This window comes from Empidonax traillii, unplaced genomic scaffold (genome assembly GCF_003031625.1).
Source record: "Empidonax traillii isolate 1590-97213 ecotype Southwest subspecies unplaced genomic scaffold, ASM303162v1 scaffold56:size2478089, whole genome shotgun sequence".
In the NCBI taxonomy this organism is placed as follows: Eukaryota; Metazoa; Chordata; class Aves; order Passeriformes; family Tyrannidae; genus Empidonax; species Empidonax traillii.
This window is the reverse complement of record NW_020955249.1, coordinates 2,345,931-2,478,214: the sequence shown is the minus strand read 5'-3', so window position 1 is coordinate 2,478,214 and position 132,284 is coordinate 2,345,931. Positions and strand designations below refer to the sequence as shown.

The window sequence follows — 132,284 nt, the reverse complement described above, 5'->3', positions numbered from 1 at the left end:
TGGACAATCATGTGTTTCTCAAACTGTTAAAAGAAAAAAAACATAATCTTGTAAATGAAGTGTTGCAAAGACACATTTTGCCCAATAAAATCTTTCAACTCTATCCAGCAGCTTTAACCAATTTCAACCCACTTACACATTTCTTATAGGTTAAGCTTTCCTCTTCCTTTGTGTCATTCTACAGATAGGCCTTTTCTACTTGTCACACTGCATCCTCTCCTGAGTGTCCACCTCCTCATTCCATTTAATTTTGTTTTAATTCTTGTCCTTATGCCTGTCCCTTCTAGCACTCATGTCCCAAAACATCAATCTCTCTCTCTTTCTCCCCCTCTATAGAGCAACACTGCTGAGTTCTACACAGGTACAGCAAAAGCCTACAAACTGGTCCCCAGCTCAACTTGTGGACCTCAACTTTTTTACTTGAAAATATGGTTACGGACAAATTTAACGACTATTAAAATGTGCACTTTCCAATGCAATATTTGAAGAAGATACCTAAAAGTTTCAAACATGCTTTCAGAAGGTCTTCCAAGGCTTGTCTACACAGAAGTTCTCTCCAAAACCCTAACAAGAAAATTATCTGGAACTGTAATATAAACTCTGTTTAAGCAGTTTAAATTGTTTACTGAAACAGTAATCGTTAGCCTTACAGATTTGTTTCTGGGAGATGCATTAATTAAAAAAAAAAAAAAAAAGGTGGGACACATACCTAAGGAAAGCATTCCAGCCAATAGTGATGAGAACAGCACTAATTTGGATGCAGGCTAGCATTTCAATGGCATCAGTATAGCCACTACCAATGCACTGTATCAGCTGTACTTAAACCAGCTCTAACAAGGTCTAAGTTGTTAACAAGTCAATTAGCCAAAGCAGACTTCTCTACATTAAGAATATACATATTACTTAACACTGAACAACTGAAAAGACTGCTTGCACTCTCCCTTTTCACACATTCCAATATCCCTGTTAACTCTCTTAGCTGCTATAAGCACAGATGGAAGCATCTAACATCTCATCCTTACCTCAGCATGCTGACTATTTTGAGGGAAGAGAGACCCACATGCCATCTATTCTAAGGTTTTATCTGCATTTGGAAGTCTTGCGAAGCAGCTCTTCTACAAAACTTCAGAGTAGAGGCAGCTTATAACCTTCCTTTACCTTTCATCTGAGCTCTCATCATTGTTTTCCTGCTGTTGCTATTTCTCAGAGCTTCAAGATCAAGTATGACCTTAAAAAGGAGTCTTTTTGAGTGTAATTTTAATGAAGCTTGGTCTTATAATAACATGAAATTTAAGATGATCCAGAAATCTTTCGACTTCTAATTTCTTGGTTTTGACTGAACCACAGAGCACCTGCTTGCTGTTCCTATAGCACATAAAGCATTCTAAATCTTATGGTCACAGATAACATGAACATTTGCTAAGAAAAAGTTACCATAATTAGAGTTCTTCATTTTCTCAGGGCATCACCACAAGGTCATGTTTAAGGTAGCCTGTTCTTGACTACTCCAAATTTGTGCACTGCTAATACATGTTAATTAAGCTTTTTTTTTTTTCCCTTTTTTTTTCCACTTGCTTGCTACTGTTTATCTCCTTGCTTGCTATCCATTTACCTACATATGGAGGAAAACCTTACACTCTTTGGACACTCTGAAGCTTTATGAGAAGTTAGGAAATTGAAATCTGGACATTGTTTGAAAGCCTTTCTTTTACATCTTTAGATGCCCAATAGTGGGGAAATCTGCCTCCATTCTCTCACTGTACCTACCATGACTCAGGCAGTTTGGACAATAGTAATTCTTAAAAGTCCGTTCCAGTCCTCAACTTTTTATGCTTCTACCTAAAGAATGGATGTCAACACAGGTAAGTGCTTTGATAATATGACAAGATCTGAAGTATCTCCTAAAGCCTTCTTGAGCAAGAAGAACAGAAAATACTGATGTTGTTTCCACCACTTATGGAAAATAAAGAAGAAACAATAGTTACACTTGAGTTCTCTGTAGCACTTTATAAGTAGAAATACAATGCTCTACTTTCTACTGAAAGACCAGTACAAACCAGCATGCCAACTCTAGCACAAATGGGAACTGTAGGTGAATCAGCATTCCCTTCCAAGACACATTTATTTACGTATGTGTGTGTATACACAAGTATACTCATAATATAAATGGATGCATATCTCAAAAGTTGCATGTGCATGAAGATGAAAGAATCACCGACAGTAACACTGAGATCCTTTATATGGACACTCATTACAGAAACCCCTGGACTTATGCTTGTAGATTACATCAGGTAAGAATATTAAATTTAGGATGGTTTCAGTGTATCACCTTCCACCTTCCATGTTTATGCAGCATTTCTATTCTGCCCTTGCTTAAAAATAACCAGTCATAATAACTTTTTATTGAATCCTCGTGTTAGTTCTGCAGTTAATACTGATACCTTTGTGCAATACAGTCCACCTCTGTCCAGACACCACGAGAAGGCAGTAAGCTGCCCGCTCAGTTATGCCCTCACCATGTTCCTCAGTAGCCCCTGTCGCTATTTACAGGGTGGCCAGGCAAAGCCCAGGCCCTCTCGCCCCTCCTCCACGCCGTGGTTGGTAACCAGGCCATCACCCTCCTGTAAGCGGAGAGACCACGCTCAACAAAGCTGCCACGGCCTTGTGCCAGGGAGCTCTGCGACTCCCCCGAGGGCAGCCACTCCATACGACCGGGAACGGGCCTTTCCCGCTGCTGCCCGGCCCCGGGGGAGGGAGCTGCCGGCAGCCCCAACCCCTGCCGGCGGGAGAGGGAAGGGAGGCCGTTCCTTCCAGCTCGCTCCCCCCGGGAGCGAGGGGCGGCCGGGACAAGACACCCCCCGACCGCGGCCTGCGGTGGACACCGCACTGGGCGGCCTGGCCCTGCCCGGGGCGGCGCGGCACGAGCGGTCCCTCCCGGACCGGCGGCTCCTTTCCCGCCACCCGAAGGGTTCTGCCCCCTCGCAGCGGGGCGCAGGGGCCTCGGGCTCGGCGGGAGAAGGGCGTCTCGGCCCCTCAGGGCCGGAGCCCCCGGGGCGCCGCGGGCACGATCGGCCCGCGATTCCCCGGCCTGTCGCTAAGAGCCGCCCAAGGAGAGCGCGGCCTGCAGCGCCCGGCCAGGCCCCGGCCTCAAGTTGCCTCCTTCCCCCGCCGCCCCTCCGAGCCCGGAGGCGGGGAAGAAGGAAGAGGCACCTGCCCCAAGCGCTGCCGGGGTGGGGGGAGGCGGCCGGCCGGCGAGCCCCGCAGCCCCTCCCTGGCTGGGAGTGCTCGGTTTCCCCGTCCTCGGTGTCGCAGCTGATGGCAAGCCCTCGCCTCCCTCCTACCTGACAGCATCTCCCAACCCCATGGGTCCCTAAGCCCCGGGCAGGCAACAAGGGGGACCTGAAGTCAAAAGCCATCACCACAAACATAATTATCCCCCTCCCAAACGCGCTCTGCAAGGGGAGGGAGGAGGAACAAAACAAAACCCGACTCCCCTCCCCCAAAACAAGATGTGAGGTGGCCCTAAAGTGACCGATCCCTCGATTAAACAGATCTGGTTCCCCGCCCGATGCTGAGCGGGACTGCAGCCCCCCCGGCCAAACTCGGGGCCGCCGCCCGCCCCAGGCAGCGATCGCTGACCCCCGGCCCGGGGCACGGCGCTGACAAATGTCACCCGGCGCCCACAGTGCGCACCACGGGGTGGTTTCGTCTCCGTCGTCGTCCCCCAAAAAATAAGAAAATCCCCTTATATGGGGAAAGACAAGCGAGCCATCAAATAAAAGGCCACCCCAAGCTTCCAGCCCCAGCGCCCGGGAAACACTCTAGTAAAAACTTTGTCCAGGGCTCCCCCCTCCCCGATAATAGTAGAATTTAAAACCTGTCAACCATTTTAGATCCCTACTTGGGAAAACATCATTCCCGGGCACCGGTGGATTTGGGAAACGGCTGTGAGCAGCGCCGCCGCGGCTCCCCTCTCCCCGGGCCGCGGGGGAGGCGGCCGGGCAGGAAGATGCTTCCTGGGGAGGGGGTGGCGGGAGGGGGCGAGGGACGGGAGCGTTTGCTTTACCTGAGACCAGCCACTGGCCTCCATTGTTGGAGAATTCAATGGCATTGACACAGCCGAAGTGGCCCAGGAGGTCCTTCTTGTAGAGGTTCCTGCAGCCCCGCAGGCGTCTTCGCTGGAAGTCTTGGGTGAGCAGGGGGTCCCCCTCCAAGCCCCGCTGGGACAGGAACCCCACCACCGACCGCATGCTGCCCCCCCGGCTGCCTCTCCTCCTCATGCTGCCGCCTGCGCCGCTCCCCGCCGCTCCTTCCCCCGCCGCCCCTTCCCCCGCCGCCGCCTCCCCTCCCCCGCTTCCCCCCTTGTTATGGTTATGATGATTTTTCTTTAGCCAGCCATGGCAGAGAGGTGTTAGACACTCCGCCGCTTCCTGATCCCGCTGGCTCCTCCCCGCTCCCCTCAGCAGCTGATCCTCAGCTGCAGCCCGCGCCTCCCGGCCCGGCTCTAGCGTGGCGCCGCCGCCGGTTAACTCGCTCCTGGAGCGGCGCGGCGGGACGGGCGCACTCGCCACCCCGGGGAGCTGCGGGGACGTTAACGTTCTCAGCTCCGGGGGCTTGCGGGGGGACCGGCACGGTCACCACTCCAAGGACCTGGGGGGTAGGACACGTTCGCCACTCCAGGGGCTTGCGCGGGGAAGGACACGCTCGCCGGGGACCTTTGGAGGGAAGGACGCGTTCGCCACTCCCAGGACCTGCGGGAGGGACGTTGACGTTCGCCACTCCGGGGATCTGCGGGGACGCGGGCACACTCGTCACTCGGCAGCCCGCACTCGGGGTTCTGGCTGCCGTCTGCGGCCCCGCGGCCGGCAGGGAGGTGGCAGCGGGCGGGCAGGTGCTCCCGCGAACGGGCGTCGTCCCCGATCGTGGTGAGTGGGAAAGGAGCCCTCCGGAGCTCCGGCCGGCCCGCCCGCCGTGGGGTCCTGCAGTCAACGCACCGGAGAGAAGATGAGGGGGAAAATACCTCGAGTGAGGTTTGTCCTCTGTAAAGGCTGAATGATTTATGCGAGAATCCAAAGCATTACGGCTTTAGAATTCAATTTGTTTAGGGTTTTTTTTGTTGTTGTCGTTTTCTCTATGATTGTTTTTATGAGGCTGTCAGAGGTTTTGTTGCTTGCTCTCTTCTACTTCTTCCTGAGCAACACTGAAGACTGAAGGGTTGCCCATTCCAAGTGAGTAGACTCCCCTGCAGTCCCAGAAGACTATTGGAAGTTTAGAAGAATTTTTTTTCTCTTACCCTCGAGTATTAACTAAAAGTCAAAAGGCAGCCAGCTGAATAGGTGGAACTGGTCTGTGTTGTCCAATATTTAACAACATCCCTTTATGTTTCTTGGGAAAAAAATATCTTTTGTCTTTCACAGGACCCTGTACCTCACACATAACATCTGATGCCATGTCAGACAACAGGAGTGTCATTCAAAGAGTGATGTCTGTGAGGTGCTGCACAGAGCCCTCAGTCCCACCTTGCAGTGTCTGACTGAACACTCTCTGCACAAAGTGAGCAGCTTGAAACTTTCATGTCTGTATTTCTCCACAGGCATGGGTGAATTGGCAACCAGTACCTAGGGAAGATACAGATTTTGGAAGGTGAGGAATTAGCCTGACAGTCCTGGCCATCTTTGTGTGGCACTGCACCGGCTGGGAATTAGGAATCTTTAAACTTTCATACAAGCAAGCAGAAAAATCCTTCCCAACATAAACTGTGATATGGCAACCTTACTGAGTACTGTTAGACTTCTGCCAGTGACAGCTTTTCCGTAGAAACTGAAATAATTTCGCTGTAGAAAGTTAGTTAAGTGCTTCGGGTTTCTTCTTCGTTAAGATTACAGAAAGAACATAAAATCCTCTAAACCATGCTTTTTACTTGACAACACTATAGCCTTACTTTTAACACATAACAAAAGTAAATAACAAACTTTTCCTTCTAACTGCTAGGGGAGAGAATGCAAGTAATTACTAACATTAACAACATTAATATTAATAATTAACAATGTTTCACAATTGAAGTGAAAACAGAGGACAGGTAATCTCTTCTACATCTGAAATAGACAAAAGGCTTTTTCTAGTTACAGTTGTTGATGGTCAACTATTGCCATGTATCATGTCTAGCAACCCTCAATATAGAGAGGCAAAGACCTTGTCCATCACAGTTTGTATTTATTACTTTAGCCTCAGACACAGGTAAATTGCACTGCTATAAAATCATTTTTTATAGCTCTTGTGCCTGCATGCCATGAAATTCTGTGCCATTACAATGATATCAGAAACTGTTGCTCACTTCTGAATTCCCAACACATGGTTTATTTTTCCCCTTTCCTAAAGTATTGTTCAGGTTCAACATCTTTGGATATCTTTGGTTTCTGTATTGAAATAATACAATAAAATCTCCAGTGTTTTTCCTCCATGTTCTGGATCCAGTCTCTAGGGAAGCTGTGTACTTACATGGTCTTACATATTAATAAAATTCTTTCCTAAACTCTCAGCCAGGATTTTTTGGAAAAATTTAACTGAATTTTGTTTGGTTTTGGTTTGGGTTTTTTTTAATCACATTTGTAAGCAGTCAGAAAGAAGATATGTTGTCAGAATTTGAAAGAAAAATAATAGCAGATTGCCAATCTGTACTGCTCAATGCAATATTCTTTCACATTACCATATCAGTTTCAAAACCAAATTGGTAAGCATTCTTTTCAGCCTCTGATTCCTTTGTTTGAATTAGTTTTGAATATAACACCAAAGGAAATTATCATAGTCTATACTGGTAACATCTTCCTTTGAAAATGCCAGAGTGCTGTTTCTCTCCAGAACACATACACTGTTGTCCTGAGTCATCCTGAAGTAGCATCAGTGAAGCATCTTTCTGTGCTTTAATCGGAACCTTCTGCAGCTTGGAATGGAATCAAGGCACTGACAGTAGTTAGTCAAACAGATCTAACTTCATCAAATTGCTGTTCTGTGGGACATGTTAGCATGTGGGGTGCTGTACGGAGACCGAATGGTACAGACTAAATTGGATTGAGCCTGGACAGACTCAATGGGCAGATGAAGTCAGAGTCTGTTTGTACACACTGCTTGAGCAGCTTAATTCTGTAGGATGATTATAGTCTCAAAACCACCATGAAATAAAGCAAAACAAAAAAAAGTTTTGTTTGGAATTTTAAGAAATAGGCAGTAGAGGGGAGGAGTCAACTGGAAAGGAAATGGGAAATAATGAACAGGGTTGTAGACTTGTTGTAGATGCCCTTGGAAATGAAGGTGTTTGATACAATACCAAAGAGGGAACTAGGAGAATGCTTCAAATAGTGAAGTGATGTAGAATAATGATCTACCTAAACAATCTTGGGTTGCAGTTTCAGAGTTGCTTATTCCAAGGCTGTACACAGTCTCCCAGCAGTACTAAATTCATCTGGATCAGGTATGGACATGGTGTCACATTGCTTTCATGTTAGCTTCTGTCCATGCTGCAGAATTTTTGTTGTGCCTCTGGAAGGACTGACAATAACTGATCTGGGTTTAATGTCTGCTGGTAGAAAGTTATCTCTTTAACATTTTCTCTGAACAAATTTGAATGCCAGAGTGATTTAAATTCCTTTAGTCATTTCCATTTGATGGCTGTGGTATATTTGATTATTAAGAGGAGGCCTACAGTTAGCTTTACTCTGTTGTCAGATCATGGCATTTAGAGCAGTCCATGGCTGTTGTGTTATGAGCTGTGTTAGTTAACGCTGGAGGGAGAGGTATCAGGGTGCTCTATGTATGTCAGCAAGAGAACTAAACAAGGGTCTTAGTTGCATGGATGGATCAAAGGACTTTGTCTTGGAGTGCCATATAGGAGTATGTGTCCTGGGTGCTAGGATCAACCAAGAGGTTTCAGTCAGACCTGACAGCTGACAAACAAGCCTGAGTGGCAGGTAAATGCTATCCACAGATACACACAGTGAAAATAATAAGAGGACTTTCAGGGAAGAGTTCTAGGCTCTGCTGAGCTCTAACTTCTGCGAGTTATCCATAGAAGCGAGAAAAAGAGTATGATTTGAGTTTGGATAGAGGGAGATAGGTCTGAGGAAAAGAGCAGATCCATAAACCATCTGCAGAGAGATATTTAATTGTATTTCAGAGGAGATAACTCAGAGATAATACAGGAGCATAAAAGGAGAAGACCAAGGATATAGCTCTCTGAGAGGCTCTCAAACACTTGGAAGGAAGGCTTAAACAGGTGAAAAGAAAAGTAGGTGAAGCACAGTCAATTTTGTCAGGTCAGAGAGAATGAGCTTTAAATACACTTTTTTGAGTTCTGTTGAACTTCTGAATGGCTCTGGTTAATCTGGAGTGGAAACTGAGAAGTTTGGACACTGATAGTTGGATGTCTATGGAGTGAGTCAGAGAGAGAGAGCAGACAATTAGAGAAGTGGAGCAGAGTCAAGGCTATTAATTTTTTTGTTGTTGTTGGTTGGTTGGTTGGTTTTTTTGAGGGGAAATAGAAAAAAAAATGGAGGGTTAACCAAGAACACTATATCATATTTTAGCCATATAGTTTTTTAGAAATAATTGTCCTTGTGTTATTCCTTCTAGTGAAAATGTGATGGCTTCTGGGCTTTTTTCCTTTTGCTTACTAATTTCAAGGACCAGAAAGATAGGAAGAACAAGGACTGTTCTCTCAAATGTTTATTTGACTCATGAAAGCATTCCAATTAATGCCAAAATCAGCACGGGTTAGTCTGGAGTGCCCAGATGAGAGCTGAGTTTTGGGAGCAGGGGGATGTCATACTCTTAGCAGCCATAAACTGTGAGGTTGACTGAATGTGCCTTCTGGACTGAACCACTGGGGTAAGTTAAGTGCTCTTCAAGAAATGTAATTGTGAAATTCCTCTCAGCTTCTACATAAGCAGTGAAAAGAGTTGGCAATTAAGGAAGAAATGTTGGTGATGATCGACGTTAATACAACTCATCCTCATGGGATCTGGCAGCTTACATACCTCTGAGAGTGTTTTTTTTCAAATTCTTTGCAAACCCGGCGAACATTGGCAGATCCCTGCAGTGAGCAACCACTGACTCATCTTTTGGCTTAGGATGTAGTTTCACTGAGATCTGGCTCTATGGTGAGATACTACAAGGAGTTAAACCAGGAGAAATCTCCATTTTTTTCACTGTGCTAGCTTTCTGCTCACTTAATTCCTTGAATCAAACTGGCACCAGTGCTTGCAGAAGTGAGGCTGTAGAAGAATGCCAACAGGTAGAAGAGGGAAGCAGAACTGCCTTTTCAACAGAAGCTAAACCTTCTGTCCACCTTGTTGCAGTGTGAAACTCTACCTGTAGGATGTGGCCTCACAGTTGATTGAAACTGACCTCATTCTGGCTTCTTGAGGAAAGAAGAAATCCTACTGCCTCCCCAGTATCAACCCTCTCAAAACAAACCCTGCTCAAAATGGCTTGTTTACATATGTAGGCATGGGGTTACTAGCATTGACAGAAGGAAGATAAATGACATTAGGAGTTGAAATGCGAGTTTGGTTTTCTTTTGTAGCTTGGGATGGGGCCCCAAAGAGAGTGTTATTAATGAGCTACTGGGGACTTCATGCAGCTTTCTGCTCATTGTCTGCTACCAGCAACTTAGTCTTGGCTGGAGCCTCTTTACTTTGATATTCCACAATCACTGATTTTCCTTTGAACACTGAGTCACTTGCCCTAGTCTTCTCCCTCCTAAAGGATGAGCTAATATAATTATAAAAATAATTATTTTTCTGTGATCAGCAGAACAAGCGAAGCCTGGTTTCCTATGGACTTGTCCTGATGTGCCACTGCTATGCGGATTCTCATATGTGTATGCAGTGTCTGCACATGCTTGCCATTTTATCAGTGACAGCTTTATTAGGACCTGTTTCATCCATTTGGCTTTTCATTTCACTTAAGTTACTTTTGTACAAATTTAGATGGAATTGAGCAATGGTTTAAACATGCTCTCTTGGCAAGGAAAGTGGGGGAAATAATGTGACCCACAGACAGAAACACCAACAGACAGTGCAATTGCATAAGCCTTCTTTCCTTAGGAAATCAGGCTAAAATTGAGTCTTTTGACAGAGACCTCTGTAGAGATCTCAGATCATGCTATAGAAACAGAAAAGTAAATCTTGCTATTTACCATGTAAAGGCTTTCAGTTACTTGCTGTAACAGATTTCTTATATGTAAGGCTAAGCCAGCAGTTGGTGTTTACTCACTTGGTTACCTTCTCTCAGCAAGGTCCCCATCAGACATTGGGAACTTGTTTGGTTTTTTTTGCCAGAGTGCACTCATGCATCAGTTGCTTTCATTTATTTTTAATTTAATCTTTATACTTGGATAAATGGCTATGTAGGTAGCAAGACAAGCTGTTAAAGATACTTGTGGTTTACAGAACTCTCTAATGTCAGTGATGACATGGAAAATAAAGGCTTTAAATGCAACCAGGGATATAATCCTGTTACTTGGAGAAAAGCTAGCATCTTCTCTCTGAGAATTTTATAATGTAGTAAGTGTTGTGGTATTTTATTGCTTTTTTTCTCTATTTTAACTTTACACTTAAACGTTTATTACTTTAAAAACTAAATTACAAAATTTGTAAAAGGAAAACCTGGCCTATTTTGAATTCTTGTGTGGATGCCAGTTTATTAAAAATGGGTCCAGCTACAAACAATCTTTGCAGATTTGTTTGGTATTCTGAGTTCATCTTGAGCTTTGAGTTCTCTTAAGAATGCCTTACCTGCCCCACAATAAGGGAGCTGCATCCTGGAGCCCAGACAAACCATCATCTTAGATCTCCTTCCAGTCTGGGCCTTAAACAAGTCTGTTGTGTCCCCAGGTGTTACCTTTTCCCCTTGAACTCATTTACAGCCAGATCAGTCCCCAGATTCTCTAACCCATCATTACAGAAATGCGGGTGCTGGAGCAAGGAGTGAGCAGTCGAATCACAGGTACAACGGGAAATGTGGGACTATCCTTCCAAGTGGGCATCCAGGTTTATGCTAAACTACAGTGAACAAATAGAACAAAGCATTATACCTTCGGGGTGGGAGGCGTGAAGGGAAGAGAGAGGGAAAGGAGGTGGCAGAGCATGTCCATCTGACTACAGAAACTCAGTTACAGCCAGACCCCTCTAGTTCTCTCTCCTGAGCATGTATGTGATGCGCTTTTCTTCTGAGCACAAGTTGTATGAGGAGCTTCAGAGCAGTGCTGGCTCCTGCTTGGTGACCTCCATTTCAGCTGATCAGCAGTGTCTGGGGCATTGGAGCATAGGGGATGGATGGAGAGGCTGTGGCCAGGTTGTGACTTTTAAGGCAGGTGCAGACCTTCCCTGTAGAGGAAAATGAACCAGAGACAAGATGTGTGAGATTGCAATGCTTTGTAACCCCTAGTGGATTAATATAAAAAATGGATAAAAATCTCTTCACTGTAGAGAAGGACCGAGATGCTTTGCAGAAACACTTATTATACAGAAGCTGTAACTCTGAGGTATAAAGCATTTGTATGTTCAAAATACAGATGCAAGTCAATGGAAAACAAACTTTGCTGGTGTGACCCCACCACCAGTGAGACCTGACATGGTCATACCACGATGGCTTAGACCAGGTCCTTAGAACAGTAGCTGCTCAACCTTTAATGACCTTGTCATCTTCTTTCTGATTAAGGAGATAGCCTTATTTGCTCAGAAAAGTGGTCTTCTGGAAATCACCCGTGTTCCTTTTGTGCTATCAGGAGGTCCATACGGATTCCTGAGTTAAGAAATAAGAAGAGGGACAATAAAGACTGAGCATTCACCTACGGACAGAAAAAAAATACTGCTTCTACAGAGATTTTCCCTGATTAGCAGCCATTAGCTGCTTTGTTGCACTCCTTGGATAATGCGTCTGCTCATTGCCAAGTCTTTGCTAGGGAGATCCTCCTACCCTGATGATTACAAGTGGCAAAGTTAAAACAAAGCAACATTTGATGCTGTCAAATTGTTAAAGCAATCTTTCTTGTGGGCTTAGTATCTACTTTAAACAAACACAGTTAGCTGGAATTCTAACAGCACAAAAATTGGGAAATATTTGGAATTGTAAAGGAGTTTGAAGACACTGGGTGCTCAAATCCTTTACTTTGCAACAGAATTTGGTCTGGAAACGTGTTTGCTTTTTGACAATGACGGCCTCAAAACTTGATGATCATAACCCTGAACATAGCAGCTGCCTGAATACTCATTGTCCGTGTTTTGCAGTGTCACACTTCTAATATTCATATTTTTCCACACACAAGGGAGGCACAACTGTCGTGATTATTCCTCTGTAATTTTTTTAATATTTACCGCTCGATTTTCCCTCTCTTTGTTTTCTTCCAGCTTGCCACTTCGAGGTGGCTACGCATTGCTTTTTATTTTCCTGGCTGCCTTTGTTCTTTACTTCCCATTCCCTCTGGTCCCTCCTGCCTCAGGGGCTCCCCGTTCCTCCGGGTCGGGTGGCTTCCCCTGCCCCGGCTGCGGCTCGCTCCTCGAGCCCTCCTAATCGCAGACAACGACCCGCTCTTTTCACTTCCAAAGTTTCCTAAAGAGAGCTCGCTTTTCAGTGTTTTCGCAGTGCTCGGTGCCCCGGCTGAAGGCAGAGTGACGCCTGTCCAGGCACACGGCCGCCCCAACAACAGCCGCCGTACAACATGGCGGCGCCCGCCGCCACGGAGGAAGCGTCCGCCGCTCTAAGCCTCCCGGTGCGTGTGGCGACTGCCCCGCCGGGGGTTCCTGCCGCCGGACGCAGCCGTTTCGCGGGACGCAGGCAGGGAGCGGGTCGGTGGGCGCCCGGCGGGGCCCGCGGGCGGGCGGCGGGGCCGGGCGCGGGGGGAGAGGCTGCTCCGCGAGTGCCCCGGTGCGCGGTCCGGTGCGCTCGCGGCCTCCCGCGTGCTCCCTTCGTGCCGGAGCGGCGTCCGGGCCTCCTGCCGGGATATTCCCGGCCGAGCCTAAGGCGGGCAGCGCCTTCGCTCTGGACCCCTTGGCCGGCCCGCGGGAGCGCTCGGCTCGGGCCCCCGGCCTTGGCACTGCTGCCCCCGCGCTGGGCAAGGGACCGGGTTGTCTCATCGGGGCTTCCCTGCCCCGGCGGGATGGGGGATCCGCACGAGGGGCTGCCTGGGATCACAGGCAGGAGGGGCCGTAGGTGCGCGTGGCCCTGCTGGCGTTCAGCCTTGTCTCTCTCTCTAGGAGGCGGGAGGGAATTGCTGTCACTTCGCGGGCGTTTAGGCAGGTGCCCGGCCCGCGATCGGGGTGCTGACGGCGGTTCCGCAGGGCTGTAGCAGCACCGACACCAGAACTTCTGCTGGTGTGGGAGAGTGCGTCAGGGCACTCTTTAGAAGCTACGCGGTGGGTTGGAAAGGTGGGGATGCAGGGGCAGGATTGATTTCAGTTTACAGAAGGGGTACTAAGCTTTTGTATGATAGAGGGAAAGCTGTGTTATGAATAGATGCTGCTTCTTTAGGGCTTTTCAATGCCCAAAGAGCCATTTGATCCTAGTATGGATGTGAATGTAATGGACAAATGCCTATTGTTTACTAATGCGTGAACTGACATGCTTATTCTGCAACAATTCCATCTTGCCCTTGTTTAGGTTGATCGAGTTCCAAACAGAACTAAAAGATGTTGGTAATAATCCGGACTAGTTTATTTTTGGAATATCAGAGTTTGAGGAAGCATCCAGTTTCACCATTACAAATTAATGCATTCCCTTTAAGGTTTTCTGTGGTGTAGTCAAAAGTAGCATTCAGTCTCCTGTCACTGCGCAATCCACCACTGCAGTGGTCTGTCCCCAGACCCCCAAGTCTAAGTGGGTTCTTCTGTCAGGATCACAAGTTGTGGCTAGGACCGTGCTATGTATACCATTGCATGTTTTTAATATCTCTAAACACATTTCGTTAAGTTGTCCTTAATTTCCAGCTCTCATTTTTCTTTGCAGGCCACGGTGAAATCCTTCAATGCCGTTTTGTGTGGGTGAAGTGAAGGGGTAGAAAAGGAAATAAAAAAAAAATGCCCAAGCAAACAGCAGTGACAATAACTTTGGCGACCCTGCTGGGTGTTGCAGTGGGAGGCCTGGTTTTGTGGAAAGCAACCCAGCGTCGGAAAGGAAAAGCATGCCATGATAGTCAGCAAGAAGAAGCAGCTATAAACTCGGGAGATGAGAAACTCATTAAGACAGAGGATAAGGAGGTGCTTTCCTTCTTCAGATCTCCCACCTTTTCCTGGGTAGAGAGGACCCTTGGTGCAGACATAGTGATAGTTTCAGAGCAGGAGGAGTGGGATCGCGTTGAACCACTGCTGAAGAAGGAGCTGGAGAAGTGGCCGGTGCTTGGAATTGATTGTGAGTGGGTGAGTGACCAAGAAGCGCCTCTCCTTTAGATTGCAAATTGCACCGGTGAGGGTGGGGTGATTCCTTTGTTTAAATGGATATTCTAGGACTATTGAAACTGCCTGTGGGATTGTCTGTCCTGACAGCAGTGAAATAGCTGCTAATTTTGATTGCTCTTACTTTTAAGTATGCTATGTTTTTAATTCACTATTTACCGAGCTCTTGTGGTAAATCGACTTTACTAAATATAGTGATAATTGTATGGCTAAATATAGCATTATGTGTTTTGTGTAATAGCTCTTTAAAGATGATTTACTAGAAGTAGTTTGGGCTTACACTATTTTAAATCCGGCCACATTTTTAAGAAACAATATCTTTAGTATAATAACTCCAAAAAGAAGGATAATACTGATACATAGATAAAACTCACTGGGACAACCGGAAAATAAAGTTCCTCTTTTGCTTCTACATTTGCATGTCTGATCTCTCAAAACAGGCTTTAAGCCATTTATAAAGCCTGCCTTTGCTATTGTTTTGGCTGGAAATTTATTCACCCCAGTCATTACTAAGCTACAGTTAAACAATGAATTTGCCATAAACATATATATTATAGTGGGTGGCTTTGTGCTGATATGGATTAAGAAATGTGTCTGATTTCTTTCACCAGCTCAGCTATGGGGGGAAAGGGTGAAAGGGGGAAATACTATCTTGTAGGAATGTGGCAAGAAGTAGCTTGGGACAGTAATACTGTGAAACAGATCACATAATTTGCAGTGAAATTTTAGAGACGTGTAACAACACTTGACTGATAAGTATTTCCTGTCTTCAGTGGCCTCTTTTGCAATTTGCTTCAGCTCCAGCATTACTAATAATACTGTAACCAGGACTCCTCATTTTTTATTTAATTACAGGTATCTGTGGAGGGAAGAGCAAATCCTGTATCCCTGCTACAGATGGCTTCTTCCAGTGGCCTCTGCATTCTTGTTCGGTTGCCCAGGCTTGTTGCCAGTGGACAGACTCTCCCAAAGACCCTGTTGGACATCATGGCAGATAGTACCGTGTTGAAAGTTGGGGTAGGATGCTGGGAAGATGCTTGCAAGCTACTTCATGATTATGGCCTTCCAGTCAAAGGGAGTGTGGATCTCCGATATTTAGCCATGAGACAGCGGTAAGTGCCTGAAGACAGAGGCAGCTCTCTTGGAGGCATCATTAAAGTTGGAAATATTTTTAAAGTAATTTGCATATGCTGAATGATATCAGTCTGGTAGATTTGGAGTTCTCAGGGTGACTTTAGAGAATGGGCATTGACAGCTGCAGCCTGAGAACATGTCATGCTTCCATTCTGTGGTCTTAATGGAAATGAAATCTTCATGAGGATTTCATTTGCTAATTGTATCTGTTAGTCTTCTCATGCAATACCCTTATGCATTTTTCTGAGCATCATGCTTCAGCTTTTAAGAAGTCCAAGCACAGTGATGTAATGCAGTGAGAGTGATCACTGTGTCAGCAGATGTTTGAATGCCTAGAAGTATGGGCTAAATGTGCCCAGAGTGTGTAAGTAGAACTGCTGAATTTCAAGATTTCTTGAAAAATTACTAAATAAACCAGTTCTGATTTTCTCTTTTAATACAAATGCTCGTATGGAAAGGTTACAATTATAATGGCATTTTCTTGTCCTTCATTCTTCCTAAAACAAAATGTTTTACTTGCCTATATTCTTCATGTACAGTTATATGTATGTCTAGGTGCGGTGTTAGTGATCTGGGCCATGGGTTTGCTGACCTGATGATGCCTTTTTATCACTAAGGACATGAGGAAGGACTTGTCCCTAGTGGCCAGGATTTCTCTGAGTCATTCCTGGCTCTTCAGTTCCTTTTGAATCCCTAGGGCAGGTGGTCCATCAGTTTATGATGGAACTCTTTAGTTCAGAAGTGAGTATTTCAGAGGCAAACATTTCAGCCTTAAATGTTACCAACTCCCAGCCTTGACTGTTTTGCATATTCCAGACACAAGGTAATTACTAAAGGACATTTTAATGGAGGGGAGGGAGAGGGCTTTTAAAGCTGACAGGAAGCTGTGTGCTGTTTGGGAGTCATGCATCATGTGCATTATGCTCTGGTAGGTTCAGGGGCTAGGAGGCCATCTGAATTTGCATGAGTGTATACTTTCATTTTTAATATGTTTGTTTCACTTTCTTTGTTAAACTGAAGGAAGGATCTACTTCACAACTGCCTTAGCCTTAAGTCTTTAGCTGAAAAAGTCCTGAACTGCCCGCTTGACAAATCTCCTCATGTGCGTTGTAGCAACTGGGAGGCAGAAGAACTGGCACAAGATCAGGTGTGTCTTCCACTTTAACTTAGTGTTTTGGGAGGAAAAGTAACCTTCTTAGTAGAAAAAGAGGTTTACAACAGGGAGATTTGAACCTCTTCAAGTTCTGCCTCAAAACCTTATGTGTGACTGTGGTCTAAAATTAATTTCAGACTCTCTGCCTGCATTTCCCTCCTTTTCCTTGAAGATCATTTTCTACTGTTCTCCCTGGATACTTGGCCATTGTTTTCCTTTAGTCCTGAAACAAGGCAAGATCCCTTGAAGAAGTATTTCCAAAACATCACCTTTTTTTACTTTCTTTTCTTCATTCTGTATCTGAGTTTAATATTAGAAAGACACTGGAAACCTTTTGAGCATTACGGTTTCCCTGATTGCTGTTTCTTTAGTCAAGCTGCAGATATCTAAGGTATCAGTGACCGGTAGAGGGAGTTACAGGACAAAGAATCACGCTGAATATTCGTAGCCAGTATGTCAAAAGGGAGCTTCTTGCTAGTTAGGGAGGGCTTGGTGGGGTAGGAGGGTGTTTTAAGGACTGGCTGACCTGAAGTTTTTCACTGTCTTGCAGTTCTAGAGGTACCCATGAGTGCTTCAAGTCTGACTGACCCTAAAAATGTGGGGTGTGGTGATGTTATGGAAGTGCCACTCAACTGGCAAAACTTTGAACTTCAAAAGGAAATGAATACAGCTTCTGGCTTTACTGTACCAAGTGTTGAAGACTAATAATGTCTGGAAGTATTTGCTGTTTGTCCGTATCTAGATGTCTGTGCTTTTCTGCAGGTCCTCTATGCTGCTAGGGATGCCCAGGTCTCAGTGGCTCTGTTCCTCCATTTGCTGGGATTTGCTGGCCTCCCTGCTACATCTGAAGGTGAAAACTCTGTTGCTGCTTGGGAAAAAGCATTGGGTAAATGCCGGGGCTTGGTGGATATCCCATTTAGAGGAAGAAAGAGTGGCAGCACAGGAGAGGAGAAGAGTGGAGATGGACACTCGCCTCAGAAAACAAAGAATCGGAAATCTTGGATGAATGGCCATCCCTCTGGCAGTCATCAAGTGAGAGATCCACGGAAGCAGAAGCGAAAGCCTCTGGGTGTGGGCTATTCTGCACGGTAAGTGTACGGTCACACTTTACTCCTTGCACCGCAGATGGAAAACTTTGAATGGTGCCCCCTGCTCTATTCATTAAACAAAGTGAATAATATGAGCTAGAAAACGAAATGCAGGACATAACAGTCATGGGAGCCAGATCCTGTTTCTGTCTTCCTCATTTCTCTCTAGATGGTATTAGAAGCAGGGCAGCACTTGGATCTATACTAGGTCATGAGCAAGTTAAAGTGTTGTCTTCCACTTTTACCCTTCCTTCTCCTATGTAAGCATTAGCCAGAGAGCAGAGTCCCAGCAAGAGGTGTTATTCCTGGGGTGTCCTGCCCAGGGCCAGGAGTTGGACTCAGCAATCCTGATGGGTCCCTTCCGACTCAGCATATTCTATGATTCTGCTGCCCAAACAGCTCTGCCTTTTCTCCTCCAGGCAAAAGGTGGCAACTGCATAGAGCTTATCCTTTCATCAGGATCTGCCTCATAGACTGCTGTTCGTACTTTGCTGTCCCATGTCACTGTGGCCACAGAGATGGCAGAGTACTGAGCAGAGCTGAAAGCTAAGGTTAACAGGGGTAGGACATGTTATCTGAGGTGCCAGATGGCACAGGAAGGAACAGTCTGTGGTAGCAACAGAGCGCTGCCCCTCTGCAATGGCCTGGGAAAGAGAGGAGGGAACGGTACTACTTTGGACTAGCAGAGGCAGCTGCTGCTGGATTTAGGATCGCTGTCTTCTTCACTGTCTTAGGATCTTTGGAATGGATCCTAAATTCTTACGGCCTTTTGCTAATGAGAGTGCAAAACTAGTTGGAGAAATCTCTTTAAGATCAGTGCAGTGGAAGATGTGGGGAGCTAGTATGTTTGGTTTTGTTGGGATACAGTCTAATAAAATTTACCACTGGATATGGGAACTAAAATGTAATTATCGTTGGGAAAGAAAGCCAGACATTTTAGTATTTGTTTTCTCCTTTTTAAGTTTATTGGATTGGCAATGGAGACATCTTAATGTAGTCAATAATATTGATTTCATTAGCAGTCATTAACAGTATTGTGTTTTACACAGCAAATCCCTCCAGGTTTTTTTTTTTATTTTTTACTGGGAGGCTGTGTCATGCAAAACAGGAGTACTGCGTCTCATGGGAGGATTGAAATTTAAACAAAATTGCTTTCCAAGCTAAATTGAGATCTCCCCATATTTGTTTATTTAGTTTTTGTTTTTAACTGCGCTGGACTTCTTGAAAGATCTGTAGACTCAGTGTTTTTTATAGTATTTACAGCAGTGTGGCTCTGGTCCGTAGTAACACTGGATATGGTTTCAAAAGTAATTTTTCACTCTTCCTTTCTGTTTAAATCTGTTTAGTTTTAATGTTTATTCATTTAGAGTTGGCATGTACTGAAATTGTTATGGTGACTGAGTTGAACTCTTGATGCTCAGTGGAAGGGACCTCCTGTATCATTGTTTTGTTGGGATTTTTCCCCGTCATGGACCTCAGAAGAAATCCTTCTGTCAGATTATATAGCCTGTGAATCAACCTTTTTAGCTGGTAGAGCTCTGCTGACTACAGCTTGTACAGTCTTGCTGGAGAGAAGAAAGGAAACTTTTCCTCAGTGTATTGTGACATGTCTGGCCAGTTCCTCCTAGGTCCTCTCTAAGCCCGACCTGTCCACTCTTCAGTTTTGTTTGAAGGAGATTGGCAGAGTAAGGAAACACTTTCTCCAAAACAGAGCCCTTCCACACACTGCCACAAACCACCAGAGACTGCTTCAGCAGAAATTCTTGTCCCTACCACAGGGACAAGGGCCTCAGCTCAGCTTCGTTGTTCTTATGGACTCGTGTTTTAGTCCCCAACTTTTGGAGACTTTTTGGAGCATTTCTTTTGGCTAAATGAAGGAATCGCTATTCACACTAAGTTTTAGAAAAGTTTCCTTAATAAAGCATTAAAATACAGCCTTAGGCAGCCAATCCTTGAAACTGCCTCACCAGTAAGTTGACACTCTCTTTGAACTTACTCTTGGCTCATCATCCTTGTGACTTCAATTTTCTTTTGTTTTCTAATGCAATGTTTTTTAAAGGCTGTCATCGTTGATGGCACCTCTTGAAAACTGGGGTTCAGAGTTACAATTCTGTTGGCAGCAGGAGAGCAAAGATAGCTTAGAGTTAGTGAACCCTAGGTAAGTTTTTGGATGTACCGCTTCCCTTAGCAGCAGCCTGTGCAGTCTCAGCAGCCTCAAGTGTGTTTTTAGGGGCACTCCTGTGATTTGGAGGAGGCCCCATGAATTGGAGTGTGGCACTGATGGCTACAGAGAGCTTTGAGGTTTTTTTGCATGCTGTTGTAGTTGCTGTAATGCTGTCCTTGTTTCATAGAAAATCTCCACTGTATGACAACTGCTTCCTGCATGCACCAGATGGACAACCTCTGTGCACTTGTGATCGCAAAAAGGCCCAGTGGTATCTGGACAAGGGGATTGGAGGTAGGCATACCAGAATTTCAGGTGGTATTTGAAATACAGATTTCTCTCTTCTCCCTTCTTCTCCCTTCTTCTCCCTTCTTCTCCCTTCTTCTCCCTTCTTCTCCCTTCTTCTCCCTTCTTCTCCCTTCTCCCCTCTCCCCTCCCTTCCCTTCCCTCTCCTCCTTGTTTCTTAGTTAATGAAGCATGAATTGTATCCCCTCTTACTGGAAATACTGTTTGGGATTTGCTAGGATGACTCTTACATTGTAGCATTGTTGTTTAAGCTTTCAAATACAAATTTGTTTTGAATATTCTCTCTTTGCTTTTACCCTTTCAGAGCTAGTTAGCACAGACCCATTTGTTGTGAAGCTGCGGTTTGAGCCTTCAGGACGTCCTGAGTCTCAAGTTGATTACTATCTGACAGTCAAAGAAAACTTGTGTGTTGTATGTGGCAAGCGAGAATCCTATATCCGGTGAGTTGTTTAGTGGTAGGGGAAAACTGCATCTTTTAAAACAAAACTGAGGTCTGCATCTAGTTTGGCATCCACAGCTTGGTCAGTGGCCTGAAACATTATGCTTGTTCGTGTCCTGGATAGGCTATCACTATTTGAATGCTCTGTAGTTGTATGTGACTGGGTGAGTTTGACAGTGAAGAGACTGGCCTTTCCTCTGAGAGGAAGGCGATATCAATCCAAGGAGATAACAAAGCTGTCATGGAACATGTATGTGCTGCAGTTTGAATGAGGGGGGCAGCAGTGTGCTGACACACACTGTTCAGGTGGCATCCTCTTCTGAAAATAGCTGTTCTAGTCCTTCTACTGCTTAATCTATATATTTTTGAAAGGTTTAGATGAGCCTGAATCTCATGAGGTCAAAAGGAACGAGATTTTTGTCTTTGCAGTTGCTACTGATTAGTTGAGAAATACACTTCTCATAGAGCATTACTTTATTTTTTTTTTTTTACAGTATGAATCTTTTTCTTTTTGATTGAGAGGGATGAATCTTTGGAAGGGTAAAAAAGAGAATTGCAGAAAACCTGTAGACACAACTACAAATAAAAAGAATAAAAATAATCTCTTGCTGTACTACGGATCCTGATCCTGGTAATCTTTTTCCTGGACTTTAAATTTTACTTAACACTTTCTAGGCCAGGAAGAAGAGGAACTGAGGAGTAGGAACTCCAGACAAATGTAATGAGCTGTCTGTTTTGTCTTCTCTAGGAAGAACATTGTTCCTCATGAATACCGAAGACACTTCCCCATTCAGATGAAGGACCACAACTCCCATGACGTGCTCCTACTCTGCACATCCTGCCATGCCATTTCGAATTACTATGACAACCATCTCAAGCAGCAGCTGGCTGAGGAATTTGGTGCCCCCATCGGCTCCGAGGAAGGCGTGCGTCTGCTGGAGGACCCTCTGCGCAGGCAAGTGCGCTCGGGAGCGCGAGCCCTGCTGAATGCAGACAGCCTGCCTGACCCCCGAAGGGCAGAGCTTCTGCAAAGCATCAAGGACTTCTTTAACACAGAGACAGTCACCCCAGAAATGCTTCAGGAAGCAGCTGGTCTGGAAACCAGGTATAACAAGCCCATCAGTAGGTGTCAGATTTTGGTAATTTATATTGCACTTCTAACTGGTTTTGGTTTTGTTTACATGCTTTGCCCCGCAAGCCAGCAGTGGTCTGTGAACTGCAGCTCTTCCTCTTCCAGCAGTCTTCTGTTCTTGCTCTCCATCTTCCCCTCCAACACTTTATACTTCTTTTTAAGGACAGATCAGGAAGAGAGGTTGAAGGACAATTATATCGGAATTCTCCTCCACTTTCTCAAAGCTTCTCCAAATATCTTTCTTAACGAGTATCTAGTCTCTGTCTGCATGAAATCAGTATTTTTTCCTTTTTATGCTCACTGTTTTTTGTAATATGCCAATGTTATAACTCAGAATCTATCCAGGCAGAGAATTCAGTGGAAGGAACTGGAGGGTCATAAAGTTCTTGCCTTGGAGAAATTTGCAGTCTATTTCTTGAGGAGCTTGTAATGATCATAAAGAGCTTTGTTTAGTGTTGCTGTAAAAGAAGAACACTCTTAGTTCAGAGAAACCAGCTTCATAGTGTAACTGTGTTCCGGAAAGCAGTCTGGCATTGAAACAGAGCTTAAAACTCTCCCTCTTGGTTATCTTACCATGCCTCTGTAATTAAACTCTGCAGCTGAAAGTATCTTTAGTGTCTTGCTGTTCATTGGAGACAGATCTAGAGTCTGACAGTGGGCTCGTGTGAAACTAAACTCTGCTTGTGCCTTGGCAGGATCTGCAATGAGAGCTACATGCCACATGGACTGAAGGTGGTGCAGTGTTTTGCTAAAGGAGGCCTGCGCTCCCTTATGCAGTTGGAAAGACGCTGGCGGCAGCACTTTTTGGACAGTATGCAGCCCAAGCACCTCCCAGAGCAATGGTCTGTGGATCATAACCACATGAAGCTGATCCGAAAGTATGGGGAGGATCTTCAGATTGAGCTGTCATGAAACTAAGTCCCTGAACTCTGGATAGTGTCTAATGAACACATGTAACCGAAGATCACAGTGGGGTTAGATCAAGGGTTGGACTTGATCTCAGAGGTCTCTTCCAACCCAGTTAATTGTATGATTCTGTGATTCTAAGATGGAAGGACTGTTTTTATCTCTGTGTCTTCGCTAACACCTAGGTCTGGGTTTGCAAAGAGGTAGCAGTAGATCTGCCAGATTTGACATTTTTATAGAGTTAAATTTGACAGTTAGATCCATTGACTTGAACTTTCAGATGGTTTGGAATGTTTAATCCTAGTCTGTCGCTCAGTAGTTGAGGGGAACTTGTCTTCTCAAAGTGACTATGGAGAACTATTTTCCTCAAGCCTCCAGGGTGCTTGATGCCTGCAGACCATCTCTCAACATAGAGCACAATATATGACCTTTTCCACATTTTCTGACATAAATTTGTGCCCTTCACCTTTAGTCTCATGATAAAAATCTTTGTTTTCAGTGCAGTTGTATTCATATGAGTTCTTCTTAGAGAAGTCCCTCTGCCAGAGAGAGATTTCTTTTTTGGAACTGGCAAAGAAGCCTTACTTTTTTGCAGATTCTAAGGTTTACCAGCATTGCAGATAGGCCTCAGCAAGTTTCCTGGTGGCAGGTGCCTGATGAGAAGTAACACTCTAACTCTGGCAGTGTGGAAGCACCCATGCCAAGTCTTTTGTTAAACAGCTTCCAGCAACACACAGTTTATAAAAATGTTCTTTCCTAATTCTGCTTGTCTGTCTTGAATAGTGTGCACATGCCTCCAGGGCTGGGATCTTACTGGCATTACAGAGACAGGGTGGGATGACTCCTATGACTGGAGTGTTGGAATGGAAGGATACAGGCTGTTTAAGAAGAACAGTCATGGAGTGCTTGGAGCTCTGGCTGGAGTGCATGGAGCTCAGCCTAGGGATGGATGAGGAGTTTATGAGTCAGGATTAAGGGAGGACAGGGACGGATGACATTACGGTGGAGGTCTGCTACAGGTCACCCAACCAGGAAGATTGTGTGGATGAAGCAGTCTACAGACAGATAAAAGCAGCCTCATGTTCACAAGCCTTGGTCATCATGGGAGACTTCAACCATCCCCATATCTGTTGGAGGGACAACACAGCAGGGCATAAGCAATTCAGGAGGTTCCTGGAATGTGTTGATAATGTTGGCTCCGGAAAGCCAACCTCATCCTGGGCTGCATCAAAAGAGGCATGACCAGCAGGTCAAGGAAGGTGATTCTCCACTCTGCTCTCATGAGACCCATATGGAGTACTGCATCCATCTCTGGGACCCCCAACATAATAGAGTGAGTCCAGAGAAGGGCTACAAAGATGATCAGAGGGCTAGAACATCTGTCTTACAAAGACAGGCTGAGAGAGTTGTTCAGCCTGGAGAAGTCTCTAGAGAGACCTTATTGCAGCCTTTCAGTACCTAGAAGGGGCTACAGGAGAACTGGAGAGGGACTTTTTACAAGAGCACATAGTGGTACAACAAGGAGGAATGGCTTTAAACTGAAAGAGAGTAGGTTTAGGCTTAGATATTAGGAAGAAATTCTTTACTGTGAGGGTGGCGAAGCACTGGCACAGGTTGCCCAGAGAGAAGCTGTGGATGCCCCATCCTGGAAGTGCTCAAGGCCATGTTGGATGGAGCTCTGAGCAACCTGATCTAGTGAAAGGTGTCCCTACCCATGGCAGGGGAGTTGGAACTGGATGATCTTTAAGGTTCTTTACAACCCAAACCATTCTATAATTCTGTGAATAGCTCTTGGGGAGTACCTTTTCGTATCAGACTGAAATAAGTACAGGTGTCTTAAAAGAAGTGAGAGGAAACAAATTAAAGACCAGCATCTTTTAAGAGATCAGACCATATGTGGCCAAAGAATGGAAAATCTGTTGTTCTGTACCTGGATTTGACGTGTAGTGATGAGCAGGTCATACTTGCTCCATTCTTGTTTCCCTGCCTCTAACATGGGACTAATAATGCCTAATTATCTCACAAGGATGTTGTGAGGCTTAATTAATACATGTGCTTATAAAATGCTTTGAAAATATAAGCTAATTATGTGTGCTAATTATTACTGTTGTTTTTTAAAATGTGCTATTGTCTCACTTTCTTAAATATTCAACTTTTTTGTCTGGTGCTAGACCTTAGTTAAATATAACTTTTTAAAAATACATACTCCTTTCTGTAAAATCGCTTCTGATGATTTTGATTGCATGAGATGAGTGTGCTTTTACTGAATGATGAAGCTCTTATCAACTTTTATGTTTCTGTACAGAAGTTTCAGTAAAACCCTTATCTTACTTCACACTACTGCGCATAGCGCAGTTGACCCACATTTTATTATGATATTTGGGCAGAATCCTGGACCTGCTGTGATCATGGCTGAAACTGTCCCTTATCAGATAATTCAAGAAATTCCACAGGCCAGGGGTGAAAATCCTGTTTGTAGCAGAGACTGATTGAGATAAGTAGGAGCTGTGGAGAAATGGTACATTAATGTCATCCCAGAGGAACTGCAATAGCAGCATGAGGAATCAAAGATTCATGATAAATACTACTTATCACAGAGCTGCAAATGAGACCATTTTCATTATAAGGGCAATTTTATTTCTTTCCTGTATCGCTGGCAGGTCTTAACAAAAACTCATCTAGCCAAATGTGGTTTTTCTCTGTGCTCATTCACACAGCTGATTATAATCTCAGCAAGAACCTCCTGCCTACAGCAGCAGCTTGGATATAACTATTTCTCTCCAAAGCATTTTAAGTATGTGTTCAGATAGCTTGTTGAGAGCTCTTTGCATGGCTCAGAAGCTACTTTTCAGTCATCGGGAGTATAAGGTGTCCATCTCACATTTTTGTTCTACTTTGGTTTTTCTCCCTTTGTTCTGATGTAGGAACTGCTGATAAAACTGGTTTGTTTAATGGAACTGTTTGGCTGACCACAGGGTTAGGGTCTTTTCTGTTTGTTGAGATAAGAAAATAATGTTGATACAAGAACTGGACTACAGGATCTCTATTGTTAAGAAGCCAGAGGTATCACTGAAGAGGTTTCTTTCCAAATCACTTGTTCAGAAATAGGAACTGGCAAGGAAAACTTACTTCACAAATATTTTATAAACTAAGATTGTTTGCTATTTGTAAGATATCCTTAACTTGCATCATTTTAAGTCAATCTGAAAGAGGAGAAGAAGTGATATTGTGCATAAATAGATTATTTTTATATTATTATGATTTTAAATTTTCTATCAGTCTATAGATAAAACTTCCTTGTATGTTTCCTTGCTAATTGTTACATTCTGTAAAAATTTACTGTTTTACCAGACTTACCACTTTTGAAGCTCTTTTTTCCTTTCTTTGCATGCCTGCCTTTTCTCTTCTTTCCCTGTGTCTGACCCAGTCCTTACGAGTCCATCATTCCTTACAGTAACACTGGACTTCACCCTTTTGAGTTTTCCTTTCCAGTGCTTTTCCTGATCTCTGTGTCAGAGATCAGCTGTGGAAGAGCCCATGCTAGCAGCAGTACTGTACTTCTAAGCAATGTGATAGCAAGTTTGCTCAGATATGTTTGAATAATGCGTTCATATGCTGTCCTTGGCCTGGTCATGTTGGTCAGTCATGACAGCTACAGATCTACATTTTTCCAAAAAAAAAAAACAAACAACAACACGTTAGGTTTTTCTCAACCTGAGCATTCACTTAGGTTGCTCCAAGTATTTTACCTTAACTAGGACCCTCCTTCACTTAACCATGCACATCCATTTTGTCTTTGGAGGGAAAGAATTACAATGCCTCTCTATATGGACTGGGTTTTACAACATGAGATTTTTCTTTCTGTTGCTCGTCACTTCACACTTGTAAGTTTGTCCAAGATACGCTGCCAGAGATGGGAGAGAGAAATCTTCCCTTTTACCTGGTACTTGTTCCATCTGCCTCAAATTGATTCTTTCAGGTTAGTGGGGAGCACACTCCAGCTGCTGAGGTCCTCAAACCTATCTCGGCTTATGAATTCCCTGCAGAACTTACCTCCATCCTTTTTGTTTCATCTGTTTTGCCCATGTGAAACAGCTGTGCTTCTGTAAGAAGATGACTGGGTACACGTTTCCAGAGACAGACCTCTGTAGTGGGAGTAGCAGCAGCCCCTGTGACAGATTAGCTTGCCGTCCCCCATGGGCCACAAACTGATTTCTGTCTTTCCAAACACTACAGTTTGTGTTTTTCTTGATTTTTCAGTAACTTAGATATTATTGCAAGGTGCAGGAATTACCGGCTGAGCAGCATTTTTGATAGCCTGTCTGTTGGAGGTGCAGTAAGTGCTGCATTTTTGAGCAGATCATATATGACATGTTAATTATGCTGCTGACAGACTTGGCATTTGGAGTGCCTTGGTTTTCCTCCTTTGACAGTCTTTAAAGGTCCCATCTGTCACATTTGTGACTGACAGGACTGAAGACAACATATCCCTATGGGCTTCTTGCATTTTTCCCTGTTTGGTATTCAGTAATGGCAAGGATGGGAAGCTCTCTTCTGTTGCATTTCTATTGCTCCGGCTCCTTAGGGAATGTCTGAACTCTGCACTATCTGTAACATGGTTTTGGTGAGTTTTTCAGTGAAGGCAATGTGGTTAGCCTTGAGAAGTACCTCACTGCCTTGGCCTAGTGCCTAAATGCTTTTGAGAAACTGGGTGTATTGCACAGGCGGAGGGAGTGTTTGTAATGAGGAGCCACCAGGAGCCCTTGCCAGTCTGCAGTGTTCTGTACTGATTTAAGGCACCTCTGGTCTGAAACAGGAAATCAATTCCCATCACTGCTCTTGGATCTCCTCCTTCTGTCGGGCCTCCAAAGTAAGCCAGACCTATATGACCTTCTTCATTCCCACAGGCTGACACAAACTGCCATCCCCTTGGTATTCTTGGGGAGTAGGTGCCACTTTTAAAGTCCTTTCTCTCTCTTCAAGTACCATGTTATTGGTACAAGGACTTTTCCCCACCCTCAGGAGTGCATTGTTTGGGGGAAGGGCAGAGCAGTTTGAGGTAAGTGCAAAGAAGACATACCCAGTTTTCTCTGGGAGTTATTAAGGGAGCCACAGTGTGTCCTCTTGTATTAGACCTGCACCAAGGGAGTTTTGTTAAATGCTTTTACAGATAAAGAGGGTAATGCAAGGGTAAAGAGGGTAATGGTTAAGCTTAGTAGAGGAAATTACTGCCCCCCAAATAAACATGAATGGAACATAATTTCTCATATTCAAAACAGATTCCTCTATCGCTGTGAATTCTACCATGAAGAGCAGGCAGCTCTGGCAAGGATTTTCTGTGCTAAGGTTAGTGCTGCATCCTCTCTTGGCACTTAACTGCAACAGAGCTTGTTTCTGTCTTGAATTAGCCAGCATAATGCTACCTGGGGTCTCAGTGGTGTTGGTCGCCAGGAAACAGAGCAAAACCATCTTTCTTTTACTACTTTCTTTGCAAGCTATTTGATAAGTTCAGCCTTGAGATGGGGGGGGAGTAAAAAGAACAGGGAAAAAAAAGGATGGAGGCTTTTACTGTAAAATAGAGATGTCATCTTCAGATAAAAAGAAGCCATTTCCTTGTATGGGAAAAACTCCAGCTTCTGCTATAGATGATGGAAAATATAGTTTCTATCTTTCTGTGCTTAAAAAATTGAAAGATTGTGCGGTAGTTAAAGAGCAAAAAAGAGAAGGCATTTATATATCTTGACGTGAATGTAACAAGTCTGAGAAAAAGGTACTAGGCAGCTGTCAGGAATGCAGGCCTAAGAGAAAAGCTGCCTGTCCGAGCTCCCTTCACAAAAAATCTGCTTCTCCAAGAAGCCACTTCACATTGCAGCATACTCTGTGGGAATCTGACATATATCTGTTTCACATTGATTAGCAGCAAGTCCTTTCCAGTTGATTGTCCTTTGAAAAATGTCAGACAGTACTTGGCATCAGCTGAGACCTGCCAGTTGCTTTTCCTTTTTCCGCCTTGCCATGACTCTGCCCAGGACTTTTAGCCGTAAATAAAAGCAGAGACTGACTGCTGGGGCGTGTGAAAATATGAGTGGGACTCTCTTTCAATGCACTATGAATAAAAGAATCATTATCCCTACTTGTCTAGCAAGGGCTATGGAGAGTTCAAATCTGAGCTATAAGTATGTGTGTATAGATTTATGTCAGATTTTTGCTATTCAGATAATGTTTTCCATATGTTTTAAAAGCATTACACTCTCTTCTGTCCCCCTCTGGTTCTCCTGTGATATATGAGTAGCAATACTAGATGTTGTTCAGCTGCATGTCTCAAAGCACTGTGTTGGTGTTTTAAAGACCAGCTCCATTTTACAGATATTTTCCCCACACTAGAAGAAGAGTCGGTCCAAGCACTAAAATTGGAACTTATTAAGTCCTTACAGAGCCCTGGGAAATATCAGACTAGACTGCCCATCTCTTGACAGATTGCTTACAGAGGAGAAAACGGCCTTCAAGTACATGTTGTGTGCACCATAGGTGATGCTGAGTGTTAGACCCTCAAGAATACCCAAATACAATTTTTTTTCTCTGCCTTGCAAATGGGCATTGGGACTCTTAGTGCCACTGGGCTCTAGCCCCATTAGCTGCATGCTCCCAGTTCTGTTCCACTGCTTTCAAGGTTTGCAGTGTATAGTGAAATACTGGAGCACATAAGGCCTGCTGCAATTTTGGACAAAGAAGCCAGCAGGTGAGGTAAATACAGGTAGATAAACTTAAGACCTAAAAAAGATAGGTTATCTGTATTTCACTCAATTGGAATAACCACTAGTTAGAAAAACTTCCTGCTACCCAGCATGCTTCTGTTGGATGTGTTTTGCTGCCAGCTGTGGCTAGTCAGTGGGTTCATAGCAAAAGCTTGTTTTTCATGACGGGCTGCAGTAGGGGACAAGGAAGAGAAGTTGCTGTAGCTAGCAAGTTTGCACTTGGGTCATAGCCTCAATTGTGTCCTGGCCTGCCTCACCCTAACCTTGGAGGAAGAGGAGCTGAAGGAAGCCTGAATGGGGTCCTGGTCCTCCTTGCTGAAGACCTGCCACTCTGGAAGTAGAGTTCTGTGCTCTGCAGGGGACATCAGTGTGGAAATGTGGCTTACAAGCCAAGTCCAGAAGTGAGTTTGTCTAGGGGAAACAAAGAACTGAGAGAAAAGAAAATAAATAAGATACATACTGTGGTGAAGAGAAGGGGGATTTTTGTGATCTGCTTTCTAGTCTACGGACTTAATGTCAATGAAGGAAACGTGCTAGTCATGAAGAAAAACTTCCTTAGGGTATGTATTGCTTCATGACACAGGTCACATTGCTTTCTTTCAAGCACACTGAGTGGCTCCCCAGCTGCAAACCATCTGTGCTGCCCACTGACAAACCTGGAGGTGATAAAAACCAAAATATTTGAGCTAACTCTGTCCGTGGACGTTCTGCTCCCCTACATGCTGTGTGCCCTCAGTCACCTGCTGCCAAGACAGACACGCAGAGCTTCTCTCTGAACTACTTTAATTAATATGTGCCTGCTCTGGATTTTTATAGCTCTTTAAAAAGTAGCTTTAAGTGGTATCTTGTATCAGAGGGAGGTTTTATATCACTACTGCGAAGCTTGCCATTGCTACTGCTGAGGAGGTGACCTTGGCACATGTTCCCTCCCCTTTGCTACTCCACTATGTGTTAGCACCACACTTCGTGCTTCCAGTCAAATGCTTCAAAAAGTGACACAGAAGTCAAATGAGGAATTTTTTTTTCTTTATAATGCAACTTAGCTTTCCAGTAATCCCCGCTCCCTTGAGAAGAATTACAAAAACAGACATCCAGACCTAAATAAACTTTCTCTTGGTAAGTGCTCATTTTTTTAAATCTCAGAACTTCACTTAAGGGATACAGTGGAGTCAGTAACCTCACCAGCCTCACTTTTCTATAAAATCCCTGTGAGTTTGTTGGTTTGGGTTTGTTGTTTGTTTTTTTTTTCCCCTGAGAAGTTCAACGGAACTGCTCTACAAAGAAACAAATTGTGCTGGAATCAAGATGGGAATTACATGCCACTAAAACTAGCATGATTTTCTCACTTCTATCCTTAACAAAGATGAAGGGGAAAGCCTGAAAAATGCAATTGAAGGGAGTTCCAGAAGTCATGGGGTGCTGTGTGTTAGGCACACTGCAAAAAAAAATACCCCATATGATCCTTGAGGATGGAGATGTCGGAATAGCTGTGCTGGACTGAAGCTGAAATCTAGTTAGTTCAAGACAGTTTCTCTGACCTTGGTGTCCATAGTGAGAATCAGGTTCTCCCTAGGTAGTTTGTTTTTCACACTTCACGTTTTCAGGGTGAAAACTGACTGATAATTCCTGTGGTAAAAAGAGCTAGGCAGAATTTTTCTAGCAGGCTTCCTATCACCAAGACGAGGCAGTGGCTGCTTTGCAGGGGCCAAGCTGTATGGTCAGCAGAATTTAATTTCACCTTCCCCTCTCCAAATATGTGGCAGTGAGTAGACTTTCAATGAGTTGCCTGAGAAATGCCACCTAAAGCGACTGTGTGTTTTTCTACCAACACGAATTCCCAAACTGCATTTAGGGTTTGAAGAGGGTGGAGGAAGACCCTAATTGATAATATACTGCTTCAGGTTGCTTCAGAAAGTCCCATGGAAGGACTGTTGTTTAGTGAACAGTGCATATTACAAGGAAGAACAAAGTCTTCACACAGAGGCATCTTTGACATACTCTATTCTCTAGCTGGCTCTTTATTTGGTTTTTTTTTAAGGATGGGAGATGCAGGGAGTAATGGTAAATGTAATGAGAGTGTGAAATGAAGTGCTGGTGTTCTGGCAGATTTGGTGGTAACAAGCTATTTCACGTTTTAACAATAAAGGTTTGATGCTCTAGGTGTGCTGGTTTGGTAAGTAAAAAAGGGCTTCTCCACCCTCCTCTCCTATATTTTTCAGTGGCTTGTGGTGATAGTGACATAAAAAGATGTTATGGAACACTGTCAGAAACACATAATCATACTTCCCAATTACAATGTGTGGTAGAGGAGTAGGAACTCCCACTGTGTATCTGTGCTAGTCTTGCTGCTCTGCAGATTTGACATGGAGGAGACAAAGAAGGCATTTGAGCTGCTTTTGTGGTCCTTGTTGCCCCTGCTGAAACTGCCTGCCCATGAACAGCTGCACTGTGCAAACAATACACTTGTAAGGTGGCTTGATGACGTGCCAGATGCAGAAATGGAAAACGGTGGCAAGGAGACAGATGAGCAGATATCACTTGTTCAGGCTTGAGGAACACCATGGCTGTGTCTTCAGCAGTTAATACTTAAATGTCAGTGTCCCTTACTAGCTACACCTGCTAATGCCCACCAACATGCATGAAGTGACCTATTTTCTAAGCCAGACTGTCTGAATAGGACCCTCTGGATGCATTTGTCTCTGTCATGATAGGCAGAAACTGAGACCTTGCTTGCATAACATTAATTATTGTTTTGATTAGAGGTAGATTTTTGGATGGTCTTTATGTTTATCTAACTGAAATTTGACCTAATGCTGTCAAGGGGGGAGCAGAGGCCTGTTATGTGTTTAAAGCTCATTCCCCTGACAATGTACTGCTATTAACACCTCAAATCCAGCAGCTGTGTCCATCCCGAGTGAGCTGCACTGATTTAATGCTATCAGTATATTAAAGCAGTATTACTTGTATATCTACAAGCTCCTCTCTTTTTTGACAGTGAATACATGTAGTGAGTAAATTACATTTTTCTGACAAAAGAGAAGAGAAGGCATTAAATCTGAGTGTCACACCTCAAGCTCCAGGCTAAGTGCATTTATGCACTGCTAACAGCCTGGACCCCTGCTGCAACCCAGAAAACTGGTACAAAGGAGCCTGCTGAGGACACTGGAGTGTCGCTGAACTGAGGTGGAAAGCTGTCACAGCAGCAGGGACCAGCCCGCCTTGGGAGGAAAGGAGTAAGAGGCAGTACCGAGGAATGGAGCTCCTCCACTTCTCCCTTCAGTCACTGCAGACCTCACAATTACATCTTTTGCTCCTGTTCCCTGTTAATTTCATATCAAGGAGACCCAAAACACACACGATGAATGTAGGAAATGCGTCACTGCTCCTTCAGACAGCTCCCATGGGGAAGTCTATTCTTGTCACTTGTAAAACCTCAAGTCCTCGTCCTTTCTGATGTAGGTGAGCTCATGCTTTAGCAGGTGGGGTGGTCATAGGGCATTGCACCTCAAGTGCAGGGCAGCTGGAAACAGTGTAATAGGGCTGGAAAAAATTATTCCCCAATGTGGCACAATAGTTGGAGTTTGAGCAACAGAAATAGAGTGAGATTGGGGCATTTTGAGGAGACCAAAATTCTGAACAAGATTTTCAGAGCCACAGCTGATCAGTGTTCAGAGACAGGAGGAAGTGCTTTCCTTAAGGTGTGTCTGTCTGTCCAAATTTTTCATTTCTGACTTCTCTGGCATCCATAAACTATATACTGAATCATGCTCAAAGCTGTGAAATCCCGACTTCAATAAATCTGTATCCAAAACATGACACATGGGCTGAGGTCAAGAAATTACAAAATTAAACATACCTGCAACCCTTTCTGGATCTTGATACACTGGCTGTAGCTCATTTATTGACTTCTGCTCAGTCTGTGGGTGAAAAAATGGGCACTTAGATGAATGTGTGCAGTCTGCCTCAGCTCAGTCTACAGAAGGCAGTGCCAGGTTGCTGGTTCCAATGTTTTATTAGTGAAAGAAATGCATCTGAGCCAAAAATGAATTGCAAATTTTGTTATTTATGCTGTGGTGGTTGGTGGTCTAACTACGGATGGACATTTGGATGAGCTCAGGCTTCTTCTGATATCTTTTTTCCTCTCCCATAGGAGCCCAGATTCACCAAGTTTTTGTAAGGCAGTTTTTGTTCTGCTTTATCTGCAGTAAGAGAAATCCACCTTCTGTTCGCCACCTTCTTCCTCACCATACAAATAATGTTCACTTGTTTTGAATACTGGACTCATTCCTCTTTCCAGCAGGCTTGTTCTAAAGCAGCCAGGGCAGTGCTGAGTGTGCCTGTGAGAGGAACAGCCTCCTGGATTTTCCTTGCAATACATGAGACACCTGACTGAGGAATTCCTGGCTTTCCCCCAAATCACTCCTCTGGTGAGCAGTCTCTTGTGGCACCTCCCTCTGAGATTATGTGAAGCCAGGCTTTAATTCTTTAATTTCTAGATCCAATTGATATTTTTCATTGCGTTTCCCATTTGTTCTTCTCAGCTTTACTGGTCCAGACCTTCCATGTCCCACTTCCTTGCATCACAGACTGTGTTATTTACTGACAGGGTTAGTTTTCTGCTAACACATCTCTTCTCCCACTGTTGATTACACTCTCATGTGGCTTATTCTTAGCTCTTTCTTTTGATCCAGGAGCTATGAAGAACATTAAGGAGGATAAGGTAGGAGGAGGGACTTTGTTTGTGCATGGGGAGGTTGCAGAAGTTCCTGAGGGCTGGAAACATATCAAAGCAAACTCATCCTTCAGAGCTTATTGGGGCCAAATGACCCTATGAGACACACCTGTCCTCCTGTGGAGCTCCTCCCTGCACCTGATGATAAAGGGAACTTGGTGCCTCCTTCCCTCTGTCTCTGCTGCCCCTGGGGGTGCCAGGAAGGGAAGAGCTGCCTCCCATCTCTGGAGACACAGGTACGGGGGCTGCTGTTAAGCAGCTGAGGTGGGAACACAACACATGAGAGTCCAGCGTGTGTCTGAGGTGCTCTGATGGTGGGGTTTGAGCTTGCTCTGTGCTGGAGTTGGGAAAAAGCCTGCCTGGCTGAGCCAGCTGCTTGGAGCAGAAAAAAAACCAGGCAATGAAGTAGGAAAGACCAGTATCACACTTATGTATGGGAGCATAACTGTTGGCAGGCTGAGACTGCATATACTGCACGTGGGGCTTTAAAACTTGGGCCTATCAATATGGTTATTTTTGTCTGTATAGATTTTACTGCAGTAAAATAGCCTGTAAGTGTTCTTCAGTATGCCATTAAGCAATATGATTATAACTGTTGCACAGAGCTTTTTTTCATCTTCTGTCTGTGGGGAAAAGTATGCTGCAGTGGACACATTTGTAGAGGAATTACATGTGCAAGTAGTTATATATTTGCTAGAGATGGCACATTTCTTGGATCTTGCTGTGACCTTCAAACAGAAATGGTCAAGCTTGCAATGGTTCTTAGCTCCTGTGGGAGATATTTTCCTCATCTTCAGCCAGCATCAGAAAAAGTGATGTCTGCTGCAAACTTGAGTTGACTTAAAACTAATCTAAGGGTGTGAAATGTGCAAGTATGCATATGCATGTCATGATGTATCTCTGTATCTGGAATACTGCAGTGATCTGCTGAACATCTCTGCAGACATGCAAGTGTTCAAATGAAAGAGTACCACTTTCATTTATACTGGCTTAAGCAGTTTCTCCCACTTCTCACTCCTTTTTCTGACTGCTGTGCTCCACAGTGACAGCTCTTCATTGTCAACTCCTGCATTCAGGTACTGGAGAAAATTACGAGGAAAAATGTGGGGTATAGCAAAATTTTTTACTTCATAATTCCCATCCCCCCTTCTATGCAAAAGGGGTGGAGGTCATTTTGTTCAGCATATCCAAAGCATTCATCTTTGGGGGGGATAAAAATATTTGCCCTAAAATGTGACTATTTAAAGAATATGAATCTGACCTTCCCTATTACTGTTACAAATGTAATCTTTATTACATTTCTATATTTTAAAGTGTACATTATAAAAATTGCTTCCTAATGATGAAGTACTTTGCCTTCAAGGACAGACAGAAAGTCTGGGACTCTTCCATTTGGGGAAGGAAAGGCTAGCTGAGAGGGCTGAAATCATGGAGGCAGTGACTAAGGTGAATAGAGAAATGCCATGCAATAAATCCCACTGTTTGGGGTCCAGGGGGCACTTGGTTTTGCATGTAGGAGGTTCTTTTAAAACATATAAAAGTGTTGTTGTGCAACATGTAGTGAAGTGTCGGGCATTGCTGTCACAGGAGGTGATGGAAGCAGATGTTGTTAAGAAGGTGAATATGAAAATGTATAGGCTCTATTGCCATAAACAAATCCTATAGGGAATAGAAGGACAGCATCCCATAAAACAGGAGCAGGTACGCCAGGGGAATAAGAGAGGCACAGACTGCAGGAAGGGGCCAGGTTCATGAGTTCTCCCTGAACAGCATGTCTTGAGACAACTTCTGGAAACAGGGTAATGGGGCAAAATAAACCATTGGTTTCCCTCAGTTCAGTGAAACTTATGTTCTTACCAGTATGCCCCAAATGCTACACTTTCTAGCAGTCCTTTGGGATGTTTTATAATAGATAGCTGATGTCAGGCCTCTTCATGGTGAGGCTGTCAGCCAGCTGTCACCAGCACTGGGGAGTTTAGGAGAAGAACTCTGCCTACAAATGTGTACCTCCAAATCTCCTTTCGTTCCACGAGAACTGATTTGCAAACCAGAGAGCCCCATGTGTGCCTCCTTGTTTCAGACGCTACGACGCGGTTCTTTTAGATGATTACTTCGAAGGCGAGATTAAGGCACAAAATTCCAAATGTTAGGTCTCAAACAGACAAATTGCTTTATTTGTAACAATAAGTAATGGTGAGAGCGGGAGAGGGAGAAGAAGGAGTGATAAGGAAAGGCTACAAAAGGAAAGTGCAAAAGGAGTTACCACCACCAGTGAGAGAACCGTCTGTAGTCAGCCACAGGCGGTCAGGGAAGGACCGCTGGAGGGAATCAGGTGGTAAGGAGACCGGATCCAAGACAGACAGGAGACGCAGGCTGGTGGGACGGGACCAGGACGGAGGCAAGCAGAACGGAGCGAGGAGTGGGGCCAGCAGCCAGCACGGGACCCTGGGCAACACCGACTGGACTGGACCCCAGGGAAACGCGGGGCACTGCCTTAAATATGCCCTGGTGGGCGCTCACTGGCCAGCTTGACTCCGGGTAGATGTTTTCATGATGTCGATTGGTTAAGCTACTAGTATCCAAGCAGGCTGGATCTGCCAAGGAGGGAAAATATAACAACTTGCTGTTGGAGACTCTCCAGGGGTTCCTCAAGACGCCAGCAAGCAGTCTAAAATGTCCCCGTAAGTCGATGAAGACAGCCCTGCAGAGAGCTAAAGTCGGTGTCCGCCATTTTGTTCAGTCACTGGGCTCTGAGGGGAGGCTCCTCGTAGCCTGCAAAACTTACTTGGCACGTACCTCAGCTGATGGAAATAGCTTCGTTAGTGTGAAGTGGTTAATTGCTGTGTGTGCAACTTTAAACGGTTTCGAAGAAGCCTTGCCCAAGACGCTTAATTGCCCAATTAACACCTCGCACGCCTCGGCAGAGCGGCTAATTACCAATTGTTTAATGGCATCGGCCAATGTAAAAACATAGTAGCGAGTCAGAGATGGAACAATCTCTTACACTGCTACAGAAGTCGCGGCTGAAAAGAGTCTGCAAGTGTGGGCATATGAAACAGGGATGATGCGAATTCATTCCGTAAAGCAAATGGTCTCACACCCTCGTCACCTTCGGGCGGAGCCAATCTCTTCCAGCACCTTGCAGCATCACAGTCAGGCCGGCTGCCAAGGAGGTTACATGTACCTGCACTGAGATCCCAGCTACCTTCAGGGACTTGGCTCCCACCAGTGCTTCTCTCGCCATCCTGTCATCGTACTTTTAGTGCTTCATTAACTTTGGGTCGCAATATGGCGCAGGTCATCCTGACTATCTTATCTTCCCGTGCTGCCTCAGTGATTAACCCGAGTGTGGGAGAGAAACACTGAATGCTAATATTGAAACCCCAATAAGACTAATGAGAAGGGCTGAACAACGAGAGGTAGGTACATCACACACAAGCTGCTGACCTGTCCCAGTCCCGGTAGGGGCTGGAGCTGTGCAGAGATTTAAACTCCAAGTCTTCCCAGGCATAGCTGTCACTGCTGAAGTTTTCCAAAATGACCAGACCTGCATGATCCTAGTTCAAAGGGTTCCTATGCTGGATGACTTTCCATAGTCATGAAAGGACAGCAGCTCCATTTCTGCAAGATTTTCAAAATAATTTACTGGCATATTTGTGGAAGCTTAACAATACTGGGATAGCTGTTTATAGAGAGGAATGCTGTCAGGGTCAGACTGTGTACCTTATTCTTCAATCAAAAATGGTGTCATATGGATGGAATTGTCTCCTTGTTGCCCCATGAAGCCTCTGGGTCTTCCAGACTGACATAGCTGCTTGCTGACCTGCTGCAGGTCAGCAGTTTCTACCGGTTGCAGCTCCACCGGGGCTGTCATTTGAATAAATATTCTCGCCATCCTTGATGTCTGCTTTACCCACCTCCCTGAGAGTAAAGATGTTCCAGTATAGCACAGATGGAAATGCTAGAAACTTATAAATATTTAATATCTTCTTGTTCCCGGATTGTACTCCTGACATTACAGGCAGGGATGCCTGATGTCCTCTGGACTCCAATCCCTTTCCTGGCTCCAGTTGCCACCTGGAGGCAGACCTCGATGCCAGCAGGCAGATTATGGCATCAGGCTTGCTGCAGCAGCACTGCAGTGGCTCTGGAGTTGACTGATCCATGGCTCCTATTTCTGGCTTCCCTTCAGCCTGGAGTTTCTCATACTTAGAGAAAGGGCTCGTACTTCCAGCAAGGGCTGGAATGTTTTGGAAAGCTTTTTATTAATTGCCCAAGGTATTTTCAGTGATAGAGCTTAAAAAATAAATACATTTTTGTGATTTTTAGGAAAGCTGAGCATCTTTCATTGCACTCTACTCAAACCCAGTCTGCTGTGCAGGGTGCAAGCCCCTTTTATGGGATATGTGAGAAACTGGGTGGAATGTTTTTCACGGGTTATTTCCCTGATTGTTGTGTTTTCACATGGAATTCCTCTGTAGTGGAAGACAGGGTTTCATCATTTTACCAAATGAGCATTTCAAACTGTTCCTCCTTTGTAGCCAAGAGGACTGTTACAACCACTAACCTGGTAGCTTACATTGAGCTGTAAAAGCCTTGAATTTCTATTAGGATTAAATTGCAGTTCAGGTCACAGTCAGTGCTGTGATGGGATGCCAGTAAAGGAGAGCAAATTGTCGTCTGATCGTAATAAAAAGATTTTATTGTTAATTAATTCTGAGCACCATTAAAGTGCTACATGCTTTATTTTACCATGAAGGTGGGAAATAAATCCTTATCCTAGAAAAGACGCAGCAAGGAAGAGAAGCAAATGATTTGAAGTGAGAAAAGGAGATAAGAAAAGTGGTAGGAGGGAGAGCAAAAATTTATACTAGGCTCATAAGGTGACTCAAGTTGATTATACGTGGAGCTTCTAGTTAATAAGTTGTATTAATATATAATTATGACTACTTAAATATTTATTCTGTTTCTACACTTTTAAAAGATTGTACAATGGGTGTATGAATTTAGAGCATTGTTCTGGGTTGTTGATCATTCCTGTCCAATTCTACCATAATGCCACTCCTCACTAAGGCTGCATCTAGTCTTGTGGTGGCAAACAGGTGGGTTACCTGGCTTAGAGGGGATTAATGGCACTGTCTCCTGGGGGTAGAGAGGGTGTCCTGAATCCTGGCTAACCATCTCTGAAGATTTTCCTGGCTCTTCCGTACTGTCTTGCCACCGTTAACCTTCTAGCAGGTGTTTTTCTCTTCACAGTTGAAGAGCACAAGTGCAATGGGGAACTGTTAATTACAGCTTACTGGGAATTCCTCTCTGTGCTCTTATTTTCCTTAAGAAACATGCTCATGAAAGTAATGTTAAGATTACAGTGACCTTAAACAACATTAAGACAACGTTTCATTTTACAGCTCAAAGCAACTAAAATCCTGGTTTCCAGTTAACTATATGCTAGTTGACTTAACTTGGCCCTAAGTCACAATCCTCCACAACTTTACTGTTTGCACACTGACCAGAAACAATGTGGCCTGGAACATATTTCTGTCCTGGCCAGCAGATATAACACCCTAGACAGCTTATCTTCTGTTAAATGCAGAACTAACTGGCATCCACCATCTGCATCTATTCTGATTGAGCATCATGATAAATTAGGGATGAAGCCCCTCCCAAGGGAGTAATTTATCTGACTAGCCTTTTGATGGTGCCTGTGGCAGTGAAGGGCTGGAGACTACATGAACAGTGTCTAGCTCTAGGCAGGGCATGATCATGACAGTTTCCCAGTGGTGAGTGAGGCCAAGGATGTGGAAGGTGATATATGACTTGCAGCACAGCAATACGGACTTTCAGAAGTCCACACACATACCCATGTCCTCTGACCAGTATGAGAAAGCCTCCTCAGACAAGGAGAGTATTTTAGGCAGTTTAGGAGGTTGACCAATGCAGATGAGTAATGCAGGTAACATTTTTCTTTTCTAACACTTTTTTTTTTTTTTTTTTTAACAACCACATGGTAGAGGGTAGCTCTGTCATCTTGGCATTGGGTAAACATGTCTCGGAGGGGTACAGTTTGGATCTGGATGAAGAGCATGGTGACATGTCATGGTCAGACTATCAGAGGGGCCTCTCCTTCATTTTGGGGAAAGAACTTTGTCTCTTTCTGCCCATTGAGACAAATGTTTCCCCTTCTCCCTCCTTTCTTTGAATTGAAACTAGAGATGAGCTGTGAGTCCTTGCCTTTCAATAGGTACATTGCTTTCCCTACTCCTACCAATCTCTTCCTAAGCTGGAAGGTCAGACCACTGACCCTGCCTGGGAAAAGACCAGGAGCTTCAACAGGGAAGGTGAGTGTCCAGCCCAGGGATTGGCCAGAGGAGGAAGAAGGGGCCACTTGGTGGCAGCAAGTTTAGAGAAAATGTCCTAAGATGTCTCACCTCCTAGGCAATCTGCTCTGCCCATGCAGAAGGAACTCCCTGAGGGGTGATCTCTTGTGAAAAATCTTGGGAAAATTCTTGAACTGGGGCTGCTCTTCCCTTGATGCAACATGGAGCTCAACAGCTGCTGACTGGCTGCAGGCAAGCAGAGCTGCTTCTCTCTGAGCAAGTCTTCTCATCCCAGCTTATTGTAACATGCTACACTGATTTCTCTCTGGAGCATGACCTGCTCTAGTCCCTGAACTCTAATGCTAATTTTCTTCATATGTTCTTAGCTAAACTCTGGATGAATTTACTCAAAACAGTTTTCAGAGTCTAGACAGACCTTACATTCATGTTTCAGATGGCACTTCCATGCCTGGAGGCCACAAATACAGCAGACCTGATTTCTTAGATCAGAGTAGTGCTAAGAAAAACCTTTCAGTGTTCTCCAGGTGTTACATAGTTGAAAGCTCAGCTACATTTTATGTCAGATGACAGCAAAAACATGCACTGTATCTCACCGTAACTATAAAGCAGCCATACATCATTTTTCTGAAGAGAAATCTGGATGATGCTTGTCTTTTCCCCTGCAACAAAGATCACCTCAATTTTATCTGGATAATTTGGGACACCAAAGCTCCTAGATGATGTTACCTGAGCTGTCAGACAAAGACAAAAATGGTTTCTCAAAAGTACTTTTCAATATTTATAGCTTTAGGAGATCTTTCTTTTCTCTTTGAAGGGGAGCTGGTTAGGGCCTTGGTGTTTGTAAATAAATTAAGGTTCCCAAACCTCACATAAATTTCTCCACATAGCTGGTGATATTTCTCCTCCTGTTCTGTACTGATATCATTCACCAAATACTTAGTCTATCCTTGTGTTAAAGAATCAGCCACCTGGGTTCCTTATTCCACTGTACAAAGTTTGTCACAAAATAAGGTAAAACTTAATATTTCTAACATGGAACTGAAAAAGAACAAGTGTGGTGGTAAGACTCCATAATTCTATTGTGGGCTTTGTATAATCTTGATTTGTTTAGTTTATTATGCATCTCAGGTCACTTCTCATAGGGCATTTATTGAATTAGCTGATGCTTTTGCGAAGATCAGCTGCAAAGTATTATCACTGTTAATATCCATTGTATGTCTACATTGCAGGTTGTGTGGTGTAGAGATTTCCATGCCAGCCAGACTGGTTCTGGTACTCCTTTCTCTGATGGGGCTGCTTCTAAAATCTGAATGCAGCATCGCAGCTCACAGTATAGCTATACCTGAACAATTTATATTGTCAGGGATCCCTGTAGAACGTAAGGTTTGAAGTGTGTTCTCTTTTAAAAGAAGGACGAAATTTTGGAGCAAAGTGTGATGATCAGAGATAAAATTGTTGCAAGTTCTGTCTGCAGAACACGGAACCTTTGGTACCAATAGCCTGGACCTGGGAGCTGGTCATCCTGAAAGTGAGGTATTGGGGCCCTGAAGATGAAACATTGCTGCAGACACTTCCAAAGCATGTGGAAACCTGGTGCTGCCCAAGTGCATGCCTTTTCAGCTGTGTTGAAGGTCCTGTCTCCTTCAGGCCAGTCAGCTCTAGTGCCATGAGCAGCACGCCCTAACTCTCTTCAGTTCAAATAGGTCCCAAAGCTTAGGCAATGTAAATAACGGATCTTTGGAAATCTGGTTTGTCTGTGCTGAACTGGATACCTGTGGGCATGGTGAGCTGCTCTGCCACTAGCTCTGAGGGTGAGTAACTCTGCTTTTGCTGTGCCCTTTGCTGCTGTTGTGTGCTAGAGTGGAGCTTCCTTATCCTGCTTGTTTCTGGCAATTCCCTACAGGCCATCCCTTGAGAGGGATTTGGCGTCTTCAAATTAAATGGTTAAATTATCTGGGATTTTTTTCTTATAAGTAATGAATTAAAGAAGGAAAGCAGTGATTATTCATAGGAGAGTTCCAGTCACTCATATAAGTGTCAGCACACCACATTACCCAGGTAGAACAAGTAAACTCAGTGGTTTTGATTTTTTGTGCTGTTTTTTGAACTGCTGGCAATGCTCTGGGAATAACAGGATGTGATGGGGGCAGAATAGCAAAGAGGGCTCGGCAGCATGTCTTGCATGAGTGAGAAAGCAGTATGGAGAGGTTGGAAGTCTCCTCTCCAAGAGCCCATCAATGACAGAGAGCAGCCACCAGCACACAGTCAGCTTTCAAGGCTTGTGTGTAAGATGCTTCCAGTGACAAGGGTGAGCTGGGTGCCGGCAGCTGCCCACTGAACTGTGCTTGTGGACAGTGCCTCCCTACCTTGTATGTACAGAAGTTAAGTGCCAACACAGCCTGAAATCTCTGCTGACACATTCCTCTGGGCCACGATTGCAGCTCTGAAACACAGCAAGACCATATTGCACTGCTCCCTTGATCACCTGGCAGTGCTTTGCACCTGCTTAGCATAGGGGTGGATGGCTGTTGCTGGCAGGGGAGACCAGCCCAATGGGTGTGAACCAGTACGGTATGGACAAGGTGCTGCGATTCATTAGCAGATGGCAAATGTTAGACTGCAATTGCAAAACTGAAGTTTCACAGGTAAATGCTGTGAAAATATAAGGTTCCTCTGGCCCATGTCCTGCATAGGGAATAAAGTGCAAGGCATCGTTCCTCAGAAGATGGTGTCTGCTCTGGAAAGGGAAGCATGCTCAAAATGATATCTATGCGGAATCTGAAGAGTCTGGTAGCTGGGTTTTTTTCTGAGTAGAAAAAAAGGAGATGCTGGGCTGACCCTGCAGGGGACTTGTCAACTGTTAGAGGCTTGGCTGAGGCCGAGGTGCTTGTGGAGCGGGGATCTCCATTAGGATAGTTGAAAATCGTGTAATGCGGTGTGAGGAGGCAATGGTTACTGCATGGCAGCTTATAGGGTGTGCTAGCAGCGCAGGGCAGGGGCAATGCAGGAAGAATGGCTGCAGTGGAAGGGGGAAGCAGCGTGCTTGGAAAGGCAGAAGGCAGTCTGCCTTATTCGAGTGTTGGGGTAGAGGATTTTCTCCTGTTTTACCCTTATTTCTCCACTGCTGTTTGTGATTTGCTTTTTTGTAGTGAATTTCACCAAATGGTGAGAGAAGACTAAGAAAAAAATCAAGCAAAGTCTGGTATGATCTACACAGTGGTGAAAGAGGAGACAGCCTATGGGGCTGACTCTGCTGTCACGTGGACATGAACACATCTTACTTTCCATCTTTCCCTTTTGTGAATCCTTGGTACAGCTCCTTTGCCGCTCTTCATGTACTTCTGCAACCCAGGCAGCTGCTGGATCCAAATGTATGTAGGAGAGCAAATGCACTTTTTTGGGTAGGACTGGGAAAGAGACTGAAAATAGTGGGAGTCCAGCTTCCACAGGTTAGATAGATTCCACTGGGATAGATTTGGACTGGGTAGCTTGGACTAGTTATGTTTTTGTTGATCCCTTGGAGAACTTTGTTTTTGCTTTAAAGTCTCAAACTTTCCCTAGCCACTGACTATAATCAGCTGGCCTGGGAACTATGGTGGTTGACAGGTCATTGGGAAAGGTACCTAGGAGGATGTGAGATGCTTTCTAACATCTTTCTATATCAGGAGTGCAGTGTGCTTTGCAGGGAGGTTGGTGTAGAGCAGTCCTGGAAGTGGTGGTTCTTGAAATAGCATTCTTCCCTGAGTGCTAGCACAGTACAAGTCTGGTGGATGAATTTTATACTATGCTGTACTTCAGGAAACAAGCAGTGTGCAGGTAAACCTGAAAGGGCAATTTAGTAGAGCAAATTGTAAATACATTTAGAGGAATTTGGTCAGGAGGAAGGTAGGGCAAAAAGTTATTTAGAAGCCTTGCTGATGTTTTCTGTACTATAATGCAAATCCCCTAATCCCCTCATCAGGTGCCCCGGAAGCACCCGCATTTTCTAAGCATTTCTCTTCACTGGTAAGTTTTATTGCTACCTCCTCCTGCTCTTACAAACCTTTAAGCTGTAGATGCACAGCAGCTGCACTGTGCCTAAATGTCGCTTGTTTTCTCAAGCTGGATGGTCTGTTGGTTAAGCTGCCCTCGGGGCTGGATTCAGTGAGCTTTTTACTGCAGTAGCTTTGGCAGTGCCCTGTAATGGGGAATTGTATCACCGTTGACACTCCACTGCCATGCTTGCCCTCTTGCAGGGCTTGAAAGGGCTCAAGGCTGTGGTGCTGACCCAGGCGCCCAGCTCGTGTGCCGGTGTGTGACCGCGGCGTGGCTGTGTAGCAGCGATGGGAGTGGGTGTCTGGGCAACTCCATCGTCAGCCCAAGATGCTTGCTCCTGTGAACCACCCCAGCTTCAGTGTGAGATGTGCTCATCTCCATGGAGTGGGTGCCTAGATCCCGTGTGCTGTGGGGTGCCACAGTGTACTGGCTGGCCACTTGCCCTACGGACACGAGTACCGCGTGGTGGTGGGGCCAGCGAGGACAGGGACCCGGGCTGGCGGTGCAGCAGGGCGGACTGCTGTGCTACCCCCGTCCCAGTAGCTGTCCCCTGGGGCTGAGCCCGTGTCACCTGCGCCCCGCCATGTGGGCCCTACCGCCCCCTCCCCGCTTCGGCTGCAGCGCTGAGCGCACCCTCAGCGACATCCCGCCGGCAGCCTGCCCCGGCTCCCCCAGCCGGCCAGGCCGGGAGGAGGAGGAGCAGGAGGAGGCGCGGAGCCCTCCGCCCCCTGCGGCGGAGCGGGCGAGGCGTTAGGACCCGGCGGCGGCGGCTGGGCGGTGCGGGGCCGGGGCCGGAGCGGTGCGGGGCGGGGGGGAACCGCGCCGCCGCCTCTTTCTTCTCTCCTTCCTCCCACAGCCGTCCCTGCCCGTCGAGGCAGCGCTCCCAGGCTCCCCCGGGGCACTCGGCATGAGGAGGATCAGGGCCAATGCTATCGCTATCCTGACCGTCGCCTGGATCCTGGGCACTTTCTACTACTTATGGCAGGACAACAAACCCCGCTCGGCGGCTGCCGGCAGGTCCGCCGGCGGCAGTAGCGGTGGCGCCCGGAGCGGGCAGAGGGCGGCCGGCAGGCTGGAGCTCCGCCGAGAGGAGAGGACCATCCCCCTCATCGTGAGTGAGCGGCGGCCGCCGGCATCCCGTCCTGCCGCGGCGGGGAGGGATGCTCGGGGAGGGAACCGCCGCGGCGGGCGCGGGATGAGCTGGCGGAGGGCTGCGCTTTGCCTTCGGGTTGTTTTCTGTTTATTTTAGCATTCGTGCTTGTCACCATGGCAGCCGATACAATCGGGGAGCAGGGTGGGCACGCTCGGGGGAATAGAGTAATGTCGTGGGTAAAGTGTTTGCGAGTTGTCTCCGCCGCTATCACTCAGCCCAGGCTCTGCTCCTCCAGCTGAGAGCGACTGCCCTTGGCCAGGAAAAAGGGCGGGTGAAACAGCTGGAAGGTTTTTGGTTCGTGTTCAAGAGGCGCATACATACACATGTATACACACAGGCATGCATGTGATCACAGTGCTTTCCTGTCAAGACCAGCAAAGAGCCATGACCTCTCACAAGCCCATCCTTCCACCAACCGGGCTCTGAGCATAGGGCCAGGGAATGCGAGTGGCATTACAGTGGAGGATTGTGCAACCGGTACCAGCCTCGGCCCCCTCCGCTTGGAGGACCTGGACACCACTCATGAGTTTTGTCTCTTTTAAGCCAGAGACAGTAGCCTGTGAGTTGGGCTCAGAGTTTGGGCAGGGTGGGAGTTGGAGGGGAGCCCTCAGGCCTCTTTCCTATCCTTAGGGGCCGTAGCAGTGCCCTCATGTGCTACTTCAGTTTTGTTGAGAGCCGCACACACTGCCTTCCTTGGGTATCTGTGGCTCAGTAAGGTGATAAAAGTGAGCTCCTGACTTAAGGATGATGAGAACCTTTCTGCTCTGTCTATGGAGGTGATTTGTCCTCCCTTCAGCCTGTATAACAGCATCAATAAAGCTCTCTCAGCTCTAGGCAATAGCTTCATAAAAAATAAACCAACCCCTGGAGCAAAAAGTGGCCTGGCAGTACCATTCCTGGGAGTGAATCTAGCTGAAGCAGTTTGGGAACTGCACAGTGTGTCACTCTTTGGCTGCAAATCCATTTGTCAGCTGGTTATGCACACATCGAAGTGAACGAAAGCAGCAGCCTGGTCAGAGTTGGGGCAAGGACTGGGCACCAGGGCTCTCCACTTTCTTCCTTGACTGGCAGTGGGGGTTTTGGCCTGTGTTTCTCTTTTTGCCAGCTGTAAAGTGGGGGTGGAAGATGCATGTATGAGTATTTGGGAAGCGCTATGAATGTTTGGAAAATGCTGTCAGAACATTCCCAACCTTCAGACAGCAGAGTGGAAACCCTTCAACTGAGACCCTTGCCATTGCTTGCATCTGCCGAAACTCAAAAGTCAAAACTGAGGCTCATGGGCAGAGTAAGGATGTTATTTGCTGCTCTCTAGGGCCGTGGGCTTCCAGCAGTTCAAGCTGCTCTGCTACGCATCTCTATGGATCTCTGTGCATCCTCCTCTATGGAGCAGGACTGTGGAAATTAGTACAGTGAGGCAAGGAGCTTTGTGCGAGTGCTGTTATTGCTGTAGCTATTTGGGCATGCAGGAAACTGCTCTCAGGCTGACCAGGGCTGAGTTGGATAAACAGAGGATTTAGAGCACTCCTGCCTTTTTGATTCCACCTTAGTAGCAGAGGAAGCTGCCCCTGAGCCTCTGAATTCTTGTGTGTGTGCTAGAACAAGCTGCTCTGGCAGTTCTAGTTTTCCATTCCACCACTTATTCCTTCTGGGTTTTTATAGCATTTACTTTATTCCCTCTCAGAGGGCTTGTGAGGTTGCCCGAGTCCATATCATCTGCTAAGCACCTTAAAATCCTCGGGAGGAGGATGCTGTGGCAGCGCTGCGCATTGTTATGTTGCTGCTGTTTGAGGGGAGGCGGTATGTGCTCATGGCTAACCACAAAGCCTCTCCTTACAAGATGTAGTGCTGTGCAACAGCCACTCCAGCTCTGGTCCTGTTCTCAAAACCATGTAAAGCATCCCAGCTCTGCTCCATGCCTGAAATCCCTTAGCAAGGAAAAATATTCATACTTTGCCCCTCTGTAACTGGAATCCCAGGATGTGCCAGCCCTCTCGGGTATGTCCTGACCCCTCTGCAGGCAGCAGCTGAGATGAAGGAGGACCCTCTCCTGATGCACCTGACAGTGGGGCATAGTGGAAATATGACATTCTGACCTGCCACGATCCATTTACATAGAGAAGGGAAACAGGAGGGTTTGTGGTATTTGGGCTTCCCCTCATGCATGCAGAGTGGTTTCCCAAGGGTTTGGTGGGTTGCTGTGAGAGGCAGTCTGGTAAAATACAATATGTGTGCTCCTGTAACTATGCAGTGCCATGGCTATGGGGAGCTTGATGTGCTTTACTGTGAGGCACATAACGAGCCAACTGGGCCATGGCGTCTGCCTGTGCTGCTGGGGCCAGAATCAGGGAAGTGACTGTGGGTGGGCATAGGGTGGAAAGGTTGGCAGGGGTCTGGGGATAACCCCCACAGGGGGTGGCATCTAGCTGGGTCTGAGCAGGGGTCCTGTGGCTGAGTTAGCTGTGTGAGCTGGCAGGGCTGCTTACGCCAGGGCTGTAGCTGTGCAGGTGGCCCTCAGCGTGGCCTGGCTTCATCTGACTGCACAACATGTGGGCTGCAGCAAGGCCCACTGCCCTGTCCCAGCCAACATAGAAAATGTGCCATTTCAATTGCTCTGCTGGAAAAATAATGAATCTAGAGAAGCAGCTGCCCTTTGGCAGTGTAGAGCCTTCAACCCTGAGTTAATTCCCATCAAAGTTGGGTTACTTGACTTAATGTGTAATGGCAGTCTCGTGTAAGGGGAGGCATGCCTGTGCTCTGCCTGCTTCTCGTGTTCCTTGTCCTTCTGCAGAGCCACTGAGACAAGCTGCCCATTTTTAACCAGCTTTTGGTTTCCTCTGCTCCTCATGAGAGATGGTTTTGGAGTTCAGGTTTGGGCTCATCTGCAAATAAGAGTGACTCATGACTTATGGGTCTGTGGAAAATATTTTTTCATTTTTTTAAAACCGGCTGCTCTTTTGTCTGGGGAAAAAGGAAAAAATCTTTCTTTTGGGTGAGTGTGTCCAAGAGTTCTGCTCTTGCATCTATGCTATGACATTTCAAAATTGCGTGGGTTTAAAAACTGAAGTGCTTTTTGGGCTTGTAGTTTTCTTCTTTATTCTCTCTCAATGTGGAGAATAAAAAGCACCTCAGGTAAACACTGTAGTTGATTGCAAGTATCAGCTTGAAAATTATTTTTTACTTGTTGACCTCATGTTTATTAGCACAACTTTAAACTTAGAATCTGGATGTCTGATTCCCAGAGTCAGCAAGGGAAATCTTTGAATATTTAAGTTGAGGCATGGGTCTATCAGAAATCAGTGTCTCAGAAGCAGCTCGTGCATTGCAAGTGATCATGCAAATCTCTGCTTTGTACGTAGAAATCTTGACATGTGGTCTCTCTTCAATAGCGTTGAAACAAACAGGCCCTAGAGGTGCCTGAAATAAAAATTCAAAAATTGGTAAATGTCAGGGCTGACTTGGTTACACTGAGCCCCTGCATGTTTCCCCTTCCACTTCCCACAGAGGGTGGAAACACAAGTGAGTGCCACAGTCCTAGGAATGCATTTTTATTTTGGAGCACAGCTCTGCCAGTTGGTTTGTGTGTTGAGTGTTTCTGAAGGATGGACTTCTTCCCTGAGCTCTGTTCTGTCCCTCCCAGGCAAAAGGTTGTCCCCTGCCTCCAGGAAATTTCCAAGGACTAGAAGCTGTGCGGTTTGTCTTTGGAAGGGTTTTGGCATCATTCCCACACTAGGTACAGGTGGTTAATTGTTCACCACATACTGCTTGTCTATTTTAGTATGGCACTGATGGACAGAGCCCATCTGTTCTTCCACCTCTAAAGACTGTGGCATGGGAAGTTCTCCCAATGTACTTGTGTCTTGTTGAAGAGAGCAAGGCCATTGCTGCCACGTGGGCAAAACTTGTTGGTGAGAGGGGTGGTTGGTAGTAGCTTTGAAAGAGGAATTTTTCTGTTGACTTGACTGTAAGCTGAGGGTGAGAGTATTTACTTCCATTTCCCAGTTAGAAGCTGGATGTGAGGCTGCCCATGGTCTTCTCATCTTGTTCACTTCCCTGGGGTGTTGTGAAAGCAGCGACTCACCTGAAAGATAGAGTGCTGTTATTTAAATGCTCTGAATTTTGTTAGGCTGGTGCCCAATTGCTCTTTGGAGCAGGTATGATGCCTCTTATCTTTGTCAGTTGCTCTTTGGAACAGTTATATTGTCTCTTGTCTTTGTCCTGCCAACTTTTGTGACCTGTGTGTTTCCTCTGTGACCCCACTAGAACCTGTTTGGCAGTGGAGAGACCCTATATTGTAATGCTGGCTCAGGTTGCCTGGGCTCAGCCCTGCTGGCTGTTCCCTGCCTCGTTGCTCAGCCATGTAAAATGAGCACTGGGGAGATGAGATCAAGGCCTTCTATTTCCTTGTAGCAAAGGCTTTCTAAATGCTCTGCAAAACATCACTGAACTGAGTGTCACCTGCCTGTGGTGAGGCAGCGAGCAGGAGATTCCTCTGGGACGCTTTGCTGAGGATGGGAGGTATCTGAAGGCATCAAACAAGTTGGTAAAGAAAGATTGTTTAATTCTCCCATATTATTTAGCTAGAAAATCATCAGGGGCTGGGGTTTACCTGCTTGTCTGAGTTGTCAAACTAGCATATTTAAGCACACTTGTATTTGCTACCATGTAAGAGCACCTTGATATATGCTCTTCAGACCCTGGTACACGTAACTAACTTGGCCAAACAGTACGCTCTGCAGCACTGGTGTTACCTTTGGCCACGGGTATCTGAATCCTATGAAGTAGGTGCTGGCTGATGTTCACTGTGTGTTCATGAATGATTTTGTTCTCATCACTTCATTGTGTTCCCTCTGCACACAGCTTTCGGAGGATACTGTTTTTCTCACAACTGGGATATCCTGCAACTTTCATGGTTTGCTAAGTGATACCATTTTCAAGGACTTGTATCCCATTAAGGCTCCTGCATGTGTGTCTGCTTGGAGGCATATCTTTTAGCCTGAGGCATGTAAGTCTGGGAGTTGAGGTAGACCCTAAATAACTAAAAAGCCTTTGACAAACCCAACAAGAGGGGGAAGAACACTAGTTCCCTGCATTGGCATATTGTCAGGCTTGATTTCACTTCCTGCTGTGCTGTGGAGAAGACCTAATATTTAATGAGATGCCACAGTCCATTTCACCAGGCTCCTTACCATTTTACTCACACCACGTGTCTCCCTCTTGAATCTCCTGCCTTTTGGGGCCAAGATCAGGAATGTGGCTGTATAGGTTTCTTTCTGCTCTTACGCTGGGTGGCTGCATGTCAGTTTACACACTTGTGAACTCTTCATCCTACCAGCCTGCAAAACAGTCCTGCTCTCTGTGTCTCTGCATATATCAGAAGTGTTGCAAATAAGGTGGGAAAGAAGCTGCAGGTTGCAGTGCCAATGCTTTTGTAGGTGAAGGTGCCCCTGCCAATTGCTGGGTTTGTCTGTGATGTTCAGCCTGGCCATTCCCCTGCCAAAATGCAACACCTGCCTGGCTCTTCCCTACAACTATATGGCTTCTGCTCTTCCCAGGGACACAGGGTGGGGGACACAGCCTTCAACGCTTGGGATTTTGTGGCAGCCGTTCCTGCTGTGGCAAGACTCCTGCAACACTGATTTTTTTTGGATCTCTGTGGAATCTCTCTTATGGCATGTAAGAGGCCTGTGCCGGTTCCCTGGGGACGGATGACTTGGTTTCTCTGGGGGTATTACTGCAGGAGGAAGATTCAATGACAACTTGACAGTTTAATATTTTATTTACAGTGTTTATGTTTTATAAATGTGGGAATGACTGCTGTTTGCCTAAGTGACAGAAAATTATTTTAGTATTAATTTGTCCCAGTGGCCCATGTGGTGCATTAAAAAATGAAATAAAAGTAAAAGAAGTGGTTTACAATAGTAATACTAATAAAATCCAGTTTGCAGCACTGGCCTTAGTTGTTAATCAAAGTCATGATGTAGCTGCAGTGAAGTAGCTGGGGCTTGGGGAACATGGTGATCTGGGCAGCCTAGTGCAGGGTGTAGATGTGAGGGGAGTGCAAGTGTAGTGCTCCTGAAGATGATATATTTTACTATAGCCTTTCCATTAAATCGGTGAGTGAAGCAGTTGCAAGTTTTAGCTAGCTGAAGCATTCTTTAGTATGCAGCTGCTTCCCCAGTTAGATTTGTCTTTGCATATACAAAACTGCCTTAAGATTTAAAAGCTAAAAATTTAGCACTGCTGCTGGAAACGGAGTGCTTTGGGAGACATCTCAGGTTGCTGTTTGATGTTTGAAACTTGGTCCAGACACTTCATCCTGAGGCAAACAGGTTGAGAGTCTCTTGAAAGTCAAGGGGAGAAAATGTGGTTTTGTTTCAGTGGCACTGAACTGGGGCTGCCCGTTTTGGAGCACTGAAAATGACAATTACTCCTGTTAGAAAAACATGCGGACTTACACAAAGGCAATGAAACAAACAGAGGTGCGTGTGCTGGGTATGAAGCATGCGGCTCAGTGGAGTTCAGTTGTGCTGTGCCTTGTCTCTCTTCTGCAGGGGAAGCCTCAGGACAGAGCCTGGCAAGGTGGGATATCTTGCTCTTCCTTGTCTCCCCACAGGATGCCAGCTGGTTGTTCCTATTCCATGTCACCTCAGTGACAGTCCCAGGACCTCACTCTCTGTTTCCTATTTTGGTTGCGTTTGCTGCTTATTCGTTCTCCTCTAGCCCTACCTGCCAGCTTCTGCAGTAGGGTCGTGGGCTCTTCGGGGTTGTCCTATTAGCTGTCCCTGCTGTTCTGTCTGTACAGGCTTAGTGCAGAGGCCATGATCGGCAACACACCCCATACTGCCACGTTAAGGGAAAGATAAAACTGAAGTGAGAACTATGGACTGGGAGCTGAACTGGCTTATTGACTGAGCTGCAAACTCATCTTCAAACTTCAAACAGGCTCTTTATGTGCCTCAGTTTCCCCGAAGTCTAAAATGGAAATTTTATTTGCTTCACAGGGCTTTTGGGAGGCTTAGCTTGCAAGTTTTGTAAAGGACTGGAGATGAGAGAGATAACCTTAGCAAAATATTTGGTTGAGTTCTCCCTTTGTATATCTTTGAATCAGCAACGGTATTAGCAGAAACACAGCAGGTCAGGGCCAATCTGCTGCAAGAGGAAGGTGTTAAAGGCACAGCATGGGCTGCTCCATGCACTAAACAACAGGGTTTATTAGGAACGTCTGTATCTTACCTGCTACTGTCTTTCACTGTGTTTTTATAATCATATATTCTTGCAACTTATAAAAGTGATAAAGGACTGGAGGGCGAATGTCTGCTTCAGATTTCCAGGTCCCAGCTGTGCTGGTGCATGTGGAGACAGTGAGATATATAGGAGTACATTTAAACAAAATCAAAAACAAGGTAAAAAAAAAAATATAGTGGTCTCTTGGGCCCCATCTTTGCGGAGAAATTACCTATGTTGTGATGTGCTTTGAGCATATGGGCAGTTTTTCAGTGTTGGTGGAGACTGGGTTTTGATAGACAGCTGTGTGCTCTCTTTGGAGCTACTTTGTTTCAGCTACTTCAGGGGCATCATTTCTGCAGAGACCTACCTCAACTCCCTCTGCAGTGCCAGTGCAGGTTTTGCAGCACTGTTGGTGTCTGAGCCCTGTGCATCCCCAGAATGTGAATGAAGCTGCCACGTGGGGCTGCCCCTGGGCTGGGAAGCTGTTTTGGCTGGTCAGATAATGCTTGGTTGGTCGTCCTGCCATGATGGAGCTGTGGAGTTGACTTTGTGCTTCAGGCTTCAAGGCTGGCATAGTGCTCTAACTTCTGACTGTTACAGGATGGTCACTGATGACATTTGGTTAAAGCTGCAGAAAATGATCTGATTTAACCCCTTATTTTCATTCTCCCCCTTTCCAATTTTTTTGTCTTGTACGGTGAAAGATGATCCTTTTGAGGAGACTTTGTTTTACTGTAGCAGAAAGAAAGGGCACTTGTGCTGAAACCTGAATCGTCCATTTTGTGTGCCTGTGGGGAAAAAAAAGGAGTATTTTTCTTGCCTTTTTGTTTTGGATAACAGCCCTGAAGCAGTTAGGGCTTGGCTGGAAAAGTGCTTCTAATAAATGAAGGTGTCTTCTGAGATTCTCTGAAAAAAATCTTTCTGCAGGACAAAATTGTAAAAATTATGCTTTCCATCTGCTTGCATGCTGAGTGCCCTGAACAAAGTATCTGGTGCCAGAGTGTGTCATGCCCAGTAATGCCATGCTGTAACTTTGTGCCTTTTGGTACCAAGTATGCAGTAAAAAGCCTAATAAATGAGGAAGTGTGTAAGAGCTGCAAAAAGCAATGTAACTCCTTGGGTAACTGGCTACTTAGTCTCTGAATGCAGGAATATGGATAGAGTGACAGTACAAATGGGAGCCATCACATCCACACAATGAAGCTGAAAAAAATTGTGTTCCTTAGTTTCCCAAAGTCTTATGAAATTGTAGAAATTAATAGTAATGCATTGAAGTTAGCAAATGTGAATGTTGCAAGTGCTCACTGTAGGCTCCTGGTGTGTGTGATGTGTTTCCCAGCTGCTATAATATGCTTGTGATTTTTGGTGTTTTTTTTCCTTATTCCTTTCTGTGAGATTTTTCAGATAGTAGTAGGAATTACCAACAGGCTACTGATAGAGTAGGCTGTATGTGTCTCCCAACCTTCTGAAATGTCTGAGTTAGTCTGAACTACCTGTTTTATGCTTAAAGATAGGGCACAGTCTCTCACAGTGACCTCAGGGTGGGTTCACAAGAGCATTGACAAACAGGTAGGTCATAACCCCTGGCATAGTGATGCAGAGTTGCCACATCCCTGCTGGTGCTACACGTGCAGAGCTGGCTCCCCTGGCAGTACCAGCTGCAGGCTGGGGTGAGCACAGTCATATTTCCCTCACCGCTCGGAGTGCAATGTGGTGTTTACACTGAGCTTGGGTTGGCACCAGACGGATGGATGCTCTGCAGTGAGGTAACCCTTTCAGAAAATCTGTTGGAGCAAATCTGAGCGAACTTGGCATCTATTTGCATCCTCACTGCGTTTGAGTAGTCTAAGTCTGGTTGTGCCATACCTTGAAATGCCAGATTGCTGTGCTATGCCTGCTTCCTGAGTGACCCTGTGGGGCATTTCCAGGCATTTGCAGTCTGTACTGGGAAAGCTGGACCACACTGGCTGGGCAGTCCCAAAGATACTTTGGGGAGGGTTGGAAAATCAGTGTTCTTGAGGACTAGCTATGAATCTGGCATTTCAGGTGATGATGATAAGATGCAGTCAAGTGAGTTCTGGCCTTGGAGAGGCAGCCCAAGCACCTATCAAAAACTGCCTTTGGCTGTGTGGTCCTTGAACAGATACAAATCTCATGTTAAGCAAACCTCAGGGAGGTGGTTTACAGTGAAAATAAACACTATCTGTACAGCACAGGATACAGATTGAGTCACATCAGGTAATAGGAAAAATCTGCTGATCTGCCTGCATCAATCTCCTTACAGCATTATTGAAAATTATGAATTGTAGATTATTTACTCATTAATTTTCTTGGACCTTAAGTCTCACCCTCAGGAAAGATGTGCTGGAGTTGAAGGAAACATGATGGGGTGATTCAAATCATTGTGTGTGACAGGGCTAATGTGAAATACAGGTTATTGCTACATTCTTCGTTCTGCTGCCATTCAGCTGTTAATTGTGCAGCGCTGCCCTCTGTGGTACCACTCTGACCTTTGCTGCCCCTTGTATCTGGGAGTCAAAAGGGCAGCCTGAGTGCTTCTGCCAATCCCTTGGTTTTGGATGCATTAGTCATGGCATGGCAGTGCCATTGCAATAGAGTCCTCTTGCCCACTGACAGCTTCCTCAGGGCAGTGGGTCTTATCAACTCTCACTTGCACTGAGGAACTGTCAGGGACAGTGTACTGTGAGGACCTTGTTAGAGACATTTGATGTGTGCAAAGCTGAGCCCTTTAAATCTTGGTGCCCTAGTTAACAGGGATTTAGTCCTCCCAACCTGTCACTGTCCATCTCATTTTTCCCCCTTTCCTTTTACTTAGAGGATTATAATTGTTGCATTGAGCTTAAAGGGGATTGGAATGCTCTGTATTTTTCTTCTGCTTTTGCCGAATATGTCCTAAGAGACATCATAAAGAATGGCCAGAAATGGATAAATAGGTATTAGCACCACTGCAAGTGCTGAAGATGGGGTGAGAAAACTCTCCCTACCCTGTTGTGCCTGTGTTATTGCAGAGTCTGCACAGGATGCTGTGGCAGCTGCCTGACACACTGGCATTAGTCTGTGTCCACAGATTGCTGGTAAGCAGGAGCAGGGGCTCCTGCAGTCAGCTGGGCAGGATCAGCAGCTGCAGGGGGGGAGAGTTTAAATGCAAATAGGTTTATGAAGGGATCCCCTTCTTATTTTTCTGTGTTGCCTGCACCGTAGGAGCCTTGTAAGACGTTCTCTAGTTCCCCAGATGATGAGTGCATGAAAGGAACTTGCTGCTGCCAGTGGGTTGCATGTTCAGAAAACCCAGTACTTGAGTGCACAGTTCCTTCAGCTCAGCTTTATCGGAATCCAAATTCTAAACTTTAAATGAAATATCTTTACTTTTTCGGTGGAGCAGGGAGAGGGGTGTAGGTGGGTGAGGCTGTTCACCATGAAATAATACATAGAAGTGTTAGAAAGCAGAAATGCAGGGTGACCATTTGAACTCCTCTAGTTTATATGGCAGTGAATCTGAGAAATTAGGAAATAATGACGCATATGGTATTTATGAAATATCCAGGAAATTGCTGAACTAAGTCTTGTGACAGATTCATTAAGACTAAGTAAGTTTCAAGTATCCACAATACAGCATCAATTTTCTTGTCCAGCTTTCTGTTAATGCTTTTATAATACCACTAGAAATACACTTCCTACTGTTATATTTAACTTGCTGGCCCTGTGTGCAGCTTTAATTGTGGTCTTCGCCATTCTCTGTGCCAAGGATAACCACGAAGCAAGTTGCCAGAAGGTTATTTTGAATCACGAAAGGCAATTTGTATCTTTATGGTCTTGAGTAGGTGAGTTGGATTTGAATGAAGAATATTTCTACTGAGGTCAGAACTTGCTTTAAGTTTTCTGTTTCATTTCCCTCCCCAAGGTAAATTCCCATAGCATTGTCCCATATCTGAAAGGGGTAGATTTATATGCCTTTTGGTCAATGCCTGTCAGCTGGGAGTCCTTTTAGAGTCAAATGCTGCTTAGCCTGGGGTGGGCTCAGCAGCCCTGCAATGCATAGGTAGACCTGCACGTGGTTGCAGTGGGGGTGACTCCAGCCATTACCTGGCTTTGCTTGGCAAGAACTGGGTGAGGGCTGGCAGCGTGCTGAGGATTCAGGTGCAAAAGGGGAGACGTGAAGAGAAGCTGTTCTCTGTGAAAACTCAGCCACTCGGGCAGCTGCCAGCTTTTCCCCTGCCCCAGCTGTAACTCTGTGTGCCAGGGGAGTGCATAGAGGAGCTCACAGCTAGATGTGTTTCTCTGTAGCGGGCTCTTTCTGTATGTGAGAGACTTGTTTGGGGTCTCTTCTGGGAGAGTGAGGCATGGGGACTAATTGAATAATAAACTGTTAGGGCCTACCACAAGCCTTCCTGGAGTTATCAGTCGCCGTGCCATCCTTTTCCAAGCAATTTTCATATCAGAGTTGCCTGAGATGTCCCATTTGTCTTTTTCCTACCCAAGACCTCACACTAGGCTTATGCTGCTGGATGATTCCTGATTATCTGCAGATCTCTTTGGATATCCAGACTGGGGGATCTTCTGCATAGGATGAAATGGGAACCAAAAAGACCAGGAAGGTATAGCCTCTGCAGATGAGTAAGGTAAAGAGTTGGGGATAGAAAGTATTCTTTACCTCATTTCCTGGTGAAGAGCTGAGATTAAACCTCTATCTCTGCTGAAAGGAAGCAAAGGCATAATTGAGATCTGCTAATCTCTGGTTATTAACTCTGCTGAAAATACCAGTGAAGCCAAGACAGCTTGGATATTAACTGTGTACCAACACTTATTCAAAGAACTTTCTACTGGATTCCAGCAGCTACTAAGAGACAAATAAAACTCAGTTTGCCCTCTGGTAGCTGCTGTTGTAACTGGCTGTACCTCACTACGTTTCGCCTTGATAATATATTCGGACCACGTCCCCACCTCTTGTAATTTCTGTGATCAGTGATGAGTTGGCTACCTAAAGCTACTTTGGCACTTAGTGCATGTAAGCTGAACGGGCTAGGACAGCTTGGAGGGAATAAATTTGGCTTGTGGCTGGAGTGGGGTGTTGGGAAATCCCCTCCCCCTGCTTACCTCAATTATCCCAAATGCTGACTCAGGTTTTGGTGTGAATTTCTTTCTATATGTTCATTATGGGGGAAGAAGCAGCATTTGAGGATAAGCTGCTGGGAGAGGAAGTGGGGAGACAGGTTAGAAAAAGCTTGTAAATGATTCCTGTATGTACAAATGTTAATTATTAAACCTGCTACTACTGAGCAACATGACTTCTCGTCATGATAAACTGCCTGTTCAGGCTGGACAGGAATAAATATCAGGGTGTTTGCTGAGCTCTGGAAACTGGACTTCAGGTTTTCCTGCTTCAACCCTAATATGAAATGGTGTTGAAACACCCCTTAGCAGGCTGCGGTTGCAACCAGCGGGGCTCCTTTGGGCTGATGCTGCTTCTTCAGTCTCAGTTGTGCTTTTGGAGAGTTAAATTCTCCACTTAATCAAGGTAAAGTGTGGTTCCCCATGCTATATTGTTTTCAATGCCGAATGATGTTTGTAACCATTGTCTGGCTTCTAGTTCTGTGCTTAAGGCAGTATCTTCTGTAATTAGATCTTCTGGATGGAAAATACACTGTAGCACTTCTAATCATTCTCTCTGAAGAAGAAAGTGTGATTTCATCTGGGTGTGTGTTTTCATCTGGGTCTATGTTCCTGGTGTTTGTGTGTTCTCTTTTTTGTCTTGCTACTAAGTTCTTTACACAGATAACAACATAAGAGCCTGGATGCTGAAATGCCTATATGCCTGGCCAGTGGCATGTGGCACAAGTTGTCACAGGCTATGCCATCTGACTGGGCATATGGCCTTTTCCCCACAGGTTATTAATAGTCTAATGCAAGCGCAAACAACAGTTTCTACTTTTGTAGGAGCAGAATTTTACAAGGGTGAATTCAGCTGATTGTACTCATTTTCCCTCAAACAGGAGTCTGAATGTAGGGCATCCATTGCTGCTACTGCACACCCAACTTTGTGTTGAGAAGGGGTACTTTACAAGTTCGGACTCTAGCAGTCTGGACAACATCAGATAGATGATAAGCTACAAATGGATGACCAGGCATTTACCCCCATTGCTTTGGCAAGTGGTATTGGGTAATATTTGTTGCCAGTAATTCTGTAATGCACTAGGGGAAACTTCTTGAATATCTCTGTATGGTTCTATTGGGGTGATGGGAGTGGGACAGAATTGGTTCTGCAGAATTGATCCTTCAGAATGGCTCTGCACTGTAAGAGAAATGGCTCTTTGGACTTACTTGAGGGGAAAAAATGGCCAAAATAGACCAAAACCCCTGATAATCTAAAGGAAACACCTTTGCTCCTGAGAAGGATGAGTGAAAAATTCCCACCTATTTGGTAGGACCACTCAGGCTCCCTGTAGTCTTTGGTTCCAGAAGAGCTATGTGCAATTCTCCTGCCAGTTCAGTACCTCCAGCGTTACCAAAGTGCATGTGAAAAGCAACTGTATGGGAATGTCTTTGATGGCAGAGGGTAGCTCAGCTATCTGTCCTCCAGACAGACATCAAGTCTGACAAGAAGGAAGATATTTATACTGTTCTTTAAATAAGTGTTGACCTAAAAGAACTTGTTACTGTGCATTTCTCAAAAACCTGTTTAGAAAAAGGTCTCTTAGCTTTAACTAAATTAATTTGGTACATTTCTGAGAGTGTGATGGTGATCAGCATTATTCTTCTTGGTTTGCTGGACTAGCTTATCTGAATTTGAGGAGCTTCCTTGGTGCTTCCTTGGGATCAGAAAGGTGTACAAAGAAGCACGGGGTGCAAGGACTTTTTTTTCTTTAGTATGTTCTCCTAGTACAGAGGAGGTGTGGAAGTACTAAAATATACATTTAAAACACTTAAATGTCTGCTGAAGTGTAGGCTCTTAATATTGTTTTTCTTACCTTGTCACTTCAACTATTTGAGTTTATTAAAAAAGAAGTTGGGGGTTTTTATTTATTTCCTCTTTACATGTATTTTGGTGTTTGCATAAGTCACAGAAAGTGGAGATGTTAAAATAACTGCAGCCTCCCTGCAGATGCTGACTGCCTCTGTAGAAGTGGCCCATGAAGAAGCTCTTTGAGCTTCTGACTTGTTTTAGGAGATACAGAAACCATCCAATAGCTCTTCCTTTCCTCTCTGTCTTGTTAAGTAGGTTGCTAATATAATATGCAGGATGCACAGGTGTGGTTTTAGTCTATACTGAGCCAGTTTGAATGCTCAACGTCTGGAACCAGAAGGAAAGATTATTTCAAGAATGCTGGGATTACAGAATAGGATTCAATGAAACTGGGCTGGAGCTGGCTGCTCCTTGCTGTACAAGGAGCTTGGTCCCAACCCCTTTTTTAAAGAGGTGTGATTTGGGAGATTAGAGAGGCCTTTCTGCTCCTTCAGTGCTAATTTAACATCCTGCCTTCCATTCAAGCAAGGGAAATCCTATCAGTTTTTTCCTGTTGTATTAAGTGACCTGGCTATATGTCATGGCTTAATTGTTACCCCAGAGGGCAACAGGTAGAGGATGACTGTCCTTGGAAGTTTTCTTTACTGCGTTGGAAAGGGGCTGCTCCTGTCTTATTCAGCTGCTAGGCAGCCAGATTTCTCTCTGCTGGTCAATAAACAGAAACTGCTGTTTTATGCACCAGAAACCAGGGTACTTGCTGCTATAGTTACGACTTCATTACTAGTGTCAGATTAGTTAGGAGTTAGATATTGCACCAGGCCAAGGATCTGTCTACTAGAAATGTACAGGTTGAAAGCGAATCTCTGTATCTACGTTAAACAGATTTGTAGCAGCATCGAAGGGTTTTTACAGAAAAAGCAGTCCACAGGCAATAAGATTGAAACACATCATTTGGTACTTTTGGTAATAAACATTTTTTGCGTTGACAGGTCGTGTGCACTTGACTCTTCAGAAATGTGGTGCTTAAGCATTTTCTTTTACAGATCAAGAGCCTGAGGAAGGCTCAGAAAGGTTAAAGTCTTGATTTATCCTGATTGCTCAGGCTCCATTGACTTTCTCTTTGAATGTCTTTCCCACCGGGCTTTTAACTGACATCACCTTCCTTAGAGCTTCAGTGCGTGTTTAAATAGTCATGGCTCTTTTTTTGCAGGGAGGGCAGGGGTAATAAGGAAAGTTGAAGTGTGTATATACCCCTCTGATGCACAGTGATAGCATTCTTTGCCCCCAGAGGATGACACCTCTCTTCTTGGGTGTCTTTGGGATGCAGCATCGACAGTGCTCAGGTCTCTATTTGCAAGTGGGGCATCCTGCAGTGCTGTGAGGTGAAGGCCCTTGTAATGAGTGGCTCAAATGAGGCAGACAGTAATGAGTTGTCCAGGAATGGTTCATTGGCTCCTGCCTGGCAGAAGGAAAAGTGTCCCTTTGATTTCTGCTTACCTAGCTATGCAGCTGAATTTTATCCTTGAACTAGGTTCCTGGTTTAGACAAAATCCCTCATGTGAAACATGGCATTTGCACAGGGTTTTTAATTAGAAGAATTCATTATAAACATCATTTTTTTGTTATTATGTCAGGGGCTAGAGATTAAGCACATCAACAGAAACATATCTCTTGTTTTTTACTATTTGAAATGTGGCAATCCTTGATGTCTGCAGAAAGCGATGAGGTTCTGTATGATATTGCTGTGCTGCCACTATTATGCTTTTAATTAGTTAATGAATTACTGATTTTTGAGTTGAGGTAGCTCCACAAGGCTTTCTATCTATTGATTAGGAGATGCTTAAAACTTGAATATTCAAAAATATCTAGATATGCAGGGATAAAGGAGTAAAATAATGGCATGTTTAAATTTTTAATAGCAGCCCTCCCCTAAAATATCTGTTTTCTTCCATACTGACACTAGCAAAGAAAGGGATAGAGCGCAAGGAAATAATTTACTATGATAATTTCAAAATTAACAGATTGGTTTGGGGCACAAGTTGATCTCTCACCCTGCTTTCTCTCCTTTCTGCCCTCTCTCAGATGACTAAGGGACGCCAGTTTGAAAACATCGAAAGAAGAGAAAGTCTAGTGTTTGCAAAGCTCAAGAATTTGAGATTAACAATTGCTTATTGGGTTCCTCAGTGTGAAGCTTTTAGTGCCCAGGTTCACCTTCAGGTTTTTAAAGGTCTGTGTCTTTCGTAGAGAATAAAGCAAGAACATCTTGCTGGCTGTAAATCATTTAAGCGTTATTTGAAATGCTTGCCAGGGGAGTGCAGCAGGGCCCTCCTCATATGCTAGCAGGAACTATTGGACTACTGAAGAGTTGACTTTGCTAGTCAGTAATCCCCATCTATCTCCTTGGGGAAATTTTCTTTTAACTGGTGTGTCTCCTTTTTTCCTCTCCAAATGGATACCATGGTATAAACAGATTGCTAAGGAGAAATGTTTCCTTCCCTGACCAAAAAGGAAGTGAACATATGGAAGCTGTGTCAGAGATGAGTTTTGAGCCCTCTTTTAACTTGGCTAAGACTGCTCTCAACCCTGGAGCCCTGGGGAACAGTGCCAGTGAGTCAGGCAGAAGCAGACAGGGCTCACAGGAAGAAAACGGACAGAGTGTGTTTTGAGGAGACCAGTGTTGTAGCAGTTGGGCACACTTCTGCTGCACTGGGCCAATTCCCACTCTGTCTCTCACAGTGTGTAGAAGTTGGGGTTTTCAGCTGCTTCCATCCTTAAAGCACAAAAACTAGGTGATCAGCGGTATTGCTGGAGATGAATATTTGTCCACGTGTTTAATAAAGATCTGTTCATCTATGAGTGCTTTGCACTGCTGGAAGCAAATAATTAAATAAACACGGTGAGTTTTAGATTTGCAAAGTCTTTTGGGAGAAGGGCTTGGATAGGTCTGGAAGTTGGTGTTTGTTGAAGCTGTTTTCTGCTTTGCAGTTTTCCCTTTCAGCTGAGATGGGAAGGGAGTGTTAATCACTTCTCACGGGCTCATCAAGACATTGCTTCAGTCTTGTGAACATCATTGTTTGCATCCTCCAAAAGCTCTTGCTGGGGCCATGCAACTGGCAGCTCTGGTAGCTTGCTGAAAGAAGCAAGAATATTTAATTTGAGAGCCTTCAGGCAATTATTGCTGCTCCTCTTGCTCTGATAAGGCACTAATATTATATTTTACTCTGCAGGTTACAATAAACAACTTCGCCATTCTTCCAGATTTTGCCAGCTACCGGTAGGGACAGTGCTTGGGAGGGCAAGAAACACAGGAGTGAAAGGAGTCTTACCAAGTTATCACTCCATCTGTCTGCATAGGATGCCTGCATTTTCTTGTCCCTGCCTCCCCTTTGGGCTGTGAGAGAGGCAGAAGCTGAGCCAGAACAGTCCCATACCTGCAGGAGATGGGGACCCTGCTAGGTCATGGTTGGTCTAGAGACAGAGGTTGTCTTCTGGTAACTGGACTGAGAAGACACTGTGGGATGCGAGTTGTGTTTGGAAGGACTGTAGGGGGAAACAGGAGAAGCGAAAAGCTGGATGCTGGCCGTGGTCCCTGAGGAAATCTATTTTTGCTCTGTTGCCACTGGTGTTTGTACTCATGGCTAAACCACTTGAGTGGAGGTGAAGACGTCATTCTGGGAATGTTTTGCTTCAGATGGGTTGACTGCAAAGAGAATTCCTGTTGTTAGCCTGTTATAATACCAGGGACTATGAGAGGGACGATGACTGTTACTTGCCTGGTAGTATGAAAGTGTCTGGTGAAGGGTAACATAATGCCAGTTGAGGGAGTTCCTTTCCCTCTTGATTAAAAACTTACTGCTTCACACAGGGTAACACAGTGCTCTGGGAAGAAACCGAACGGTGGATGTGTATAGGAAGAGAAAGGGTGGGGATGGGTACTCCACTTGCTGCTTCCCTCCAAAATTTATCAGTCATTTGGGAATTGGTTCTGGCAATATTAGTCTTTATGTTATAATAGGAGGAGTCAGTTAAAGGCATATCTGATGGGTGATGGAGTACTTATATGAGTTTTCATCTGTAAGATGTTACCAGGTTAGAGATGGTCATTTTCTGGGGTAGTTGCTGCATCGCCAGCTCTAGTTGAGCACTGAGTGGAGGACGAGGTGAAAAGGTGCCATTTGGACTAGCAGCCTGTAGGTTCAGCTCCAAGGGCTGCTGGAGCAGCCTTGCTGGAAATATCCTTGCAGTTTACACCGCTGCCCTGTATGGCTCCATAGGCCAGAGAGTGAATATTAACATGGAGATAAAAAAGTCTCACAGCCTCTGATTCAGTGCATCTAAGTGGTATGGAATGGGGAGAGCTTGTAGGGGGCCTGACAGGATGGATAAAGAAAGCTAATTTGGAAGGGAAGCATATTGCACTGTGGCAAGATATGACCAACTTTGTTTCCTTGTGCTTTTGCCCCTGGCTCTCTAGGCTGCAGAGAACAGCAGCTATTTAAACATCCCTGTAGATTTTCTTCCCTTTCATATGAGGCAAAAAAGGGACAATATTTTTTTAGGAAACCTACGATGTGACCACATGCACAGTTTCTGAATTGTCTGGGAGATATGTATGTGTTATTTGTGTGGGTGTATACTGACAGCCTTGTTCTGCAGAGACTTTTTTCAGTACAGAAGATTTTCATCATCTTTATATTTATTTTCCTGATTTGTTTAAAGTTGTAATTCATATCTAGTTTTTCCTCCTACATCTCTGAATAGTTCAAAGGAAATAGTGATAAGCCATTTGGATGCCTGAGCAAAAGCATTGGATGTCAAGAGTGCCTCCCTGTATTTGCCAGTGGAATTGACATGTCTACTAAAAGACCAAACTTGATCAATTTGGCTGATGCGCTTGTGTCCCCACTAAGCAAAGAGTCATCTTGAATGCCTTTAATTTAAAAGCCCCAGAGCCATCCTGCAGAAATGGATGGTGGAGCAGGGGGCTCTGGGATCCAGCTGCCCTCCTTCCTCTTGAGCTTCTCTTGTCTGGGAGACCCCTCAGCAGGACTTGGGACATCCAAGAGCTGGGGACAAGCCAGGTGACTCTCCTCTGTGTGAGCGGGCTTGGTCATGATGGGTTCAGTCCCGTGTACATCCTTCGGTGTAGTTACCAGGGCAGCAGTGATTTGGAGCTGGTAGACCCTCTTTAGCTGGAGATGGTCTCTAAGCCTTGCAACAGAGGCTCCACCAGCAAAAACTAGTGAAGGAATTTCAACTCCATTGATTAAAACCACAAAAAATGAGCATTTACTTGTGATGGCTAAGTTAAATTGTAGTACCTCAGCCCATGAGATTTTGTTAGATATTTTAGTGTTCCCAAGTTAATGAGCCTCCTTGAGATAGGTATGTCTTTTCTCTTGACACCTATCATCATGTCTTAGACCTGGCAGAATAGGATTTGAACTGTTGACACTGCTTAATGCAGAGATATAAATTGCTATTCCCTTGCCTTTGCTGTGGTGCCAATTGTCTCTCTCAAAGGCAGCCATTTCTGAAGCAGTCCTTCTCATGCTACAATTTTGCTTTTGGTGAGGAAAAATTACTTACATTTCTGTGATGAGAAAAATTATTTCTTCCCTAATCTGTGATTAAAGATCAGTGGACTTTTGAAAAAATACCTTTCTACTTTCCTCTGAGAAAATTATTCTCTTGTTCCTCATGACTGATAGATATCTATCAACTCCCGGCCTTTAGTGTTGCAGTACAAACCTCTGCTGTCTGCATTTAAGCCGTTTATTTGCAGGAACAGTACCAGGCAGTAATCCTCTATGAACAGTCACACAGAAATGGCTAGTGTGCAGTTCTAGCACATCAGCAAGATAGGTGCTTCATTTCATGATGGATCTACCTTCCAAAAATTTGATGGTGTGAGACTTTTCTATTCTTTAACTTAACTGATTTCTAATGAAGTATGCTGCGAAGATCTTCTGCTCCACCTAGTTGAGGCATTGGTTGAGAAAAAGTCAGCTTTCCAGAATTACCTAAATGGACCAAGCGTTTGAGTCTTAAAAGATAGAGGAAATCTTCTTGCAAAAGGATACCTTTCCTTCTGCTTCTGGAAGGATTCTTCTTTGGATACCCTTGACTCTGAACATGACAACGGTTAGTTATTTTTGAGGAGTAATGTCTGGCAATCAACTTTTTTCGTCTTTTTCACATTCATTGGAGTAGCCTGTGAATGACATGCTGAAAACCTGGCTGTTGATCAGTGTATGTTGATATGGCACACTGGGATAACACTCTAATGGTACTTGTCTCAAAGCTACTGTAGATCATTACCAGACCCTGGAGCAGACTCTAGGATTGATGGAAAACTTTGCTTTGCGTTATTTATGCTGGTCATGTAAGCTGCTTTTGGCTGAGCTGTTTAAGGGAGAAGCTGAAAGGGGATGCTCATAGCAATCTGTTGGGTGTTCTGAGAAAAGTTAATCACAAGAGCTCCCCAAGAGGCAAGCGGTGCAGAGGTGTGGTGCTCATTAGCATGGGTAGGAAGCAACACCATGGTGGGTGGTGGGTGCAGGCATCAGAAATGGCTTTGGTGAATGAAGTGGCAGACCCCTTCAATCATAGTGGGGCCGAGGCAGGAGCTGAGCATCTTCTCTCAGCACCCTCCTCCCAGGAAGGAGGTCCTGCCACATCTCCAGCACACTGTGAGGTTTCCCTCTTGGGTAACAGAGAACTGGGCTCTGTTTGTGCTGGATAAGAACTCAGCTTAAAAAAAAAAAAAAAAAAAAAAAAAAAAAAAAAAAAAAAAAAAAAAAAAAAAAAAAAAAAAAAAAAAAAAAAAAAAAAAAAAAAAAAAAAAAAAAAAAGGCAACAAAACAAGCTAAAAAGTACTGTGATATTGCTATGGTAACAAACATCTAGAAATGCAGAGAGATCTCTGTATTAACTGCAGGCTTGGGTTTTATAGCCTGTGCCCTGGTGGTTGCATATGCAATCAGAGACAGAAATGTTGCTGTAAAGGGAAACAGCAGCAGATTTATGATACCTTGGGATCTTTTCAAATATGAGACCTACTGCTCCTTCTGCTTGAGGCAGTCTGGGAGCAGTTGCAGGCTGTTGGTGTGTGTCTGTCATTGCCTGCTCACTACACACCCAGGCGATGAGAGGTGAGCAGCCAAATGCACTTTGCAGCACTGTTATGGCTAAGGAAAAATGGTTGATTATGGGATTGGCACTGGGATATCCTGCAGTTGGAGTTTCTGAACACTTGCCTCATATCAGGCTTTGAGAGAGCTTAAACTGGTTGGACAAAACAGGTATCATTTACAGCTTCCAGCAGCACATTGAACAGCAGGCCTGGGAGAAGGCAAAGGGAGCTCAGCTGGTATGGTGCTTAGTTGTATGTGCAGTGGTTCACGATTTTGCTTTGTTTTCATTCTTGTTTTCCAGAGAGAAAAGATGACTGAGAGGGACCTTATCAATGGATATAACTATCTGAAGGGAGGGTGACAAGGGAATGGACCCAGGTTCCTCTTAGTGGTGCGGAGCAATGGGGCAAGAGGGAATGGACAGAAACTGATGCACAGGGAGTTCCACCTGAATATGAGGAAAAGCTTCTTTACTGTGCAGGTGACTGTGCACTGGAACAGATTGCTGAGAGAGGTTGTGGAGTGTCCCTCTCTGGAGATATTCAAGAACCATCTGGATGCAATCCTGTGCAAAGTGCTCGAGCAGGAAGGTTGGACCCAATGTGGTTCCTTCCAGCCTTACCCACTCAGTAATTCTGTGAAAATGCTGCCTCCTTAGAAAGGTCTTGTTTTTCTGCAACTCTTTCTGAGGATGATCCTGAAAGGATCCTGGCATGTGTAAAGGAAAACAAGGACTTCTCTGCCTTACTGCTACTCTGGCTCCCCTCAGGACCAAGTTGTAGGCCTGACTACCATTTCAGGCTTCAAATTTATTAAAGATACTGAGTGTGAGTTATCACTGGGGACTTGATCTGGACACTTTTGTCGTGCCACTTGTTTTTTGTTCTACTTTCTATATGATGGCAGGGAAGCAGAGGAGGAATTCCAGGAAGCTCTGTCTCCTGCATCATGACACACGTTGGCATGTAATTATGTGCAGTTGTGCCAGTTAATGCTTACAGTGGGCATGCATGGCAGAAGTAGCTTTGTTTGACACTTGTAATTCAGGATTGCCCTTTTTGCTGAGTGCCTAACTCTACAACCTTAAATATGCCTTTTAATATTGCTTTGTGGAAGAAAGCGCAGGAAAGGGAGAATTGTACAAAAAGCTATATCTTCACAATTGACAGATTGTGAAGAGCCCTTCATCAGCACATGTTGCTTAAACATCTGTTAATTAGGGACAAAGATTGAAAAATGCTGTCCTGACAGTTGGCTGGTTCTTGAGCAGTGAGCGTTACTCAGAACGTGAGAGCTGCCATGCACGCTCTGTCTCGCACCCTGCGGCTGCAGAGACCTCCCTGGCAGCTGCCTTTGTGATAATAAAAAATAAGATTTGAACAGTTAAATCTGTCTTATTCATTAGAAGGTGCTCTACTAAAGAATGTTGCTCTTTCTTGATACTGGGTGTGTTGCTGGTCCAAACACTTTTAGCATTGGCAGGGGCAGACTGTGTGGAATAGGGTATGCCAGCGAATACACTGCCTGGGCGCTGTTCTGGGTCCAGTGAATACACTACCAGTGAATACACTGCCTGGGTCCGTAGTTCTACCGTGTTTAGACTCATTATACAGAATACCTTTTATAGCTAACCAGCTACAGTAAAAAATACTTATTCCAGACTCTATAATGCAAAATTACAGGCCAGTTTCTCTTTCTTATTCACCTTTTATAATCTAAGGATAGGCCTCTCGCATCTGGTGCTGTCTGTCCCTGTCCTTGCAACCACAGCTCTGGTTTTAGTTTTATGGGGGTTTTTAAATCTACTTTGAACAAACCTGTCAGCACGTTTCCATTGTTTGTGTTTGTTCATCTCCACGTTCCTTGTGGAGTCAGAAATGCTGAAACCCAACAAGAGCAAGCCAGAAATGTGAAGAATGTCTCAACATCTTTTTCTGTTTGGGAGAAAATGAGTTCTATTGCAGACTCCATGTCTCTCAGCAAGCTGTATTGCTTTTAACCTTTACCTTGCCATCACAACCTCCAGCTAAAAATTTATACATTATTTGTCTTCTGGGTAACGAGGGCCATTTATAACATATTAGTTAAAATGGTTTCTAAACACAAGCCGTTTTCCAGGGCACATAAAGAGTTGTAAGAAAGGGAAGTTCAGTGTGTTAAGCAGTTTGATTTTTCCAAACGACTGAAAGGTAGTAGAAAACTGGGTCCTGGACAAGTACTCTATGTGTGTTTGTTTCTCATTGTTTATATTTTTGTTGTGGTGGAAATTCTGTCCTGCTGATGTCACTGGGAGTCGTGCCACTGAATTTCCCTAGTCATTTACAGACACTCAGAGTTTCATATTGTGTTCTTCTGAATGTAAGTAAAGCCTGTGTGCTTCATGCAGCTCCATGCTGAGAGAAGAAAGCCGAACTCACGGAGTAGAGCTCATCCACATGAGCAACCCTGTGGGTTTCATGGAACGGTGGCAGGACTGGACATGTCTAGGTTTATTTTTCGTTCATATTTAGGAAAGCTGCTGAAGGCCTGGTCAAGATTCTTTGACCGACACAGCACTGGTGGCTTTTTGAGGCTGTGCTTTCTCCTTGGGGAAACAGATCTGTGTGGTGCTCCTTGGGCCATGGGAGGTAGGAAGGCTGTTATGTTGCCCCAAGATGTGAATAGAGGTCACTCAGTCCTACTGGTTATACTCAGCCATCATACTTTGGAAGAGGAGAATTTTTAAAAAAGTGTCCAATGGATCTTGAGAAGGGAAAACTCTCTTCTTAACGGTATCGGTTACTCTCACACAACTCCTATGGAATCCAAAGGTTAGGATCACAGCCCCAGCTATCAGAAACAGATACCCGAGTTTTTGCTGTGACCCATACAAGAGCTTTGAAAAGTGAAAGCTTGCTCACGGAGTGGAAACTGCTGAGCTGGTGACTGGATTGGAACCATCTGGGTGGCAGGGAGGGGAGGGCATTCTGTTTGGAGTGCAGTTTTTGTGTGATGAGAGGGAAATGAGACCGGGTTGCAGGACTTTGGGAGCATTCTGAAAATGAAATTTGGGCAAAATCCCAGTGGTTGAATATATGGAGAAAAATGTCAGAACTATCTTTTCATAAATGAACTTAAAATCAGCAGCTCCCAAAGTCTGCCTGATCAAATTTATGGCTAAGTCAGGCCAAGAAACAGCTATAGCCCAAGATTTCTGTAGCAGTGTTATTGCTGACCACAAACATTCAAACATTACTTGATTTGAAAATCAAGAGTTGTGTCCTTTAACTTCTGGGCTTTGAATTTCTATTTATCCGCCTTTTTGTCTTCTGCAACTATGAAGGCAAAAAAATTATTATTAAAAACTATTAATAGAAAAGCTGTGAGTTCTAACAACATAACCGAGGAGTTGCATCTTTACAAGATGATCTTACAGTATAGACCTGTGAGCCCTGTGTGTGCAGACTGAGATGATGTCTGCCCTTTATATTGGACAGGGATTGATCGAGTAATGGATTTTAAAGATCCTTGCTATCATTGACTTTGTTTTGGTGCAATTTACACCTGGAGAATGAGACAAGTGGCTATGTAAGGGACTGCGGCACTTTGTGCACAGGCACATGTTTTCACCAGCAGTGTTTGTGCCATATCTGTCCTGAGTGTTTTTGTGGTGCCTGCTTCACTGGTTGTACTCTTCCTTATATGCCCAACTCTTTCCTGGCTGACAGAGATTAAATGGCAGAGCTGAGAGGCTGTTGAGGAGCCCTCTATTAATAATGTGATTGAAGTCTAGAATGACAGAGGCCTGCATAGCGGAACATAGGTGTTTTTCATATTTGACAGGCATATAGGGAGCCCATTGCATTATTCTTCATTGGTATGCATCCTTGATTAAATTTGCTATTGGGGAGGTGAATTTAATGCCTTTGCAAATGGGGACCCAAGCAGGAGCAGAATGTGGCTCTGAGGGGTTTGTCAGTTCAAATTGATTGCTGAGTCCAGGATTGGAGCAATGCAGTAACTGAAAAATTAATCAATTATAACAGAATATAATTTGGCTCCTAAACAAAATGGCAACAGCCTGATATTTTCAAATCTTCACGAACAAATAGACAATGAGTTTTTCCACTGTTAGAAAATAATGTTGCATGCTGCAGGGCTGAGTGCATGGCAGAGAAGATGTCTGAGTGAAGAAGGTCTTATACAAAAGGACTCAATTTTGTAATAAATCATGGATATATATGCACGATTGCTATTGTCACTACAGAAGGAATATCAGTACAGTCCTTGAGAATAGATCTCATGGCTTCAAACCTCCAAAATACAAGTCTACTTTGTGAGCTGAAGGTTGTTCCTGAACTTCTCTAAGAAACCAAGTCAGAATTCAGTGACAACATGAGGAGTATATTAAGTCACTCTGTTTAGTGTCAGCTTGGTTGCTAGTTTACAGACAAGTTGCATTTTCATATTAGGCTCGTCTGACTCTCAACCAATGGGTCCTGCCAAAACCCTTTCTCTGTGATGTTCAAAATCTAATGTGAGGAAGAGCTGTGTGGAGCATCATGGTAAAGTACCTGACTCATCAAAGTCACATCCTACTCAAGTGTTATTTCCCGGGAAGACAAGGTCTGTGCAGGTTCTGGGGCTGTGGGCCAGCCTCCAGAAGCAGCATGGTACCAGGCCCAGCTGGCACAAAGGCAGGAATGTGGCTCCAGAGGCCAGAGTGCCACCTGGCTCTCTTGGAAGGATGGATGTGCAGTGTTGCCCACCTGCCTGCTGCCGCTATCTGTGAAAGGCTGTAACAGGATCTGTCTGGTGATTAACATGGAGAGAGAGAAGAAAGTTGATGTGGAATTGAGTGATATTTAAAATCATAGCTGCTTGAGCAAGACCTGCAAACAAAAACATATTAGAGAAAAGTCTTTCCTTGCTGAAAGATGGGGAGAAATTCTTACGTCCTGCTGGATTTGTCCCTGGTAGGGTTATGAAATGTCCTGAAATGACCCCTTTCTGGCTCAGCTGGGCATGTGCACAGCATTTCTTCGGAGTGTGAATGTTGGCTACTTGCAAAACCATGCTATTTTATTCTTAATCTTCTAATCTCCATTTAAAGCTCTAACCCTTGAGGATGAATGATTACAAAGGTACTTCAGCTTCCTTTCTCCAGCCTTACTAAAAAACCCTTGCAGCGTGATCTTGAAGGCGAAGAAAACGAGCCCTAAGCTTAATGTATTTAAATACTTCAATGCTTTGGGTGAGTGGTGCCTACTTCTCAGTGCTAGCTGACCTCTGCTCATTGCTTAGGTAACTAGTTCACTGCTTGCTATGTTAGCAGCTTATGAGGCCTGAAGTTGCTTTCTCCTTTTCTGTGAAAATGTGTGTCGGCATCTGTCACTCTAGACAGTTGTGATTCAGTGGGAGGAAAGGATGGAATGTAGGTCACTTGAGTTCAAAGGGAATAGATTAATACATCAGCACGAAAGGCACATACGCATGTGTCTGTGCAGACAGCGTAGGTGGGGGAGTGGGCACAGAGAGACACAGTTCATGTGACTGATGTTTTATGAAGACCTAGACCACCTTCATTTGAACTGTCTTATGGTGGGTCCTGCCAGGTGAACATGGGGACATCATCTGATGCTATATGTCAGTCTGTTGTGATACAGGTGCTATAAATCAGGGTTCAGGTAGAGGCTAAGAGACCACTGAGCATCTAACACTTAGAAGAGAAATAACAGAATATTGTTCCTTTTTCTTCCTTGCTTTCCCAGTTCAAAATCACTGGGAAACCAGGGGCATTCTTTGCATATTTAAATGTCTTTGAAGACTGGGATATTTTTCCGACAGAAAAAAAATGCAGCTTCTCATAGCACCTTTTCTACTCTGAAGGACCTCAAAACACACTTTTACAAACTGTGTATGTATGACCTGTAGCAGAGCAGTATTCCTATATACAGTAAGTAACCTAGATGGCTTTTGCTAAGGAGGTTTCCTGTGTGATGCAAAACAGATGTCTGAATGCAGACAACTTCATGTCCATGTGACCATCTTCTCTGTGCAAAACCTTCATGCCCAGCGGCACAGTGTCCCCAGCTACCCACTGGGACCTCTTTCTGACAATGCTGTTTTGGTGCGGCTGCCAGCATGAATGACCAAGTCCCTTACGTATTCAAGTAGTGTACTGTCCTGTCTGTCTTCTCTCTGGCACCAGATGTTGTCATGGATATTCATGGATATAGAGAGGTGTTCCTGGAAAACAGTGCTGTTTCAGGGAACAGCAACCCCAGAGACCTCACACTCCCCTCTCACACTGGAACTCAGTAATTTTGAAGACCGTCCACTCACTATTTTTCATGGGGTTTTCCACATTGGTTTTCTCCTGGAGTGAAATACAAAAACATGAAGATTTCTGTGAGCAAAAATGGCATATCACAGCAAATTTTGCCAAATAGGAAACAAATGGCTTTACTCCAGGATATGAGATGAAGACTGAATGAACACAGAAGCCAGATGAACATGAGTCTTGACATGTGGGTATTAATACAAAATCAATGTATGTGAATGTCATAAATAAGTTAAAACAAAAAATTGTAATATAATTTTTCAGATTTTCATAATGGACATCTGTGTGCACTAGACTTGAAGCTGAGGGAAGAAATGGGCTTTGGCAGCTGCCTTATCCCCTCTGGGGTCTGGATCTCTATGGTTCTGAGCAGCCTCACTTCTTCCAAGCTATTTGGAAGACAGTGCCCTCAGGCATCTGTCTTTAATGCCCTTCTGGCTTCCACTGCTTTGCTTTATTCAACAGCTCCTAAAAACAAAAGACCAGAAGGATACCTTAGGGCATCGTGTCCCCATCCTCCAGTTATGGTCAATGTCTTCCTTCCTCTGGGCAACTGGGCCACAAGACTTTATAGGATCTAGTCCTTGCTAACTACTCATGGTCTATTCAGGATTACCTAGCTAGGTCAAAGATGGACATACTTTGAAGAAGTCATCTCCTGCTGTATGTTTTATCTATATATGCTGTATCTTCCTTGGCCAGCCATAGAACATGATGAACTATAGTGTTGTGCACCTGCCACATGTGAGGTTGTATAGTAAATTCCAGCTTCTCAGGTTATCATTCTACAATGAATATACATCAGGACTGTATTCAGAGGGGAATCCAAGGCATGATTTATGCATTGATTGTTAATCTTCGTGGACATGGAGAGGGGTTAGTTGGTGCTGAAGCCAGTCCCTGCATGTGAAACGGAGGCAGTGTTATGCTGAACTCCTATAACCATCAGGCAGCGAGTACCCCACACTCTTCAGGGCTGCTATTTGCAAAATGAATGAGACTGATTTGTGCTGTAGTGCTGGCGCTTGTGCAGTGTGTGTTACTTTTGGCCATCCTCCAGCTTTATGCTGCTTTGCATACCTTTGAGACCTGGGCATAGAGATCCAGATGTGCTTCCTGGAAGCATCTCTTCTCTCCTGTAGACAAGGACAGGCGGGATCTGGATGAAGTATCACAAGTTTGCTTCTCCACAGAGTCACTAAAGAGATGGCTAAGTAGGATCATTAAGCAGAGGCCTGTATCAGGAACAGTGTGGCCAACAGGTCCAGGGCAGTGATTCTTCCCCTGTACTCAGTACTGGTGAGGCCACACCTCGATACTGTGTCCAATTCTAGGCTCCTCAGTTCAGGGAGGATGTCGAGGTGCTGGATCAGGTCCAGAGAAGAGCAAGGCTGGTGAAGGGACTTGAATACAAGTCCTAAGAGGAGAGGCTGAGGGAGCTGGGGTTGTTGAGCCTGGAAAAGAGGAGGCTCAGGGGAGACCTCATCACTGGCTACAACTACCTGAAAGGAGGTTGTAGCCAGGTGGACATCAGTCTCTTCTCCCGGGCAACTATCAATAAGACAAGAGGGCATGGTCTTAAGCTCTGCCAGGGGAGATTTACGTTAGATATTAGGAAGAAATTCTTTACAGAGAGGGTAATCAGGCATTGAAATGGGCTGCCCAGGGAAGTGGTGGATTCTCTGTCCCTGGAGGAATTTAAAATGAGACTGAACGTGGCACTTAGTGCCATGGTTTAGTAACTGCGGTGGTAGAGGATCAGGGGTTGGACTTGATGATCTCAGAGGTCCTTTCCAACCTGGTTGATTCTATGATTCTGTGAGGCAGGGATGGAAAAAAAGGGTTTCTCAGGGCTAAAACAGAAGAGAGTAGAGATGCAGTGTTGCAGAGTTGATAGAGAATTGCACAGAAAGCAGTACATGCCAGGAGATTGTGGAAAAGAATAGGGAGGTGGAGAAGCCATTGGGCAAGCATCAGTAGTGGAACGCAAGCCCCAACAGACCTTCTCTGCTTCTCACTCTTACCATCCCTTGGCAACTACAGCTCTGTCACAGGGCCTGGAGAAGTGCTGTGAGCTGGTGACCATGGCCTTTTCTCGGAGGGCATTGGAAATAGCCTCTGCTGGGACCCCACCACTGATCTCTCCAGCGCAATTTGGAAATGGCAGCTGGCCTCAAGATTGTTCAGTGTTGATGGCGGTAGAAACTCTTTTGTGGCCAATTAGCTGCTGTGGTAGCTGATCAAGTAGCTCTGCTGCTTCCATTGTGTTACTCCAGTTTGTGCAAGCTACATTCAAATTGGTCCCTGATCTCCGCTGTCAGCACTTCTGAAGAACAGAGATGGTTCTATTTAACTGTGGTAATTTTTATTAACATTTCTTAGTAGAAGGTCCATAAGAACATGATTCCTAAACCCATTTACAATGCTTTACACAGTTAAACAAAGCATGAATAAAATAGGCTCTATGCTGTCAGACAGGGGCTTTTTTATAAGTACTATGAGCAGTTTTTTGGAGAAGTGTATGGACTATTTTTTGAGACAAACAAAAGCCATGTGTGCACTGAGGTTCCTAACCCCAACTGGAAAAATGCTTTTGGCAACAGGTATTCAGCTCACATTATCTTGCAGGTTCAGTCCATATCCTGCTTTGTCTGTGATCTGAGCCATTCATAGCCCATCCATGTGCCACCATATGGGTTACAGAGCTGAGCAGCACCTGTCTCTGTAGCACTGCTGTGCTTCCCAGCATCTCATTGCTGGTCATGGTGCTGTGCCATCTTGTCCACTCTGTGACTTGTCTTCAGGTCACTGGGACAGTGTATGGATCCTGTTGAGTAAACCAGATTTTTCCAGAGAAAAATTTCACACCATGCAGGCCCCAGCAGCTCCACTGTGGTTTGCAGAGGTGACTTGGCTCTGACCTTTGCTCTGAAAGAAGAGGATTTGCTCAGCCAGCAAGGTTGTATCTCAATCCAGTGGGTTAAAGCTGGCATTTAACCAGTTCAGAGGGGAGGAATCTGCTGAGACAGGCAGAGCTGGTGGGAGGGAGATGCTGATGACAGGGTTGGGGATCATGTCAGTGGCAGAATTGTGAGGCTGCAGCAGTGGGATAAATTGAAGGGGGGCCTCGAAAGGGAAGAAGATTTGGTGAAGTTGTTACTCCTTGGCTTGCTTTGTGTCCATATTGATCAATTGATTGGAATTGATGCTTTGCATTTCTGGGGTTTGGCAGAGCTGACACAATCATGAAAATGAGCTTAAAACAAAGGAGAAGCATGGCAGCCCCTGCTCCATTTGTTGTACTAAATACTTGTAAGAAGTGCAAGAACTGCTAAGTATACATTGTGTCACATAAAACTCCTGTTGGACTAAGTTTACAGTAACTGTAAAATTATTAATTGTATTTTCCTCTGAGAGTTTTGCATATCTTACTCTAATAAGGTAACAACTCTTCATGACCTGTGGGGTGTGGTTATTCTTTTTGAATTTGGCCAAACCTGTTGTTAAAAAATGTATCTCAGGGCCCTGGATTCCCTAGCTCTGGTTTTAGTGGCTGTTAGCACAATGTGGCAGTTGGTGTGCCTGTGTCTTATGGCAGGCAGTGACAATGCACAGAGGTGAATGGCACTGTCTGTAATATAGTCTTACTATTTCACAAGGAATCAGGCCTAGAGGAATATCCCTGTGCTAGTCAAGAAATGAGTATCTCAAGTTTTCATAGATGTACATGGCATTAATTCCTTACCCTTAATCCCTCGCTTACAAAGTTAATTTCACTATTTAAATAGTTTCTAGTCTCTTGAATCATGTCAAAACACAAATAAGAACACACTTTTGACAGTGCATCTGAGTCCATTCTATCACTGAAAGGGAAAAGCATTTGTGAAAATGAAAAAGGGCAAAATAAGATTAGAAGGTTTAGAGTATTTCCTGAAATTTTGATATGTGAATTTTGTTGGATGCCTCAGCAATGTTTGGGACAGAACTTAATTTGTGCAAACCATTTGCTAATCCCTAGTCTAGACACTCACATTTCCAGTGCTTATTCATCTTTATTTCTGCTTTCATGTAGCACTTTTTTTTTTTTTTTTAATCTATCACAGAGCATCAGTCATAAGGAACTGGGCTCTTCCACTCCCCTAACTCCACCTTGTAGTCCCATCCTCAAGCACGGGGATAGAGGGTGTGTAATTACATTACCTGATGAACTGTAGGGGTCTGTGGTGCCCCTATTGAATTGCATTTACTGTTTTCAGACTTTTTTTTCCACATGTTGAGATAATTTTGTATTCTAATCCTGTTACCCATTTTTTCTGGATTTCCTATGGATTTGACAAACATACTCTGAATATCCAAGGTACTTATGAAAATACTGAATGGTGCTGGATCCAGAACAAACCCTTAAGACCTGCTCTCACCATAGCCCCTCTGCTCTGGCAGTGAACAGCTGATAATTCTGCTCAGACAGTGGTTTTCCAAACTGTTTCACTCATTCTTCAGTAGTTTCACCCAGACTATTATTTTTCTAGGTCGCTAATGACATTTTAACAATCCCTATCAAAAACCTTATCAAAGTCATGAAGTATCTTATCTCTTGCTTCTCCACACCCTTGAGCCTGATTACTCCATCACAGGAGAAAATTATGTTGGTCTGACATGATCGGTCTTGACAAATCTCAGTTGGCTCCTATTTATTACCTTGTTAGCTTCATGGTGCTCATAGGTGAATGTTTGATTACTTGTTGATTATCTATTGATTAGCTGCCTTTCTGGAAGCTGAAGCCAGGCCATCCTAGCTATCATCCCCTGCAACTTCCCTTCCACCTGTTTGAAGAGAGCACAAAGAGATACTGTCTGAGATAAACTACAAGTGGGACTTAATTCTTAACTGACAATCAATTCCAAGTGCTCTTTATACCACTGTTTGAGGTACAAGCTATGTGAGAACCACAGTATCTAGAGGAATTACCTCTGACAGCTCAAGTTTAAACGTATCATGGCCTTGAGGTCGCTAGTTGTGTCCCTGCTCACTCCCCAGGACTCTCCCCACCTTGCCTATGGCCCAGGACCCCATATCAGCCCCCTGGAGCTTTTCCCACCCTACCCATGGCCAGGACCCCAGGGTCTCTTGGCCCCTGCCCCAGTGACAGTGCAGCTGGGCTGGTCTCCACCTCCCAATAGCCTTGCCCTGCTTGGCCATGGGCCCAGCCAAGGTGGGCCCCCATCACCTCCTGTCCCCAGAGGGGTGCCCAATACCCAGGGCTGGGGCTGCCCTGGTGCCCCTCGCTGGTGCCCAACTTCTGGTTGGGGTGTGGGATGGTCCCTGGGCCGGTCCCTGGCTGCCAGACCCTGCTCCACACCATGAGGATTCCCCAGCCCTTGCACCGCCCTGAGAAAAATGTCTCCTGAAGATTTGTTGCCAGTTCCAGCATTTTCTAGTATGTTTCTGGCAACATAAACCAAAAACAGCTGTTACTTTTCAGGGGGCTCAAGGAGACATAAGTAGCAGAGGGCAAGGTAGTGACTGCATAATATTTAAAGGCATGTGATAAGCTGGGCTTTTGCTGCAAATCAGTGTTGTTTTCTAGGGCGAAAGGAAAAAGAGAAACAGAAGCTAGGTTTAACAAAACTCCTGGTGTGATTTAGAGAAAGAAAACTTTTCAGTTTTCAGAGATATGAATGTAATTATTTTCCTTGTCACCCTGAAAACACAATTTCAAGGGAAATTCTAGGTCATCATCATCATCATGGCTAGGCTTTGCGAACGAAGATTTGAGAAGAGCTCTGCCCACGCTTGCTACAAGCGCCCTGATGGCTGAAAAGGCCAATGTGAGAGAGACAAGTCTGGTTGCAAAACTCACAGCAAAAGATTCCCCAGGTGATATCGACAAGACACAATTCTTTCTGCGTTGTCTTTTCCTCGAGAGTGATCCTGTGTGTGTTCTCAAAAATTCTAGGTAGCATGCTGTGAAACCGGCCACAAAAGTAACTGAGATGTTACCGTAACCCAGCTACATGGCTGGTTGGAGGGGTTGCAGTGGTGGCAGCTGCAAGGAGTGGGAGAGGGTGGTGGCCTTGAGAAGGAGTGGCAGAGCAGGGCATTCTCTGCCTGGAGGAGTGTAACAGAGGCAGAGTTTTCCACTGGAGTAAAGCTGTATGTGTCCTACACCATAAGCATAGGCTTGGTTGTGCAGTGGTTGAAGGAGTTTCTTTGTGTTGAAAATAGGAGCACTTTTTTTTCCCTATGAAAAGACATTTCCCTTGTTCTTGTACGGTAAAAAAGGGGAAATCTGAACATCAGGCTGACTTTGGCTGTATTAGGCATAATTTTATGGGCCATCTTCATTTTTTTTTCTGACTTCATTCATCTTCTCTCCAAAAGGAATAGTCCTAGCCTCTAATTTCTCTTCATCCTCCAGTAGCTTCCTTCCAGAGACAGGCTTGACAAAACTTGTACTCTGGCTGTGGCTGCTGAGCTGTCACTGATTCGAATAATTGTTCACAGTGGTTTCAGTTTTCTCTGTTCCATTTGCAGTGCACTCACTTTGCTGTATTTCCCATCTCGGCAGACCGAGTGCAGGGTTTCATTTGAGCATTCATTTCATGGGGATGCTCAGATCTGTAACCTGAGCGGTCATGTTTCATTTGAAATCCATCAATGGACATGAGTAGTTCAATTTGTTTTTTCTAATGTTCATTATTTTGCACTTTTCCATGCTGAATTTCATTTGCCATCTTCTTATGCAAGTGTCTGGTTCTCCTAGGGCTGTCTGCACTTCAAGGTAGCCCTTCTCAGAGAAAGTTGGAGATATGTAGGTTCTTCTAAGCACTCTCTTGCTTAAGGAATTTGCTGTGGTGGTGGGGCTCTTGAATTCTTTCCCAACCCACTAAGATGGCTCAAGCAAAATGCTGTGTGATATTGGGGACCACTCTCTGGTCTCTTGCCCTCTATAACTCCTAAAAGGAGCCCTTTAGCAGAGGGAGAAATGTGATCAAATCTGGTATTAGAGGGTATCCAAACTATTTTACATAGAGTGATCTCAAGATCTGAGCATTATCCAGTGCTTTGAACGAGATGTGTATGTGCCAGTATCTGCCTTTTGCAACAGTTTTAGGGAGCTCCAGCACTCCTTTGCACAAGGCTAGGAGTATTTTATGGCTTCTTCATGATTTGGTCTACCAAATGGCTACCACAGACAATTTGTTAAACTACTTTCATTGTATGAGCAATCCCGATTGCTTTATAATCAAATATTTTAGAGTTTGTATGTTGCTTCCAACCAAATTCTCCTATCTGAGAGTTCAGCGTGGGCCAGAGCTATGCCTGTCCTCTCCCCTGGTGACCCTAGTGAATGGTTTTTAGGTGCTGGTTTTGCACTGACTCTGTGGCCTCAGAAAGCCAGAGGAAAATTAGGAGAGGAGAGGGATGGCCCAGGCATTTTAACTCTTACGGGGTACTGGGGACAGTCACGTGCAGCTTCCAACTGTATCACGGACTTCGGTGAGAATCTGGGCAAGGCACAGCAGGGAACTTGTTAAATCAGCTGCCTCTGTGTTTGTATGAAATAGTGATTGTCAAAAGGTTGAAACTGCTTTTCCTCAAAATACTGTGTTTCAGCCGCCTTGGCTGGAGACTGCTTTCAAACATGCATCTCCTGGAAGGATTTCCAAATGTCTGCAGCCTCACACATTCTGTGTAACAAGGGCTAAAGGGAATTTGCCTGTGCTATCAGGAACAGCAGCTTTCATCTCAAGCTCAGTCGGCATGGATAGTGAGGCCTGCAGTTTTCCTCCGAGAAGGCGATTATAAAATCCAATCTATGAGGGTTTCCTGCTCTCATTTCCAAGCTCTTGCCTATTCTTTCTTTCCCCATACCTGAGCCACTTCCAGATGTGTGGCAATGTCTGAACTTATTACCTACGTCTAACCATGTGTTGGCTGCTCTCCCTGATGCTCTGATGCTTGTCTCTGCTCTAGATGACTCGAACTCCCCCAGGAGAGAAGAACAGCCGGAGGGGTTTTGATGAAAAGGCTTATTTGTCCTCAAAGCTGCTGAAGGCTGGAGAAGACCCCTACCGCCAGCACGCTTTTAATCAGCTGGAGAGTGACAGACTCAGCAGTGATCGACCCATTCGGGACACCAGGCACTACAGGTACCCTGCAGCCCTTGCTATAAGCCGTGGCTGCTGCTTGGGGCAGGGAGACCACTGTCCTCTGGTGTTGTTCTGCAGTGTTGACCAAGGATGTTTTGGGTTTTTCTTTGCCACATTGGTCCATTGCTTCCCTAAACTGGATGGTTAATCTGGAAAGGTCTCAAATGCTCTGAGACCCTTGACTAATTCAACCTCAGCTTCTGACCTTTCTAGCACCTCTTTTTCCAGGTCCAAGCATCAACTTTTTTCTAGCACAGCTCCTCCATTGCAGCTCATATTGCTCATCTGATGGTTGTTTTTTGCACAGCTCCCCTCACAATTACAGATTCCCTCTCCTGTCTGCAAAGTATACCTTTGCTGCAGTGTTGCTTTGCTTGTGTTCCTCACATGCTGTGCCCTGGCTGTCTGAAGCTGGTTTGGTGCCTTCTTTCCAGCCTAAGCATTACTGTTTGGGTGAAGGCTGCTGGGGTGCATCATCCTTAAATTGCTGATAGTGCTCAGGTAATGTAGTTTCTGGAGTACAAAAAGGCAATGCTGTGTCTTGAAAAGTGTAAGTTTGATAGGGATAGGATAGTGTTAAACAGTCTGCTTAAGTCCTAAACCCTGTCTAAGCAACATTTCACAGCTGCTGGGAGCAGGAAACCAGGCATCTAACTTGATTGAAACTGTGAAAGGGATGTCAGGAGATGTGGAGCTTCGTAAACCTGCCAGCACTGACAGCCATCAGAGTCCTTGTGAAGGGAAGCAGTCAGGACCTTGGTTGTAGAATCCAAGTGTTGTGCTCCTGTTCCCCAACACAGTACTTGGGATTCGCATCTTAGTGACTTGGAGGCAGCAGTGCCGTGTCCTGTGTTAGTGACAAATCTCCCTGCTGTGCAGAATTGCTGTTTTCTGTTAATCTGCTGTCATGTTCTGGCTGAAAACCAGCTCACTTCAGAGGTGAATTATTGTTTATTTCGATCTGCAATTAGCATTTAGAGCATGCTTTTTGTGCAAAGCCTTATCTGTGCACTTCAGTCTGAAGAGCAACACATATGTAATCCCCAGCAAATGTATGGCCATTTCAGACCCAGCTTTGCAAGGATCCCCTTGAGCAATGGGGAGTCCAAAGTAGTATATAATCAGAACAAATAAACCTATTTCCATGTTCCTCCCCTTTGCAGGAGTGGCAGTTGGAGACTGAGGGAACTGTGACTATCTTGTCTTGTAACAATATTGGAATAGTTGCTGGGATGGCAACTCAGAATGAAAACTTATTTCAACTGAGAAAAGTTAGATTGTGGACCTGGCTCCGTGTTTAAGGAACAGGGGAAGTCAGTAGGTCACTAACATGCTAATTTTTCATCAGGCACCCAAGCAGAGCACAGACATGCTTGACTCTACATCCTAAAAGCTGCTTCTGCCTTAGCATATAGCTGTTTCTTTGATCCAAAGCAAAGACAGGGTCAACTTTCAAGTGCAAACCTTGTCCTCTGTGGTGCTGTAGTAATGCTGAAATCTTTGGATGACTTCCTCAAATAACACATACATGAGCCTCTTCTGCTTTTCCACTTCCTGATTCCTCAGTATGTTTTTGTATGCATTACATCATGGAGTTATTTTGAAACAATAACAAATATGGTATGTCTCATGTCTGGTCTCACATTTTCCACTTTAGTCTTTATCAAGGTTTCTTTATATGTCTATAAATTGTTGTATGAAGCTGTTGCCCCCTTAATAAAACATTGCAATGAAAAAGTCATAAACCAGTAGGATCAAATGTGATGATAAAAACAGTTTAGCAATAACATAAAAGAATAGTAAGTAAATGTGGAAATACAACTAGTGGCTCTAAGAAGTGATTTGTATTCCCTCTAAAGATGGATTCAGTCTATGTGTGGCCTTGAATTGTTAAAAACAGGTGTGGACTCTTCATCAGACAGGGAATTAGTGCTGGCTGACTGCAGCTTTACCCTGGCTGGAACTTAAGAAGCCAGACACTTTGGAGGAGCAGGTCAGCCCAAATCCGCCATACTTAGCATCTGCCAGAGTTGGATTCAGGATTCATATCTGTGAGTTGTTACCCTGCGGAGAACAAAGTTTCTATGAGGGGATGAACAACCCTGGTGCAAATTAATCCTTGGTTCTGAGTGTGAGAATGTATGTATGTACATTACAAAGTCAGATGGGAAGACATAAGGAATTGCTCTTCATTGCCCACTGAGCTGTTAGTCTGGAACCTCAGCAACTCCCCAACACAAATCACAGCACTAGCTTGTGGTTTATTTTCTATAAAGTTCAATATGCAAAGAATTTGAAGTGCTTTATGCCTGGGTGTACCAGCTCCATGCATCCTCAGCATATGCATATCCTGTGCATGAATAAACAAGATTCTATGTGAATCACAGGTAAAGGCAGGGACTAGAGTCCATGCTATTAAATCTTTTTTCACTACAGAACCCACATGCCCTCCTTAGTGTGCACCTCTGGGGCCTTAGGTATCACAGCCTCAAAACCGCCTTTCAACAGGCACAGTTTTTTTAAGTGCTGCCAACCTTGGTAGACAATCTGCTGAGGCCTCCCTTGCTGCAGCTCAATTGTGCTGTTTCTGAGTTTAGCATATTATTCTCTTCTTAGGAGTTCTAGGTACATTGCTGCAGTGGCTGCTGCTGGGTGCTGTTTGTCTTACACTTCTCCTCTCCTGTGTTGCAGGTGCACTTCTGTACGCTATGACACTGACTTGCCAGCTACCAGTCTCATCATCACCTTCCACAATGAGGCACGATCTACCCTGCTTCGCACGGTGAAGAGGTGAGCTCAGCAAGGGGTGCTGGGCCTGGATGGTGGAGTCAGGAAGGGTACTGGTGGAGAAATAGGCATTTTCCAGCAGTTAGACAAGCAGGGTGACTGCAGTTCCCCAAGTGCCAGTGTTCTAGCCTTCAGCTGGCCCACTAGGACAAGCCAGGGGCTTGGATTGGCAGTGTGGGCATATCTGCCAATATACAGAGCATATCTGCTGCTACCCACTGTATGGCTCCTAGCGGGGGAATCATGAGCAGCAGGAACGGGCTGCTGGACTTGCGTCCACAGGTGAGAAGAGTCTGTGTGAGCTTGACTTGAAAGAGTGAAGAGGTACCAAAGAGAACACTGTGTGTTGCCTGATTGCAGTGAGTGATGGAGGCTTAGGAGGAGGCTGTGTTCCATAACCAGAACTAAGCAGATGGCTCCCTGAAGCTGTGATTGGCTCAGTGTGGGTGGGAGCACAGCTTGTAAGTCTTTCAAGCAGAAAGTGATTGGCAAGTCTTGTGGAGACCTTGTGGTCTGAGCAGGTACTCAGAGTTATTTGCTGGTAAACAGTTGCTGAACCTGATGACCCACCAGATCCTCCCTGGGGCTTTGCACACAGACCCTGCTGAGCCTGCAGGACACTTGCTATCTTGTACCAGTGCCTCCTCATATCTGAGTATCAGCAGTGGCCAAATCTAACTATGTAAATAGGTAGCATAGGGCCTGTCAGCATCCTCAGGTAGATGGATGCATGCAATCATCTGTACTACAAAGCAATGTTCCAGCTGCTCCTTCACCCCTTTCTTCCATCACCCCCACAAAACTCAGGTAGGCTCCTTTCCTTTTAGTTTTCACAGAAGAAAATGCCCTCTGCTCTTTCTGACTTACCAAGTCATTTCTCAAAGGGTCTCTGAAGCCTGCATGCAGGTCCAGGAACAGTCTGTGGAGGCTGAAGGAAGAGTGAATTGTCTGTGTAGAAGGTTGAGCTGGTGATATCACTAGCAGGAATGCATTATTCATCATTTCCACTTCTTTCCCCTGACAGGTCCTATGGGCCTGCGTGAATGTGCTACGTGAATAAATAACAGGCTTTTTCAAGTTGGCCTCTTGGCTAGAAGGCTGGGTTTCTGTCTGCCAAGTTTGTTGCTACTGTGTTTCCAGAGGCCTGTATATATTGCACTAACACATTTTGTCTTTTTACTTGTATCATTTTCTTTTCATTTGAACCATACAATGAGTTCTACAGAGTCACTGTTCAGAAAATGAGCAAAGTTGTTTTAAACCATGGTGCTGCTAGGGCAACGAGAGGAGACTTCTGCCGATTCCATCATGGGTCAGACAGGAAATGGTTAGGTGCTCAGAAACCATGGTAGCAGGATCCTTAAGAAAATTTCAAGGCAGCCAGTTACCATGATAGTTAAAATGAAGAGGTGACATTTAGAGCAGAGCATTACGTAGAGAGAGAAACTGATATCCAGATCCTGTGGAAATAATGTGTACTAATGAGCAGATAAGCATCACCGGCACCCTAACGGGCCAGGCTTTCTCAAAGCAAGGTTAACTGAAGTAGGCTGCTCAGGGCTGTGCCTGATCAGTTTTTAGTGTCTCCAAATACAGAGGCTCAGCAAACTGTCTGAGCGTTCTCTTCTCTAGGATAAACAACTCCAGCTCTTGCAGCCTCACCTCATACATCTGATGCTCCAGTCCCTTAATTATCTTAGAGGTCCTTTGCTGGACCTGCTTCAGCATGTCACACTTTTTGTTGTCCTGGGAAGCCTAGAATTGGACACAGCATTTAAGATATGGTATCCCCAGTCTCTCAAATGTGATCTCCTGCAACCCAGAGCTCCCAACAAAGACCTTGAAAAGTGAATGACCCATCTGTTCAAATTGGTCCCTGCAATACTGCTGCCACTGGAGGAGTGCTGTTGTGAAGAACTGACTGTACTCTGCTGTGAATGCTGTGGATGGAATTTCCTCCCAGACCTTTGGCTACAGCTGGACTCTTCATTGCCAGATGGTTTACAGCCAGTGCATGTGACTGATTTACTCCTTCCTTAAATCACGTCAGAAGTGTCAATAATTTATCCCTGCCTGGTGAGGTATCCCGAAGGCTGAGTTCTTCTTGAGCTCTACAGTATTTGGAGTGTCACACAACCAAGCATTGGCTAGGAGCCTTGCCTTTGAGGCACTGGATGTTTGACAACTGTACACAAAGGTAAAGGCACAGGTCATGGCTGCACTGTTAGAAGAGGCATAGAACCAAGTCCCATTTGCACATTGATGGGATGTGCTCTTCAGGGCCTCTTCTGTAACTGGAGAGTACTGTCTTTCAGCAAGTCATCTGAATGTGCCAGGCTGAATTACTGCTGTGAATGTAATTTTTGCTCAATTCACATACACAGTCAGTGCACCAATACTATGTAATTACATTGCATCCCTTGCACTTTGGGATAAGTCAAGTATCAGAGGAACAGGACTGTTCTGTTCTGTTGGGTTTATGACCTGGCTGTGAGTCTGCAAAGGACTGCAGTGATATTAAGTGACAGGAAGCATAAAATTGCACTGCCTGCTTACCTGCTGACTAGTCAGACTTGCAGCTTGTCATTATTTCTGTATCTGTAAGAACTTTCTTAAGCTAGTACGGCATGATTATTTAGAGAATTAAAATGAACCATTTTAAATGCATCTGGTGAAAGTTAAATATGATTCCATTGTTATTATGGGCCTTTTCTCAAGTTCTGTTATCATAATTACACTGTGGGGATGCTATAAAAGAAGTGGGGGTGAAAGAGGACAACTGATAGGCATGAGCAGCACCAAACCCAAATTTTTCTATGTCTGAAAACATTTTAAGAGGCCTAATCTTTTGAGGTGAGTAGAATATGTATTACCAGTTGAAGTTTTCATACTTGAGATCTTTGCTAACCTGGATGTTGAGTGCCTGAATCTGGGCTCTCAAAAATCAGCCATAAAACTTTGGGAAATTCTAGGAAGAAATATATGAAAAGGATCCTGGGATTGAACTTAAATTGGGATTAAAGTTAAATTGGGATGAACTTAAATTGGGATTAAACTGGGATTGTTCTTAAATTATAACTAGAGGGAGCCTAAATGCGCTCCCAAGCCAGATACTGGCTTACTGTGTTACTCTGACAGCTCTGCAGGTTAACTCAACAAAGTGGCAATGCTGGTACCATAATGTCTTGGGAAGTGACCCAGGGATGAGACTCCTGCATTACAGTTTATTTCAGGATGATTTAAACATGGCAGCTGTAGAGGCCAGATCCTGATCTGCAGACCCTTCTTGCTAACCCCACCTGCATGTACACGCACATGGACCCACACAAACACTTCTGGCAGCTCAGCAGTTGCCAAGCTCTCCTTGCTGGCTCTGCTGCTGGATGGAAGTAATGGGAATGATGTGCTGTTGTTGCCCCTTGAGATGGGAGAAATGTTTGTGTATGAGGGAGAGGGGGAAATAAAGGAGTGACTGAGAGGAGGAATAGCTTATTCCTTCCAGCATGCTGTTGCTTGTCCCTCCTGGTCTTTAGAGACAGCATGGTCTGCATGCCTGTCTTCTGCTGTGGGCTCCAGCCATTCTCCTCCTCTGCTCTAGGTGAAGGCAACAGTCAACTGGACCTGCTGCCCAATGTGCAAGCTGCTAAAGGGGCCAGGCCAGCACACTAATAAGCCATTCTGCCCCAAATCTGACTAGTCCCATGCAGGGAGTCCTTCAGACAAATTTTGTTTATTTGTTTTCAGTGTAGACTGAGACAACTGGCTAAAATTATCCAGAAAGAGACTAAGAAGGGGAATAGGAAAAAAAAATGGGAAATGGGCTATCAGACAGAACCTGTGAACATGCCAGTTCAAATGGCTTGTTGGTGGCATCCTCAGTCCCGCAGGAGATTTGTATCAGTCAAGAGCTTTCCTGCTTGATCTCTCTTCCTAGATAGGACATAGTTTCACTTTCAAACCAGTTACTTGCTTGGTATCCTGTTCTCTTTCTCACTTTCTGTGATTGATGTCTATGTGTGATTAGTCATTAAGCAATACCATCACTTCGGCTGCAGTGACCATTCCCACAGAAGGGATAGTCAACTGCTTTGTTATCTGGTCCCTTTCTTTCCTTTTCTAATTTCAGTCACTGTTGCAGGGACTGTTTGGTTTTGGTGCAAGTGCAAAGGTGAATGGTCAGGCCCTAAGTCAATGGACTCGAACAGCTGTCAGTGGTTCAGTGCCTATGCAGGGAGCCTGTAAAAATTCTGATTAAAAGGATGCTATTGCAATGCTAGAGCACTTGGTGTAACATCTCATTACAATGACAATTGAGATGATGGCAAAAGAGGAGATTATTTTAGAGCAAAGGGAAAAAAGATCCTCTTCTGCTAAAATCTGGAATAAACAGGATTATCTGTGAGCTGGTGGGGGATGGACAGATCAGCAGAGGAGAGAAAGTCATTGGCAATGCTGATGTGATGTCGTGTCATGCAAGAGGGTAAGGACACTGATTCAGAAAGAAGAAGGAAGCTGTGAGAAAAGACAAAGTAAGAAGGGAATCCATGAGAGGAAGGGAGAACAGTTGGTGTTTCTGCTGTAAAATGCAATTGTCATTTGAATTTTGGAATCCTAATAATGTATTTTTGTGCCTAGAACTAACTGATTGTCATGCCAGTCTCTGTACCTCACTGAAGAGGAATACTAGGATTACTGTGTTCCTTGCTAAAAAGACAGGCAAAACAAGTGCAAAGAAGATTAAGTACCTTTCCCAAGGATCCACAGCAAATTATTGTGGAGCTGAGAGAAGAACTGGACATTGTAGAATGAGCTGTGAACTCCCCAAGGAGTGTATTCTCTCTACTGGGGAATCAGTGGACAGGCAAGGAAGAGAGAACAAAATGTGTGGGGTTTTTTCCCCAGATGTGTTGAGTTGAAAGACCTGAAACTTGTGAAGAAAATGTGAGTGTTGCCAGTAATGAGGCTAGTGGGAGAATGTGTAGAATACTGTTTTGCAGCCATTATACTGCAGGATGCAGTCTATCTGTATTGTTTTGCATTGGGTTTGCACAAACAAGAATTTCAGTGCAGGGCAACCTTGTCTATAAAATATGCAGATGATGGTTGTGCTGGGAGAATCTGCACTTAAAATGGCAGAGGAACATCCCCTCCACCTCCCACCCCACCATATGAGAGGATCCAGAGAGGTATGTGCCAAGTGAAGCAAATGAGATTCAGCTTTGAAAAATGCAAGCTCGGTCATCTAGGGACATGTAAGCTCAAAATACAAATACTATCAGAGGCATATAAAGCAGCATAAATCTGAAATAGAGTGGGATGTGATACTGAGCAGCAGAACAGTCAGAATTTTGCTGTGATACAGCAGAAGACTCACAAACTGGAAAACTTTGGCTCTGTATACAAAGGCATCAGTGATGTTACTTAGCAGTATGATAATTTATTTCTCTACTGCGTCGTACCTGAGAGTATGGGATTAGTTTTGCTGTCTGTTTCCTCTATAAAACAAAAAAGCCCACAAAAGAGAAAAAAACCCAGCAATCTTTCTGCAGAATTGCTCAAAATAGAAGAGCAGGTGTCACTTGAGACAGGTTGCTAGAACTAGGAGAATAGTATTTACCTTTGTTCTTGATACTAAAATTTGCATAACTGTCCTCTACATTGAGGTGCCTAAGCATTACTGAGCAATCTTGTTGAAGTTAATGAGGACCTGCCTGCTCATACAGGCATTGGAGGAGGCTTGAAGGGGGAATATGCAGAGTGATGGTAGTAAAGCCAGGGGAGAGAGTTTAAGTTCACAGAAAATGAGTTCAAGCATTTTAAAGAAATGAGAGCAATTAAGAGGTCAGAACCAAACTGCTCGGACTTCAGGGTACCAGAGTTCTTTGACCTCTGAGGAGGGCAGAAGCTTTTATCTCACTTTGTGTGTGATAGCTCCTGTATCCTGCAGATGCAAACTCACTGCAGTCTTGAGGGTATTTCACGGTGCGGTGCAACCACCCTAGGAAAGAGGGTGCTTTCAGCAAGTGTGGAACTGGTTTGAAAGAAGTAAGAAGCAAAAGTGGAAAATAAAATCCAAATCCAGAATATTGCCAAGGCAATATTGACAATATTCCCTTCCAATAAATGGAATTGGTGAGAAAGCTTGAGCAGGGCTCATCTGCGGCATTGAGACAGAGCTCCTTGCGGGGGAAAGTGGCTGCTCTTTTCACTCTCCAGCAATGGTGGACTTTGCCCAGAGCCTGGCAGATGGGAATGGCCATCAGGCTCTCCATTTCTCCTCTCTGTTAGGAGTCAGAGAGCATGCAGCATCATCCTTTGCTAGCTGGCAAGTCCTCGGTCAGCTTCCTGGCTGTGGGTCCTTGTAAGGTCCCACTGAGATGCCACAGCTCTCTGGGATACTCCTGCTTGGAGTTTGGTTCCTGTCAATGAATCCTTCTACAAGGGCAAGGTCACTACTTCCACTTTACTGGAGTTTGGTATTCCTGCTGTAATGCATAGCATATTTCTATCAGTCTTAACATTGTTGTTATGATGGCAGCTCACAAAGTGTGTTTTTTATCCCCTGGGTTCCTGCAGTGTTCTGAACCGCACCCCTCCCAATCTCATCCAGGAGATCATTTTGGTAGATGACTTCAGCTCAGATCGTAAGTATGAATTTGCACTGATTTTTTTCTCTTCTGTTTTCCTGCCTTTTGTTTTCATATTTGTACTGAAAATCAAGATCAAGCAAGCTTTTTCCCTTCTGTTCCGCAGGAGGTTTCTGTCCTCCCTGAGCTCGTCCCCCTCCTTCACAGATCTCCTCTTGTCTGTATGCAAGAAAAAAAGAAAAGAAAGGAAATTTTTCTGTGTTTAATGTCCACGCATTGCAAAGACCAGAGCTTCTTCCTGTCTTTTTTCTTTACATTGGGTCTTCCTTTTTTGTCAGCTTGGCAGTTGGGCCTAGGTTGCCAGAGATCTCTGTCTAGTTTCATTATGCGCCATTTGGTGAGCTGATTAGCACAGATATACGTGCAGCAATGCTGTACATGTGCAGAGTGGGTAATTACAGATCAAGAGAGAACAAGAGGATGCAGTAGAGCCTACAGAAAATTGCTGCCTGGGCTCCTGCAGGCAGACCAGGACACGACTGTCTGCCTGCCTTCATGTGTCTAGGATCCCAGGTGTCCCTGTGGGAAGCTGTGGAAAGGTTATTGCTTTGGGCAGCACCATACCTTCTTCTGCAGCTTGGCACAGGGATGGAGTGTCTACTGCATGAGTTCCATCAGATCTGCAGACTGGAGGCTGTGGACTCTTTCCATCTGTACAGTTGCTCTTGCTCCTGGCTGTGTAGTAGTGGTGAGGTGGTGGGGATAGAAGCCTTCTTGCTTCTCCCGTGATGTGTACTAGATTCAAGGACAATCTAGTTATGTACCATTTATAATAATTGATAATTACTCCTTCAGAACACTTTACAGATAGCTGCGAATGTTCACCTTGGCCTGCTGAGGTAAGGAAGCAATGCTCTTTTGATTTTGCAGCTAAATATTTACATAGCTTTGGCAAAAAAAAAAAAAAAAATTAAAGGTGGATGCTGAGATGAGGGATTTAAATTTCTGAGGGCCTTACGTTATGATTCGAATAAGTACTGAGCTGTGCCCAGCTGTAGAAGCTCAGTGTTTCTGAGCACTTCCAACAAACAATCCTAAGTGTTCCTACACTCAGCACCTAAAAATTCAGTTCTCGATGGACTAAGTGTTCCAGATCAAAACTGATATATTTCTGTTACCTGTTCTGCACAGGGCTTATCCAAAAAATTGCATTTAGGCTCCTAGCTAAATAGAAAGATTTTTAAGAAAGCTTCATCCTATGACAGCTCTCATTTTTTCTCTTGCAACTGGATATTTATGGATATAGCCACTCCCCTGAGACACCTCCATGGAGGTACTTTAGCGCGTGTTTGAAGTCTGATGATTTGCTTTAATACCCACCTCAGTTTCTCCAAAGATATTGAGAGTCTGTCTTCTCTTGCAAGTAGCTACAGGCAGAATGATGTGCTCCGCTCCTGCAGAGTGAACAAGTTAGTAAAGATTCTCATACCTGAAGTTGTGACTTGACCAAGATGAGATCATTGCCTTCCCTTGTAGCAGAGGTCCAGCAAAATCGTGATACTCTGTAATTCAGAGCATCTGCCACTTCCTTGGACAGTGCAGCAGCTGCCAAAGTGCCCACGTAAGAGCAGTATTTCAGATTGCAATATTTCAGTATTCAAATCCTTGTACAGGAGCATGCTAAGAGATGCACTTTGACTAAGGGCCTTGCATTCTCTCCAGAGTGCTCAGTCTGTAGGAGGATGACAGCAGGAAAGGGGGGCATGAGACATGAAAAGGCACGTGGAATAAATGTGGAAACTGGGGTGAACTTGGAGCAAGAAAAAAGAGCAAGTTAGAAATTGTTATGACCTCTGCTAGGGCAGGAATAGAGAGCGGATGGCAGAGAACTAACGACTCAGTGCTTATTGGTACAGCTGGGCTGGAGCAGGTAACTGTTCCTCTCTGTCATCTTCCCTGGCCAGTGTAAATGAGAGATGCCAGGAGCTTCTGGCAAGCTGCCAGCAGAGCCCTCGATCAGGCATCCATGTGTTAATGTAATAGTGTCTCCAAGGAAGTGGGTCACATCCCTATGGTCTTTATTAAACAAAATCAAGCAGAAAGTGCCCTGAGAACAAATGGCAGGAAATTCCCAGATGAGCCACTGAAGGCAAAGAGAGAGGATAAGATCATTTTATATGACAGAACTCTCTTATCCTTGTCATTCTGGTCGTTTACATCCCTGGCTCCCTCTGTTCTCTCCATTTCATCGGTGCCCAGTGCCACATTGCCAGCACATGCCCCATTGTTCTTGGAGGCCTGGCTGCTCACAGGATTGGAGAACATAGACTCAGCTGTCTGAGGAGAACAGCAAGCAGGCAGTGCTCTTCTGTGCACTCTTTAGACAAGAGGATTAAGGCCATCAGGCTGATTAATGTGATGCTAAGTGAAAGTAGAATTTCCCCTCCCATGGAGAAGCAGGAGAATAGTTAATTGAGGCTCTCTGTTGAATCCAAATAATTCACGCATGTGTGCCAAATGTGTTTTTTTGCCTTTCCTAAGCTGAGGACTGCCAACTCCTTACCAAGATCCCAAAGGTCAAGTGTCTACGAAACATGCGTCGAGAAGGTGAGTGTGGAAAGCTTTGTGCACACAAAGATTTTGCATATTTTTCCACATGACACTCTTTGCTGTCAGCTGCTTACACGTTGCTTCTTATAGTTGCAGTTTGTTTTGGTATTCTAGTTTGGAGGCTCTGTGGAGGGAGAACATGGCTTGGCTTATCAACTCTCAGGCTTCAGAGCTCTCATTTCGCACTTTAAGTAATGAGAAGTGGTGTCCAGAGGCCCTGGCTAGAACAAAGACCACATTTTAAGATCTGTAGGAATAAAGATGTAGGTGTAAGTCCTGTCCTTTTAAACTCAGAGTTCAAGATAACAAACCATATAGGAGTGTGGGAGAAGGAAAAACAATCATATTTCTATCATAAGGAGGTTCTGTTAAGGAAAGCTTTTTCTCATATGTCTCTTACATGCATAAATGCTAACTCTGACTTTCCCAGCTGCCCTTTAGTTAGACTTGCATGTGCTGGTTTATTTCTAAAGCTGTCAGTGAACAGCAGGCCTGGAGTGAGGATCTAGAAGGAGAGACAGGAACAACTGTTTAGTTCACAAAGAGCATCTCATATTGGGATGGTCTCTAAGGAAGTAAGGAGACATCTGAGCGCCAGGCTGATGTTTCTGACTGCAGGGCAGAATAAAGGACAAATGGGAATAAAGCAGATAAGCAGTAAGAAAGGAAAAAAGAGAGAGTAGAATTTTGTCATGGGGAATTGGTAAGAGAGGCGGCAGGGTGCTCAGTGGGAGAGACAGCAAGCAGGCAACAGCAAGGTATCTGTAGGGGAAAGAGAAGGAGCTAGATGAAAGTTCTGTGTCGTGGAGAGAAGCGATAGGAGAAGTCATTCTTTGTGTTCTGTGGGAGCTCAGCTGACTGTCCCCAGGGGATGCCCTGCTAAAGCTGCTCTCTGTTCCTGATGAAGATGTGATATAGGAGATTCACCTGCTTTTCCCTTGTAATGGCTACACAAAATATTTATTCTGAAGGAGGCTCAACCGTTTCCCTTCCTAACCTTCCTGCTCCTCTGTTGTCCTTTCCTCACTGTAGGGCTGATTCGCTCTCGGGTGCGAGGAGCTGAAGTGGCTACTGCTGACATTCTTACGTTCCTGGACAGTCACTGTGAAGTCAACAGTGAGTGGCTGCAGCCAATGCTTCAGAGAGTGAAAGAGGTGAGAACCATGTCCCCCTCTGGGATGGATGGAGCTGGTCTGACTTGTGCTGATGGATCCTCTGCCCTCTCATGCCATCAGCAGTGCTGGTGAGGACAAAGCCTGCCAAGGCAGGCAGGCTGTTACAGAGGAAAGTATAGCCTGAGCTACAAGGCAAGAGATCCCTGATGGGCTTCTGCATTCTGCCAGTGTGACAAGGCAGGAGTTGCAGAGCGATGGGATGCAATGGTGAACTCCGGAACTATCAACTTTTATCTCATGTCTCCTGCAGCCATCGTGCTTCCTAGTCCTGTTCGCCTGTACATAGGACAGCCACTTTGGCGGTATACACTGTGCAACTTTTCCATGGTTTCCATCTCTCTTCTTGCTGCTTATCAACACTCCCTCATATCATAGGGACCCTCCCCTCTGCCTTGTCACTACCACAATTTTCCTTTTATTAATGTTCCTGCTGAGCTGCCAACATACACCACCTGCATGCAGGCGGCTTCCTAGCACAGAGGAGCTGCCTGTGAGTGTAGGGATGTCCCTTTGATGGTTCACTTGGCAAAGGATTGATGTGAGGCTGGAAGAGTGAAAATGAGGCGGAAATATTAGCAGCTGTCACCCTTACTGCACTGTAGAGCTGGAGGGGGAGACATACAGCTCTGCTGTAAGAGAAGGCAGAGGAGAGGTGATGGGAGAAGTCAAGCCATGCTTGCAAATGGCTGTAATTGATGCCCTCTGAAAGGAGGATACCATGGAGTAAATGGGCCCCAGGAGAAGGGGTGGAGGCTTTAACGATGCTTTGTGTCCATGTCTGATTGGCTTAGTATGAAGGAGCACAAGAAGGTGAAACTTCAGGATTGATAACTTAAAAGCTTCTGCTTTTTATTCCTGTTCAATAAATTCACTGTCTCTGAATCCAGTACATGTTTACTTTACTGTTGGTCTTTAAGTTAAGCTGCAGCAGCAGCAGCATAGCAGTCCCGAAGCAGAAAGAACCTCACTAGTTTGTTCAGGGAGGATCTAAATTGCAAAAGCTTGGGTGCTGACTCCAATATACTAATTTTTTAGTGAGCAGATTTCAAGTCAGTGTATTTCTGACGTACTTTCTACATTTCTGATATGCACCCTACTTCAGATTTCAGTCTTTCCCTACTCAGTCCTGGCTACATCAGGAGGAACTATTGCAAGGCACTGAATGAAGGTTTGATAGGAAAGGCATGGATGTTGGCAACTGTTCGATAACAAGGTGCTGTTTGTGGCATTTACAACTCTGTTTCATCTTGTATGTCAGCTCTCACAAGACTGTCTTTAATACCCTGTGCTATGATGTTGAAAAACTATTCAGCTTCTACTTACTAAAAGGATTGCAAAGGAAAACTTTAAATATTTATACCCTTCAATGGTGATAAAGTACTCACAATATCTTAGTATTGTAATTTATACAATGTATTATATGTATTATAATGTTTGCAATATGATTTTTAAGTGTAGGGTCTTGATTCATAGTATTTCTTATGAAAATACTTTATTAGGGGATTGATAATTTCTAGGCTGATGATAATGAGTTAATTCAAGGATAGTTAAACAGAAAGTATGCTGTCAGTAGATATGAAAGGAAGCACGCAAATTTTGGGACTGTGATTCATGCCCTGTGACTTGGGCAGGAAATAAAGACCTGGGTGTTGGGGTCTGACTCCATTCCCCACATCCATGGAGTGCAACTGGCTAGTATCCACCATCTCCACGTTTGGATGTAGTGGCCATGGTTCCCTTGTGCAGCTACCAGAACCGTACTGGAGAAACCAGGCAAAGATTTACATTTGCAGCTTTGTTTGGCACATTTTGTGTTTTCAGATCTCTGGCAGCTTTGCCAGACATTCAAGAAAAGCCTGATTGCTTTTTTTTCCCCTTGCTCTCTCTCCCTCAGGATTATACACGAGTGGTGAGTCCAATCATTGATGTTATCAGCCTGGATAATTTTGCCTACCTGGCAGCATCAGCAGATTTGAGGGGAGGTGGGTATAATGAATGGCTTGTGTAAGTAAGGCCTGAAGGATGGTGCATGAAAAATAAGTTATGTTACCTTCAGCTTTCCAAGAAAACAGAGTGATGATCTTTCCCAATGGGTTCTCTGTCATTTTTTCTCTGCAACTTACAAAGTTTTTTGCAGAGTTAGAACAAAATTCAGCTAGTGTTTTCGTCTTGAGCTTGCATCACTGTCATAACATTTTGCAATTTCAGGACTTAGTTAATTGATTAAATGTCTCACGATGCCCTCCCTATGCTACATGTACACTGGAGTCTTGACAGGCACTTCCAGTTGCTGCTTTGATCTGCCAGGCTATCTTGTGGCATCCTCTTCAAAGCATTTTCACCTCTCCCCTGCAGCTGAACCCCCTGCAGCTGTTCCTGTGCCTAGTGCCCCAGTGCCTAGTGCCCTTCTGCCTATTCTGTGGCTGGGGTTCACTTCTATACTGCTTGCCAGCCAAGGGCTACCTGTTCTCTGGCTACCCTCAACAATGATATAAAGTTAGTGACTGTGCTGTGCTCAACTATCCACACAGGCCAAGTATAAGTAGCCTTGAAAGAGGTGATATTTACAATGATCTTCAAGCCTTTGTTCCCAGAATACATCACATCCCACTTCATTAAACCTCATAACTTTGGGACAGGGAAGTGTAAGACAGACTGGCCGAAATACAACTATGTTTCATACTGACAACACTCTCCTGAAGATGTGAAATTGAGGAGGGGTCTGTAATGCCAACGGGTGACAGTGCCAAGACAGAAGCTGGTGACATCTATATTAGGATAGACTATTGCCATTTTGGGTAAACTGTGAGGGTGGTCAGGGAAGGAACAAAGGGATAGCCTGTGATGTAAAGGTAGAGACTAGCACTGAAGCTAGTAGTATTGTTTTTACAATAACAAGACCGATTTGTTGTGTCTTTTTCCTTCTCAGGGTTTGACTGGAGTCTTCACTTCAAGTGGGAGCAGATTCCTATAGAGCAGAAAATGTCCAGAACAGACCCAACTCAGTCTATAAGGTAAATGTCTCTGATGGACAGGGTACAGTCCTCCAAGTGCCTTTACCAAGCCTTCACCTGTATGACAGGGAGGGCACAGAGACTGCCTTGATGAGGACAAAATGCCAGAGTTCACTTGATGACAAACTCTTCATGTTATTTTCTGAATGCATTGAGGTTTATACCCTAACTGTGAGAGTGTTACTCTCTGAATATTGTAAGAACAGGAATTATATACTATCATGCATGCCACCTCTACAAGCCGCTTCTTCTATATGTTTGTTCTTGTGGTCTCCCTCACTCAGCACACTGAACACCTCAGAAATCCCCTTGGGGTTTTTTAATTACCTCTGCCTTTCAGGTGAAAACTTAAGGAATGAAGAAGACAAACAGTCATCCAGCAGGTGTAAAGCAGATTGGAGAACTAAATCTTACTTAATAATGTGGGCACAGAATTACTCTTGCCTCCTAAATCTGCATGTTGATGGACAGGTGAGAGAGTTGTTGCCAGCCTCACTGCAGTGTACATGGCTCTGAAACATGCAGAATGTAACAAATTTTCATATGAAAAGTCACGGTGCTTGTCTGTTGTCGTGGTTTTGCCCCTCAGCCCAATCCCTGGGGCTGATGATGGTTTTGTCCAGGTGATTTCCGGACAAAAAGACCAATCAAAAGTCCAGAAACGCCTTTGCTAATTACATCTTCAAGAAAACGGAAGAGAAAGTTGTTGGCGCAGTTGGAATTAGAGTAGCAGCCATGTAGAGGAGAGGAGTACCAGGCCCGAACAGGGCCAGACTCCCTCCTCCCCCGGCTTGGGCCGGGGGGGGGAGCAGGTGCAGCACTGAAGTTCTCCCTTCTCTCTTATAAGAGAGTGAAGAAAAAAAGTTTAAAAGACGGACTGCTTGGACAGAAACCGCTGTGGAAGAATTCCAGCCGAAAGATAACGGAGCTTCCAAGGTCGGAGCTGGCAGCCGAAACTGCAGCAAGAAAAGTAAAGTGCGGAAGGGGAGAGGCTTGTTTCCCCCCTGCCTTTTACTCTCTCTCCTTAGCAAGGAAAAGACTGAAAAATAATCCTTGCTACTTGTAAAAGTGTGTTGGAGTAAGGAGACTCCCCATGCAGCAAATAAAGAAGTTTGTGGATGTACTAAAGAGAACCGAGACTTCATGAAAAGGACTGAAGTGAGACAGGGTCCTGGTGGAGATTTGTAACCCTGAAGGAAACCTGTGCTGGAGCAGTGACAACTCAGGTGAGATACTGAAATCCGTGCGTGTGTGGATCTATACTGCTGTTGAAGATTTTGTAACTCTGAGAAATCTTATGCTGGAGCAAGATGGCCCATGTGAGATGCTGGAATCCGTGTGTGTGTGGGATCCGTGCTAAACCCATGCCGAGAAGTCTATCAAGGACTGTTCTCCCATGGAGAGGGACCTCCATAGGGAAACAGGGGTGGACTCTTAAACCATTAGCCCCTGTAACCCTGTGGAAGAAGATCCATAGTAAGCAAGTGTTCCCTTGCAAGCCTATGGAAGAAAAACCCTTCAGGACCTGAATAATCTCCAGCCTTCAGTCTTAGCCCAGGAGGGGGGGGGGTAAGCCCAGCCCTGGAAGCCAACACAGAATAAGAAGAAGAGAGAAGAAGTTCCAACTGCAATGAAAGTGTGCTGCTACTGAAAATCTGCTACTAGAAGGAAAGAACTGGAACTCCAAAGATACAGAATGAGACTACTTCTTCTCCTTGGACTGGTATAAAAAGGAAGAAGTATTTTTGTATATATATATATAGCACTTCAACTTGGGTAGAAATTGTTATAGATATAATTCTTTAGTTTTTAATTTATTAGTAGTTGTTATTTTACTAGTAATAAATGTTTATACTGTTCCCCCAAGTCCTGTCTCTCTTTTGTCTGCAAATACCTTCTCTCAACTAGTAGTAATTATGTGGGGAGTGGAAAGCAAAATTGACCCAAAGCAAAACCACGACATCTGTATAGGCAGAAAGCTCCCCATTTGTAATCTAAAAACATTGTTTAACTCCTCTGTGTAATTTGTGAGCCTCTGTTTTGCACTCCAGAGGCAACCAGCTTGGTAACAGCAGAGCAATACATGCAACAGCCTGTCACACTGTGTCTAATTGGTGAACAGAGTCATCAGACAGTACCCCTGTCATTCCTTCATACTGTGAATATAAATGCAGAAGACACAGCATTACTCTTGTAGTGCTTGCAGGACCATCTAACAAAGGCAAGAGAATGATCTAGTGAGGGGGATATCAGAAACCTGCTGCAGGTTCACTTCTCAACTCTACTGTTTTTCTCTTTTAAATGAGATACAATTTGTCAGGCTGTCAGTTGTCTGCCCTCTTGAATTAAGCTTGTGGTACTACATATACGTGTGATTATTTTGTGGGCTTCTGTTTTCTCTTCCAGAACCCCTGTTATAGCAGGCGGCATCTTTGTGATTGACAAGTCCTGGTTTAACCACCTGGGAAAATATGATACTCAAATGGACATCTGGGGAGGAGAAAATTTTGGTAAGTGTAGGGAAGTGTCATTCAAGGGATGGACACACTAATGCAGAACCTCTTCCCAGTCTTCATCACTTACCAGAATTCCTTTTCTGAAAGATCTGATCTGCATGTCAATGTAAGGTTAGGGACATGGCCAGGTAATCCTTATGGTGGTTGGAGCCATTACCGCTGTCAGCATAAAGTAAGTGGAGATGTTCTGCAGTCAGGGCTACACTCTCTTACAGGCATATATGCTATTGTACAGGTGCTTCCACAGTACAAGAAAGAAGGAGGAACCTCCTGAAATTTAAATGGTTGTTTCTTTTTGGAGAATATTCCTCCAGTTCTTCACATGAAAGTGTGTGTTGCTCCAACTCTGGAATGGACAGCCACTCCTACAGTCTCTTATACCTGCTCCTCTGTTGCAGATAAGTCTGAGTCGGTCTCCCAGCTTGACAGGTCAGAAAGATATTTTTCCTATTAAAACAAGTGTCTTTGTAAGTGAAGTTTGATTACAAATAGTTTCAGAATGCAAACATTTAGAAGCAGACTAGGGCATCGCAGACATGTAAGGAATTCAGAGGCCCAGTGTAGTCTGTCCACTCAAGTGCTGTTATAGGGCATGGTGCTTAAACCCATCTCCTTGCACTTAATGGTGGCACAAATATTCCAGGCATCTCTCTTTGACCTCTGTGAAGGGGTGCTGCAGTGTCACCAGGTGTTAGTGACAAAAGCAAGAAGATGCAAAGAGAGGTTCAAGGAGACCTCAAGTATTTGGGGAATTCATTTAGAAATGGTGCAGGTGGAGCTGAAGAGATAAAAGCCTTATGCTGTCTTGCACTAACTTAAGTAGATTTTTCTGTAGCTAACACTGCTAAAGAAAATACTATTTCTACAGCTTGCATAAATGTCACAGGTTTTTAAGTAAAACCCTTAAAAGAGGAATTTTCTAGCACCTGGAGAACCAATTAGGAAGAACAAACAAGTCAGGAAGAGGAAACTTTTGTTGCTCTGAACACAGCTGGGAGAACTGCTTGTTTCTGAAATGCTTTCTGAAACCAGGAAATAAAATTTTGGGCTGATAGTGGAATATCAAAGTACCACTTTTAAAAACAAAATATCTAATTATGAGTGCTTGTGTCCTCTTTTTTTCCAGGTCTTGCTTCAGTTTTATGATATTCATTATATTAAAAAGAGATATTAAATGGGGCTGACATTGGGATCTCAGCAGTGCTAGTAACATCAGCTAAGCACTGTGTCAGGAAGCCTTTAGCCAGGCATGAAGATCCCCTCTCCTTTGTCCCTTTGTCCTCTGCTCAGCCAGCCTCAACTCCTTGCTGTCACTAGTCCTGCTCCAGCTGCAGAGCCAGCTACTTGGACATTCTTCCAGTCTTTGAGCTGCAACTCTGTAAAAAATGTAAGCCCCAAGGATGGAGAAAGAACATTTCTTTAGGTTTTTTCTTGTCTGCTTCTGCCCTCCTGGGAGCCCAGTGTTGTTGTTTGGTCTATATGTTAGTAGCATGATGATAAGCAGAGTTCTCTGCCATAAGTAGCAGTAAATTATCTGCACACCCACAGCCATTCTTGCAGATAGATCTGTTCAAAACCTCCACAGAATTGCTTCATTCTCCTTGAAAGTGCTCTTGTAAAGCCTGGCAGTGGCTGGGCCAGGCTGTGTGAGACTCAGCAAGATGTACATGGCTTGCTAGCTTTGTCCTATTACATGGTTTTCCTGTAAATTCTGTCTTCCTTCACTTGTCTCTTATCCTGTGTTGAACCTGTTGCTGTTGAATGCCGAGGGATAGAAACCAACTGGTGTTTGACAACAAGAAATATTAATTTTCCCTGAATAATTCAGAATGGTTAATTTAGCCTCTAGAAAAAAATATTTACCATACTTAATTGAAAAATGGGGTTTCTGATTAAGGAAAAATATTGATAATGTTCTGAAACACTATTTTACTTAAAATTACAGTTTTGAGTGGAAAGAAACTGTTTAGGTTAGGTCATCGTTTTAGATGAAGTGGTAGAGGGGTTCTGACTAATTTGGGTGGGTGGTGGGGCCATTCTCTGTCCACAAAGGCCGTTTTTAATAAACTTCTTTGAAACCTTTTTTGTATGAGGAAACAGGATAAAAGAATGTACGGGAAGGGCACAGAGCTGGATGAGCTCTACACACGCAGCAGGTACACAGAAATGATCAGGTAGCAATTACCAGCTGCTTAAATATCCTTCCAGCTGGATGTGAACGGGTAAATCACCTTTTTTCACTGTGATAGGGAAAAGCCACAGTGATTATGTAATTTAAAACATATATAGACTAGGTCACATCATGAAAAATATGCAGCAAAAAGTTCTTCTATGTTTTTCATCAGAGGATGGATGAAAGTTTTTAATAAGCTATGTTTGGTCTCCATTTTCTCTGATGTGTCCAAAATCTGCGTTCTTTTGCCTCTTCTTTAAAAAATTCTGTCATTTACAAACCTGGACATGCAGTCTGTCTGTTTGTCTAAGATGGCATGAGAAATCCTCTCTTGGGAAAGGGACAAGACTTTGTTACACATGCTAGACTTAGAGTTATATTTTTGTTGTAGGCCAGAGTGAGTCAGAACCTCATTCCAGAGAGCAAATGCCAGCTGGACTCATCATCAGACAGAAACTTATGTCTTGGGCTTTTTTTCCCTTTGTTTTAAAGCCCTTCCTCTCTTCAAATCTGGAACTCCCTGCTGAAAAGAAACTGAAAATAATAAACTCTGGAAAAGAGACAGGGAGAGGCAAGAGATAGTAAGAAATGCCACAAAGTACAGTATAATGAAATGTGGTTCTTTACTTAGAAGCTAGATGAAATACACCACCTTCCCCCACCTTGCAACTTACTGTTTAACAACCCCTCTCAGTGTGCAGAGAGGAAAGCAATGGAGAAAGATGAGGGTTGGGAAGATGTTAGTGTGCATATGTGCTTTCAAACATACATAATTTCTTTTTAATTTCTAAACATCAGAGCCACATACTTCAGGCATTACTGGAGGGAGATCCCAACTGCATAAAATTTTTGAAGTAATTAGTCTATACAGTCTGAAGCCTTTTTGGTAGGGACTACCAAACTACCCAGCTAATTTTCATTTTCCTTCTTCCTTCTTCTCTTCTCACCACCACATGAAATGCGAGTGGAAAACCCCTCTGGTGTGGCAGTGATTAAACTTGCGAGGACAGACTCATAAGCTTGAGCAAGGTCACATATCTTCTGTGATGCAAATAAGTGCCTGTACATCAAAGCTCCGTGTTTTAATCCTTCAACAAAATGTTGAATTTAGCTTCAGGATAGGGTGGATTTCTTCAAGTAGCAGGATTCTCTCCATATTTTTATAGTCAAGCTGTTAGACTCATATCTGCTCTGAGCAGCTTCCCCAGCAGAGGCAACTGCTGACAAACTGCAACACAGTTATCCACTTAGTGTTTTGTTTGTGGGTGGTTTTTTTTTTTTTCCTTTATTTGTTTTGGGGTTTTGTGTGTGGTGTTGGTTGGTTGGTGTGGGGGGGGTTGGTTTGTTTGTTTGGTTTTTGGTTTTTTTTTTTGTTTTATTAAACTAGAAATAGACCCAACCAGAAGAAGAAGCCATTGTAGAATGGATAACGTAGAGGTATTAGGGAGAGGACTTTGCTCTAAACATTGAATCCCTATGCCCTCATCTTGTTCTCTTATTTGACTTCTAAACCCCCTTTCTTCTCACATTGTTTGCTTTACACAGAAAATTCTTCTTTTTTTAATTCCATCTATGTGCAGGGAGGAATGCTACAGAAGTCCAAAACAAGGTGGGTGTGGGAATGATCTTACTCTGTTGCCAAATGCCATCCTGAAGGCCTGACAGAAACCTCAAGGACCTGATCAAATGCAAAGGTGTCTCACTGAAATGCTCAAGGGACTAAAGAGGAGCAGGACTGGAGAAGGCTAGGAAGTCCCTGAGCCACAAGGGTTGTCTTCCTTTTAACAAAGGGAGAACAGTTTCTCCACTCTAACTGTGGCATCGCTTTTCCTGATTTTGCTGTTGCAGGCAATACATCTAGAGCAGAGGGGCAAGGAAGTTGCCCTTCTTGGAACTGCTGCTGATCTGCCTGCATCTGTATGACTCTTGGGGTCTCTTCCAGAGCTCTCTTTCCGAGTGTGGATGTGTGGTGGCAGCTTGGAGATCGTTCCCTGCAGTCGAGTGGGACACGTGTTCAGGAAGCGCCATCCCTATGACTTTCCTGAGGGCAATGCACTGACTTATATCAAGTAGGTGTTTAGTAGTTCCTGGTAGCAGCCAGATCACCTTCGTGTTGGGCATGTCTAAATAAGCCTGAATTCTTTGTTGTCTTTCTGCCTGGTAAGAGAGAACAGCTTGTGGCTGAGCATCTGTTCTCAAGGGAAGAATGAGTTGCTGTTTTCTGTGAACAAAATCTGTTCCCTTCTCTGTTGTTTGTATTAGTGCGTCTTGTTCCTCCTCCGTCTGCAGTGGAGGGGGGAGCAGTACCTCAGAGTGAGACTCTGGCTGTTCATGTATACTGCTCTATGACATGTGCCTGTGTATTGGCAGTCCTTAGTCATCTCTGTCTCTGAGCTGTATATGCTCTGAGATAAGCCCTGAGGACAACTTCTACTGCAGGACAGAAGTACTTGACAATGAGAGTGGTTAAGCATTGCTTCAGGGCTCCAGGAAGACGGTGAAATCTCCATCCTTGGAGATTTCAAAATTCAACCAGTCAAGATGCTGAACAACATGACCTAATATTAAGCTAGTCTGCTTTGGGCAGAATGTTAGGTGTTAGACAGAGATGCATTCCAAGCTGAATTATACCATGGTTGTACTCTACTCTGGGGAAAGGGATATTGTAAATGAGTGGGATGGTGACAGTCAGGCCAGGTGTCACTGCAGAGGGAGTACGTGTGGAAAGGTCATGGTTAAGTATGGCTATTAAAATTTTAACTTCCGAACTGAAGCGTTCTTGTAAGGCATCGTAGACTTAATACATTCAATCTCTATCCATCCATATTGCCCGCTGTGTTTCATGTTTGGGACCATCCCCCACTCCTTCCTGGCAGACAGGCCTTGGTTCTGCCCACCCAGTCAGTGCCTGCTCGCTGGGAGAGCAGGTTCTCCAACAGCACTTAGCAAAGCATGTCCTCATCCCCCTGTAGGAACACCAAGCGCACAGCAGAGGTGTGGATGGATGAATACAAGCAGTACTACTATGAGGCCCGGCCATCTGCTATTGGGAAGTCGTTTGGAAGGTAAGCTGCCCCCAGACTATGGTAGGAAGGCTCTGGTAAAATGCTTGGTAGCAAGAAATAATCTTTAGATCTTTTGGGGCTAAGTGTGAGAAACAGAGATGCTCTAAAAGGCTAGCTTGCCAGGGAGGTTGTAGCTTGAGTGTCTGGCTAATGAGGTTTGCTTCTAATTCCCTTTATTTTTTCCCCAGTAACTCTGCATAAATCATTTCTTAGCAGAAGGCCACAGGGATCTGTAATGAAATTAAAAGACCAGACATTTTAAGTGGATTGATCGGAACATTTTTTTTAACACAACATGCAGCTGTTCTGGAAATGCGAGATATGCAGTTACCAGAGCTTGATCTGAAGTTCCTGTGTGGATACAGAATCCCAGGGCAAGCACAGCTGGCTGGCACACGGGGCAGGTTGCACTTGGTACACTCCCCTCTTTCCTGATGAGTGAATGAGTAGTTTGCCTGGTTTGTAGGGCAGGAGAGAACATGGCCAATGGTGACACATGTCATTCAGAAACACAATCTGGTCAGAACTGTGCTCCTTACAGCACCTTTGCTAAAGCTGTCTTCAGGCCACATGGGATTCATTGTTACAGGCTTAACTGTTCTCTGTGACCCAGAAATCAGTGATGGATACCAAAACCTGGGATGAGGGGAGACCTTGCTCTTTGTGCTATCAAACCCCTGTGACTCCCAAATAAATGTAGTTCTGTAAATCTGTGGGTTGTATCTGCCTATGAAAAAATGGCTCTTGTATCAGTGTAAGGACTTGGCAAATGTGGTTGTGTCTCAGATATGTAGCTATGTGCACTGGGTAATGATGCATCTCCTTCTTATTTGATGACAAGCAGGTCACTTTTTTTTGCTGTATGTTGTGCTTTATTATCATGATGCATTATATATCTTGGTACAAGTAGCTTTGCCTGCCTAATTTATCTGTCCTTGAGCTGACTGCAGCAGCTGGGCTGGGGCCAAATAGCAAGTAACCCTGCTGCTTGTGAGGGATACCAGACTATTGCATTTTGTATGAGGATATATTGCTCCTGTGTTTTAGGGGCAAAACCTGCAACTCGTGTTCACATAGACTTCCTAGAGACTTTACTGGCAGCATTGGCTGAATAAGAGTTGGAGCAAAGCATAAGGCTTTGATTTCAGGCAATTTCTTGACTTGTAGTAACAATCCTGTGAACTTTAATCTAGAACCATTAAATCTAGATTTTAGAATGCAAATGCCTTTGACTCCATCACTGACAACTGGGCCTATAATGGACCCTCTTTCCCCATAGTTTTGGTAGATACACACTCTAAGTACATTTTCCTGAGGTGTGTGGCCTCTTGTCTATATACAATGGCCTCTGTGGGGTGAGGATGGCAAGGTACAAACGTCCAGTTGAAATTTGTTCCAACACACAAATGTAGCGTTACAGCTTGAAGACAAGAGCTCCTAGTTTCACTGCGCACACAATGACAGAATATGCTGAGTTAGAAGGGATCCACAAGGATCATTGAGTCCAACTCCTGGCCCTGCACAGGACCATCCCCAAGAGTCACACCATGTGCCTGAGAGCATTGTCCAAATACTTCTTGAATTCTGTCAGGCTTGGTGCTGTGACCACTTCGCTGGGGAGCCTGTTCCAATGCCCAACCACCCTCTGGGTGATGAACCTCTTTCTAAACTTCCCCTGACTCAACTTCAGGCCATTCCCTTGGGTCCTGTCACTGGTCACCACAGAGAAGAGATCAGTGCCTGCCCCTCCTCTTCCCCTCACAAGGAAGTTGTAGAGTGCAATGAGGCCTCCCCTCAGTGTCCTTCAGGCTGAACAGAGCAAGTGACCTCATCCACTCCCCATATGGATTCCCCTCAAGTCCCTTCATCATCTTCATTGCCCTCCTTTGGACACTCTCTAACAGCTTAATATCTTTCTTACATTGTGGTGCCCAAAACTGCACACAATATTCCAGGTGATGCCACCGCAGTGCAGAGCAGAGCGGGACAATCCCCTCCCTCGACCGGCTGGTGATGCTTTGCCTGATGCCCCCCTGGACGCAGTTGGCCCCCTGGCTGCCAGGGCACTGCTGACTCACATTTACCTTGCCATCGACCAGGGCCCCCAGCTCCCTTTCCACAGCACTGATTTCCAGCATTTCATTCCCCAGCCTGTACAAGCATCCAGGGTTGCCCCATCCCAGGTGCAGAATCTGGCACTTTCCTTCATTGAACTTCATATGGTTGGCGTTTGTCCAGTCCTCTAATTTGTTGAGATCTCTGCAGGGCCTCCCTGCCTTTGAGGGAGTCAATAGCTCCTCCGAGTTTTGTCATCTGCAAACTTGCACAGTATCCCTTCCAATCCTGTGACCAAGTCATTTATGAAGATGTTAAAGACCACAGGGCCTAAGATGGAGCCCTGCAGAACCCCACTTGAGAGTGACTGCTTGAGGGAAATCCTCTTCTTCAGCCAGCTAAAGCCAAGCAAATCAACAATGGGAGGACTGGTGCAGCAGACAGTTACTGAGATGTTGAGTTAGTCTCTCCTTATTACTATTCCCCTTTCCCCAAACAGCTTAAGAACAAAAAACTAAGTTCTCCAGGTCTGAAACCCAACCTGAGCCTAGAGCTGCTGCCATGAGCTAGAGACATTCTTTAGCACGCACAGATTAATCATACATGCGTACCTGACCACAAACACTTTCTAGGCCTTTTCTAGTCATTGTGCAGCTGGTCACTGTGCAGCTTTCATGATATGCCTCTACAGGGGCACCCAGAGGCAGAAGTGCTTTCCTGATCCTAGAGCAGTTTTACCGCAGTGTTTTATTTAACAAGATAGGACCTGGACCCTGCCATCACTCTGAGCCAAATGAAGTGCAAGAATAGCTTTCTGAGGGTGTTTATGTCTTCCATTTCTATTTCCTGCCACTTGCCTCTCTCCTTTTCACCTCAGGTCACTGCTAGTGCTCTGAACCCAGCAACAGCTTCATGGGAGAATGAGTAATGGCAAAAAGTCATATGATCTCCCTCAAACCTCCTGACCAATCTTCATTGTTCCCCTCCCTCCTGTTCACTGCCTTATCCTCAACAACTGCCTGTGTTTCCAGTGTTGCAGACCGAGTGGAGCAGCGACGCAAACTGAACTGTAAATCCTTCCAGTGGTATCTGGAGAATGTCTACCCCGAGCTCAAGTGAGTCAGTTCTTCACTTGTAGAAATCTCTGAAGGATTTGGGAGGTGGGTCACAATGAGAAGCTGAGCCTTGATGACAATGGACAATGGAAAGACTTATGCTTGGAAAAGGTTTTCCTCAGTTCTTCTTTTTGGTGAGAAACTACCTATTTTCCTGGCCTGTATCATCACAACTCTGCAAAAGGTTTGTTGCTCCTGCCTCTGGGAGCCTTCTGCTCTGCCCAACACGGCTGTCCCTTGGAGATGTGCAACAGTGGTGTTTTCAGAGGTGCAGGATGCAGACAAGTGCCAGAGCACTACATCCCCCCCAGTTATGACTTGATCTCTGCCCTTTGGATGCTCTGCCTGGAGGTAGCTGAGCCAAGCAGAGCTGGACAGCCTCAGTGCAGAGGTGTGGGTGGTTCAGAGAAAGCTCTGATGAATGCCTGTGGCTTCCCCTGCCCTAGGTCAGGACACAGCAGTGCTGTGTTCTTGCTCAGCTGGGAGGTAGCCTGGGTAAATCTCTGTTAGCACATGCTATCCAACACACCTTTACATCTCAGTCTGTGGCTAACATGAGTGGAGGCTAAAACATCCAGCTGTAATCTGGCTTTGACAGATCTTAGCTGGATCCCTACCAATGAGACAATGAGTATGTGTTGGCAGTGGGGAGAAGACTGAAAAAGAAGAGGCAGAAGCTGAAAAGACTGAAAAAGGGGGAGGCAGAAGCAGGGTAAATCAGTGTGGATGTAGCTTTTTGCTGGAAATAGCCTCTTTCAGAATTTTGGAATCAACACATTAAACTGGTGGGGTATACCTAAAGATCCTGGTATGCCTTCTGAAACAAAAAGCTACCAGTCCTTTGACCAAGTTCTCCCTTGACTTTTGCCTCCCCCAGATATTTCAAGTGGATAGCATAATATTGTTCATTTTCTGTCAAATATAGGACACTGTGTTTCAGTCAGGGGCCAGTTAAGCCCTTATAAATGTGAAAGTGCTTTGGACATTTTGAAGTACCATGCAACTGTCATTTTACTTCAAGGATTCCTGAAAAGGAGTTGATTCCAGGAATAATTAAACAAGGTGGAAACTGCCTGGAGTCTCAGGCACAGGATACCACAGGGAATATATTGGCTGTCATGGGAAACTGTAAAGGGACAGTGAACAATCCACCTGTCACTCAGGTAAGGCAAGCCTCATTTTGGTGCTTTGCTCCTGCTTCTACTCTTTTTATTACCTGAGAATGAAAAGGCATTTCTGGCCTTGGTGGGTTTGTGTAGAGGTGAATGAAGGAAGAATTTGGCTGTTTGGAAGAATGATTTTAATCGCAAGCAGAAGAAGAAACTGTGACCATCTCTTAGAGCTTTGTTGGCTCAACAGACTCAGCAGTCAGGCACTGAGTAGGAAGTTCCATCACTCAAAGACAACAGGTAGTCCTTGAACGCCCAGGGGGGTGACAAGTCTGTGCAGTAGATGTGCAAACAGGGTTAAAGTCATTTAGCTATTCCCACTCGGACCATTGCTTGGATGTGCTCTGCTTCATTATCAAGCCACCAGAATTGTTCCATGGCTGTTCTTGGCTAGTACTTTAGCATGTGGGTAAGAGATTTTCCCAGGATCAGAAACATTGCTTGGTCTGCCAGTTCAGCTGTGGCTGCAGATAACTTGAATTGTGCTGTTTTACAGATGTGTTTCAGTATAAAGCCCAAATAGAGTTTAAATAGCTAAGATCCCAGCTGCAGTAATATGGTGCAGCTCTCCTAACTGCAGTGGAACTGTACTGGTTTATGTGAGCTGAAGATCTGCACTCAACCTCTTCTTTTGGTGATTAAAAGCAGCAGGGAAGCAGCTTGAGCAAGTTAAGGGTCACAGTAGGATATTTTATGCCAGAAAACACATATTCACATCTGTTAACTGTTGGAAACTAGTTTGCAGCCAGCATTCAATATGCCATTTAATCTGACTCATTGTTCCATGTCATTACCATTTGAAATCTCTGAAATTTACTGCATTTTTTATTTCTTCCTTGGGGAAAGCACAGTAATAATAGTTGATTGGGTCAGGCATCCATCTAGTCAGAGATAAAAATGAAGCAGCTTGTCCTTTATGTGTGCTGATGATACATGGATATGCTTGCTTGTGTTTTGCTTCACTTGACAATCTATAGGTCCAGGATACCTGTTATAGAACATGCCTGCTGTAAAACATGCAGAAGCAGTTGCATGTCTTGTAAGTCAGGGCTCGGGGTCCTCCTTGCTTTGTAGTCCTGAATCTGTAAAGCTGCAGAGCAAAGAGTTTCATGGGATCCAAGGTTAATCTGACATCTCAGATGGTGAGGGGAGCTAGCTGCAGGCTTTGAAATGGTCATGGTGCACCAAGCCTGAGCATAAACTTCTGATCAGGTGAAGATTGTTGTGGTAGTCTTCCTAGGGAGCCTTTGGTAAGAATAGAACAAAGGATAGAGGGGTTTTTAATATCTGATGGAAAAAACTCTCTCCCTCATTTGATCATTGTTGTGATCCTAATTGAGCCTTTCTTCTTCTTATTCCAAAGGAGTGGGTATTCAGTGACCCTTTAATTAGACAGCAGGACAAGTGTCTTTCCATTAACTCCTTCTCTACTGGCTCTCAAATCACACTGGAAGCCTGCAATCAAAAAGATGGCAGACAGGTAGGTGCGCCTGTTTTTAATCCCTTAGTTGCCACATACCAGTGTTTCTCCATCAGTGCAGCCAGCAGGGACAAACCTAGTACTATCAAAGCATATAAAAGTCCTTTCCATCTCTGATATATTTCATAAGCTTGGATGTATGAGATTGCTTGCAATCAGAGCAGGAAGTGCAGTATGTGTGTGTCTGCTCTGCCTGGACCCTCAGCAGCACGTTTAGCTCCAGCTCAGTAGCACCCTAACCTTGCTCCTTGGATATGTTGATGTGCAGCCAGATTGGTGCATGGATGGAGCACAGCATCAGAGAGAGGTAGGTAAGGCAAATGCTTTGAGAAACCTAAGGGAACAGTGGTGTGTGCTATCATTTGTTTATTTATTTGGAAGTGAGAGAATTGTGTTCTTTGTGCTGTCTTTGGACATGTGAACAGACCTTTAAAACTGAGTGTGTGCAGCTCATTTGAGAAATGCTGACTGATAAAAAGCACCGTATGTTCCACCCAAACTGCTCCCTAGAGGAAAAATAGACAGCAACAATGTTCCCAACAAAATGCATCTCTGTGACTTATGGTGTTTCCAAGATGTGCATCCCTGATCTGTCAGGACAAATCAATCATTTTGCCTTACAACATTAGGTGAGAGGTGGCCTCTGCAATGGCCAGGGTGCCCTCAACAGAGATGTGATGTGCCTTTTTATCAGAGCTGGGCAAAACACAAGAGGTGACAGCACAACACTGGCAGACAGCAGATTGAGCTTTTTTTCACTCCTAGTCACTGTGCTTCCCTCTACACCAAGAGAGAACAAATCTTCTGTCATCTAAGGCTATGCTGACTTTGTGCTTTCTGACATGTCTGTTGTTTTGATAGTCCAAAGTTAGGAGAGCTTGCTACCAGTCCTCAGCAGTATCCTCTTTTGTCAGTACTTTTTAGTGCTATATGAATCCTTGAAATTAGTACTTCCTGAAAGAAAGCACTGAAATCCAGGCCTGCGTGTTTATGGAAACCTGTGTAGACTTTCCTCTGGAGGGTTGTTTAATGCAAAAATGTCTTGAAGAGTTGTCGCCATGAATACACAGGGAAAACTCTTTAAGTTTGGATCAGTCTGCAGGGATATCCCAGGTGGGCTGTGCTTCCCTGCTCCTTTTTGTTGGTGGTAATCACTCATCCCCTTGCTGTGTAAATAGGTCACTTAGCTTCCCCTTACGTGCCTTGCAGTATTTTCCTCCCTGGCAGCAGAAAGGACTCCAGCAGCTGCCAAAATCAGCTGTCTTTCCTTGTGTCTCCTGTCATGGAAAGATAAGGGTCCCTCAAGGAGGGTGGAGTCCAAGCCCTGTCAGCCAGAAGAGAGATTAATTCACAGTAACACAAGCAGGCTTATTCTGGTGCTGGAATAGGATTTATTGAGTCTTGATGTGTTGCTTATATACAGGCTCATTATAAAGACGTGCACACGTATTTAAGGATGTGAGCTGTTGTTTTCCATAACCTTATGTGAACAAACTGCACTAAAATCAAGGACTTGACCTAGCAGATGATTTAACCAATTGACTGTAAGCAAGGATTTTGTTTAAGCATTTCAAATAATTAGAGACTGATTAGAATTACAGCTGCCATCCCAAACCATCTTGCAGCTGAACGGATAAGGTGGGAAAAATGCATTTGAGTTTTTAATTTCATTTGGGTTGAAATGCTCTTAAATGTTGGGGTCTTTTTTGTAGTCCCAAACTCCCATTTCAGATCTCTACTTACAAATGCTCAAGTTTGTTGTGTTCCTGGGGAGTGTCGTTATGGTTCTTCCCTTCCATAAACACAACAGAAATTGTTGCTCACACTGACATTAGATTTTAATTAGCTAGAAGCCAGTCATCTGGCAAACTATTCCATTCTCTCTCCTCCTGATATTTGAGAGGTTGATTTTCAAGAAAGAGCAAAGCTGGAGGGAACAAATGACCTCAGCTGCCCTACAACTCACCTATCTCTCCATGGATACTCACAGCCCAAAGTGCAAGTACTGGGGGAGAGCAGTGTTTCCAAACTGCAGATGGGTGTATCCACTTCTCAGTTTAAGTGGGCTTCTCAGAAAGTCAGAGGAGCTGAGTAGGGATGGAGGAAAGGGAGTTGAGCTACTTCAGAGAGCTGGAAGTGACAATCAAGAGCTCTGAGTAGGAGGGCTAAGTGGAAGAGTGTGAGCCTGAAAACCATGCCCCACAGGGACAAAATCCTAAGAGGAGATGGCAGCCTAATGAAAGTCCGGCTTTAAACATCTTTGCTGTCACTGTCATCGGAGATCTGTGGTGAAAGATGTTTGGACTTTTCTGGATCTGGATTTCATGTCTGTGTCTGAGTCATGAAAAAACAAGATTTCTGACAAAAGATGAGACACATGATAGCTTTGTTTTTTAGTGTCACTGGAGTAGATTGGTTAGATCCTTATGACAGCACCATACAGCTCCTAAAGTTGGTTCCTGCTTTTTAACGTACTGAATCTGTGCCCCTGCTACACAGCTGTTGTGCATTAAGCATGTCCACAGGGCAGCTAATTTTGTTGTTAATCTGGAGTGCTGACAACAGTCCCATCTAACAAATAGCGAATACTCTTGCAGAGCCCTTAGACTATTATGAGTTGTGTCTAGGGTATTACCTCAAAATAAGTCTGGAATTTTGCAAGCAGGAGGATATGAGACAATAGTTCAACTTTAGATGGTTTTTGGTTCTGTCAGACTATTCTCCCTTGGGTCGAAAGAAGTCAGAAATTAAATCTATTTGGCACCGTGATCGCATTGATCATTCAACAGCAACAGCTGGCAGTGCTAGCAGAAGACCAGCCAAAAGCTATTCTGCATAATCAGAACTGGATTTCTAACCAGATGGATGTTATCCGTAATGTTATTTGGGAAATAGAATTTTTAGTTGAATGCACAATAAATTATTGCCTTTAGCTTTATTTTTGGCTCTGACTGACGGTGGGAGTGGCATTTTAATTTGTATTGTAGTGAGGACAAATAGAAGGCAAAGCAAGAGTCAGACATTAAAACAAGAGAATGAAAAGAGAAACATTGGCACAGTATTGTCCAACAGAACAAGAAGCATGCTGAGAAATCTCGTTAAACAGCTATATTTCATTAAAATGTGCTGAAGGAATGTGACCTCAGCTTGAAAATGAGGACACCAAGTTTTCTTGTGAGACAAACAGTATTTGAAGTCCTATGTCCCTTTGTACGCAATTGGGAATTTTTTCCCACTTTGCTTCTCAGTCTGTCATGTTATCTGAAGTGAAGATTAATGTAACTTTATATAGAGTATCAGAAAAGAGAAGGAGGGAAAGCCTGTCTATTCTGAAAGCACCTGACTCAGTGTCTTCAGGATAATAAGTAGGTAAAACAATACTGGCAGTATGCCACAGCTTGAAAGCAGTTTTCAGGAGACAAGAGTTTTTCTCAATTGTGATTCTTAGTTTTACAAATTTAGGTGCTCGAAGGAAGACAGTACTTGCTGGATTCTGGTGTGAGCTTTTCCATCATGTTGTCTGCTCATACATTTAAAATTTAGTGTTCGTCATCTTCAAGACCAGTTTCAGGCTGCCCATGGCTCTGCAAGTACACTCAGTTGCAATTGTATCTGCTTTTCTCAGCTGTATTTCATGGTTAGGATCTTGAGAGAACCCCTGGATTGCCTGGATTATTGGGTATTAAAAGAAAACATTTGATTACCCTGAAAAATTTACACTAGTGTAAACAACTTCAGCTCTTGTATATATTGGGTAGAAGAGGACTGGCTATTCCTGACTTTTCTCTTGGTAATTGCACATAGAGTGCTTCTATCCAGCCACAAAAGTACTTTGAAATGATAGATAAAAAAAGATGGAGAGAGATATTTACCCAAAAAGTGTGGAAATTTTTGGTTGACACTGGGGAAGAGGATCAAGACACAATGTTTCAAAGAAAATCTGGATTTTTTTTTTTCCCCCTTCGTCTTCACTCCAAATCTACTGTGACCAATAAACTGTATTACCTTCATCTGCACAAGAAAGGGAGACCAAAGAGGATTTTCAAGCAAAAAAATTTTCAGGTTTTTCAATGCTTGTGTCTTCTAAAAGCTTTACTTTCAAGTCATAATTTCTTGATATAGGAGAGTAGAGGAGTCCCTGCAACATTTGGCTGTGCATACAGAGGGTGTCTGCTCTGTTTATTTTTTGCTAAAGAGGGGCATTATTGGTGTTATTTAAAAGTTGTCTGTCCAGGCTCCCCTTATGGTTTGTGGAGAAAGCTGGGCTGTGCCAGAAAGTTCTTGTAACTTGGATTCCTTCTTAAGTGTGTCACAAGGGAACTAGTTTAGATTAAGTTGCCCAGTTCTGAGGTGGCTGACAGTGGGAGACGAGTATCCTACCTCCTGTTTCCACCCATTCCTACTGCCCGCCCTCCTCAAGTGTCTGAGATGTGATGCATCCCCGCAGGGCAGGATGTTGGGCTGTCTTTGGTAATTCTGTGGTGTTATAGTCAGATGGGGGATTTTTCTGAAAGGTTCAGGTAAAGTCAGGGGGATTGCTCTGGTATTTCATGAAGGGCAGCAAAGCACAGTTTCTGACCAGAAAGGGTAAAATCCATCATTCTGAACATACCACTTCTGTGTGAGATGAAGAACACTACTTTGGCTTTTATTGTTGGTATGTTTTATAACAGCTTCATACATGACACCTCCCTGCAGCCCAGATAAGTCTTAACTCTCACCTTCTCAGTGTTCCTCCTCCCCCTTTCCCATCCTTGCCTCATTTTATTTTGAGCAAAGGAACCTGAGGGGACTTGAAATGCTGCTCCTTCCAGTGGTGTGATTCACTGAGAAGCTGATTGATTTGGTGTAGTTCGTTAGCCACAGCAGGTGTGCTCTGGTGAGTGTTTGCTGGTGTCCTGCTGTGTCTGTGGCTGCAGACTGTCCCTGCAAACTTCACAGTGCATACCTGCTCAGCACAGACAGATGCCACAGCAGCAGGTCTCTGATCTGGAGAAATAAAGTGAGCAAGCCTCCAGTGGTCCTAGTTTTCTCCTGAACAGCTAAGAGGAAGAAGAAAACCAGTGTCTCTCAGTAATTGCTCTTGTACCCATCTCAAATCTCATAACAGCATATTCTTTTACAGCAAGGTCTTTTGGTGAGCTATGGGGTGTGTGGGAGACACAGCTGGCAGATGTTCCCTAGAAAACACATAGGGGAAGGTGAAGGAGGAGACTGGGAATTCACAAATACAGAGAGGTGGTGGGAGAGTGGAGGACAAGGAACTAGGTGTGCTTTGGAGAAGATCAAAAGACTCTTCACTGAGATGTCTGTGACACTGGAAAACTCTGTCATGCAGAGGTTGCACCAGCTGGGCACAGTGTGCAGCTTTCTAGGGGAGCCGACCTCCTGCTTTACACTCCATCATTGCAGCTGCTGCCTTATGGTATTAACTCTTCCTCAGCTCTTTGTAGGGAGACTTCTGCCAATGAGAGCCAGATGGCTCTGGGTGTAGAGAGTGGGTTGCAGCAGCTGGTGAAGGTGTTGTAGTGCACAGGCTGCACTGTAGCTTCCTGTCCACCATCACTGCATTCCTCTGCCCCCTTACCTGTTAAAACCAGATTCTTCCTGCTGCACAAACAGCTCTCCTTTAGCAGTATCCTGCCAAACAGGACTAGCACTACTGGCAAATTGATGCTGCCTCTGGTATTTAGTCTTGAAGAAATATGTGATACAGGAGCAACAGATTACTCTGAGCTTTGCAACTGCCCTGCCCTCCAGGAAACATAACCAGTGCACAGATTTGGAGGAGAGTTGCCAGCAATATATGAACGTAACTGGATATCTTAAACCACACACCATATAGCAATCTTTTTGCCATGTTACCCAAGAATTAAAATGTTTGTAGGTTTTGACATTGTCTAGATATTGCAGGGATTTTTTTTATTTGCTTTGCATATAATTTCTGCAACTGCCTTCAAGTCCATCAGTGTTGTCAAATTGTTTCTTTTTCTCCATCAGTCTCATGGGTTAACCAAAACATCCTCATAATATTCCTAATATGTTTACTGACTGAGCACCCAGCCCATAATTCTCTCTGGGTCATCTGTGTGACTGAGAAGAATGATGGGAAAATCCCTGAAGCCTGGACCCCTCAATCCTATACCCTGATGATCTCAGCTGTGTCCTGCTGGAGGTATCTCACTGCCTCACCTGGGAGATCCCAAACCTACAGACTCATTTCTACTTTTTTTTCTTCATTATTGGCCACAATGTTCCCAGTTCTTTCCGGAAGGGATGGAAGGTACAACCCTTTCCCAGCAGAATTTGCAGTGCAAGGTTACAGCATGTGTTCTGTTTCCTGGTAGGCAGCACAACCGAAATGGACCTTCAGGAAAGGGTTGCATGTGGGACCTTGTGCATATGCTGTGAGGGGAGCAGACTCAGAGGTGAACATTGTGGAAAGCAGAGCAATATGAACTGAGAAGCTGTCAAATGCACATTTATAAACTGAAATGTTGGCAGGGCAAATAAAATTATGAAGAAGAGCCAGCCGAGAAAGTGCAGAACTATGAAGAGCTTTCAATGTAGTGCTCACAAAAATCTTGAATTTTATGAGAGAAGAGTTGAGGGGACATGGAAGAGAAAATGTCACTACTTGCTGATTTTTGTGTTCATAAAGTATGCTGAGTAGGAAGGGACCTATCAGGATCATCAAGTCCAACTCCTGGCTCTGCACACCCCAAGAATCACACTGTGCACCTGAGAGCATTGTCCAAACGCTTCTTGAAATCTGTCAGGCTTGGTGCTGTGACCACTAGTGTTGTTTGCCTTCTAGATGCTTCTGAATATCTAGCCCTATAATTCAGCTAACCCCTAACCCTTCCGAACTTCAGACATCATTAGTACAGGAAACCAGAGATGCTGTCCACACCCAGATTTTCACTCTCTCCAGTTTTTGGGGTTTACTTGATATTTAGGCTCAACCTTCAGCTTGAAGGCACAGTTCCATGGTGAAATGGAAGTAACAGCATGTTTTTTCTGTGTCTTCTCACAGAAGTGGAAGATGAAAGGCAGTTTCATTCAACACTTTGTCAGTGGTCTCTGCCTGGAAAACAAGACTGGAAGAGTGGTTACCAACCCTTGTCAAGCAGGTGTACCTGGCCAGCAGTGGGAGCTGCTACAAGCAACATGATGGTAGCTGAGAGATCTCTTTGTTTCTTTGTGCATGAGACTTTGGGAACAGAGGGGGATTGGAAAGGGAGGAATGGTTTTGTATGTCTGACCCTAAATGTTTTCATTGTGCCCATCAGTAAGCCACCATTTCAGCTGAGCACTGGGTGTCTTTGAGCGTTTCAGAGAAGAAGCTGGGCGTGAGATGGATCAGGAGAGTTGATGAAATCTTCCCATCTGTTGTCTTAAGTTCTCCTTTGTAGCTGATGCCCATGCAGAGCTGCACCCCGAGATGGGGGAGGACCCATCCCAATACTTGGAGAGACCAGAATTACCTTGCAGCTTTCCCTATCCTTTCCCTTCTCTGCATCCAGAGTCCATGACCTTCAGTCCAGCAGCTTAGGCTATGCTTGTACCAACATGGGTACTCTTTGGCTTCCCTGGCTTTTTGCTCTAACGCTGTGCATCATTTATGTTCCTTCTCGTTACCTCACTCTGTCAGTGAGGACTGGTCAGAATAGGCATAATGATGAATGGAGAGGCTGAGAAAGAACTAGCAGACCCTGGGAACATGTCTGTCACCTCTGTGGTGGGCCCATTCCATCCTTTGCCCACAGTATCTGCCCTACAGCCAAATGTGCTGAGGCTGGCACAAGCTGACAAGAGAGATGGAAAAGGGACAATCTGTTTCAGCAGAATCACCAGTGATTGTTCTGGGGACTATTCCCTGTTGAATTCTTCCTACCAGCTTTTTTACATGTGGAAGGCCAGCCCTGCCTCCAGGAGTGATCCCAGCCTGCAAGTTCAGGGTACCATGCTCTGACGGAACCAGGCAGAAACAGGTGCCAGCACTTTGGGATGTCAGGGAAGTTGAGACTGTTCTCTGGCTGCTCTTCCTGGTGTTACCAGACACTGCCCACTGCGTTCCACACCCCAGGTGATGCACAGAGCTATGTGGGCAGCACGCACAATGACACTGCATGTGGCTCAGGCCTGTTGCAGGAACCCACCCAGTTCCCACTGTGAGAGGCAGAAGGGGACAGCCCCTAGGTCATAGCAGACTTCCTGCTGTTAGCTGGGCAGGACCAGTCCTTGTGCTGGCTCTCCAGCTCTGCATAGCCCTTGTGAGCACAGCCTGGCATGACAAGCCACCCAGTTCCTCTGTCTAGTTGCTTTTCCCCCTCTTTCTCAGAAAGAGGAGGCAAAAAGGCTTGTGGCTGCCCTACTTTTAACACCCCTCTCTCTTCCCAGTGAGCACCTTGGGAAGAGGTTAGCTGGTGAAGCCTAAACTGTCCCCTGCACAAATGCTGCCACAGTGCAGGTCCCCCCTGAGAGATCCCTCCTTTGTGTTCTGGAAATATCAAAGACACTGGTATCTCTAGCTAGCATCCCAGTCCTGCTCCCAGTTATCAGTCAGTCTAGCTGACTGCGGGTTTTCAGACCTGCCAGGGGACGCTTACCTATTCAAATAAATAAAAACTCCCCCACAGCCTTACCTTTTCCTACTCAATCTGTTAAATTTCCCTCTTGAGCTAGGTTTTGAAAACCAACCCTCTTTTCCAAGAGCCTGACAGGGGAACCAGACGGTAGGACCACCTTCATTAGATTGCCTGGATCCTTTCTGATCTGGTGTAGAAGAAACAGGTTCATCTGGATTCTGGACAGCTCTCTGCTTTTGATCATGTTTGTATCTCTTTTTAATTCTTTATCGTAGCTTGGTATTAGCCCAAACAGTTGACAAAAGAACAGATACTGTTCTTCATACACTGCATGTGCTCAGAAGCGCTTGTGTGAGAACTGGACAATGCTTTTTGTTCTTGGTTTTAAAAACTTAAATCTGTCATGTGGCAGGAGCTCTTTTCCTGTCTCCCCCTCCACTTTGGCATTTTCTCACTATCTTGGCACTGATTAGCTAGAAGGGTGATCTACCTGCACTGTGAAAACTCATGAGGGAGTTCCTTTTGATCATTATAGAATTGTGCAGCTGCACTTCTGTGTTGGAATGGGGGCACTGACTCTGTGGTGATTTCTCTTTCCCTGTATAGAGATGCTTTGGGTTGGAAACACTGAGGTCAGGAGAGAGCAGAGAAGGAAGGAAAATAGCCTAGGAATAGAAAGAGGGTGGGACAGACAGATCCATCAAAGGGAGAGATGCCATCCTATTAGCAATTTCATTTTTAACCAAGAATATATGTGAGATGCTACTCCCAGAATGGCATCATTATACAGTAGAAGACAGGAACAGTCAAATTCTCACATACCTGGATTAAAAAATGTTGATGCACAGACAGATGACGGACCATTGAGCAGCTATTGTACGGATGCTCCATATACGAAGAAGTGCAAAAGGTTTATGTATTTTCATCAAAATGCATCCTATGCGGACCATCTGAGCTTCCCTCATTTCACTCTCCAGCAGCTTAAGGCTTGCAGCTAACATCATGTTCACTCCTCCACCAGGTACTGCTCCTTCCTCCTTGCTCCCACTGTGTGCGGCTTTCTTGCAATTCCTTCTTCATAAGCGTTCTGGGACTAGGACCCAGCTCTCTACAAACAGTTCTCCTGACTGCTGCAGACCACAGAAGCTCTGCTTACATACAATCTCCAAGCTCTGGGCCAGGCCTAATTCTAAGGGCTCTTGTCAGCATGATGGCTACTGCCCTTGACTCTGTGTTTGGCTCCAGTTTTGGAGGTTACTGACTGCTCCTGTAGCAGATACACCTGGACTAGCTGTGTTGATTTGTACCTCTCTTGCTACTGCTCTCCTCCTGACAGAGTGTCAACTGACAGCCATCTGGGGCTGTGAGCTGGCCTTGGGGAGAAAGGGGAAAAAGTGGACATATGCTAGATATCAATGACTCAAATTGCTTCTGGAGTTATGAGTTTAAAAATGTAACTCTACCTGTTTTTGCATATGTTCTTCTGAGGTCAGCTCCCCACTGCTCACTCTGCTGTCAGCCAAACCGTTGCTTTATCTAGACATAGACCTCTCCACACATCATCTTTTGGAAGCCATTGGTTTCCAGTGTATTTTAGCAGTTGCTGAAATGGAGGTACATTACAAAAGTCTGCTTTTAAGTGTGGGCAAACTGAACTTCTCCTCAGAATAAACAAAGTCTTGTCCAAATTCATTATTAGCATACTTTCCATTTCCTTTGCACTGAAGGAAAGGAAGAACAACGTTATCTCTGCTTTCTTCTCCAAGGTCCATGCAGTGCCATGTTTTGGAACAGGACTGTGGTAGAGTCCCCAAATTTGTCCCAGTCTTGCGTTTCTTTAACAGTTAGAACAAGCAGCTGCTCGCTCTTGTTTTTCTGTTTATTTTAAGCAGCCCCCTAGACTGTCAAGACAGAGCATTTGCATTGGTAATGCCTTTAAAGAAGACTGGTTTTGTATCAGAACATCCAATGTAATTTTGTTTGCTGTGAACCAATGGGGGTTTATTTAAGAGGAGCTGAAACTACTGTTGTACAGAAATCAATTTCAAAAGGTTTATTTTCCTCACTCACTTGTAAGTTGCTCTTTGCCAGATGTAATTTATGTGGAACCCAGATTTGTTTTCCTTTTTCTTCATAAAGCATGTGCCAGAATCTGTTTAATGCCTGGAATAAAATCCATTTTGAAACAAGTGTTTCAGCCAGTTCTTATTCCCTCTAACTTCCTCTAATGGAAAAGAGCATCCTTTTTTGCCTGGTCTCCTACTCTGTCTCTCCCTGGGTTTGTTCCCCAGACACGAATACCGCAGTTCTCTGCGTGGGTTCCTGGCGTGCTTCTGGAGGGATACTGCTGGAGCTGGCAGAGATACTTCCAGGATACAATGGCATATCAGTTGAAGAGGACTTAACAAGTCCTTCTCAGCTGGATAGGCAGACAAATATCCTTTCTGGCGATTAATGGACTGACTGACACACTGAAAGAAATAGCTGAGGGTGGGGAGAATTAATTCTTCCTGTTACTGGATCTTTTCCTCAGGCTATCAGCCTGCCTATTTTTTACATAAGCCTCCCAGAGACCTTACTTCTACCTCTTGGCTTGAGGGCAGAGAAACATCACCACCCACAGATGCCTCCTTGAATGTGTGTTGCTGAGCCTCAAATACTGTAATTCCCCAAGGGGTTGAGTAAGCTTTCCTAACCTCACATTATTAAAAAAAAAAAAAAAAAGAAAAGCCCAGCCAGAAATGTCAGTTGGAGACTTTAAGTTTAAAATTGGGGATTAACTGCCTGCTAGGCTTTTTCAAACTAGGATGAGCTGGGTCTGCCCCTATAGAAAGTAGCTGAAGCTGCTAGAGCACGTGTCTCAGGAAGAAGAGATGTCAGTGAAGGTATTCTGGAAGTCATCTGGTGTGGGGGGAACCAGTGCTTCTCCATGGAGCCCAGTAGTATATCTGGTGTTTGAGTGCTGTGGGAACTCAATAAAAAGGAGAGGAGTTGTGGCTTTCTCTCTTAGTTCTGCCTCTGTAGCAGATCATAGTTGGACTGTGTCCCTGGAACCCTGCCCTGCACACCCTGAGCGATGATCACCAAAGTGTCCTAGAAACCAGGGGGTTCTCAGGCTGTAATGATGGCTGGGAATACTTTAATTAGTCCTGTCTTGGAAAATGATACACTGATCTTCTGAAGGGCCAGACTGGGGGGGAAGCTTGGAGGGAAGGAGAAATGGGTGAAGGTTGAGTTACCCTCTGAGGAGGATAGGGTCAAACATGCAATGGTCTGACACAAACATGACATATGTAGAGTTGAGTTTGAATTTGAGAAGAGCAGAGTTTGGAGTGTCTCAAAAGGAACTAGAACCAAGTATGGGGAAAATTATAGGGCTATAACTTCTTTGCAGTAGCCTGAAAACATACAGTCACCATGTCCTCAGCAGTCATACAGCTGGGTCAAATTTGGTAGATGCTTTGTCTAACAAGGCAAATCATGTGTTATTTGGTTTTGCTGCATGTTTGTTTGTTTTGTTGTGGTTTTTTTTTTTTTATTAATACTCAAATACTTCATTTTAGCATTCACAAAGCAGATTGTTATCTTAAAAGTAGAGGTGTTATCCAAGCTACATTCAGTAACAAATCTAGGGGTTAAGAGACCATTTTTTTCTGCAGTCTGTTAAAAGGGAATTGCTTGATGCAGAGACCTTTTGGGAATGTCTCTTCATTCTCAAAACCCTCTGCTACTGGGCTGCAGAGTGTGTGGAAGGGGATAACTCTGTCCCTCTAACTGGACCCCTTCAGCCTTTTAGAAGTACATACTAAGTGCAGAAAACCTGACTGCTGCTCTTCTTTTGGGCAAGCATCCTAACATGCTTCCTGCATCCTTTCTCTTCTAGTCTCTATTGCTCGGTGAACACAACTGAAGAGCTCTTGTATCCCTCTCCTTTAGGGGACCTAAGATTCATTCCTTCAGTGTGACTTGTGAGCACTTAAAACAGAAGCAAAGGAGCCCTGGAGAACTGCAAATATTGTAATTAGATGTTTAGATATACCTAAAACCCCCCTTGTTTTCAGTGTGTTTGTTTTGCTGCTATAGTAGCAAAAACCGGCAGTGGGCTGCCCTGTGAAAATAAACAGGATATTTGCAGCATGCTGGGCTTTGGCTCTGCTTCTCCAGTGGAGAACTCAGTGCCCATGTGCAGGCAGGAGGCATTACCCCTCCATCACTCTGGTAGCTTGAGTGCAAGGTAGCGCCATCCACCTTTCCAAGACTTTCTTTCTCTAAGGTGTTCTGCAAATGCCTGTGATACAGCCCAGAGCTGTGTTAAAAAATGTTTCTGTGCTGCAACATGTTGCAAAGGAGCCACTGGGCAATGGGAGTCTGAGTAGGGGAGGGAAGTGAACAACCTTTTGCTTTTTTGACTGATCTGCATTTGTTTGAGTAATGCTGTTTAAATCTCACCAGTGACTGACCAGTAATTAAAACCAGACCAGAACAAGGTAGTATTTCTGTGCTGAAAATGACACTGGGTAAGTGTTCAGACTTGCTATTTTTGAGACATCCCATCTGAATGGAAATAGTGGCTTCTGCTTGACATATTGATGAAACTTGTGCTTTACAAATCTGAGTCATTAAATTAAATCCAGCTTCATCTGTACTGCATGGTGAAAAAAAAAAAAAAGAAAGAAAAAGAGAAAAGATAACAAAAATAATCCACTTGAGACCAAATTGTGGTTTTAATATGATTTTGGTGAAAACCAGCTTCTCTGGTTTTGATTTCCATGGAAACTAGTACAGCAGCACTGCTTACCACTGCCTGCAGCAGAGCTGGGCTTGGCAGTAACAACAGCAGCAGTGCACTGGGTGATGAGCTGGCCAGTGCCTGGGGGAGGCACAAATTCATGACCATGAAGTGAATAAAATGGGTTCACTGACCCAAAAGGCCACCCATGGATCCCTCTGCACCTCCACATTTGTCTCTACTTTCTTCTTCCAAGGGTTCTTCTTCCTGAATTTTGTGTTCAGAGCCCAGGGATGCTTTGCCTTCTCCCCATCTCAGTTTCAGTTGATGGATGTATCTGAGTATCCCCTTCCCTGTAGCAGCCTGATCTTCTTGTAAGCATGGTGGCTGCTGCCTCCTGGGGTGGTTTTGAGCTCTCACAGGCTTCATCCCAACTCTTGAGATCCCTTTGCACCTCACGCCCTGCCATGTCATGTCACTGCCCCACGGGGCTGCCATGGGGTCTCCTGATGATTGTTTAGTTTCAGCCTGCAGACCTTCTGCTGTCTGCTGTTGGCTTCCCTTCAGCATCAGGGTAACCAGAACTGTCCCTGCAGCATAGTTGTATTTTGGAAGTTCCCACAAAAGGTTTCAAAGAAGTGGGATAGCTGCATGCAAAGCACAGAGAGCAGCTTATTTGAAGAGGTGACATCTTTTTACAGTTCACCAGACTGTGTGTGTATTTCTTTACCCACCTTGTTTCCCAATCTTCCCAACATATAATGAGGACAAACCAGAAATCATGTCAATGCTGGTATATTTTGAAGGTAATGGCTTGCATTTCACCCTTGCTGAAGAGAAGCAGTGTTGTTCCCAGTGCTGTGCTGAACAGAAAAGCAGTGGAAGGGGAAGTGCTGAGATAGATATGAAGACACACAAACGTGGCCATGGTTTCTAGAGTGGAAAAAACGGGAAGATGCCTGATGAGTGCCTTTCAGCCCAATCAGTAGTAGAGCAATAGGATGAAGAAGAAAGAAATGTGAAAGGAACAGGAGTCTTCCTGTGATGTCTAGGGGTGTTTCTAGGACAAGACTGTGTATACACTTGTCGCACTGGGGAAACAGACTCGATCAGAACTGTTCCTGCTTGGACTAAATTCCTGTTGGCTTTAAGAAATGTGAGTGGCAGGGAGAATGCTGCTGGCCAGTCACTGGCTTCATGCATGGCAGGAGCAGCAGTAAAGAGCTGGACAAAAGGCAAGTGTGAGACTGAGGGCTAGAGGGCAGCTTTGTGGTTATCCTGCTTGGTATTTCTTCAGCAACAGACACAGGGAAACTGGTAATGTAGCATTTAAATCTTGAAGTAGCTACTAGGAAGGAGAGAAATACAGCTAATGCTTGAATCAAGTTTGCTTTCTGTAGTGACAGTGTTCAGGGGATGCTCTGTACAGATCCTCCCTCAGTATCCAGCATCACCCCTCTTCCCCTTTGAAACACCCTACCTATCTCAAGTTAATACACTGTTTAATACACTGATACTTCTCTCCATTAAAATCATCTTAATGACAGCAGTAGATGAAGGCCTGACTATGTGGGCTTACCATCTGGACTGCCTCTGCTGCTCAGCATGCTGCAGGATGGGGAGCGTGTCGATATTTCAGCGACTCAGACGTGGAGGGATCTATTTGAGGCCGAAGTCGTTTTTTTCAGGTAATTTCTCAGATTTTTGAGGAGATGTAGCAAATTGTAGCAGAGACTTGATTCCAAATTGTTGGGTTTGCTCAGCCTGGTGTATTAGGTTTGCAGGCTGCTTTATCCTTTCAGCCAGCCCTTAGTAGTTCTAAGCCATCCCCTGGACCAGGCTTACTGGCACAGGCTCGCATAGTGCATCCTGACTGTGGGTGGAGATATTCAGCTGCCACAGGGGAGTTGGGTTCCTTGCTCTTACCTCCTGCCATATCTAGGATTTTCATGGAACCTTTCCCTCCAAGAGTGTTGTTTAGTCTAAATCACTCAGCCTGTGAGAGCTGATGATGCAGAAGCCATAACATATCTGTTGATGAAAACGGGGAATTACAAATGCAACAGATGTAGCTAAGTCTAAAAGCATACCAAAGGGTCTTCTGCTTGGAGTGGAATGACGGAGTGTGAATGTTCAAGCTGGGTCTTTCACAGCTCCTCTCCAGGCTTCAGTGCAGCATGTTCAGTCTTTTGTATTTTTTCTCTCTTAAACGCTACTGTGCCAAGATTTGTTGTGTGCAGTTCTTTAACTGGAGACTGCACTGTTACAACTGCTGACAAGGACAACCAAATGATCTCAAAGTCCCTCTAATTACCCAAAGCTGAAGTGTCACCTCTGCTTTCTGTCTGAGGAGATGAAAGCAATGTTCAAAGAGACCCACTTAATACCTTAGCATTTTTCAAAGCAATCAACTGTTCTAAGCTCTTTTCACCCCAAGCAATCTAAATGCTAAATAGATATTTAAAATAATTATCATCTCTAAGATGAGGAGCCATTTTTCCCTGCAAACACCTGATGCTCATTAGCAACATTTAACGTGTCACACGTCACTTCTGTTTACTCTAAATTTTTGTGGCAGAAGTTTGTCAGGTATCTGCAAGTAATGAGCCTATGCTGAAGAGTTTGGGGAAGCCTCTGGAGCACAAATCCTTTGATGTGAGAGAGAAGGGGTCTGGATTTCCGTAAAACTCTTCCCTTTCCCCACTCCCATCTTCATTTTGATCTTATTAAAAATAAATAGTGCCAGTGAACTACACCAACCTGGAACCAGCATAAGCCAGGCCCCCAAACCAGAGGTGAGCTCAGCCTGGAGGAGCAGGGTGGTAGAAAAGCTGGCTTCAGCCTGTCTTTGCAGCTTCTCTTTCCCAGGGCAGAATGGGACACAACTGGGACACTGGTGGCTGCGTGCAGCGTCCAAGAGCCCTTGACAGGCCCAGCAGCTGCCAGCACAGCTGTAGCCCCTTTGCCCATGAACCTCTCTAGCACATACTGAGCTGTGAATCCCACGGGGCTGCTGCAAGGCTGGTAGAGCAGCTTTCTCACCACGAGCAGAGTGTCCTGCTGAGGGAAGTCCATAGGAGGGGTCTGCTCACTGTACCTGATATGGCTGTCAGGAATCTCTCCCACCCGTGTACCAATGCAATATATCAATGAAGGAACAGACTCTTTGGGAAACTGGGGCTGCTCAGGGTGGAGCTGTTCTTAGTTCTGCCTGCTAAAGCTGTTCTGCTTCGTAGCTCACATGATAGTAAAGCTTGGTTTGAACAAAGAATGTATGATTCTAGCCTGGTGGTTGGAGAGCTTTGTATCTTTGCAGCAAGGCCTGGAGTCTGAGATTGCTTCAGGAATTACTTTGCATTTTTATTCAGTAACCATTTAATTTCAAGCTCATAAACAGCCTTTGGAGCAGTGCCTGGAACACAGGATCTTCCTGCAAATACCCCAGCTGCTACTAGAAAACTATAATTACTCTTTCACTCTGGTGCAGGCCATCCTCAGATATTCCATACCAAGGATTTCAAAAGAGCCTCACCATAAGACAGTATTTTTGCCTGTAATCCCTTCCTGCCAGCCCCAGACAAGCCTTTAGAGTTTGGTGAAATAGAGAAAGCAGTGACTCTTATTTTTCCATTTATTTTCAATGGCCGTGTTTTGAGAAGGCTTATCCAGTCAAGGAAAGTGGAGGAACACCTTGTTTATGAGTTCCCTTAGTACTTACTCTCAGAGGTGCCTCAACACAACTGAGACTAAAACGCTTCTGGATAGGTCTTGAAGCAGATCCTGAATTGTGAAGACTGAGATGTGCATATTTGAGGTGAATCCAGCTTTGGATAACAGTTTAACAGAGGCTTTTTGGATTCCAGTGTGAGATCTAACAATTCACATTGCACCTACACCCCTTGGATCTGGGCTTTTGGACACCATATGTTGTCTGGGGTACAGCTGGAAAAGAATCTGAAATCATCTGACTTTGAGTGCTATGTTTTGGCTAGGATGCCACAGATACTTTCTAAAGTTCTTATTCAAATGTCTTATTTGAATAATATGTGTTTTATTAACACAGGGGTTCTTATTCTGTAATATACTGCAAACAAGGCTGAAGGTCTCAAGTGAGTGGAGTTCATGGGACCCTTTGATGGGTGTGCTGTGCATGGTAATGCTATCATCTATGACCTCTGTGACCTCAGTGCCTCCAGATACCATGTTCGTTATTAAAAAAGATCATAAAATCTCAAAGGGGTTTTTTGGTGTTGCTCATAGGAAAAGCAAGCACTGCTGTAGGAATTTCCTCTGAATTAAATAGTAATAAAACCTGACCTGGAGGACTGTGAGCACGTGTGAGAAGGGTTACTTGGAGGCTCTCCCTCATACCCCAGGGTCCCCACCACCTGATCTGTTCAATCGCTTCTTAATCTGACCATAATCCCAGCAAGCTAATGAAAGGGAAGTGGCAGGGAAGGCTCGGTGCCTGCTGCAGCAACGAGTGACCAAGCAGATCCTCAAAGCTGTAAAAGCTTTTAAGGAGATCAATATTCCCTGTGCACTCATTTCTAATTGGGCTTTATTGCAGTCTCTGATTCATGTAGTTCATTAAATGGACTCGGAGTTTCTATAACTAAGTTTATACTCCTAGGGCATAGGATCAAAATAGCAGCAACAAGCAATTGCCAAGGCCCCTAGAACTCATCTGGAGAAGTAATTGCAAGAGTGCTGAAGTATTAGATTTCAAAGAAGCGTGGATATGGCTAAATCAGTATTATTAATTACATTTAAGTTTACAAAAAAAAGTTATCTGCCATGTTAAGAGTGACTTTATAAACCACCCAGTGCCATGAAGTAGGTATTTCAACTAATTTGTAGTACAAGTTGCATTCTTGGGGCAAGTATTTTCTGAGTCTTCATGAAGTTCATGAGTAAGCAGCTCCTAAAGAGTAACTACATCAGCTAGAGTTACACCATCTCCAGTTCTCTCCTTTCCATTACACTCATACCCAAAACACCAAACTCACAGAAACGAGGAAAATACGTACAAAATACATGGAGAACAACACTGCATATTGCAACTCCTTACCTACCTTAGGTCTGCACAGACACTTTGATCTTCCCTACAAAACATTTGTGGAAGATGATACGTAAAAGAAATACGACACAACCCCCAGTACCAGAGTGCTTATGTGCATCTGGTCAGATACAAGTGCTACACAGCCCGTTTGCCTGGTTCCCTCAGTGACACACACCAAGTATCTAAGGAAAAATGTGAGAACAGGGCGATTGCATGGTGCTGCTCTCCCAAAACACTCTCAGGGCCCTCAGTAACTTCTGATGCATTGACACCCTCAGCCAGTGCTGCTATCCTTGGATTTAACAGCCATGATGCGTTTCTTTTTATAAGTAAATAGGAAGAGGGTGTGTTTCAATTCTCTGAGGATCCTCTGCATTAACTAATTAGCACTGCTTAGTTAGGGTGAGAGTCATTTTTTGATGGAAGGTAGGGCAGGAGATACCAGGTAGGTCAGTGCATGTGTGAGGAGGGAAAGGGGCAGCTGGACCAAAGTGTTGAGCTGGTATTGGGCTGGGACTTGCATTTTACTCTTACATTACATTACCAAAAGAGAGTCTAGGCAAGTCACATAGGTAGTTTTTTTCAATCTGAATTAGGCATCAAATACCTTCGAGGCTGGACCTCCATTCTACCTGCAACTAGATTTACATGATGTCTAACTTTTAAAGACAGCATGCCTGGAAGTAGTAATGAATTTTCTACAGGAACAGTTTAAACAGAGAAGCTGGATTTAGAAAGCTTAAAATGTTTCATTTGAGGTGTCTTTGGGGGCAGGTGGAGGCTGACAAAAATTCTACTGGCTTCTATTCCCCTACAAGAGGAATCTGGGCCTCTAAGTGAGCTGCCTACGCATCCTGCACCAAGGAAGAGTGGGGTCTGAGGAGTGGGACAGACAGTGGAGCCAGCATGCTGAGTAGGGAGCTGCCTAGGTTATACAACGTGCTAACAAAACGTTTAGTCCATTAATTAGAAGATGGAGGGAGGTACCTATATACCTCCTGGAGCTACAGCTGACCTGATTTGGTGCCTTTCTGCCAAGAAGCAGAGCAACACAGTTTTTTGGTTAACGTAGCTCCTGCTCTGCTTATTTCAGACAGGCTTTTAGTTCCCTGGAATATCCAGGGTGAGTGTCCTCATTAAGATCAAATACTTGGTTATTCCCATGTGTTTCTTTCTCAAGCTTTCTAGCTGAAGTTATTTCAATTTGTACAAATAACGAATGCTTTTACTTGGAGATCATAGAGGCAAGGAATAGAGTGATCAACAAACAATTGTGTTGTAAACACAAAAAAACCCCACATGCCATTTTAGGAGGCAATAAAGGATTTATTTCTGATTAAGAGTAAGGAGATATCATTATCACAGTACGAAAGACTGGTAATCTTCATTTAGAGCTGCAGGTGCAGTTGTTTCATTGAACTATGTTCAATCAAAGACAAACTTAGACAGGAAAACCTGCAGAAAACTGCTATGATGAGCAGGAAACAAACATAAAGTGGATAGAAATTGAAATTAAACTCACTTGACCTAGAATCTAGAAGGATACTAGTGAGCTGAGAAGTGTGTTCTAGAAGAGCATTACAAACCAGGCAAGGAAAGCAGCATTGTTTTGGCACTGGCTAAACTTCTACAGATTATGAGAATGGAGAAGAAACAATTCTGGATTTGAGAAATGCACTTCTTTGAAGAGAAGACTTGGACGCTGACTCAGCTTGCTACACCCTGGTTAGTGCTTCTACTACATTCCAGTGGAATAGATGTACAGGCTAAGAATTACCTCAGAGACCAAGTTAATGTGCTGAGAGATAGAGATTCTCTCTGCCTCCACTTCCGTCCTGCTCCAAGCCTGAGAGCAGGCATAACTAAAAACGAAATTTGGAACAAGATTTATGTCTAGTCCTAGCAGCATTGATTTTCCTCTTTCCCCTGCAAGTACCTTACTGGGTACTGCATTAGGATGCCTTTGTCTCCAGTGAGATTTGCAGGAGACTGAGGTGGAGGCAGAGGTGTGATTGTTTTTCTTCTTCATTGCCACACGTGGTCTGCTTCTTACTTTCTCCGGGTATTTTGCAATGTCCTTCAGCTTTCCCTAGCAGTGTATTACAGAGTCCTGAGGCCTTTTCTCTCTTACACTGATTTTTTTTTTTTTTAATTTATTGAGGGCTGGAAAGAGGGGGGAGTGTGGAGGGTTGCATCTGGGTGGCAAGTCTGATGACCTCCAGGGACTAAACCTCTGTGACAACGCATTATTGTCAGTGTCCCATGTGAACCTTCATTCATACAAAGAGAGTATCAGAACAGAATCAAATCTGACTGTTCTGCACTCTGCCTTTATCACTGAGGAGCAGCTGCACTTTCTGTAGCCTAGCGAATATTATTCTTGTGTCACCTAAATCCACTCATGGATACTTGATGTCCTGCCGTTTTCAGCACTGTTCTAGGTGGCCCAGGGAACACTGAGTTCAAGTGCCTGCATGAAACTGGTCAGAATAGAAACCCAAAGCTTAGATTTCCCATTTTTCATTATATGGGATGCTTCAATAGTGACTCCAATAG

General features: G+C 44.6%; 2 protein-coding genes across 8 annotated transcripts; both read left to right on the top strand.

The window, feature by feature from the left end:
• The first annotated feature begins 3,608 nt into the window (after positions 1 to 3,608).
• EXD2 (exonuclease 3'-5' domain containing 2) lies at positions 3,609 to 23,526 on the top strand. 5 transcript variants are annotated; one of them, XM_027879724.1, is made up of 10 exons: positions 3,609 to 4,191; positions 13,999 to 14,408; positions 15,300 to 15,556; positions 16,599 to 16,725; positions 17,494 to 17,819; positions 20,171 to 20,277; positions 20,594 to 20,729; positions 21,477 to 21,833; positions 22,556 to 22,823; positions 22,909 to 23,526. In XM_027879724.1, the coding sequence occupies exons 2-9, from the start codon at positions 14,070 to 14,072 to the stop codon at positions 22,770 to 22,772; spliced, it is 1,866 nt and encodes a 621-aa protein (XP_027735525.1). In that variant the 5' UTR covers positions 3,609 to 4,191; positions 13,999 to 14,069; the 3' UTR covers positions 22,773 to 22,823; positions 22,909 to 23,526. The 5 variants fall into 5 exon arrangements, with proteins under 5 accessions (XP_027735525.1, XP_027735526.1, XP_027735522.1 ...); XM_027879725.1 differs by lacking the exon at positions 3,609 to 4,191 and adding an exon at positions 12,692 to 12,766 and having other exon boundaries at positions 21,477 to 21,683; XM_027879721.1 differs by lacking the exon at positions 3,609 to 4,191 and adding an exon at positions 12,692 to 12,766.
• Positions 23,527 to 45,436: 21,910 nt separating this feature from the next.
• On the top strand, positions 45,437 to 121,383 carry GALNT16 (polypeptide N-acetylgalactosaminyltransferase 16). Of its 3 annotated transcripts, XM_027879720.1 has the most exons (16): positions 45,437 to 45,737; positions 81,425 to 81,600; positions 84,292 to 84,390; positions 90,964 to 91,031; positions 93,516 to 93,581; positions 94,617 to 94,738; positions 96,654 to 96,741; positions 97,689 to 97,773; positions 100,180 to 100,283; positions 104,405 to 104,531; positions 105,435 to 105,527; positions 108,614 to 108,697; positions 109,719 to 109,860; positions 111,230 to 111,346; positions 118,383 to 118,522; positions 120,959 to 121,065. In XM_027879720.1, exons 1-15 carry the CDS (start codon positions 45,534 to 45,536, stop codon positions 118,518 to 118,520), a joined length of 1,713 nt encoding a protein of 570 aa, XP_027735521.1. In that variant the 5' UTR covers positions 45,437 to 45,533; the 3' UTR covers positions 118,521 to 118,522; positions 120,959 to 121,065. The 3 variants fall into 3 exon arrangements, with proteins under 3 accessions (XP_027735521.1, XP_027735519.1, XP_027735520.1); XM_027879718.1 differs by lacking the exon at positions 118,383 to 118,522 and having other exon boundaries at positions 120,959 to 121,383; XM_027879719.1 differs by having other exon boundaries at positions 118,383 to 121,066.
• Positions 121,384 to 132,284: the final 10,901 nt, after the last annotated feature.

What these genes read in the sequence shown, in the direction of transcription:
- EXD2 (XM_027879724.1), top strand. Translation starts at nt 14,070, where the DNA reads ATGCCCAAGCAAACAGCAGTGACAATAACTTTGGCGACCCTGCTGGGT. An exon ending in AAGAACTGGCACAAGATCAG is followed by an intron (nt 16,726 to 17,493) that starts GTGTGTCTTCCA and finishes GCTTTTCTGCAG; the next exon opens with GTCCTCTATGCTGCTAGGGA. An exon ending in GGTGTGGGCTATTCTGCACG is followed by an intron (nt 17,820 to 20,170) that starts GTAAGTGTACGG and finishes CTTGTTTCATAG; the next exon opens with AAAATCTCCACTGTATGACA.
- GALNT16 (XM_027879718.1), top strand. Translation starts at nt 45,534, where the DNA reads ATGAGGAGGATCAGGGCCAATGCTATCGCTATCCTGACCGTCGCCTGG. An exon ending in ATCAGCAGATTTGAGGGGAG is followed by an intron (nt 96,742 to 97,688) that starts GTGGGTATAATG and finishes TTTCCTTCTCAG; the next exon opens with GGTTTGACTGGAGTCTTCAC. An exon ending in GACCCAACTCAGTCTATAAG is followed by an intron (nt 97,774 to 100,179) that starts GTAAATGTCTCT and finishes TTTCTCTTCCAG; the next exon opens with AACCCCTGTTATAGCAGGCG.